This window comes from Xyrauchen texanus, chromosome 10 (genome assembly GCF_025860055.1).
Source record: "Xyrauchen texanus isolate HMW12.3.18 chromosome 10, RBS_HiC_50CHRs, whole genome shotgun sequence".
In the NCBI taxonomy this organism is placed as follows: domain Eukaryota; kingdom Metazoa; phylum Chordata; class Actinopteri; order Cypriniformes; family Catostomidae; genus Xyrauchen; species Xyrauchen texanus.
In genome coordinates, this window is record NC_068285.1 from 37,691,010 (window position 1) to 37,835,188 (window position 144,179).

Here is a 144,179-nt window from a genome sequence, read left to right on the forward strand (position 1 = left end):
CATCCCAGATGTGTGACTTTCTTCAGCAGATCACAAAAAATGATTTTTAGAAGAATATTTCAGCTCTGTAGGTCCATACAATACAAGTGAATGTTGACCAAAAATTTGAAAAATTGTGTTTTGTGTGTTGTAGCCATTTGCTGAGATTGCAGAGTTGACAGATGTCACTCACTTCACTCAAACCTGCGTGTCTTCCCGATAGAACTGATTATACAGCATTAAAAGAAGCTGTATCAGAAATTCTTTTGAACCCTGGCTTCATCCATTCTATGAACAGGTCTATTCCAGGGGTCTTCACACTTATTTTTAGGACAAGGACACCTCGATGGATAGTGAGACGGAGCTGGAACCCCCAGTTATGTATTGTATAAAACTGAGTGTTGCATTTTAGGCCTGGCCTAATAACATGCGTATAATACCATATTATATTTAAATATGTGATGCTTGTATTGCAAAGACATTAAAATAATAATTAATGCATAAAGTCATATTCTAATACATTACTTTTGAATACAATTTAATGTTGGAGGGAAAAAATAGCTTCTTTCGCTTTGGTTGATGTTAACTTAATTTTGCATTCAGTATTTATTTTTTTCCCCACAGAAAAATATGGTTAAGTTCAAATAGTAGATGGAGAACCCTCTGTTGAAGAACCCTGGTCTATTCACTATTATTTTAAGCTTTTGTGTAGTATTATATTTCAGTTATGCTTTAATTTTTGTCTTTGTGTCGTCATTTAAACCCAATTATATATTCTTTTTAATTTTGGTTGATTATGCATATCCCAAATTGGTAGCCACGGGTGGGCTGGACTAGGCCCTCACAGAATATTATAGATTATACTCTGACTTCAAATATATATATATAATGTAAAACAAGAAATCATAAATTCAGATTTTTTAAATGTCTATTTTCAAGCAAATTTGTGAAACTGAAAAAAATCAAATAAACTAGTAAATAAACTGCAACAAAATCGAACTGGCAGCATCGCTGTCAATCAACTCCTCTTGAAACGTAATTGGTGCTCCAGAATGGTAGTTGATAAATGAAAATGCAAGCATGACAAATAGGCAAAGCAAACACCAGTTTTTAGTTATTTTAATAATAATAATAAAAAAGATGAATTAGGACATTGTCACAAAACATATATATGCTCACCCATTTTTATTGTGGCCCATCCAAAACAATTTTTCTGGCTACGCCACTGTCGCTAATTCAGTATTGGCAGTAACTGATCTGGAGTTTTGTTAATCTAGATTTTTTTTTTTACGATTATTTTCCAAACTGTAATTGTCTCTGTGTGTTCTGGACAGGGTAAGAAAGTAAGGAGGGTTCTGTCCAAAAATCCCACAGAAATTCAAAATGTGGAGGCAATAAATCCCCTCATGATGCATTCTTCTGTTTTTTTCTATATGTAACATCTGATATAGTTCTTAATATTCTATTATAGTACGAGTTATACATAGTAACATAAAATTAGTTGATGTTGATTTAATGTTTAGGGTAAGTGGTAATAAATTCTCAGTCTTTAAAATTTGTATTAATTAATTGATTAGATAAAGTCTGATGAGATACAGTTTTTTTTAATGGTTAGAAAATAAAAATGCCCTTATAAAGGTAATAATAAAAAAAATGCCCCTGAAAATCGAAGTCAGGGACAAATACAGGTATGGCCCCTTAATAAAAAAGCACATTTCTGACATTGTTCCTGGAGCATGTCCTTTGTCCCTTAAACAAAAAATGTACATGCTAATCATAATTGCTGCAAACATACCATAATTATTACAGTAATACAGTTAGTTCAATGGAGTCAAATGTAGTTCATTTTAAATTTGCCGCAAACTTGCCAGCAATTTTGCGGCTAGTTTACCAGAACTCTAGAATTCTGTAAAAACATGATCTCCTATGAACAATGTAAGAGGCTTTCAGAATTTGTATTTATTTTTCTATTACAGTGATGTTTTACTGTAATAAATATTTTGAAGGAAATCAATAGTTACCATGGAAACTATTCGTAAGGGGTTCTTAAAATGTAATTGTTCTGATGAAGTGATTGTGAATACACTATATAAGTATTATTAGCAGCATAGTATTTATTGATATTTACATCATGTCAAATGTGTGACATGAGCATGGTTCTGCTGTCTCTTTAAGACAGCAACTCAATGCGTTAGTTGAAACCTGTTTTTCTGCTGCTCTTGCTCCTGCTGCTGTGGATGTTGCGGTCTGACCGTGTGGGGGAAAACACCAGCAGACCTCCTGTGGATTTACACATAAATAATCCAACTTTTCTTCAGCAAAACATACGGATTCCTGTGTGAAGATGCGTTATAATTAGCCTGGAGAAATCATCGCCATCGTCTGTTGTGATTTGACACAAAGACAGGCGCACTGGTTTGATTTTTGTCCTCTTTATTACAGGAGGGACACGGTGAACATCTTCGGAACGGATAAATAAACACGATGTCGTCGGAAAAACACGGTAAAAATGTATATTATTCTGTTTGTTCATGCCACAGCGAATTATACCTATTTATAACGCTGGGCGACCGTAAAAATAGAAATGTAATTAGCATAAAATAAGTAGGACGCAATACCATGTTTAAAGCGCTGTTGCACAATGATTCATGAATGTAATGTTTAAATTTTCATCCTCCGTCCTCATTTTTTCATAATGTATTAAACTGCAGCGGCGTACATTCAGGCTGTGTCTGAAATATTGAGCTGCCTAACTAGACCGCATTCGAGCATCGGAAGCGCGTGCGGCGTTTTGGGCATCATAAGCGCGTGCAGTCCAGGTAGGCGCTTTCAGATTTAAAATGCCTTGATGATCCTCGTAATTACTGTCTAGGTAGGCGGCTCATTAGGATTTGAGGCGCAGCTGTTGTGTCCTTCATTCGCCGCTGCATAATTACATGTAGAACATGTAGGCTGCAACTGAAAATAACGGGGATGTGTGAAGTTTTATGAGAACAGAGAATGTACAGATAGAGGTGTGTTAGTTTTAATGCGTTGCATGAGTGCTGTAGGGCTCTATTTGAGACAGCAGGTCCCTTGGGTCCGTGGTTTAGCGTGCTGTGAGATGAATGGCCCTAAAATCACTTGAAACTGTGATGTGATGGTGTGTAATAATATACTTTAGATATAAAAAAAACCTTTTGGATTATCAATAGTCGTTCCTTAGAAAGGCTTGTCATTCCCTATAGACTCTTGTCAACCCATTTAGAAGTCATTATTCATATCCATTGTGTGTTTAACATAAAAGTGAACACACATACAGACATGATCTTTTAATTTAAAGTAATAGTTCACCCAGAAATAAAAAATTTCACATCATTTTCTCACCCACCACAATCCCAGATGTGTATGACTTTCTTTCTTCGACAAAAACAAAGATTTTTAGAAGAATATTTCAGCTGTGTATATCCATTCAATGCAAGTGAATGGTGACCAGCATTTTGAAGCTCCAAAAAGCACATATGTCAGCATAACAGTAATCCATAAATATCCAGTGATTAAATCCATATCTTCAGAAGCTATATAATAGGGGCGATTGAGAAACAGATACATATTTAAGTCCTTTTTTACTATAAATTCTCCTCCCTGCCCAGTAGGTGGCGATATTCACGAAGAATGTGAAAGGAAGTGGAGAGTTATGGTAAAAAAGGACTTCGATGTTGATCTGTTTCTCACATACACCTATCATATTACTTCAGAAGACATGGATTAAATCACTTGAGTAATATGGATTACTGTTACGCTGACATATGTGCTTTTTGGAACTTCAAACTGCTGGTCACCATTCACTTGCATTGTATGGATCAACAGAGCTGAATATTCTTCTACAAATCTTCATTTGTGTTCTGCAGAAGAAAGAAAGTCATACACATCTGGGATGGCATGAGGGTGATTAAATCATGGAAAAATGTATATTCTTGGGTGAACTATTCCTTTAGGTATGTTCAAAATTGGTTTATTTATGATAAATGCAGATCTGCACCCTTATTTGCTGTGCGTGCCTCTTCTCATTATTTCTAAATAAATATGAAATGCAGTGCCTGAAATCTCCCCATCTCATCCTGATCTATATAAGCGTGATGACATGTGAAAGATTACATAATGATTTTTTAGTCCCTTAGTATCTCTACCATACATAGATAAACACACATAATATCTAAACTCTTTCAGTTGATTTGAGCTGGCGATCATTCATCTCATTAAATCTTTATATAATAAAGTAATTATTCCTATTATTATTAATTATTTAAGAGTATTCCACATATGGTTTCCATCGTTTTCCCTAATCTTTGTCTTTTTATTCCTTCTTTTTTTAATTTAATCTAAATTAAGGCCTTACTTTAATAAGTATTGGTCTAATACTCTTTTCGTTGTAATGACACTCAATCTCTCGTGGCTCAGGATTGGAGGAGGCGGCAGGCAGGCAGGACATGTCTCAGCAGATGTCACAGATGGCTCCACCTCCCTATCTCCCCAGCCAGGACCCCAACATGCCCCAACATCCTCCTCCACCTGGCTGTGGTCCGCAGCCGAATTATCCCCCTCCCCCTCCTCCACCTGGATCAGAGGGGCACCTGCAGGAGACACAGTTCCACTGCAGGACACTTGGGCCCCAGGGAGCGCCGAACACCTACACGGTGCAGACACATGGACCAGGAGGCACCGTTCCTCATCCTCCAGTGGGCTATTTACATCCAGGATACCCGCTGCAACTGCAGCCCTGCACGGCATATGTGCCCGTCTATCCTATAGGAGCAGGGGTGAGTGGGCTTTGTTTTAAAAACATGGAAGTGAGCAAATGAAATCAAAGTTATTCAAACAGTCAATTGAACAGGTCAGTATAGCCAAAAACATAAATCCCGCAAGTAAGTGAACAGAAAGATGAGCACTTAGCAAACGGGTTGCTGACACGTTGTCCCTGCGGTGCTGTGGCAGTGACAACCTCTGTAATCAACAGTGATTTTCTTCAAAAGTTTGTGCAAATAAATATCGATGTGTTATTCTGGTTGGTATGTTGCTATAAATACATTGACTGATTTCATATTCTCTTTAAACTGTTGCTCCGCTATGACAGTAGTTGAAAAAACTGATTGTAGAATCACTTACAGTATTTGCGATTTAGCGCCCCTTCCTGCTTGCGAAATTGCGTTGCGTGATTGTGCTCTGACACATTTCAAAATGCAACAAAATCAAGCTTATGTTTCTAGAAGACAATTGACCAACAGAATCTTGGTCAGAACTTCATGTGGTGGCACATTCCCCATGCGGTTCCTTATATACATATGTGACCTTAACAATAAATAGTTGATCATAACTTGCTATGTTTTAATATGGACATTTTTCTTAAATCTTTGGGGCTTCTTTGCATTTTCTGGCTTGTCCCAACACTGTTTGCAACTTTATGTATGAGCAAATATGCACATTTTGATTAAAACAAAATATACTTAAAAGCTAGCATTTTGTGGTTCTCTTACTCTATATTTTTAGATTTTAGTTGAAAATGTATGATTATGAAGACTTGAATTAGTGTCCCCAGTTAAAGCATCAAAACTGTTACTTTAAAAAAAAAAAAATCTTATATATTGTCATGTTTGTTGGAAGCTGATGATCTTAAACTGTCCTCCTGTTGCCATTTTGATAGTAGACACATTATATAGTTGATATTTGTAGTATCTGTATTAATGTGTGTGTAATTAAGCTTGAGATGACACCTTGCAGTTTATTGGCATGAAAACTTTTTAAAAATTTAAAATCTTACAATTATTTACTTTAAAAATCAACTTATCAAGCTGGAAAATGTACCCAATTAAATAATTATATTTTCAAAAGGACAAAAGTGATATATTAAGGATACATACAGTTTCATGGCTGGTTAAACATTTTTTAAATAAACATATATATATATACATACAAAGGCGGCCAGAAGTTTGGAATAATGTACAGAATTTGTTCTTATGGAAAGATATTGGCACTTTTATTCACCAAAGTGGCATTCAACTGATCACAATGTATATTCAGGACATTAATAATGGGAAAAATTACTATTACAATTTGAAAAAAATTACTTCAAAGATTTCTCATCAAAAAATCCTCCACCTGCAGCAATGACAGCTTTGCAGATCCTTGACATTCTAGCTATCAATTTGTCCAGATACTCAGGTGACATTTCACCCCACACTTCCTGTAGCACTTGCCATAGATGTGACTGTCTTGTCGGGCACTTCTCACGCACCTTACAGTCTATCCGATCCCACAAAAGCTCAACTCAATGCACCCCTGAGTCTTCTCTTTACTGTTGTACATGAAACTGGTGTTGAGCGGGTAGAATTCAATGAAGCTGTCAGCTGAGGACATGTGAGGTGTCTATTTCTCAAACTAGAGACTCTGATGTACTTATTTTCTTGTTTAGTTATACATCTGAACTTCCACATCTTTTTCTGTCCTTGTTAGAGGCAGTTGTCCTTTGACTTAGAAGTGTACACCTTTGTATGAAATCTTCAGTTTTTTGGCAATTTCAAGCATTGGATAGCCTTCATTCCTGATTGACTGATGAGTTTCTAGATAAAGCTGTTTCTTTTTTTGCCATTTTTGACCTAATATTGACCTTAAAGCATGCCAGTCTACAGCATACTGTGACAACTAAAAAACAAACACAAAGACAATGTTAAGCTTCATTTAATGAACCAAATATCTTTCAGCAGAGTTTGATAAAATGGCAAGTGATTTTCTAGTACCAAATTATCAATTTATCATGATTACTCAAGAATAAGGTGTTGGAGTGATGGCTGCTGGAAATGGGGCCAGTCTAGATTTGATCAAAAGTGACTTTTTTCTAATAGTGATGGTGCTGTTTTTTATATCAGTAATGTCCTGACTATACTGTGTGATCAGTTGAATGCCACTTTGGTGAATTTAAGTACCAATTTCCTTCCAAAACATAAAAATCTGTACATTATTCCAAATTATTGGCTGCCAGTGTATATATTTATGGCCTTTAAATTTTCTCAATCCACCCACCTATTTGCAGGTGTGACAAAAGCTAATTTTCAACCCTGCATAACCTGTAAGGTCTATATCAGATGAGATCATTTTCAAAATCAGAAACATGAAAATCATGCATCTCATTTGTGCACAAGTGTCTTTAGAGCTTTAATGGTCTCCTCTCTCTTGTGTTTGTTACCTTTACTCAGGCACAGCCTTACTTGCCAAACAGTGCCCCTCATCCAGGTGTTGTCCCTGGCCAGATGGCCATGCAGATGCCCACTGGCATTGCTCTGATGGAGCCTCGTCGTCCACCTCACGACTACCTGCCCATCGCTGTCCTTACCACAGTCTGCTGCTTCTGGCCGACAGGAATAATCGCCATCATCAAAGCCGTGCAAGTGAGTGAGCCAGAAGTCTCAGACACGGCACTAATGCCATGAAAATTAGGCTGACGAATGAATCATCTAATGGATATTATTTCTGTTTTGTGTTAAGGGCTGTTTACACCAAGTCTGATGCGTCTGAATGATACAGAAGTATTAAATGTTCACAATAACTTTTTCACACCTAAACTTTGTGAGTCTGATGCCAAATTTTTGTCATTCCTTGAAAAATGTTAGAAAGCAAATAAAAGCAACTTACATTCAGTGAGGGCTTTTTTTTGGCATTGAACAAATAATGACAAATATAATTACAGAGTACAATACTGGGACATTCTTGCAGATTGTGTTGCATGTTTTTGTCCCTTGAATTTAGACTAATAGTAATTAGTAACGAGTAATCGGCCAATATTTGGTCATTTAGAAAATATGGGCTTGCATGGAAGGCCTGCCGATAAATAGAAGTGTTAATTTCTTCTTGTGTAAAAATCTATCGTCAGCAAATATGTGGATGGCTCAATTGTTACCATTACATATATTATCTTAAATATGCCACTTTGATTTCTAGATATTGATATTGCATCAGCTATTGACCGATATGTTGGCACCACTGATTAATCTGCACATATTTGGTCATTTTGAGATAGATTATCGGCATTGCATTAAAGGACTGCAGATAAATAGAAGTGTTAGTTCCTTCTTGTCTCAAAATCTATCAACATCACATTTATGGACATCTTATTTGTTACCATTAAATATATCTGCATTATATTGGCCACTCTGATCTCTAGATATCGATATTGGCCAATGCTGCATGTCCCAGGAAGACAAGAGGAGTTCAAAACTAGACGAGACTAGCGGGGGGCAAAGACACGGGAAACTAAATACAATAACCAACACCCGTGAAACGGATGTGCTGTGGTATTTATAGGGGAAGGTGCAGGTGTAAACAATGAAAGGTGATGAGACGAGTGCAGGTGAAACTAATGTGCAGGAGGATTGGAAGCGCGTGAGAAACTCGAGGAAGGGAGATAACCTACGAGCATGTGAGCGAGTAGGAGCAAAGTGGGCGTGAGGGCTCGAGCGAGCAAAAAGAGCGTGAAAAGCCTCGAGGGGCGGAGCGAGGGAGTGAGGTCGAGGGAGTGAGTGTGTGTGCGACGGCCGGGATGGGGCAGAGGAGCGGGGTTCGTGACAGTACTCCCCTCTGAATAGGACGGCTCCTGACGGCCGCTGGAGGCGGTGCAGGATGATCGGGGACAGACAAAGGGAAGTGAGACAGTCCATGGGCAGTTCAAGGTAAGGTCAGGGGGAACATAGTGGACAGGCGGGTGGTCGGGAGATCTAGGGGGCAGCCATAGGGCAGAGACTGGGTCAGGGGGTCTGGAAGGCGACTGGAGGACAGGGACTGGGTCCGGGGTCTGGAAGGTGACCACCGGACAGGAACAGGGTCAGGAGGCCAGGGAAGAGGCCACAGGACAGGGAGAGTGTCAGGGGGCCACCGGACAGGGTCAGGGGGCCAGGGAAGAGCTGTGAAAGGCGGAACCGTGGAGGACTTGGGAGACGGAGCCTTGGAAGACGGAGCCGTGAGCGACTCGGCAGGCGGGGTACTGAGAGGCTGAGGAGGCGGCGCCATGGGGAGCCCAAGAGACAGGGCAGAGGGAGGTGGTGCCGCAGGAGGCTCTAGAGGCGGAGGCCTGGAAGGCTCCGGAGGTGGAGCCGTAGGAGGCTTTAGGGGCGAAGGCCTGGAAGGCTCAGGAGACGGAGCCAATGACGGTGGCGCGCGGGGCTGCTCTAGCGAGGTAGGCCTGGAAGGCTCTGGAGGTGGAGCTGAAGGAGGCTTTAGGGGCTGAAGGCCTGGAAGGCTCAGGAGGTGGAGCCGATGACGGTGGCGCCGTGGGAGGCTCTAGCTGAGCAGGCCTGGAAGGCTCTGGAGGTGGAGCCAAGGGAGGTGGCGCCGTGGGAGGTCCCCGAGGCGACGACCTGGCAGGCTCTGTAGTCTCGGGGGGTAGAGCCGTAGCAGGCTCGAGGGGCGGAGCTCTAGAAAGCTCTGGAGTCTTTGGGATCAGAGCTGTGAGAGGCTCGGGAGGTGGAGCCGTGGGAGGCTCTGGAGGGGGAGCCGTAGGAGGCCCGAGAGGTGGAGCTGTAGAAAGGTCTGGAGTCTTTGGGAGCAGAGCCGTGAGAGGCTCGGGACGTGGAGCCGTGGGAGGCTCTGGAGGGGGAGCCGTAGGAGGCCCGGTAGGCGGAGCCGTAGGAGGCTCGAGAGGCGGAGTCGTAGGAAGCTCGGGAGTCTCTGGGAGTAGAGCCGTGAGAGGCTCGGGGAAAAAGGTCGTGGAAGACTCGAGAGGCTCTAGAGGTGGGGCCCTGGAAGGCTCGAGAGACGAAGCCCTGAGAGGCTTGGAAGGGGGTGGAGCCCTGAAAGACTCGAGAGGAGAAGCCCTGAGAGACTCGAGAGGGGAAGCCCTGAGAGGCTTGAGGGGGGGGAGCCCTGAGAGACTCAAGAGGCGAAGCCGTGAGAGGCTTGAGGGGTGGAGCCATGAAAGACTCGAGGGACGGAGCCCTGAGAGGCTCGAGGGGAGGAGGAGCCCTGAAAGACTCGAGAGGGGAAGCCCTGAGAGGCTTGAGAGGGGGAGGAGCCCTGAGAGACTTGAGAGGCAAAGCCGTGAGAGGCTTGAGGGGTGGAGCCATGAAAGACTTGTGAGGAGAAGCCCTGGGAGGCTTGAGGGGAGGAGGAGCCCTGAAAGACTCGAGAGGGGAAGCCCTGAGAGGCTTGAGAGGGGGAGGAGCCCTGAGAGACTCGAGAGGCGAAGCCGTGAGAGGCTTGAGGGGTGGAGCCATGAAAGACTCGGTGAGAAGCCCTAGGAGGCTTGAGAGGGGAGGAGCCCTGAGAGACTCGGGAGAGGCAAGCCGTGAGAGGCTTGAGGGGTGGAGCCATGAAAGACTCGAGGGGTGGAGCCCTGAGAGGCTCGAGGGGAGGAGGAGCCCTGAAAGACTCGGAGAGGCTGAGCCGTGAGAGGCTTGAGGGATGGAGCCATGAAAGACTCTAGAGGAGAAGCCCTGAGAGGCTTGGAAGGAGGGGAGGAGCCCTGAGAGACTCGAGAGGCAAAGCCGTGAGAAGCTTGAGGGGTGGAGCCATGAAAGACTCGTGAGGCGAAGCCGTGAGAGGCTTGAGGGGTGGAGCCATGAAAGACTCGTGAGGAGAAGCCCTGGGAGGTTTGAGAGGAGGAGCCTTGGGAGACTCGAGAGGCGGAGGCCGCGAGGGCTCTGAGGGGCGAGCAGAGGCTGGCAGAGCCGTGGAAGACTCTGGGGGTGGAGCAGAACCCGGCAGAGCCGTGGAAGACTCTGGGGGCGGAGCAGAACCCGGCAGAGCCGTGGAAGACTCTGGGGGCGGAGCAGAACCCGACAGAGCCGTGGAAGACTCTGGGGGCGGAGCAGAGGTCGGTAGAGCTGTGGAAGACTCTGAGGGAACCTCTGCGGTCTTGAGCACAAGACGAGACTGGGGAGAAGGGGCCCTCTTCCTTCTCTTACGTCTTCGGCCAACAGGGGACGTGGCCATGGGGGCGGTCGAGGCTAAAATTCACCTTGTTGGCCAGGGCACAAAAATCCACAACATAAACCTCCAAGGGTTGACTCCCCTGACGCAACCCCACGAGTCGGGCCGCTGGCGAGGGCGGGGTTATGAGTTACACAACCGCTGCCTCGCATAAAAAACCCTTGGTCAGCGTCCGAAGAGCCATAAAACCTCTCTGGGGGTGGAGAGTGCACGCCGCTCAGAAATGCACTGGAGGCATAAATGGGCTCAGGGGCAGACACAGGTGAAATAGGGTGAAACAAATCAGAAATAGCGCATACCTGCTGCCCCTGGGCCGTGAGCGCGTGGTCATCTCTCCACACTGTAGCTCCTCGCGCCGAATGTGACGTGCTTCTCCGCTCTAGTGAGCTGCGCGAATCCTTAGCGCGGGGCATTGTGACTGTCTACGGTGAGGTTGGTTATTCTGTAACCCGCTCACACACACACACAAGACGAGACAGTCACAATGTAAATCAAAACTGCTTTTATTTTTAAAGAGCAGACGAAGGTACAGTGGGGAAAATCCAGAGGGAGAATGGTCGAGGTAAGCGTAGGGTCGAGAGCCGGGGAAACAGGATATAAGAATGACGAGACTAGTGGGAGCAAAAGACAGGGGAACAAGGGGAGCTGGTAAGCTAAGAGGAAGACAAGAGGAGTTCAAAACTAGACGAGACTAGCGGGGGGCAAAGACACGGGAAACTAAATACAATAACCAACACCCGAGAAACGGATGTGCTGTGGTATTTATAGGGAAGGTGCAGGTGTAAACCAATGAAGGTGATGAGACGAGTGCAGGTGAAACTAATGTGCAGGAGGATTGGAAGCGCGTGAGAAACTCGAGGAAGGGAGATAACCTACGAGCATGTGAGCGAGTAGGAGCAAAGTGGGCGTGAGGGCTCGAGCGAGCAAAAAGAGCGTGAAAAGCTCGAGGGGGCGGAGCGAGGGAGTGAGGTCGAGGGAGTGAGTGTGTGTGCGACGAAGCGGGGATGGGGCAGAGGAGCGGGGTTCGTGACAATTATAAAGGCCACTTTGATCTCTAGATATCATATCGGCCAGGTGATTAATCTGCTGATATTTGGTCGTTTCGAGATTATTGGCTTTGCATTGAATGCCTATCGATGTGTCAGTTCCTCCTTGTGTCAAAATATATTGACATCAGATTTGTGGAGATCTTATTTGTTACCATTAAATATATCAGCATTATAAAGGCTATTTTGATCTCTAGATATCAATCTTGGCCAGACCGATTTGCTGATATTTGATCATTTTGAGATTCTTGGCTTTGCATTGAAGGCCCCTCAATAAAGAGAAGTATGGTTCCCTTTTGTGTCTAAATATATCAACAGCAAATATGTGGATGTCTTATATGTTATTAAACAAATCAGTATTATAATGGCCACTCTGATCTCTAGATATCAATATCAGTATCGGCCACTGAATAGACAGTGGTTGGGAATCGCCTCCATTTTGCTCTGCACCATCCTCATCCTTACGGTCGTCGTCAGATACAGTATATCTATATCTTTTAATGTGTCCAAGGTATAGACATAACGCTAATATATGTTTTTCCATATCTGTTCAGGTGCGTACTGCTGTTGCTCGGGGCGACATGGTTACAGCGGAGATCGCCTCGCGTGAGGCGCGGAACTTCTCTTTCATCAGCCTAGCCGTCGGCATTGCCTCCATCGTGCTCTGCACCATCCTCACCGTGGTGGTCATCATTGCCTCTCAGCACCATGATGATGACTGGGAGCCCTAGAGCCCCAGCGCAAGGACGAACCCCTCACCCTCCAGCCCTAAAAACCCCTGGCCACCATTCCTAGACGGTATTCTGCTTATTCTGTCACACAACACAGATCTTATGGTTTCGGAAATTCAGTATTACTACCATTTGCACATGAATTAGTCATAAGATAGTTCAGCAGTATAGTAAATCTGACTCTGGGTAAACACAACACATCTACCATACTATAAATATGCACATACGTCCACTCACAATAACCTACCTGAAAACTCCCTCTTTGTCCTAAACAAACTCCTGTATTAGATTAATAGCTTAAAAATATTGTGTTCTGAAGACTCAAGTCAGGTTAGTTGTGTTATCAATCTGCTCTTAAACTTGCCAAAAACATTGCTTTTTAAAAGAAACACAAGTGTTACAGGAAAAATGCAATGCTTGATAACGGTAGATACTGATTATTTTGGTATTATTAATTGTGGTTTTTAAAACATTCCATCTATTGTGCAATTCTTCTATTTCTAATCAAACTGTATACAACAGAAAAGATACATTATTTCTTTGCAGGTTCAACTGTCAAATTTAGTCACAGAAGATGTGGTTAAGTTATTTAATTTTTTATAGGAAAGGATTGAACATTGTAATACAGTATATAGAATATTTAAAAATAGATGATTAATGTTACTTTATTAAATGTTATGCCACTTTTTACATTTAATTTACCCAAAGGAACTTCTGTAGTATAGTTCAGAAATGTATATGTCAGTATTGCTAATTCACGGGTTTCTTCTCTGAAGCCCGAAGCTAGAAACATTCTTTATGTATGTACGCAGTAGCGAATGCTTGGTAAAGGTATTGCTAGCACTCAGTTCCATTCTACATACTTAAAGCTACATTGTATTATTTCTGCATTACTAGCGGCACAAAATGGAATTGCAATCTTTTTGTTTAAGTGGCCCAACATGACAACATTGGTTCAACCAAAAGATTAGAGTGAGACTATCTGTGATTTTTAGACTTGTTCGAAAAATGTTACTATTTTGTATTATTATTATTACACACTGAAGCTTTAATGTGCACTCTAGCTATAAATGTTTCGACAGTTTAACAGTCTTTTAGTAACTTTTACTAGTCTTAACAAACTTTTACTTGCTCAGCAAGATTCTCTTCAAACTGCTCCGCCATCGCAGCACAATAAAAAGGTAATGTTAATATATAGCGCCTCATGTGGCCATGCTGAGAATGCAACGCATATTTGAGCTGCATTATGAATGCATTCTCACACATTTCAGCACGTAAAAATGTGTGTTTGTTGCAATTGATCTTGCATAGCTAGAATCGTTTGCGTTCACATGCTTGCGTAGGATATGTTTCGGCAATGGTGTTCCAGAGTGTTCTGTTTTAAGCACGTGTTAAATTGATCCAGTTCAGAGATTCTGAGAGAATGTATTGGAGGGTGAAATTACGGCTTCATTAATGACTTTTGTAAAGTGGCTCCTCATTGAGTGAAGACGTGGCATTTCTCTGTTGTGAAATAGTGTGTTATTTATTGTTTAAACACTAGATTATTCATTTGTGTAAGAAACGGATAATTCTATATTTATTGAAATACGTAATCATAGGTCTAATTGTTGTGCTGAAATATTTTATTATCTTTTATAGGTAACAGTCAATCAGATTATTGCTGGCATATTTTTATGAAGCATGTAGTAATATGCACTTTTCTGCTCAGTAAGCAAGTAGCTAGTTTGTCTCACTTTGTAGATGAGAGAGTAACTTGCTTCAAATTCTGACCTCATGGAAACTCTTCACATGCTGCTGCGAGTTACTGTAGCTGTAGTTTGTCAGGTAAACGCATTTAGCACATTATTTTGGTAAAATTAAAAAAAATCAAAAGATCCCAGAGAGGTAAGACTTATACGTATACTATACAGAAAACATAGACGCAATGCTTTTGATTTTGATTTTAAGACTCCAGCAAGTGAATTAATCTTTTTTAGTGCTTTCAAAATGCATACATCTGTCAAGCACCTATTTATCAGTCAAACTGTTATTTTATCTCTGATCATTCAAGAAATAGTTCATCCAAAAAATAAAAGTCCTATTACTCACCCTAATGTTGTTCTAATGTGATTTATTTCTTCAGTCAAACACAAATGGTATGTTAGGGCAAATGTTCATGCTGCTCTTTTCCATACAATGAAAGTGAAAATGGACTGGGGCTTTGGTGCTCCAAATTAAATAAAAGACTTTTATGCTGCTTTTTTTTTTTTTTTTTTTTGCCCCAGTCCCTATTCACTTTCATTGTATAAAAAAGGACATTCTGATTAATATCTCTTTTTGTGTTCCACGAAGAAAAGGAGGTCAGATGGTTTGAGTAAAAGACCAAATTTCTATTCGGGGGTGAACTATTCCTTTCAAAACAAGATCAATAAAGTGGCATTTTTATTTGTGGATAAAGTTTCACAATGAATACATTTCAGGCTTGACAGTTGTGCTGAGAGTAAAGTGTGCATCATTGCTTCAGTCAAATACCTGCCAATTTTGATACATAAATGTGTCCAATAATGAATTATGGAAGAAGGGAGACATTTTATTTTTTACATCTATTTTCAGCACTTTCTTCCCCTTTTTACCCCATGTCAATCAATTTTAAATATTTATTTTACTTGTGTAATTTGAACGGCATCATATCTTTCTTTTCCTGCTCTCTTTAATCACTTTCTAATATCTATCTGATCTATTTTTGAACAAATGACTTGCAGAATATAGCAAATGTTTTGCTGATCTGTTTGTTGAAGGACTTCTGATGTATTGTTTTTAACTGTTAGAGGTGTGATTGTACATGGTCATCTTTATATGGGCTACATCTAAAAATATGGCCCTTATTTTCTAAGGACTGTTCAAGCGAGCATAGTTTCAATAGGAATCCTTTGTCTGTTACTAAGACAAACTGGTCCAATAACATTATTTTGATGTTTTAAGGTTGTGCCAACGCTGTATAGTTGATGTAACCCTAGCTCCTGTTTATTAATATCCTGGCAATATGCTTTTTCACACAGTGTGATATAAAGCCAATGCTTTATTGATGTCAACATGACCACTAAAATCTTATTATCTGTGGTTTATGCACACGGTTTCTCTAAGCTTGTAAATGCGACGGTTTATTCAAATGCAAGCTCCCTTGTGCTTGTGTGCTTCTAGAGATTTATTCTTCTGAATCTCATGAACATGTTACAGTCATATTTAACCCCAAAATCAAAAGAAAGAAATAATAAATTATATTTTGCATGAAGTAAATGCAGCCTATTTTTAGGACCATTAAGATTTTTTGCTTTGTGGCATTTTCTATGATGGTAGTTTCCCCAAAATTCTCATTACCATAATGCAAAAAATCTCATTGTCATTACTATAAAATAAAAATTATATATTATTTAAATTGTGAAGTATTTATACATGATGAGAGTATTTGTTATACTGCCTTTAATTAATGCTGATTTCATTGAATTCATTGCCCACTAGATTTCCCATGTGCCCCTCAGTCAGGTGGCAACCCAGCCCCCCGATCAGATTAAAAGAGAATCTATTGCCCAACCTAATGGTCACCTATATTATACATACATTATTTTGGGTTGAAATGTGATTTCAAGATGTTGTCGTGAGATTCAGGCTTTTGGAGATCAAACATTGATTTTCTGTGTATGAATCCAGTGATTTGAATTAAAGAGGAATACCTGGTTGTGCAAGAATCGGCTGTGTTACTTTGTCTACTTTTTCTCACTCTGTTGTGTTTGGCCTTTCTCCTTGTCTCAGAGGTTCTATTTATAGTTGCCCTGTTTTTTCCTCTCCATCTCTGAATCTTTTTCCCTGGTGTCACTGGAGCTACAGTATATCTCCACATCAGATAACTATTAAACTGCAGGAGGGCACCAGATCCACATAAAACCCTCTTATCTGCATTTTTCTCCAATTATTCAGGCTGTGATAAATTCCCAGGGCTGCAGCACCTCTTAATCTTAGGGGGAATCTGTCACTCGATGGATCACGTTCAATATGATATTTAGCCATGGCGGCACAAAAGCGAAGATAGCTATCAAGCAAGAATCAGTATGGGTTCGGCTGGCTGCACAGATAAAAATAAAATAGAGGAAGTGAAAGAGCAAGAGAAAATTGCAGCAAGCAAGAGATAATGAAAACATGTCCAGGTCACATTTCACCTCAAAAACAAATGAAAATAAATAGGAAATTATATTTAGCATAAAGAAAATGAAGACTGTTTTTCAGCTGTTAAGATTTTTCGCATTGTGGCAATATTTACGTGACGATTACACAAATTTATGTGGTCAGTTGCGAATGATCGGACCCTAATGCCGAGAAGGCGTTTGATAGGGTGGAATGGGTCTATCTTTTTAAGATTTTTGATATTTACAGATTTGGGAACACTTTTATTGGGTGGATTAAGTTACTCTATAAACATCCGTCAGTGGCAGTGCAAACTAATGGATTAATTTCAGATTATTTTGGTCTTTTTAAGGGAACCTGGCAAGACTGTCACCTTTGCTGTTCTGTATTGACCTGGAACCATTAGCAGCGACAATAAGAAAAGAGGATTATTTTCCTGATTTTGTAGCTGGAGGTGTGTGCATAAACTTTAACTCTATGCAGATGACATATTATTATTATTAGTCTCTGACCCTAGAAGATCAAAGCTTAGTCTCCACAGAATTATGAATTCTTTCTCCAAGTTTTCAGGATACAGGGTGAATTGGTCTAAATCGGAAGCTCTTGCTCTGACAGCATATTGCCCAACCACAGCTTAACCAACATTTCAGTTAGTTACACAGACCAATTGAAAAAGGAGGCTTAGGCCTCCCCCAAATTTGTTTTTATTACTATGCTTTTAATCTTAAACACTTGGCCCATTGGTCTCTTCCACCTGAGGGAACCCTCTCCCTGGTGCATCATTGAACAAGCAGTTCTTGCCCCAATTTCACCATTGCGAAGTCTTTCCATTAAATTGTCTTTAAGTAAAAATGCATCCCAGTATTTCACACTTACATTCAGTATGGACAAAGGTTTCCTGTATGTTTCCTCAAGCATATGGCTGAACCCCAAATGATGTATCAACAAGTCCCCCTTTTCCAGGAAAGAATAGATTGAGAGGGGTGTTGCTAGCCTTTTGTAACCTTCATGAAAATGGATCTGTGAGATCATTTGAAAATATAACGCTGCACTTTTTCAGGTATTTACAGTTGCGTCGTTTACTTTGTACTTTTTTTGTTGGTAGTACACAACCCCCTAAAGCTGTACACACTCTTTGTATAGTGCTCACGGCCTTTGGAAAGGGTCATGAAGCATCAGTGAATTATTCCTCGTTGATTCAGAGTCTTGGTGATGGAGCCTTAACAGCTCTTGGTATTGGAGGATGGGGAGTGGGAAAGAATTAAAAAAAAAATTAAAACTATGTCTAGAGATGCGAGGGTATGCCTTATTTAGTTTAAGATTCTGCATAGTTTGTATTTGACTCCCTCTAGATTTAGGCTTGGTTTAAAAAACACACCTACTTGCTGATGATGTCAGTTGGATGATGGAGACATAGCCCATTCTCTGTGGTGCTGCAATAAGAATTCTGGTTAAAAGTCCAGAATTTTATCTATGATATTAAAGTAGGTGACAAATATAAAAAAAAAAAAAGCTGGGTCCACACTGGTGTAATGATTGGTAGACAAATAATTCTTAGAAGATGGAAGACAATCAGCGCTCCTTCATTTCAAGAATGGACACGAATTGGGCAGGGTGTCAGCATTCGAAAAGATGTCATACAAACAGCTTGGCTGATTCGATACATATAGTAAGAAATGGGACAAATGCATGACCCTTCTGGAAAGCTCTAGGTGAGGGCCATGTGGAGAGAAACCATTTTTCTTTTCTCTCTCCTCGTGTTTATATGTGTATACTAAGGCTTGGACCACGGGAATGTTCGTTGGGGTTGGGGATAGGGAATTATTGTGGTTAAGGAGGATACTGGCTGACACTGTGCATGTTTATTTTGTTTTGTTCTGTGTTATGATTGAGAATCAACCAATACAAATTTTAATCTGAAAAAAAGAAAGAAAAAAAATAGATAGCACTCCTAAAATAGGCTTTATTTTCTTAAGCATATTCACTTTATTTATTGATTTTGAGGTGAAATATGACCTGGACATGTTATTTATGTGTTTTGTGAGATTCACCCAAAAGGGAAAAAGTTGGGAGAAAAAAAGTGATAAATTGAACTTGAGGAAGCGAGCCAGACTGTCTGTAGAATCACAGATGGTCGTTTAGCCTCCCAGAGAGACCCAGCATTTCAGAAATCATTTAACTATAGGCAGCTTTGCCTCTTCTGCTCTGACCCTCACAGCATGCGATTGTGTCGCTCATACTGTGCCCATGTACTCGCCCACCAATCACCTCCACGGCTCCGTCAAGACTGATTAACAACCTCTATTGTCCAGGCACATGTGGTGTACAGCTCCCTCACATTTCAGTGCTGTTACAAGCTACTCTGCGCTGTGTTAGTAAGTACTGCGTACCCAGCATGCTATTTGCAACAGCTCTTTACTATGCCAAGCTGCTCAGCCAGTTCATGCCAGTGTAGATTCACTGACTCGCTCTGTGATTCATGTTGACACCATTACTGTCATTTCCTATCTCTGCAATGCTACATTGCCTCTCTTCTCAGACTGCAAGGTCCTCCCTTCACCAGAGGCTTACGTAAGACCAGTGCTTATAATGTGTCCTAACTAGGCACAACAAGCTTCCTGTGACAAGTCATTTCCATGTCCATACTGAAAGCTATAAATCACAACCAGTCAGAACATATTTCATGTTAAATGTACAGCGATGTGGAGTGGATCTTTGAATTAATGAGATTTCACTGTAGATGGGGCTACCTAATGCGACTGGTCATGTTACTCATTGCTTGATTTTTGGACTGGACATCAAGATAATAGTAGAGTTGAAAATACTACACGTTCCTGGTATTATTGTGTACGTTTCAACAGTGAACTTTAGTGTAAACAAATATATATAATTCTTTGCCTACATTTTTCTCTCATCAAAATGTAATAACATGCTACAACTCTGAAACAACTTTCCTTTGTAACCAAGAATTCTTCTTGTTCATTGCCGCATTCCAAATCCCGCTGGATAAAATCAAGCCCCGTCCAACAATTTTTTTTTTTTACCACGCTGTATGTCTTGTCACTCAGAAATACATCACATTGTAGAAGTAAAATGGGCTACAAATATTGCTGACTTTAAGGTTTTATTGGTTGCTGCTTTATCGCGTTGTACCTGGTTACCATATGGCATAAATCAGAATCACATAAAGAACCACAGTAGGTCTTTAGTAAAAAATAAATAGAAAATACTAAATATACTACTAAGTGGAGCAAGACTGTTGACCAACAATATTTAATTGGGCAGGTTGATCACACTGTGAATTCAGCATCTGTAGGTTGAAATTTCAGCAGATGAAATCGGTCTGCGCTCACCGAAATCTGAACCACTGTCCCTGGTGGCTGAAGCTGGAATTGTTGTTGAAGTGAAATAGCCACTGGCGCTAAAAGCAAGCTGTATTTTTAGTTGTAAATGATGTAATACAGTCAAAAGGAATGCATATTACATTAGCCCTATCTCCTAACCCAAACCCCAATGCTAAACCTAACAGTCAGTGGAGTGTAAATGTAATTTTCACGATATATATGAAAATTAGTAAGTAGCATGTTGTTATACCATGTGGTTGGGGCAATACAGGGCAACATAACAGACAGAAGAATTTTGTGTTGCAGCTGGTTAGGACATGATGTAAATCCTAATCTTGTAAATGACCACAGCAAGACAGGAAACCAAAAACAATATTTCTTTAGACAGCTGAAATTATAACAATTTCAAAAGCAGCAAGAAAAATAATTGACTATATTATAGTTGACAGCAAACTATCATCTCAAAAAGTTGGATGATTAATACTTTGAAATGTGAAATTTGATTGTCTTGGTACCATCTACTGCAGGACCTTTAACCCTACATACTCACAGAGACATAGAAACCCTGTGGAATGATTTTTCCCTGCACCTAAAGGACAATGTGAAGATACAGGAAGCTTGTTAGATACCAGCAATCTGACATAAAGTGCACTGTAGGTCATCAGGAGCTGCTGAGCCATGGCCTGAAAAAAACATGTACCCAGTTTTGAATTAACTTGAAGTGTTATGCTTTCAATCACATGAACACTGTCAAATTTGCATAAACATTCATTTTCACCTGATATGAGAGGGAAGAATTGGGTATTAGACTAAAGTTTTTTGTAAGTTTAGAGTCTTCTCTTTGAATGGTTGATTCACTTTGCGCTCTTTCCCCCACCAACAGTGGTCGCTCTTCCTCAGGAGCCTCCTCATCCACTAATCCAGCCTCAGGATCCAGGGTCGTGACCTCAGTCACTAGAACTAGATGCGACATTCTTTTCTTGATTCTGTTCTGTGAGGTAAAATGAGGACTTTGTGACTGTATATTGTTTCATTCTACATTCTAAGTTACTTAAAATAGTGTAGGACTAAACTAGACCTAGAAATAGTTTTGCGTTCACCACTTTTACTTAAAGGGATAGTTCACCACCATGACATTCCAAACCAGTATGACTTTCTTCTTTAGAGCTCAAAAGAAAAAAATGCTGCATAATGTAAAGCATGCTTTCCATAGTGGGGACTTGGGCTGTTGAGATCCAAAAATGACAAAAAAACACCATAAACATATCAGAAAAGGAGGCCATGTGACTTGTGCTCTGTATTCCAAATCATCTGAAGCCATACAATAGTTTTGTGTGAGAAAAAGAGAAGAAATTTAAGTCGTTATTCACTAAAAATGATTTTAATTTGTTCCACCGCAGCTCTCTAATCTCATTTGCATTCTTGTCCAATTCAAATATGGCGCCATAGTTGAATTCGATTTTTGGAGCTCGACAGCCCGTCCCCATTATTGAAAAGAGAATTCTGGACATTCTGCAATATATTTTCTTTTGTGTTCCATGGAAGAAAGAAATTCATATGGGTTTGGAATGAAATTGAAGGTGAATGATGACAGAATTTCCATTATTGGGTGAACTATCTCTTTAAATCATGACAGTAAACTGTTGAAGTATGCCATAGATGCTTACAGTGTGCAGACATTTATCCTGCAACATTTAAATCTACAATAATTTCATTATTTGGTGTACCACTGTATATCTGGAATATAAAACATTTGTCAAAATTGTCAATTTTCAAACTCTGGCAACACGTGGAGCCAGGAAACATAAAAATAGCAACAAATCAATGAGCAAAGACAAGCCAACCTGTACTTGATCTCTGACAACAATCCTGTCCTCCAGAGCTTCAGTCAGAGATCTAAGACATGGGGACAATTCCCAGTACACACAGAACAGCTGGACACAAAAAAAAGATAGAAAGACAGATCAAGTAAAATAGTTTGTTCAGTAGTGCTAGCACTGTCTGCTGTGATAAACAAGATCAGTTCCATCAGATAAATGACAGTAAAACATGAAATAGATAAGGATGCATGCACAAATGTGCAACCAAGGAAGTTCAAAAAGCATAACTTGCAGTCTTTTAAATTCTCATATAATAATGAATGGTCACATGGGATTCAGGAAGTAATAACGTTTACATAAACAATGGAGATATTTCATTTTTGTTATAGAATAACAATTTTAATTTGCTCAACTGATGTTAGTTTTAGAGTTTGGTTTAGAGGGTAGAGTTAATAAAATGTGCATTGCGTAACTCGCTTTTGGCGCCATCCTGTGGACATTTCATATGAAAGCTGGTCTACACTTCCAGCTTTGGCCACTGGGGACAGTAGTTTGAATTTCAGTGAGCCAGACCAATTTCAGCTGAAGAAGTTTCAACAAACTGTTGTCGAATTCATAATGTGATCAGTTTGGTCCTCCAGAGTTAATAAATTATAATTACGATGTGATTTAAGTGATTTTGGTCATAATTTAAAAGGACATGTTGTGCAGTTTCATATTTCTTTCTCTCTTTTTCAATTCCTGACATATTTTTAAGTGCTAGTGTGAAAAAATTATGATCTATGCATTATTTGTTTTATTAATCAGTATTTTATAAACCACTGGAATTGTATGGATTACTTTTATGCTGCCTTAATGTGCTTTTTGGAGTTTCAGTTTCAATTGCATTGTATGAACCTACAGAGCTGAAATATTCTTCTAAAAATGTTTGTTCGTGTCCTGCAGAAGAATGTCATACACATCTGGAATGGCATGAGGGTGAGTAAATGATGAGAGACTTTTTATCTTTAAAGAAAATACCTAGTTTTAGTAATTACAACCTACATGGTGTCGTTCATGTGCGCCATATTTGCCATGGTGGCGTGACGTGACAAACGCAGCATTTGCATAGATATGCGAGTACATTAAATGTATTTTATTGTAAAAGTGAAAGGAAGACTTACTTGCAGTTTTCCTTTGCCTTTATGCACCCAGTCGGCCACTCCCAACAGTAGCTTGTGTCTGACCATCCGCTCATTTACCCCCACTAACCGCACGTCTGTGTTCATGTTTATCTAAAAGAAATCAACGCAAACATACATCAGTCTTAGCTACAGTTTTCTGTTGTGTGTCCTGCAGCATACCCACATTAAAAGAGAATACAATTTATTTAAAACACTGTAAAGGACCGGATATGACAAGATTTGAAATTAAAGGTTATAATAGAGCATGTCATGTGACAGCCCACCTCTTTGTTGCTGTAGTGGAAGATGAGGATGATGATGGTGGTGAAGATTATGACCACAAGACTGACACACAGACAAAGCACCCAGAAGTTTGTTGTGCTGCCTTCAAGGTACATGTGAAGGCTTGAGTACACAGCAAACCAAAGCACCAGATACAAGACCTGCAACATACCCAAAACAAGCAAAAACGTATCGGTTACCTAACGTAACCTCGGTTCTCTCTAGATGAGGGAACGAGTATTGCGTAAGCTAGCTTACGCTACGGGAAAGATTCATCTTTTCTGAGATATTGAAGCCAAAAAATTATCCTTAATTTTTGTATCCATTGTCAACGCAGTGCGGCAGCTGCAGACCTTGAGCGGGCTAGCTAGTGAGCTCATAGGTTGCTCTGTGGCAACTGCTGCAGCCTATAGACGAGCTTGGGCGAACTCGCATCCAATGAGAGGCGTCCTTGCGCTCACTGCATCAAAGCCCGCCAAAATGGGCGTGACTAGAGTGCATATAAGCGTAGTTCGTAGGCTGGAACCCTGGTTTTCATTGACTGAAGCGAAAAGTCGCCGTGGCGCGAAGCACGGCCGGCTACGCAATACTCGTTCCTCATCTAGAGAGAACCGAGGTTACGTTAGGTAACCGATACGTTCTCTTCACGAGGTTCTCTCAGATATGCGTAAGCTAGCTTACGCTACGGAACCCATTGTGAACGCCGTGCGCGCCAAGCATCCACTGTATGAGCCCCAGGGAATTAAGGGGGAACCCGGGGAGCCCTTATGAGTGGGGAAATAATATTTGGCCGGCAAGAATGCGGGTCATTGATTGTGTAATACATAAGCACATAGTGGGAAGGGAACAACAGAGCGGCGGTGCCGGTCTGTGTGGAATGTGTCCCATCAGTGCAGCTCACCAGGGGAGCTGTAGCGTATTAAACCGCTAGTAGTTTTGCCTGCAGAGCGGGCACTTCCATATTGTAAAATCTGACAAAGGTGGAGGGGAAGTCCATCCCGCTGCCACACATATGTCGTGAATGGAAATCCCGCTGGACCATGCCCACGAGGATGCCATGCCTCTAGTGGAGTGAGCCCTAATGCCCAACGGGCATGGCAGGTCTTTTGACGCCGTATGCAGCAGCAATAGCGCCCACTATCCATCTAGATAGTGTCTGTTTCGAGGCGGCGAGACCTTTGGTGCGCCCTCGAACGAAACGAAAAGCTGCTCGGAGCGTCTGAAAGCAGCGGAGCGCGCAGTATACAATCTCAGTGCTCTGACCGGGCAAAGGAGATTGGCGTCGCGTCAGCTATCCGGTGCTGGCAGCGCCGATAGGGAAATGACCTGTGCTCTGAAAGGAGTACCGATCACCTTGGGAACATAGCCGTGTCTAGGCTTTAAAATGACCTTGGAGTCACTTGGTCCAAACTCAAGACACGCAGCGCTGACAGACAGCGCGTGAAGGTCTCCCACACGCTTGACTGATGACAGGGCAGTCAGAAAAACGGTTTTGAGTGAAAGGTATTTCAAATCCACGGATTGAAGTGGTTCGAAAGGGGGCTTTCATAGTTTCGAGAACTATAGAAAGATCCCAGATAGGAACCGATGGGGGCGCTGGGGTTCATCCTTCTAGCTCCCCTGAGGAAGCGGATGACCAGCTCGTTTTACCCCATGACTGGCCGTGCAGGGGTTCAGCGAACGCCGCAACGGCCGCCACATACACTTTGAGCGTGGAAGGGATCTGCCCTTATCCAGCAGCTCTTGTAGAAATACGAGCAGCGACGTACACCCCACATGTCCGCGGGTCCAGGTCTCTGTCGGTGCACCATTTTGAGAACACAGACCATTTTGACGCATAGAGTCTTCTCGTGGAAGGGGCTCTAGCGTGTATGATGGTGTTTATTACTCCTTCTGGCAGAGCGACGGGTAGTCGCTGATCACCCACGCATGCAGCGCCCAGCTCTGGGTGGGGATGCCAGATTGTGCCGCGAGCTTGAGAGAGGAGATCTGCTCTCACTGGGATGGGCCACGGCGCTGTCAGTGACAGCTGCGTAAGCTCCGGGAACCATGTCTGATTCTCCCAACGCGGGCTATGAGGAGCACCGAGTGACGCTGCTTCCTGATCCTCTGCATTACCTGTGGCAATAGCGAGACGGGAGGGAAGGCGTAAGCGGGCGCCTGGGCCAGTCCTGGGCCAGCGCGCCCTCGCTCGAGAAAAATATTGGGCAGTGAGAGTTCTCTTTGGACGCAAAGAGGTCTATCTCTGCTCTGCCGAATAGGTGCCATAACGCCTGGACTGTTTGAGCGTGCAGGGACCATTCCCCTGGGGAATATTGTCTCTGGACAGTCTGTCCGGGCCGCCGCTCAGGTGGCCTGGCACGCGCGTCGCCCTCAGCGAGCGCAGGTGGCAATGGGACCAACTCAGTATGCGTTTTGTCAGATGGAAGAGGTTCCTGGATCTGACACCGCCCTGACGGTTTAGGTAGGATACCACAGATCTGTTGTTCGAACGGACCAGGACGTGGTGACCCTGAATGACCGGGAGAAAGCGCACGAGCGCGCACTCGACCGCTATCATTTCCAGACAATTTATGTGAAGGAGCTTTTCCTGAACTGACCATAGGCTGAAAACCGGAGAGCCCTCGCGAGACCGCGCCCCAACCCGTGTTGGACGCTGCCTGTCGAGATGACTTTTCGGCGAGATACAGCTCCCATTGTCACTCCCCGCTGATACCATTAGGCCACTGTCCAGGGCTGCAGAGCTGATATGCAGGTCTGAGTCACCTTGATGGGCTGGCGGCCTGTGGCCCAAGCCCGGCGAGACGCGCGGTGTTTAGCCAATGCTGAAGCGGGCGATGTGCAGTAAACCCAGCTGAAGTACTGCTGCGGCTGAGGCCATGTAACCTAGCACTCTCTGGAATTTCTTCAGAGGCGTGAGGCTGTTCATCTGAAAAGATGCGGCTAGTCGCTGAACACGGCGCGCGCGCTGTGTAGATAAGCGAGCCGTCATTGCCACGGAGTCTAGTTCTATTCCCAGGAAGGAAATGGTCTGACTGGGCTGTAGTGAGCTCTTGGTCCAATTGACTGCAAGACCCAAACTGTTCAGATGGCTGAGGAGAACTGCTCTGTGAGACAGAAGCTCCATATGTGACTGAGCCATAATCAGCCAGTCGTCCAAATAGTTCAGAATTCGCAAACCCTGACTCCGCAGGGGTGCGAGCGCCGCATCCATGCACTTCGTGAAAGTACGGGTGCTAAGGACAGGCCGAACGGAAGGACGGTGTATTGATAAACCTGGCCGTCGAGGCTGAATCTCAAGAATGGCCTGTGACGGGATTTATCTGAATCTGAAAGTATGCATCTTTCAGATCGAGAGAAATAAACCAGTCCACCTGGCGCACATGCGCGAGGAGTTTCCTGATTGTAAGCATTTTGAACGGTCTTTTTGCAAGCACCTTGTTCAAAACCCTGAGATCTAATATGGGTCTGAGGCCACCGTCTTTCTTGGGAACAAGAAAATAACGGCTGTAAAGCCCCGACTCGCTCAGAGAGGGAGGCACTTTTTCTATGGCCCTTTTGCACAGAAGGCTTGCTATTTCTGAACGAAGCATGCACGCTGCTTCCGTGTTCACAGTGGTTTCGAGCCGCGCTCTGAAGCGAGGGGTGCGGCGATCGAACTGTAGCAAATAGCCCTGTTGTATTGTGCTTAACACCCACCTGGATATCCCTGGAATAGCTTCCCACGCTTTGAAGCGTAACGCTAGAGGGTGAATGGCCAATTCGCTCTGATTGCCGCACACAGAGCGCTGAACAAAATGTGTGAGCGCGTTTAGTGTGTTCATGCATGATTGCTCGCAGACAGCATGAACAGGCTGTTTTGTGAGTGACTTCCCGATTGGAATGAATGGGGAAAGAGTCACATCTGTTACATGATGCGCAAGCATAGTCATGGGCACGGGACTTACACACAGAGGAATGGTTGCTGGCCGTGTAACAAAGCGGGCAGAGAATGGGCGCGCGCACGCATTTGTGGGCGCCTTCATTGACTCTGACGCTCGAGCGGTTCGTAACCGCTTTATGAGAGCGTGCTCTGATAGGGGCACGGGATGTGTTATGCTTGTGTGTAGGGGCGAACACTGGGTTGTGGGCACTTTTTCTACACATAAGACATGTTTGCACTTTACAAGATTTATTTGGGTCGCCGTGAAAACGGCGTTTGAGTGCAGGCAAGCGGGCAGTGTCACCGGCTTGTTGGCTGCTAAATTCACCACTGTAGTAGCCTGAGAGAAGGGGACTGACAGGGGGCAAAGCTTTGACGGTGGTCCGGCCACAGCGGGACTGAGCCGTCGTTTGTTCAACAAAGTTAGGAAGACTTCGGTTGCTCTGGTTTCAGCGTTACCTTAAATCGAGGCCCGCTGGGGCGGCGGTCTGCGGCGGCTGTCTGAGCGCTGATCGAGGGCGGCCGCCCTGTCGACGCTGAGAAGTCTGAGTTTGTTGAACTGGGCGCTGTGAAGAGGCTCGTGCAGGACGCTGATCACGTGAGCGGCCTGCAGAGGAGCTAGCGCGACGCGGCAGGAAGAGGTTCATGGCTTGGGTGGCTTTCTGGACTTCTGAGAAGCGGTCAACAATGCCACTCACCGCGGAGCCGAAGAGACCGGTCGGAGAGAGCGGTGCGTTGAGGAACGTGGAGCGCTCTGCTTCTCCCATGTCGGCTAGTGTTAGCCACAAGTGTCTCTCGGTCACAGTCAGTGAGGCCATGCACTTCCCTAGAGCTTGGGCTGCAGCTTTGGTAGCGCGAAGGGCGAGGTCTGTCGCGCTTCGTAGATCAGTAACAGCCTCTGGGTGCCTGCCTTTCTCATCCCACTCCCGAAGAAGGTCTGCTTGTAGGATCTGTAAAACGGCCATTGAGTGCAGAGCAGATGCGGCTTGGCCGGCGGCGGAATAGGTGCGGCCAACATAGGCGGAAGTCGCTCTGCAGGCCTTAGACGGGAGCACAGGCTTGGAACGCCATCTCGCGGAGGGCGGACAAAGGTGTGCTGCTACCGAGTCCTCGACCGGGGGGATGGAGGAGTAGCCTCTCTCAGTGGTGCCATCCACCGACGCGAGAGAGGTGGAGACGTGGGAACGGGTCCTGGCTGAAAAAGGAGCGTTCCACGACTTTGCAAGCTCCGTATGTAATTCCGGCAGGAAGGGAGCGGCCCGGCCGCGGGTGTAGAGCGGCGATGGCTTTGAAGAAAGCAGCCGTCGAGTCTGTTGGGTGCCTGCTCAGGGGGCGGTGACCACTCGAGTCCGAGGCGGTCGACGGCCTGTGTGAGGAGGCGTGTTAACTCCCCTTCGACTCCGGCGCGGGTCCTGCTGGATTCCTGGGCCGAGGAGGAGGCTTGGGAGCCTGTCCACTCCTCGCTGTCCGAAGCCATGATGGAACAGCGGCCCTTATCCTCCGCCTCGTCATCCGAGATGGCAGCAGTGCGGCCGCTCGGCGGCAACTGCGCGTCCCGGGGGGGCGGGGAGGGTGAAAGCGATGCTCGAGGTAGAGGCTCCGGCGAGGCAGTCGCTTCAACCACAGTTTCCGGCAGCCTTTGCGAGCGGCGCTTCTTCCTGCGCGGCGGTTTCTGCTTTGACCGCTTCGAGTCGAGCCCGCAGGGTCGACATCGGTAGCTCCTCGCAGAAATCGCATCCGCCCTCAGTGAGGGCGAGCTCTGCGTGCCCCAGTCCCAGGCAGAGAGCGCAGATGATGTGGCGGTCTCCTGTGCTGAGAAGGGCGCGACATGAGGCGCAAGTGGAGCGAGGCATCTTGAAAAAGACGCTCGTACTCTTTTGTGAATAGTTCATGAGAACTAGCTTGCTGAATAAAAGGATACGTCGTCGGATGGCGTAGCTCGCAGGATGGCTGAAGGTGGCTGAGACGGCCGGCTTCTTCTAGCGCTGTCCACGCTTGCTAGATGCCCCTCGAACGGCAACGCGGCTTCCAGGTCAGCGATGCGGAGAGCTTCGCTGAAGAGATGAAAATCAGGGTTCCAGCCTACTGAACTACGCTTATATGCACTCTAGTCACGCCCATTTTGGCGGGCTTTGATGCAGTGAGCGCGCGGATGCCTCTCATTGGATGCGAGTTCGCCCAAGCTCGTCTATAGGCTGCAGCAGTTGCCACAGAGCAACCTATGAGCTCGCTAGCTAGCCCGCTCAAGGTCTGCAGCTGCCGCACTGCGTTGACAATGGATACAAAAATTAAGGATAATTTTTTGGCTTCAATATCTCAGAAAAGATGAATCTTTCCCGTAGCGTAAGCGAGCTTACGCAATACGAGAGAACCTCTCGTAAGAGAACACTCCTGTATTTCCTTTCAGTCTGCTAAATGTGGAAACTCCTGCCTTTCAGTCTGCCAACTGAACTCACAATTGTGCAAAGCAATGAAAGGTGATCTAAAATGTAAATGTCATGCTGATGAGTCCATACTTTAAGTTTTCTTCTGCTGTTAATTAAAAAGAAGAAAGAAAAAATTTTTTTTTGTGAAATTTTAGCAGGGTTTACTTACAGGTGCCATGATGAAATAAAAAAAGGATGAGTTGAAAAGCAGGTATCTTCTGACGGACGGGTAGTCCAGTGCTGTATGAAGTGGACCCTCAAAATCCTCTACAGTAATCTGGAGCAGTTAAAGAATGAACATTAAATCACCCAAAGGAATAATTTACTTTATTATGAAAAAACTGTCATCATGTGCCATATGGTTTTCTTTGCTCTGTGGAACACAAAAGGCAACATTTTTCAGATTATTAAAATGCTTTTCTATACATTGTAATCTTATAGTAACCTGGGTTGTCAAGCTTCAAGAAGGATGAACCCTGTAAAATATCATAAAAGTAGTCCATATGACTATATTCCAAGTCTTCTGAAGCCATACGATTGCTTTGTGTAAGGTACAGACAGAAATTCAGTCATTATTCACTGAAAATTTTCCCCATCGCCATTAGCTCTCAAATTTCATTTTCAAAGATTCAAACTTGCTGAAGGGGGGGGGTATGTGCCACCCTATCACCCACGCCTAAATCCACCACTGTGCAAACATAATTTCAGAGCTACGGCGGAGGGGAATAATTTAAGTGAATAACGATTTTGGTCTGTTTCAAATGGCTTCAGAAGACTTGTAAAGACTACTTTTATTGTTTTAGTTTGTGTATGTATGTCTCTTTTCTTTTCTTTTTGACAGCCCTCATCCACATTCACTTCCATTGTATGAAAAAGTGCTGCCTGAACATTCTTCAAAACCTCTCCTTTTGTGTTCTTCAGTAGTAAATTATGACAATTTTATTTTTTGGGGTAAACTATACTTTTAAATACTCAAAATCTACTGTTAAGTGAAAATAGAGCATAGATCCATGTAGAAATTATTGTTTAGGATGTTAGAAATTCACGTGCCTGGAAGCCTTTTTTCTCCAGAAGAGTCTTGCCATGTGAAAAGTCAAACATGGGAGCCAACCAAGAGGATGTGGGCACCGCTACCACAACCTGACCTGACAGAAAGAGATCAGGTGAGTTTTATGAGGCTGCTTGCTACTGAAACACACTTAAGCTGAAATCAAATCTTTAATACACCAATCGTTTTGTTGTCTGGAGGAATTTGCGCTAGATTTAATTAGCTGTTCAAACCTACTAAGAATTAAAAATGAAAGTTATTAATTTAGAGGAAGCAGAGCTCTGGACACGCTAGATCACACATTTCTAATTGTTGTGCCATTACAGAAGACTGCAGCTTCACAGCCATTAGAGCATTAAAAGACTATTGTGTACTTTCCAAACCTTTAAACCAGGGCAGTAAAATCACACTTCACAATAACAGTCACACTGTTTGATGATTTGTGTTAGACGGTGTGTTTATATATAATGAAATAGAGTTATAGTGCAATGTACCATTCCTCCATGTGGACGCTGTGCCTCCTGCAGTGGCTGAATGTCCTGCGGGGGATTCAACATCACCTCTCTCTTCATTAGATTGCCAATCCCTCCCCTCCATGGTGACTGCCACTGTCAGAACCTGCTAAAAAACACAGACACCCAAATACTAGGATATCTACAGTATATACACACATACTGTATATACATTTATAAGTATTACAATTTAGCCCATAACTCCAGACATTAATGATGCATTAAATAGTGTGGCTTGTGGAGAATAGGTGTGCTATTACTTTGATAAGTGATAATACATGCACAGACAGTAAAACAAGCAACAACAACAAAATATATATATATATATATATATATATATATATATATATATATTTTTTTTATTCTCATAGACTTACATTGACTATAGCAACTCCCTAGCAACCACTCAGAAATCCCAATAGCAACTCCCTAGCAACCAATCAGAACACCCTAGCAACTGTATAGCAACACTCTGGCATCATAGAAGCAAGTTTTAAATAGCAAACACCACTCATGTTTTTTCAGAAAACATATTTTTAGTTTGATGTTGACTATTGAATTTTGTTTTCAATCATTTCAGAATGATAAATGGCCTGTGTGAGGTCATTCAAAGCAGTCAGAAGGGACATTGCAAAACAATTACATCAGATGGACCTTTGAAAAAGCCAAAAAAAAAAAATAGAAAAGAAAGAAAGAAATTGGCAGAGAGTATGTTTGCATACCTTTAACTAGGGGCCAGCTTGTCTGGGGTTCAACGACTCGATACTTTTAGCACAGCGTACAGCCTGTTTAAGAACAGGAAACGGCAACCTTTCAGACAACTTCTCTTTTTACATTTTCATACACAAAAAAAAACACGAGGAAGACGTTGGTTAACCAACAAATAATATATTGGACAGGATTTCTCAACCAGTTCCACAAAGTTCTGCATTGTATTTTCTATTGTGGTTACTCCCGTGTCGTCATTATATTGCCTATGTTTCATATACACAATATACATGAATACAATGTACATAAACCTTTGCATACATTATGGCCTCTGAGAGCTGTTAATGTTTTACCACTGAAGATTTACTGCAATTTCAACAAACCTGTGTGTGATAACGCTGACAACTTGCAAGCAGAAAAAAAGGAAAGTCAGAGTGAGAGAGAAATATTGAATGGCTTAATCTGAAAATTAAAAACTTCCATCGCTTTCTCGCTCACCCTTGTTAGTTTGCTAATCCAGCAAGCATATTTTATTGCTGTAGTGTTACACAAGAATAGTTTGCATGTGATGATTGATCCATCTCTCCGTTACTTCCCCAGTCTCTTCACAGAGTCATGTCTGCTGGTGCCAAAACCTTCGTTGATGTCGTTGTTGTTGTTTTTTCTCATCAGGCCCCTCCCACAATTTTCAGGGTATATTTAGCACTTTATATCAAATTGTTTGCAATTCTCCTTATTTTTAGTATAGCCACCTCTCTCTCGCGCGCGCTTTCTCTTTCATTCTATGTGCAGTGTCTTCTTTATATGATGGTTAAACCCTGCCCCTCTCGCTCTTCCTCGATCTCTCTTTTTTCTGTCCTTCTTTTTCACTCTCAGCTTGTGACTCAGCTCAGCCTGGCCACATGACTACAGGAATGTATACACAAATTCACAGGCCTGTGGCGAAAAGTCCTTGTGCTTTTATCTGAGCACAACTAGGAGATAGAAAGAGAGAGAGAGGGTACAGTATTAATACAATTTGTGGCTGTGTTCACCTGTATTTGCTGTTATATTTCAGGAAATGTACCAGCATGTGAATTAAACATGTAGGCTTAAACAATGGTTGAATATCCTTTTTTCTTTTCTTTTTTTACACACAAAATCATAGCATTTTTAAAGACACAAATGCATAACTATAAAGCACAGTGCATAACAAACTAATGAAATAAATGTAAATTCCTAAAATAATACTAATAATAAATTTGTAATAAAATGACATCAGCATTTATTTTGTTATTTATATACGTTTTTGGAAAATTCATCTCTGGGGCAAAATTAGCTCCGCAAGGCAGACTGAAAACATCACTTATACACTAAAATATCACTTATACAGGAATGATTTAATTGACTGGATATTATTTATACAGGAAAATATAGTTTACATAGGCTATATGTGTGTGTAAATAAAATGATGGATTGTGCATTTGCAATCATTAGGTTCTTTTTCCAGTCAAAACTGAGTCTGAAATATATAGAAATATACTTACATTTATTAGATATATGATGTATAATGCACAACAAACAAGGCACACAGACACTGTATAGAGTATCAACCAATAATTGACATCCTTGTTGCTGTTCTGTTGCAGTCCATTATGCAACCCTGGCTAATTGTAATTAAGTTGTTGCAGAAATAATGTTATGGTTTAAAAAAGTAACATTTTACCATGCTCAGTAGTCTAACACTGCTCGTCAATGTCAAATGAGATAGCCAATCAAATCAATAAAGTCGATGAAGGCAGTAGCTTTTTAGAAAATTCTCTTGACATTGTCTAAGAACATTATATATATATATATATATATATATATATATATATATATATATATATATATATATATGTCTTGTCAGGTTTGTGCTAAAAAAAAAAAACGAGCCACCAATTAATGGTGTAATTCACCTAAAAATGGAAAATATACTTTTACTCACTCATTTACCCTTATATTGTTCAAAACCCACAAGCTCTTTTTCTTGGAACATACAATAGATATTTTAAGCAGCGCTATTCCATAGAATAATAGTATAAATACATCATAACAGTTGTCCATAGCTTATATTTCAAGCTTTCTGGGGCCACACAACAGCTATGTGTTGTATGGACTACTTTTATGGAATTTTTTACGACGGTAGTGGTCAATATGAACTGTTTTTGTATGGAAAAGAGCAGCGTTCAGATTCTTGAATAAAATATTGTGTAAGATTCTACTGGGAGGAAAAACAATAAGGGACCATTTGAGGGCAGTAAATAATTTTGTGTGTTTTCTTTTTGCTAGCCAGCTGACACGGTCATGTGTCTCATATATCCGTGATGAAAAGAAATTCAAATTATATTAATCTTTTCTTTGAGACAGCACAAAAAAAATAGAAACGATGACTTAAACTTGTGTGAACTTTAATTCATGTATCTTTTAAAATCAAAAATTATACATATGGGTCTTTATCGCATTTCAAGCCTTTATTCAGAAAATGATTGCATTCAGCACCTTTACTATATTAAAAGACGAAAGAGGACCATTATATTTATGGCCTTGATAATCAGTTCACTGTACATGTGCCTCAGAAACTCAGAAAGAGTTTTAACAGCTTTTCTATTATAAAAGTATCTAAAATCTAAATAGAATATGTATATCATGTATTATGTATTGTTTAATGTTTGTATTATGTAAAATAGTAGGCCTAGCTATGGCCTGTATCTACAGTATGTATATTAGCCTATATTTATGTAGCCTAATAAATATACACTGATAATACACAGACTATAATTTATTCTTGAGTATATTAACCAAAAGTTAATGGAATTTCTCAAGCAAAAAAAAAAAAAAAGTTAAAAAAAATATTTCGCTTAAAGCTAAACCTGAAGCATCGCATTAAAAAATGTATTTGAAATGTGAATATATGCAGATATATACTTCTTACAATTTATTGGGTAAATTGTTTTGCCACATGTCTCTGACGTCACACAATAAGAGTCATATGACTTTCGCGGATGTGGTGTTGTCATGTGTCGGTATTTCACGATTCACAACACCTGTCAAAGAAAAATAAGTAAATAAAGAAACCGTCGTTTCTTTGCTGCACTGTTGTGGAGAACAGCTGCATTGTCCGTTTCAATTTCTTTTATTTGACAGTTTTGTATTGTTCTTTGAATTGCAGTGTTTACATGTGCTCGTGCGGGCTGCACTCCGGTAAATAAATGAGAATTAAAGGAATGTTCCGGGTTCAAAACAAGTTCAGCTCATTCGACAGCATGTGTGGCATAATGTTGATTACCACAAAAATTTATTTTGACAAGTCTCTTCTTAAAAAAAAAAAAAGTTACAGGTTACAGTGAGACTTTTTCAATGAAAGTGAATGTGGCCAATTTTTTGGAGATTTAAAGGCAGAAATGTGTCGTTTCAGGGTTTACAGCGTTACGTCGTCATAATACTGTCGATTGATCTTAACATGTGTTAATTAAACCCGGAATATTCCTTTTAAGGAAGTGGTGCGCTATACTGAACTTAGCGCTCATATTAAAGGAAGGACCCAAGTCATATCTATGGACCAGAGCAGAGTTGCGACAACGGAAGTTCTAAATGCTTGATCGTCACGTGATTCACGTAGACTTCAGATAGTTCCAGGAAGTGCTTTGGCGGATATTTCAAACTGTTAGAGTAGAGTGACAGAACTGCGATTTCTGGTAATTAGTAGTCAATAAATGCATTTATTTTACATATTTATGTAACACACCGACATATGTTTGTAGCATGAGTATGTTGTTTTTTTTTAAAGATCAAATTAGCTAATATTTGAGGATTAGTGTTCGCTTACCGTTATTTGCCTCAACTTATTTCAGGCTAGGGTTTCTGTTGCCTTTTTATGTTACCTCATGTTCATTGTTTTCACTAATCTCATGGTAACTAATGTCATATTTATGACTTTTCAGATAGTACAGACAGGCTGGTGACAGGTGATTTCCAAATGACTATTAGCAGCAGTTACGTAAATTTAGTGAAATGAAGCTTATTGTTTACAATTCTATATATAGTAATATAATTATTTATGTATTATAAATATTATATATCTAATGTATAATTCTTACAATACTTATTCATATACACAATATATTCAGCTTTAAAACAACTTAAGCATACTCGTATATAAACTGCCGTTCAAAAGTAATGAGGCTGAAAATTCAGCTTGGCATCACAGGAGTAAATTACATTTTAAAATACATTAAAATAGAAAACAGTTATTTTAAATTGTAATAATATATTACGATATTACTTTTTTTTTTTTTTTTAAAACGATGGATGAAACTGAATCAAGAGAACAGATTTTACAATTAATAGGGTGTTCGTTACTAACTTTATCCAGCTCCAATCCTTGCCTAATCTGTTGGTTATCCGATAACATCCCTTATCTCCTAATTTAATGAGCAATACTCAACTATAAGGTTTTAATTTACAAGTTATTTTTATTTAGATGTACTGATAATGTACAGAATAAGATAATATTATTCTTTAAACGTCTCACCTTTTAAAAGTGCGTCGCAAACGCTTTGTTCTGCTTCGTCTCTACTGCGCGGCATGTGTTTGCTGCTACTTCCGGGAACTATTGAGAGGCTCCACGAGCCGCCATTGCTGTAAAAAAAAACTCTCTCTCTATATGGCTCTGGACCAGAGGACATTTGAGTAAAATATGCAGATGAAGTGCATTGTTTCCAGATATTGTGCTCCAATTAAACATTACAATGCTAAATATGATGCTGTGTGTTGTGATGTTGCAAACTTCTCCAAAAGACTAGTCTAGTCAAGTCTGCTCTTTAATACATAAGCAGTTTGAAAATTAATTTATTAATGTCCAAACACTTGACTAGTAGAGTATGTTTCACATTTCATGCTTTTGATTATGGAATAACTTTCAATAAATTGAGCTGACGCTACACTTGTTTTATTTATAATGTTTCAAGAAGGCTTATTGACTCATTTGTTTTTGTATAGTAAAACCCCACACTTTCTTTGTACAGATTAACCCACTGATATACAAGGAGCAGTTGCTATGGGTCGGTGGTGGAGCTGGTCAGGTGAACACCTATCGGATCCTTCTGCTCACATTCACATTAAAAGGCAGTCTACTGGTGTTCTCTGAAGCCAGGAAGCAGTCCTCCAGTGACATTGGGGCAAAGTTTATCACACTGAGATGCTCCACAGACAAAGGTGGACCACCCACTTTAACCATCTCATTGGTATCTGAAATGCCAATATTAAGATTCCTGTATCATAAACACGTGGATTGGTTGTGGTTTAAGTGAAATCTCTTCCTATTCTATCTCAGGGGTCACCTGGTCACCAAAATCATACATATTGGATGGGTTGAATCTGGGTTCGGTTGTTGTGGATGAGTCTGGTGCAGTGATACTCATCTACTCAGCTTCCACGATTACCAGTGTAACCCCTCCAGTACCAGGCTGGTGGAGAATGTGGATGATGGGCTCACCTGGAGCGCCCCACGAAACCTCTCCATCGAGCTGGGGGTGAAGAGCTTTGCTCCTGCACCAGGCTTCGGTATACAGATGTGAATTACCATTTTCATTAAGAACACAAAAGCATGACCTCTTTTTGTCAAACGTTTATGAGATAGTTTTGGCTTTTTATTTTTCTTGGTTATGTAACTGACAAATAAAACAGACCATTTTAAACAACGGATAAGCATTGTATTTTATAGACACTTTATACTATTATACGTATACTAACTATAATATTAATATTCTAATTTCTTGTATTAATTATTAATATATTATTATGTTTGTTTATGTGCAATTTAATAAAGTGCATGCATGATGTTTCAGTGTTCGCAGAAATGTTATCCTCCTAATGTTGGCCGTTTGGGGGGGTGTGGTCACAGTTCCATTGCTGGTGATGGAGTCTTCTGCATCCTGAGTGATGACAACTGTAAATCTTGGAGATATGGAGCTGCTCTGTCTGAAGAGCATCCCTTACAACCAGAATAAACAAGCTCTGGACTTCAACCCAGATGAGTATCAGGTAATAGCTAGAAAACGTCTCAATATTTGTCAGGTTTAACAATCCCCCGTGCCACGTTAAACGCTCGCTTTGAGCCGTTGAAATCTAATTAGGTCACTTGTAGTAGCGTTCTGGTCCATCCTGAAGGTGTTTTGTGGCAATGGTCACATTTTAAGCATCTTTTTACATTGGCCTGTAATATATGTGGACACATTAGCTGTCATCTTTTGTTTATCTAAGAGGTTTGTCTTCACATGGTAGAAAATTGCAGTCATATAAACAGTCACAAGAGCCTCCAGCACATCGGGGATTGTAACATCATGTCAGAGTTGCATGTCATGTTATTGTTTTTTTTTTTTTTTATGGATGGCCAAATTACTATAAATAAACATTAAATTAATTATTAAATAACAAAATAAATCTATAAATGCCCCTTGTATTTCATTTTGCATCCAATTTCATTTTAAAGAAGAAAAATCATTTTAAAAGGTGCCGATAAGTGTTAACCTGAAATATGAAAAGCCACAAAGCTCATTGTTCAATGAAAAATAATGGCAAAATGAAAATTGATGCAAACTAGTGCTATACAATGGACATATATACATGTATGTATTGATTAATGTTTAAGTTATTGATTTTAAAGCTTTTTTCATTTAAAAAATGTGTTAACAGAGCTGAGACTACTACCGTACACTCTTTTGGGTAGATAAAATCAAATAAATTGAATGAGAGGCATTACAATTCGGTGGAAATCTGCAGAGTTACGCAGACAAAGATTACATGTGAAAAACTGTTTTTCTTTGCAAGTGACCAAAACTGTAGACTCCCCATTTTGGCTCCATTTTTATCTCTCATGGCATTCTTTTCTATCTGCCATAACTCAGCCAGTGGAATTGCAGGATGGAAGCATAGTCACGAATGTACACAACCAGAGCAACTACCACTGCCGCTGTCTAATAGTAGTGCAGGGTCTGGATTGTGGAGAGTCTCTGCCCGTGGAGGAGTTAGTGTTTGACAAAACACTGGTGGACCCTGCAGAATCAAGGAGTAATGTATTTCACCAATTCAGCCAATGCTCAACAGAGTGAGGAACAGTGAAAGTCTTAAATCCTCATTTAAGTTTCTTAAGTGTCTCAACTCTTTTACAGGGTCTTTCACTGATGGAATGGCATGGGAAAAGGAGGCGGTTCAGATCTGGTCAGGGCCAAGTGGTTATTCCTCTATAACATCATTCAAAGGGGATTCTACTGAAGACAAGAAATAGATATATGTCATTTATGAAAAGGGCCATAAAGAATACTTTGAGACTCCTTTGCTAAAATCCATCTGTATGGAGGCAAATAGCATACAGGATGTAGAGCTAAGATAAAGGGACATTTTGGCCTTTTAAAATGGAGCCATGGTTTCAGTCTGATCCGAAATCATTTAAAAAAGGTTTCCAATAATTTTGGATTTCTGACTGGTCAGACCAATGCACAATGTCTAAGGTCTAAATTAGAGAATTAATCATGACATACACTACTCCAAAAAGAATCAGAAATCCAGGTTTAGAGTGATACTAATATAATTTTGATACAATTATGATTGTATTCACTTGTCTCACACACTGCACAAATCTTACTAGAATAGAAGTGTCTTGACAATATTCATGTTTTTAATTAAAATATTCATCTGTTTCCTGCAGTTTGACAGCTGCACCTTCAATTGCACATGGGTTTCTTGAGGCTTTTAAACAGCTCAGGTGCTGTTTCTCTTGTTGATCTTTTTACTTGTTCTTTTAAATTATTTTATGTGGTGTACAGTAATGCAGCTGAATCTAATGTTCATATTAGAAGATAAAGTTGCTTGATATGCATAATAATGATGCATTGTTAGAAAATAAAGTTTTCTATGTCTTGAATTGCAATAACCTCATGGTACTGTATTTCTGTATTTATCCTGGTTTTGGTTAAATTGAAAGAGCCCTCTATTACTGACATAAACTGGAAGACACAAGGACTTGCGACAAGTCCTAAAAATATATGTTTTAAGTCTTAAGTGTATTTGTATGTGATTAGGGTTAAATGGTTTACCAAATCTGCTTTACAGAAAAAAAAAAACATGGTCCTTTTATGTGGATAGAAGCTTTGTGTTTAGATGCCAAGCATTTATTGTAATAACAGTCTACTGACAGTGACTTTTAAATATGTACGCTTGTCCTGAAAGCCTCCACACTTGATACTCATTCATTTGCATTTTCACTTGATTAGTTGAATTACACAGACACATTATTCAGTAAATTTGTATTTAAGTAGGTAAATACAGAATTATGATATTATTTTGTCTGGTACATTGGCAAGTATACCATGAAGCACAACTGTTGCTTCAGTCACCAGTGGAAATTATAAGATGGAACAAGAACAGGGTAAAAAATTATAATAAAGATAGCTTCAAGCAGTAATACCGGAGCCAAGCACACCAACAGCATGTAAAGTATCACTGATTATGACTTTAAGAAAAGTAGCCTAAAAAACAGGTAGAGTTGCTCAAATGTAAAAGCAATCTATTATAACTTCGGCCAGTAGGTGGCGCTGTCACCAAATGTATATAGTGAGGTCAGGGTGTGGTCATTATGACACAGTTTCATGAAAATAGGTAAAGTATTTCAGAGATAAAGTCTGAGATGCTTATTGGCGATATGACATCAAATTAGTTTGTTGTGATATTCGATCGAAAAGTTTTTTATCATTTTTTGTTGTGAATGTACCTAGATGATACACAAACAATTTTGTGCGAATTGGACATACAGACTAGGAGGAGTTTAAAAAAGTAGGTTTTCAATTAGTTACAAAATGCAGACATAAAGTATGACTTACCATGGCAAATTTGGTATCAGAGTATGTAAGGAAACCGGCCTTATAATTTGAGGCCAAACTTCATATAAGTAATAAAAATAGCCATTTTTCCATACCTTCTGACCACTAGGTGGCACTCTGGAGAAATACTGCAGGTATCCTCAGGGCATGCTTGTGATGAAATGTAATAATCTCAGCATCATAATGACAAAGGAATTTCAAACTAAGCCAAAATTAAGTGGCAGGTTTGTGAAAACTATTACACCTAACAACACCTTTGTCTGTGAAAATTTCAAGGGCAAAATCAAACATTCTTTCTTGCTGTCTTATTGCAGCCAAGTAATTTGCTGGGCCACGATTTAATGTGTGCTTTGGGCATCACTTTAATAGCAGTGGTAGTTGTGGCTAGGAAGGGAACTGAGGGCCCACTGAAAAACATGATGATAAAATATAAAAATGAACACACTGTTATATGCTTATGAATGGCAATTGAAAATGCACAGCTGGCAGTGAGGTTTTGGAATTGGCATACACACATATGAGGCAGGAAAGAACTGATTTTATTGAAGGTGATGCATTATCACTGTACTGCATTTGTGTCAGAAGGACCAAATGAGCATGGTTGGTTTGGAAAACCTGTACAAAAGCATTGGCTGAAAACAGATTGGTTGTTTTGGAATGAAGAGTGCAGTTGCCAAGTATCACAGAAGAGACACGATATCGGGGATCCAATGCCAGACCACATATTTCATTGTCAAAACTGGGATTTTGTGCCTTGCCTAACATCTCCAATGCGCGTTCCAATTTATCTGGTTAAAAAGATTTGTGATGTTGGCCAGCCAGTAGTATAGAGATTTGTACAAGATCTAAAAGCTGTGAAATGTGCCAAACCTACAAACTATATTGGTACAAGTACCTGCTACCAGCAGATGGTATTCCATTGTTGATTCATTAAATGCTTTTTTCAGCATTCCAGTTGATAAAGGTTCACAATACTGGTTTGCTTTTTCATTTGAGGGAAAAACATACACATGAACCCGATTGGCTCAAGGGTACTGTGAAAGAACAGCAATATATAATGCAGCATTGAAAGAAACCTTTGACTGCATCAAATTAAAAGGAGGAAGTGCAATATGTAGGCAATTTGATAATTTGCTGTACTGTCTTAAACCCAGTTACCCATCTTCCTACAGCTGATGATGAAGAACAACATGACTGTCTAGCTGTAATAACTTCTATTTGTTCCCCTAGGCCAAAGTTGAGGACCAGCGAAAGTGTCTGTATGTCTGTACAATCTGTCCTCTGCACTTCATTAACAGTCTGGTTTGGTTCAGCTAGGAAATCAGACATCAGAAGACTACAAAGGACAGTTCGGAGTGCTGAGGGTTGCCCCCTGCCCTCCCTTCAAGACTGTACACTTGAAGTGAGGAAAAGGGCTGAAAAATCACTCTGGACCCCACTCACCCTGCCCACTACCTTTCGGAACTTTTGCCTTCTGGCCGGCGCTACAGAGCACTGAGCCTCAGAACCATCAGGCATGAGGACAGTTTTTTCCACACATTATAGCAACCATGTGACTCTACCCTCCCTAGCAACCGGTTACTTAGGAGACCTGGCTGGATTCACTCAGCAGGCCCTGGATTGGAACTCGTGACTCCAGGGGTGGTAGACAGCGTCTTTACTCGCTAAGATACTCAGGCCCCCCATAAGTATTGATGGTGTCTTGCCATTTCTCCACATTTGATGAATTCCACATTTTGTAAAGTCTAGAGAAACAGACTGCATTATTTATGTTTCTATTGCCAAATTCATATAGTATAAATAACATCAATCATTAAAATGGAAGGGCTACAAATGAACATTAAAAATCCACAAAACACTCTGCTAATAAACCGGCAGGGAAATTGTATTTTCTGTTTAACTAAATTTGATGTTTCAGACACTTGTTGCAGAAGAGAACATTTAAGTATAAGGTCCATGGGCCATTTGCAGACACCGCTGTCGTCTGTCTTTCAAACATAAACTTTGCAAGTATCCGTAGCCTATTGTCACCTGGTACACCGACTCGGCTGTTTTCCTATTTATGTCTCTATAAATGCTCAAAGAAATGTTATACAGCTCAGGAAATTCAGCAACAGCTAATTTATTCTTCTCCATTATGTGTATGATGAATAAAAACGAATTGTCGTTTTATTTGTTGTGAGGTCGTGAGCCCCTGCACACGTTACGATTCAGTTTATCTGATGATCGTATGCGTACACGACTTAACAGATACAATAGGTGCTACGCACTTTCAGTGCTTGGTCCCTAAATACTGTAAACAATTAATAACTATAAATACTGAGAGTAGACGTAAGACTATTGCAAATAAAAAGTAACAAGAAGTGACAGATTCAAACCAGATAATTATGATGGTGATTATTAATATTTGGCTAATAATAATAATGGATATTATCATTTAAATTCAGTGCATTTAATCAGTAATCAGGTATTATTAGGCTATTTTATAACATACTGTATATTAAGAGTTTGTTTGGTTTACTCTGGCCTTTAGTATGTTTTAGATCAGACATGGGCAACATATGGCCCGCGGGCTGGATCAGGCCCTCCACATGGTTTAATGTGGCCTGTGGCTCATTTATCGTAAAATAGTTTTTTTTTTTCATTGGATATTTCAGTTAACTTGCATTGGGACCTAACGCATCTCCACAAGTGTTTAACATACTCAGGGTTGCCAGATAAGAGACGCAACACCCGCAGTTTGAGATTTATACTTGCGCCAATTGGAAATATTCCGCCTAATGTTATACTTATTTTGGGGAATCTGGCAACCATGCACACGAGTGTGCGCTTTCTATCTCTCGCTTTCCCCTTTGAACAAATTTAGTGATCTGTAGTGCAATATTCTGCTCAAGGAAAAGTGTTATATGGCCATTTTGTGTCCATTATTGAGGCTGCTTGTGATGTTTGGTGCTACTTTGCAGGTAAACCTTCTCAGTGATTAAATTAAATATAAAAGTAGATCTCGGCATCATTGACATGCGAGCAAAAGTAATCCAGAGACGAATATGTAAATGTATTTTTTATTTGTGCAATTTAGAAATGTGGAAGTCCCTTAGCACCTATATGTTAATGTAACTCTTGCAGTAAACACTTCGAATATTCATGCAGTTGTGTTTTTCAGTAGTGTGCTGGAAGTCAAAACATCGAGGAGAAACACATCATGACACTTTTAGCATGTAAACGGTTAATGTTTTAGAAAAAAAATAAGTAAACTAGCCCGCTTTGCGGCAGACATTAAAAGTTAGATAAATTGTTTTATTTATTTATTTATTAAAACAGGCCGCTGATGTAGAGATTGTTGAAATGTTAAATTGAACAGGGAAGTAGAGATGGTAAAATAAATGTATAAACTCAGCCTTTTCAGTTTTTTAATGCCTGATAGAAAAGTATCTATCTTTGTAGAGCAATACAATACTTTAGGCAATTGCAGAATAGTCCCATTAGTCACAGATACGTGTCAGAAAATTGAGTACACAAATATTTCTGGGCTTAAAAGATACAAAAACCAAATCAATGCAGAACATTGCATCTCAAAAGGAATACAATGTGGCCCCCCTATACTTACAGCCCGATGTGGCCCCTTTACCAAAATAGTTGCCCACCCCTGTTTTAGACTGTCAGTGATCTTACGTGAATGCCGCCCACACCCTTCCTGTACAAATACCAAAATACTGCAAACTGAACCGGTCGGTAGAACGAGTTATGATGTATTTTGTTCTTTGGCTGCTTTACTGACTCCGTATGACATGTTGGCTTGAAATAGACAGCATGCCAAATCACTGTAGGCTACTCAGTTGGTCTGTGCATATGATCACTTCAGGTGTTCCGGTTATGGATCGTCTTTTGCGCATTTTGCTTCTGCCGGTCCTGTGTTCGCTTGCGCACTGTGAACAGGTAGACTACTTATCATTTTAGTTATTTTGATAATAATTGAACCTTAAACGAAGCTTAAGCTTAAGTTGCTCTTAACTTAATCTTAAGGTATCAAACTCTATTTGATATTTGCGTTTACTTGAACTTTTGTTGGATGTGCTTTATTCATTTTATTTGCTTAAGGATGTGCCAGTGCTTATAAGGAAGCTTAAGAATGTGTTAAAGTCAAGTTTTAATGTAGGCTAAGTGTAGTGTAAAGGCAGCCATACAAAAAAAAGTCTGAAATTATCTAAGTTACATTGGAGCAGTTCCTGAAAATTTTTGAAAACTGTGGAGTCATATTTGTTTTAAAATAAAAACGATTTTTAAAGAAAAAGTGGGGGCCATAATGCTTAAATAGATAGTTCACCCAAAAATGAAAATTCTCTCCTGATTTACTCACCCTCAAGTTATTCCAGATGTGTATGACTTTCTATCTTCTGCAGTTCACAAATGAAGATTTTTAGATGAATATTTCAGCTCTGTTGGTCCATATTATGCAAGTAAACAGTGACCAACATTGTGAAGCTCCAAAATACACATACAGCATAAATGTAATCCATATGACTCCAGTGGTTAAATCCATGTGTTCAGACATGATATGATAGGTCTGGGTGAGAAACCTTTTTACATTTTTAAGTCATTTTTTATCATAAATTCTCCTCCCTGCCAGTAAGGGGCGATATGCATGAAGACTGTGAATCACCAAAAACACAAGTACAATTGGAAAGTGAATGTGAAGTGGCGATTGACTGAGAAGGGAGGAGAATTTATAGTAAAACATTTTTCTTTCAATATTCACTTGTTTCTCACCCAGACCTATCATATCGCTTCAGAAGATATGTATTTTACAACCAGAGTCATCTGAAGTACTTTTGTGTTGCCCTTGTGTGGCTTTTGGAGCTTCAACATTTTTGGCACCCATTCACTTAAATTGTACGGACCTAGAGAGCATAAATATTCTTCTAAATATCTTTGTTTGTATTCACCAGATGAAAGAAAAATTTTTGTGTGAACTATCCCTTTAAGTGTTGTAGATATTTGCCAAGCAATGTGATTTCTAAGGCCTTCTGAGGTTTTGCACATTGCTTTGCAGTTGCTGAGGTGTTCTAAAGGGTTGCTACGGCATTGCTAGGCGGGTTATTTTCATCACCTTTCAGGCCCATAGTAGTTTTAATCATTCCCTTTCAGGTGGTCATAATGAGCCCTCCTTTCTTTCTGGGCCCTAGGGCAACTGCCTACCCTGCACTGCCAAAATATTAACTTTTTTACACAAGAACGTGTTGGGTCTAAACAGCCCCTTAGAACAGTCCTTGCTGCCTTACAAGCACTGTAATTATTTCCATAAATAGCTCTGACCTGTCTTGTTTTATGACTTTCCTTATTAAATGTACCTAGATCAAACCTGCTATTGCTGATGAGCAGTATCTCTGGGTTGGTGGTCAAACTGGGGAAGTTCACACCTACCGGATCCCTCTACTCACCTTCACCCCTCAAGGAAGTCTGCTGGCTTTTGTAGAAGCCCGGAAGATGTCTTTCAAAGATATTGGAGCCAAGTTCATAGCCTTGAGACGTTCCACAGATCGAGGTGTGTCAGACTTCATTCGACTCTTGGTTTTCTTAACTGAAAGACAATAAAGGTTCTGTTTTTCTCTCTCATTTCCGTCTCAAACCATCACTTCCTTTTTCATTTCCTCACACATTATCTCAGGGGTCACCTGGTCACCCACCTCATTCATAGTGGATGATGGTTCTCTAACAGATGGGTTAAATCTGGGTTCGGTTGTTGTAGATGAGGCGACTGGTGCAGTGATACTCATATACTCTCTTTGCTTCCACCATTACCACTGCAAACCCTCCAGTACCATGCTGGTGGAGAGTCTGGATGATGGGCTCACCTGGAGTGCCCCAAGAAACCTTAACCCTCAGCTGGGGCTCAAGAGCTTTGCTCCTGGACCGGGCTTCGGTATACAGGTGTTGTTCTTAATTCCCTACTTCCATTTCCACTTTCATTTTCCTCACACCTTACATAGTCTTGTCAAAAAGTGTGGTCCAAAATGCAGCCTATTCTGAGCAAGAACAACCCACCTAGGTTTAGAAAGCTCAGTAACACCTAATATGATTAATTGCACTTAAAGTAATGTTCCAGGTTCAATACAAGTTGAGCTCAATCTACAGAATTTGTGGCATAATATTGATTACCACAAATTAAGTTAGACTCATCTGTCCTTTTCTTTAAAAAAGCAAAAACTGAGGTTCCAGTGAGGCACTTACAATGAAAGTAAATGAGGCCAATTTTTGGAGGGTTTAAAGGCAGAAATGTGAAGCTTATAATTTTATAAAAGAAATTTCATTCATTGTTCTGTTAAAATTGTGTATTATTTGAGCTGTAAAGTTGTTTAAATTGTAATTTTTACAGTTATTTTAGGGTTTGTTGACATTACATCATTATGGCAATGGGAGTGGTGGTGGCGTAGTGGGCTAAAGCACATAACTGGTAATCAGAAGGTTGCTGGTTCGATCCCCACAGCCACCACCATTGTCTCCTTGAGCAAGGCACTTAACTCCAGGTTGCTCCGGGGGGATTGTCCCTGTAATATGTGCACTGTAAGTCGCGTTGGATAAAAGCGTCTGCCAAATGCATAAATGTAAATGGCAACAAAGTTGAAAAATTGGCTATAACTTTACACAGAAAAGGCTAGGAAGTGTTTTTACACAATAAAATCATGTTTACACACATGTTGCTGCACTTTTGAAAAAGTGAGTATTTTAATGTTCAAAAATTGGCACCCATTCACTTGCATTGTAAGTGCCTCACTGTAACAAAGATTTATGTTTTTTTTAAGAAAAGGAGGAACGAGTCAATATACATTTTTGTGGTAATCAATATTATGCCTGTTGACTGAGCTTAACTTGTATTGAATCCAGAATATTCCTTTAATCACTGAAAACTAAGCAATTATTATTATAATTTTTTTGTGATTTCACAGCTCTAATAAACAAAACAGAATATACAATTCTGCTTGTGGATAGTTCGTCTTATTTTTAATCTTCTGATTCTTCAAGCTCTTTGACTCTTCTTTCGATTTAATGGTACTGACAGAAGCGTCATCCACCTGCTGTTGGGCGTTTGGTGGTGTGTGGCCATGGCACCCTTGCTGGAGATGGAGTGTTCTGTATCCTGAGTGATGATCATGGAAAAACGTGGCGATATGGAGCTGAATTAAAGAGTATCCCATATAACCAGCCCAAAAAGAACCTTGATTTTGACCCAGATGAGTGTCAGGTTGGAAGATGATATGCTTTTCACTTTAAAGCTTCCATTTTCAGAATAATTTATGGTTTATAGAAATCTGGATCTCAACATGCAAACTAATGCTGTGAATCAGATTCATTTTGCAAACCTTAAAACTTCTGTTCTGTCTTTTGTCAAAGCCAGTGGAGTTGGATGATGGCAGCATTGTTGTGAATGTGCGCAACAATAAGAACTATCACTGCCGCTGTCGGATGATTGCGCGCAGTCTGGATGGAGGCGAGTCTCTGCCCATGGGGGAGCTGGTGTTTGATCAGACTCTGGTGGACCCTGCGGTCGCAGCTGGAGCTTTACAGAAAGAAGGAGTGCTTTACTTCACTAACCCAGCCAACTCTCATAGCAGTGAGGATGATATTATAAGAATTTCTTTAGAGATGGGCTGTGGTGAAAAGTAATGGACTAAACTAGTTACTGTACTTGAATATATTAACTCCGTGGTTCTCGACCCTGCAACTTATCAGCTGATTAGTGCTCCATAAACTCAGTGAGAGATAAGCATGTATAAGTGTCATTTCTGTTTTCTCAGGAGTTGACCTCACCCTTCGCTGGTCTTTGAATCGTGGTAAATCATGGGTGAAAGATACACTGAAGATCTGGGCCGGGCCAAGTGGATACTCCTGTTTGACAGCACTTAAAGGCAATGGAAGTGACGATCACAAGTACATCTATATCATCTTTGAGAAAGGTCAAACAGACTACTTTGAGACCATCTCTTTTGTGAAAGTTGACCTGTACAGCGAACAGTGAAGAAAGTCACTGAGTCCAAGAAGCTACATGATGATGAAAAGGCTTTTTGTTTTAAATTTTGAAACCTGTTTTCAGTCAAACCATTTTTAATCTATGAGATCTTATATGTGCAAAAGTGACTGGGCATTAATTTCAGGATCTGTAGAATCAATTGCCTTTATAGTTCATGTGGTGATACAGTAACATGTAAGATGTGTTATGAAACTCACAACATACTTTCCTTCTAGTTTTTAATTACATTTTTCATTTCACTTTAAAAAGTGGCTTACAGTGCATTCAAAGTATAAATTTTATCAGTATGTTTGTTCCTTGGGAATCCAAAACACCACCTTTCATTGCTTATGATTCCCTACCATTAGATTTGTTTTTCAATCACTTCAGACTCTGTAGTATTAGACTTTGACTTATTAGCATGTTTAAAGATGGAATATTGAAAGTTTGTTCAGCAAAGGATCAAGTTGTAATTAGATAAGACAAACATTGGTCCTCCGACAACTGTATAATAAACTAATTAATGACAGCAAAGCAAAAGCTGTATTTACTTCAGGACTCTACTTTGTGGATTCAGAGTATTTCCTTAAAGGAAGTGTTCATCCAAATATGATCAAAATGTAAGTCTTTTTTTTACCCTTAAAACATTCACATTAACATCTGAAAGTCACATGTAGTGCCTGTTTTGTTTCACTTTCACATTTGAAAGTGAAAGTTGAGTGGAGATTTAGGGTAAAAAGGACTTAAATATTGTTCTGTTTCTCACCCACATCTATTATATTTCTTCTGAAGATATGGATTAAACCACTGAAGTCGTATGGATTACTTTGTTTCCTTTATGTGATTTTTGGAGCTACAAAGTTCTGGCCACCATTCACTTGCATTGTATGGACCAACAGAGCTGAAATATTATTCTAAAATCTTCATTTATGTTCTGCTGAAGAAATAAAGTCAAACACATCGGGGATGGTATGAGGGTGAGAAAATAATGAGAGAATTTTCATTTTTGGGTGAAATATCCCTTTAAGTAGTTTATTAGTGAATTACAGGTGCCTGGGTGCCTTTTACCCCAAGTGTGGGAGCCTTTTACCAGGTGTGGGGTAAAAGGCCCCCTCACCACCTTTTTTTAAATTAATTTTATACAAAAACAACCTTCTGTTGTGTGATGTTGCTTCATCAATGTTCACTTCAAATAAATGTATTTTTTTAATTTATAGAAGATAGTATTTCGTAGTTCATCAAACCTCTGTTTCCTCTTTAGAGTGTGGTACATGTCATAAGCACTAACAACATCACTTCATAAAGTCTGGCAACAGATAGTACACCCTTGGTATCACTTTCTAGTAACTGCCTGGTAATGCTAGACTCACTTAATGTTATAGCCTACGTTTTTGACAATTATGATGCTTTATTAAGCGTTAAAATGAGTCTCAGTGTACTGCTATTGTGTTGAATTCAGCCAATGGGAAATATTGTATTTTTATTTTATTTTTGGCTATGCAGTAAAAAGAAAGCAGGTCAGGGTCCCTGGGTTCCTCTGGAATTACAGTGCAAGCTACTGCCCACTGCTTAGCTCCAACACCACGAGCGGAATGCATTTGATATGTCTAGCATTTTTGGTCATGTATTAATTCACATAGTTCAATTTGTGTTATTTCAGCGTTTTGATAACTTTGACACTACTTTTCTAAAGTGTGGAATTTAGTCCTATAAAATGATTATGCCTCATTATTATGGGATTAAGAACAGAGCCCATCTGCATACATAGTTCTCCTGGGATATAAGTGGCAGATCAATATAAGCCTCAGAGAAAGATTTCCACATGAAATCATTATTTAAAATCCCAGTAAAATGTGTTAGGGTGCAACGGGGCTTAAGGCTCCACAGGGTAAAAAGCTCCATTGATTTTATTTTCTCCCAAAACACTAAATAGCATCAAAAACTACCATAGCACTTTTCTAAATACCTGTTTCAATATGCACAACAAAATCTTCCTGTTCCATGAGATCATTGTGTGTAATGTCTTAAGGTCTCTACACGATATCGCTTTAAACCCCATGTGAGGGGTAAAAGCTCCCTCACCACCTTTTTTAAACACTGAATTTTAATCAAAACAACATTCTGTTGTTATTTTTTCACACAAATGATGTTGCTTATTATTTTTTTACCTTGATACATTTTGTGACTAGAACAAAAGCAGAATTTCCTTGAGGGAAAATTCTGAAAGTTATTGTGTTCATTATTATTATATGAGTGAATATCCAAAAACAATCCAGTTTAATCCTACAGATTGCAGGAAGTGTGCAGAAGATAAAACCATAGACAGAGATGAAAGGGTCCTGTTAAAATAAAAAGTGAAACAATTCTACATTGTCAAATAGACACTGCACTCTGCTGCCATCTATTGACACAAATGAGAATGTCACAGGTGAATATTTTCTGAGTAAGTTGTCAGATCAGTTCAGTACATCTGATTTGGTTATCAGATTGGATGTCTAATGAATTATTTGCAAGTACTGGTCAGTCAGCTTTCTTGTTATTCTTTGGTCCTAAAAGCACAGTCATGCCCCATTTGGCAAGTTTAGTGTCTGTGTTTGGATTAGTTTGGGTTAGTCTGAAGCATGCCTTATGTATACCTACATATACTTTATATAAATGTTAAAATTTGTGTCTTTGATGTTTGCACGTATTTGGAAAGTTTAATGTATAATCATCTGAACCTAACAAGCGTTTCAAATTAGTAAACCCTGTTTAATTGTACAAATAACAAATGAACATAACTTTATTTGACTGTCTATTTTCCATAATAAGATGATATGCCCTACTGATTTCTTATAAAAGATGCCATTCGGGAATTGAAGACCCAGATAAAGGTTGTATTAAAACTTGTACCATGTTCATAATGGCTTCCACTCTTCATGTTCCCATACAAAATTTTCAGCAGCAGTCTTCATGTAACACCTTTTTTCCAGTACATCTAACATCAAAATATTTGACACATTTTGCGTGTCACACCTCTAACCTAACATCGTTCATGGTTATTATGACCATTGGACTTTCTGGATTTAGATCTCAATTAGCTCAAATTATACCATTAAATGTTTAGATAAAATAAGCAAATCTATTGTTAGACAGTAAAATTGTAAGTAGATATGTCATGCATTAGGAGCAACTGCTGCCATCTTCTGGAAAACAAACAAACAAACAATACAAAAATATGACATTTTCATAGAAATTACAAGTATTACCTCTAGGTGGCCTCAGTGTTCCACATATTGTTGCTTGATCTCTGTAATGCAATGCTGTAGATTAATTTCAATACGTTATCACAAGTTATGTATTGGATATACTGTATATTTAGACATGATAAAATACTATTTTTTGTCAAAGTTTAGCTATTTTCGATAAACTACTTGGAATCAGTTCAGCTCTTTGTGTGTGTGTGTGTGTGTGTGTGTGTGTGTGTGTGTGTGCAAATCGTTTAGGTGCCCCTGCATATTGACCTGTGCTTCCAGCATGGATGAAAGTGACTCGTTCTGAATACAACTAATTTTTGAAGAGAAGCTATTATCTAGTTACACCCCGTGAAAGCATTGTCCTCTCAGGTCAATTTTTTTTTTCTGTAAGTAGAACTCAATCATTAAGCAAAGGGGCGTGCGTTAAATAATGCAAATGAGATTTATTGTAACATTTATCATCTGATTGGCCGAGAGGCCTGTTCGGAACGCCATATGTTAATTAGCCACGCCCCTTAGGCTCACATCCGCCCCTCTCTGCGCTACCCAACCTCAGAAGCCGTTGACGGCTCTAATAGTGACGGATCGATCCCCCGCAATATTATTTTTCCCTTTTTCATTTGTTTTGTGGAGAAAAAACACGCAGAGGGAGTACAAGTAAGCCTCACTGCACACATCCGTCCTCTGCGATCCCCATCAGATATCTTCAACACATAATCCTGTTTTGAGCTTTTGTAAGAGCTTGTGCTAACGGTAGCTAGTCACGATTATTGCTAATAACGCCACGATACAACCTCGAGACAAGCCGGGACAAGACCAGGTTAGTAGCCATGTTTAATAATAAAGCTAGTGTATTAAAGTTTTTTTTTTATTTATTAAAAAAGAGGTTATGTTCGCAGTACATGGCTCCAGCTGTCCCGCTTTTCATCGGCCGGTGTAGGCTAACGTTAGCATGCTAACCGCGTAGCTTGTGTGTTGCCCCACGTCCTGGCGAAGATCTACCTTTTATATTTTACTTCTGTTCATGTGAGCTTTTACGTTAGCTCACAAGCTATTTTTTTGTGAATTGTCTGTTTATGTTTGGGGTGGAGTAGTTTGAGTCAAATTCGCATGCACTGACTGTCTCTTCACGTCAGACTAGTGAGTAGCTTGCATTCTGTCACATATTACGGATCTGATCAATTTGTTTTGATTGTGTATTAAATCGCAGTTCAAAGCCATTAAGCATGTGTTGTTAATTCGTCTCAAATCCTGATGCTAATGTGATTGTAGCCCTGGCCTCACTTCACCGTCGCCATTTTGTTTTGTTCTCGCCATCGTACCCTTTAGTCAAACCACAGCATCAATTATACGACCCGTTTCGTTCCTTGCACTTATTTTTTTGTGACTCTTTTAATGTATTTAGTCTTTATCTCGATGAATGTATCCATCTGACGTGATGTATATAATGAAACGCATAGCTAGGTCTGCGCCCTCCTCATAGCACGAAACATGGAGGCCGCAGCTAAAAGAAGCGAGTTTAACCAGTCAACATATACTGTTTACCGGCTCTTAAGATATCAACTATTGTACTTTTATATCAGATACTGGGCTTTTCGTGTGGTTGGATAAATAAAATGAGTGTTTCAATGAAAATGTGCCCTTCCCCCTGCATGGGCTGTTGGTAAATGTGTATAATAATCTCTACGCAGCTCCGGTTCGGCCAGATCTGCTTCATGTTGCGTAGAGATTATTTGACAGGTTTTGCGAACTGGCCATCACTGCTATTGCTAATCTCCATTGGCCCCCATTCAACGACAAGGGTGTTTAGTCCATTGCATTGTCGTTAATGTGTTAAATCGAGAATGCATTATGAAGAGCAGCTTGCTCTTAACGAGTGGTTTATGAGCGATTAAAATTCATCATAAAATTCATGGGTGAAGTGGCTGCTGGCTTGTGATTTTGTTCAACCTCTTTTGAAGGTGTAATTTGATTTCTCCCTTACAAAAAATACAAAGGTAAGTATATGTTTCGGTAAAATACATTAGTTACAGTTATCGTAACTACTGTAAAATCAAATTAGGCTAACATGTGTATTTCAGACGCTGTAAGAAGCTGTCAGAGACTGTTATTTTAGTTAATTGTTCTGCTCTGGATGTCAGTGAACGCTAATACATTGTTTATTGTGGTAACTAACTTGGGTAGCTATGGTGTTGTGGCGCAAGATGTGATTGGTTGTCTTGGGTATTTTTAGTTAGGGTTGTTGTTCATGTGCGTTATTGTTTCGTTTAAGCTAGACATTTCTAACGAGTTTCCATCTTTTAATATGACATTGTTTTGTGGAGAAACCCCTAGTACCCGTGTTCAAACTAGGGATGGCACCGTATCAGGTCTGAAACTGACGTTTTATCGGGTATCCGCCAACGATCCCGATCCAAATCCGATACCACATGTTGGTCATTGACGTTACTGTCAAGCTCAAATAATGACATAAATATCCTTCAAATCACCATTAAAACGCAGTCCATATAACTTGTGCATTTTATTCATGCTTTTACAGTCATCCAGACGCTTTGTGAATTGCAAAAGGATGTGATTAACAATAAATAGTCAGCATTCACAGCTAAGTGATTGAAATGTGGATTGATATACTAATAAAACAAAAATGAAATCAATAAATGAGAGAGAGAGAACGGAAACCATTTACAAACCAGATACAAATGTGTAAAGAGAACTGGCTTCTTTTCTACTGAAGATTTTCACTGGGATTACTCTTATTTATGCTGCTGCATCCTGAAGACTAGTTAAAGTTTGCACATGCTCTTATGTAATTGTTTTTTGTCTTTCCCCAGTAGATAAGAGCTGTACTTTTCTATGTTCCCATAGAAAGTAGTTCTGCTAGATTATAGCAAAAATCATAATCATGATTATTTTGGTCACTACTGAGATCACAAATATTTAACACGATTACTTTGGAAACATCATCCATCCATCCATCGTCAACCGCTTATCCTGTGTACAGGGTCGCGGGGGGCTTGAGCCTATCCCAGCTAACATTGGGCGAAAGGCGGGGGACACCCTGGACAGGTCTTTGGAAACATCATGATTTTTTTAATTTTTTTTAATGTAAAATGTAAACTGCACTGGGTAGTGGAGGATCCTATTGTCATATGATAATTATTTTATGTTACGTATGGTAGTCAAATAAAGAAAAGCCTCTGTCTCCATCATTTACAGCAGGGATGCTCACACTTCTATGGAATGAGATCTACTTTTTCATCATGTTATTGCAGAACAATCTGCCATGTAAAGTCTATGCATTATCACAATATCAACATTTCAGTAGTCGGTTGTGAAATTATTAGTGCAAGCATTTTCTGAGCACACGCTTTTATGCATGGTTCATTTTTCTCAACAGGCAGAGTGACCTGTAAGATGTCTCATAGTGACACATTACAAGAAATGCTGTTAGACACAAAGATATGCGCTTGAAGAAACACACTTTGTTATATTTTTAAGAACAGACAAAAGAAAAGCCTATTCTTGTGTCTGATACGCTGTTTGTTCCGAGGCGTGCAGCGCGGAACAGGCGTATGTAAAAAGTTATAACTTTTTTCGGTTTCATTTGTCTGAAAATAGTTTGCAAGAATGATATCGTCTTTGAGAATGCTGCAAATTATCTCCCGATCATCTCAGGAGGTGCTGTGAATTTAGTTCACTTTATTTCCACAGAGCATTTCTCGGTTAACATGCATTCTGAATGCAACTCTGCAGGTTCAGTAATACTGTATATACCTTTGTATTAAAGAAACAAATACGAAAGTAATTGAATCATTAAATAATAAAAGACACGTTCACCATGAACCTAAAATTTCCTTTTATTTAGGCAGCATTAATTATTACCAAATGCAATACAAAACAAATTCGTTAAGAACGCTCATTTGTCCGCATTATTTTGGGAACACAAGGGAATTTATTATGATTATTATTATCTTTAGATTTATAATTGTCTTAAGTACTTAATTTGTAGGCTGTTGGTAATTTTCCACCTGTTGTTGTTGATGACGGATACTTGCGTGATGACAACGAAAAGTTTTCATTTCTTATATTGCATGCATTTATGTGCAATATTGTGCAATCATGCATTTTGAATTTAGAAATGTCTTTTGTTTTAGTTTTCCATGTTTCAATAAATGAATAAAAATTTTAAAGCAAAATCAATAAAGCAAAAATATTCACCATGCCTTGGCGGGGGCGGGGGGGTGTTTGACAATGTAATCAGGTAGCGTAATATTTCCTGAGACGATTATTGATAAAATATTTTTTACATATTGTCCTGATCTAATACCCAGACTTGGCAACAAGACTTGTGCTAATATTAGATTAGTTTGAGAGAATTGCTTAGCCTACGTTAGTGGATTTTGCCGATAGCCAGGGTCAGAAATTAACTCTTCCAATATGGGGCAGTATTAAAAATTTGTTATTAAAGTTATAAAAATAAAACTTAATACTAATAAAGGATTAAAGTTTTATTTAACATTAGGATTATTTAACATATCTTAATTTTATTATTAAGGAAATTGTAGCATTTGGTTACATTTATATTTGTGATTTCTCATACCTAGGGCTGACGATTAATTGTCAAACTCTCTGAAAAGTGTAAATCCAGTAACCACATTGGGACATCCACAACAAAATAAAGTACTTCAGTTGTTGAAAATAAATTATTATAATAATAAAGATAAATAAATAATATAAAAAAAATCAAGTCACGCACATGTGTTCATCAATTGTTTGATGACAGCTCATTGCCTTGTGGAATGAGGTAAAAATTACAGTGATACATTTTCATCTCTGTAACAGTCAAGTAATTCTTTCAATCCAAAATACTTACATACCCACGACTTGCTTCCGACATGAGAGTATAAAAAAAGCAGTCTTTTATTTAAGGATAGTGGTCAAATTAAGCCATTTTACTATCACATAGTAGTTTGGCTCCTTTTTAAATCATAACGACAACAGAAATGGCCCTGATCATAAGTTTACACACCCTTGAATGTTTGTCCTTGTTGGTGACACACATAGGCTTAAATGGCAATTAAAGGTTAATTTCCCACACCTGTGGCTTTTTAAATTGCAATTGGTGTCTATGTATTAATAGTCAATGAGTTTGTTAGCCCTCACGTGGATGCACAGTCAGATACTGAGCCATGGGGTACAGAAAAGAACTGTTAAAAGACCTGCGAAACAAGGTATTGGAACTTTATAAAGATTGAAAAGGACATAAAAAGATAAACAAAGATATGCACGATTATAGCAAAAAATCATAATTGTTGATTATTGCTCTTGATGTTGTAATCACGATTATTAATGTTGATTAAAATTACCGTGATGTCACAAAGCAACCGTGTGGTTCTTCGGAGTAGCAGATTTCAATGGTGAATATGAGCTGTGCTCCGGTTTCTTTTAAGCATTATATTGTATTGTATTTTATATTGTAATTATGATTGTTAAGGTAAGATAAATGAAAATTATTGTAAATTGATGTCTTTGGTATAGAATAAATTGAATTACTGCTTAAATTATTAGTCCATGTACAGTAAATAATAAGGCATATTCAATATTCAAACTTATTAACAGCTGATTTAAATCGACCAAGTTACTGTGTTCAGTAAATCCTTTGGTAGATCTTCAATGGTGATCTTGTTCATGTAAGATCATCGTTAGATAATTTTTGGCCTCAATGGTTGCACTTTGTAAATTAAAAACAGTAAAATGCGATCGGAGTTTGTGCGATTCGTGAAAATGTTAACTCTACTGTACCAATATCAGCTGTGTGGCAAATGGGTTTTATTAGAGCAGACGCGAGCAATAACAATGACGGTGATTCCTGACATATGCTATTCATGCCATATTCTTTATGTTGGCTACACCTCCAAAACACACTTAGAACAGTGCATTATTTTATTGCTTTTTTGTACAAATCAAATTCACATTGGCCTACTTATTAACATGACAAAACAAAACCGTTATTACATTTGTAATAAATTGTACACAGAAATCGAGCAACGTGACAAACTCTCCCATTACAACGACTGCTGTCACTCACTGCAGGTTTACACTGTTTGAGATCTGCATTTCGACGCGAGCTCAGTGACGATCCACACAATGTTCTGCACTCTCACAAATGCTCTCATTACAAACAAAGCTGTCTAATCAGCATAATAAATTATTTACACCGCGTCTGTGCCTTGATTAGAACGGGATTGTTTTAGTTTTGTCTTGTTGCTCATTTGCAGTGTATTTAACATCTACGTTCAAAGCAAGCGGTGCAACATGCAATGAATCAAAAATAATTACAAAGTGCTTTTCGCTCTTGTTCTACAGCTTCTTTTCAAGTGTCAGAAAATGTTTCTTCAGTATTCATTTTTGTGTGCCACGCAAACCGAGCTAGCATAAAGCAAGCATCTGGGCATTCAGATGATTTAAAACTTGCGCATTAAGATTAGTTGTCATTACAGATAGGATCGAGGACTAATCTATGCAGCTCTGATTGGCCATTGCCATTTCATTGCTCAACGGACATGTTAGTTATTGGTTAGAACACTCAACCGCTGCAAAAACATGTTGTAAATAGAAGCCATTGAAGCGAGCAGACTTAAATTGAACAATGTAATCATCAGTGTTCACGATTACATGTTCGTGGCAGCCGTAATTGAAATCGTGACTCGTTTTTCGATTAATATTGCAGCCCTAATCCAAAGCCTTGAAAATGCCATCAGAACTGTTCAATCACTTAAGAAGTGGAAAATTAAGTGATTTCTTGATACCAAACCAAGGTCAGGTAGACCACGAAAGATTTCAGCCACAACTGCAAGAAGAATTGTTCAGGATACAAAGAAAAACCCACAGGTAACCTCAGGAGAAATACAGGCTGCTCTGGAAAAAGATGGTGTGGTTGTTTCAAGGAGCACAATACGACGATATTTTATAAAAATGAGCTGTATGGTTGAGTTGCCAGAAAGAAGCCTTTACTGCGCCAATGCCACAAAAAAGACAATATGTAAAAGTTACAATATGCCTAACAACACTTTGATATGCCTCACAGCTGCTGGCACACTGTAATTTGGAGTGACGAGATCAAAATAGAGCTTTATGGTCACAACCATAAGCGCTATGTTTGGAGAGGAGTCAACGAGGCCTCGGTGTCGACACTCATTCCTTTGACGATAAACGCGAGTCTGACCATCACCCCTGGTGAGATAAAACTGCGACTTGTCAGTGAAGAGCACTTTTTGGCAGTCCTGTCAAGTCCAGAGAAGGTGGGTTTGTGCCCATAGGCGACGTTGTTGCCAGTGATGTCTGGTAAGGACCTGCCTTATAACAGGCCTACAAGCCCTCAGTCCAGCCTCTCTCAGCCTTTTGCGGACAATCTGAGCACTAATGGAGGGATTGTGCTTCTACCTGTCCTGCAGGTGTGATATTCGGATGTACCGATCTTGTGCAGGTGTTTTTACACGTGGTCTGCCACTGCGAGGATGATCAGCTGACCTTCCTGTCTCCCTGTAGTGCTATCTTGGCCTTCTCACAGTACGGACATTGCAATTTATTGCCCTGGCCACATCTGCAGTCCTCATGCCTCCATGCAGCATGCCTAAGGCATTTTCACGCAGATGGGCATCTTTCTTTTGGTGTTTTTCCAGAGTCAGTAGAAAGGTCTCATTAGTGTCCTAAGTTTTTATAACTGTGACCGTAATTGCCTACCGTTTGTAAGCTGTTAGTGTCTTAACAACCGTTCCACAGGTGTGTGTTCATTAAACGTTTATGGTTCATTGAGCAAGCATGGAAAACATTGTTTAAACCCTTTACAATAAAGATGTTAAAGTTATATGATTTTTACAAAATTATCTTTAAAATACAGTGTCCTGAAAGAGGGACATTTCGTTCGAGTTTATATATTTTGCACGTTTATTAGGGGCAAGTTACAAATCAAAAAGGGAAATGGAAAATGCACACAGTTGTCACGCGGGGGTCTCAGGAGGTTAAACATGATTTTTTTTTGGGGTGTTTCAAACTAAAAGTCGAGTTTGAATTATTTTCTGTGGTAATTGACAATGTGCCACAAATGCTGTCAATCAAGCTTAACTTGTATTGAACCCAGAACATTCTTTTAAGCTGTGCCTGTTCATCAGATTAAATGAGCTGATAAAAAAATTATTAATGGGCTTAGGTGATTTGAGTCACTTGTTAAGGGATTTTCCATTACTGTCCGTTACAGTGATGTGATGCGGTTTAACTTGATAGATGACAAACCAACCAACCCTATGACGCTTTCACTTAACAATTCTACTGTTCACCTTGATCCTGAAAACATAGGAAGGCTTGAAAGTGAACACCTTTGCCTCCGCATTCTCTTTCTCTTTCAGTCTCAGGACTCACCATACTCAATGAGCGTACAGCGCAATGTCAGAGCGCTCTGGGCAAACAGCAAAGGGGAAGGATGGCAAAACCAAGTATGCGTCTCTCAACCTGTTTGATACATACAAAGGAAAGAGCCTTGAAGCACAGAAGCCTGTTGGTGAGTTGATGTCACTTAAACCAGGTGGCTATTGGATAATGCTGTTTAGGGATTATATTTTGTTATAAGCTACTATTATTGGTAATGCAGTCTTACTAAATCTTGCCAGTAGTTAACACAGCAAATAATTTTAGTTATTTATTAATGGTAATAGAAAAGACAGCAATTGTGGAATGCCCACTTTTCACAATCCAGTCAATTCTCTTATAGTTAAAATCAATTCTTGCCCTACATTTTTCTTTTATAATATCCTGTTTTAAACTGAAATATGACGCCACCCAAGTAAAATGGTTTCTGAATGCTTTTACTGTAAGAAACCACAAGAGGTGCTAATGTTGATTGAAATAATTTGTAAGTCCTTGCCACTACTACAGTGTCAAACAGCTGGAGCATAATAGAAAAGAGAGTGCATACTACACGATGTGCCAAGGCAACAGAGAAATCAAAGAACGTATTCAGGTTTTGCCTTTGAAAGAAAATGGATATCATTATCTGTCATTTCTAATATTATTAAATCCCACTCTCAGTCACCCTTGTGCTTTTTAGACAGTTCCCAGTTGTTTTATGATTGCGAAGGACAGCCCACTGAACTGTCAATCTTTGTCCTAGGACAGAGGTTTTCTTGTGATCATAATTTTCTCTCCGCACATTCCCTGCTTATGTTTTATTCAGTAGCTGATCTACCAGATCCAAATAGTAGTCTCTGTTTTCCCAAATACAATTCTCCCAGTGCTTCAGGCAGCTCGGCTCCAAGAAACAAATGGGGGATTGAGAGTCTGCACACACTTTTCACTGTCTGAAACCACCAACTTGGTCCAGTATCTCAAACTGCGTGACGTATTTTGCATAGCCCAAGTCTGCAGTGAGAGTGTTAAAGTAGCATTTTTGGCCTCAAGTAAATTTAGAGTCAACCATTTGAAACAAATAAAAGTTTCACCATATTCACTGGCCAGCCGAGCATTCATAAGCTGTAATGGATGAAGGGCTTTGACATTCTCACAAATGCTGCAGTGTCATCTCCTCAGTCTCAGATGGTGTTCCTCAAGATGGCGTTCGGTTTCTGTGCTTGTTGATTATTTAACCTCTCTTGCTCCTTTTTTTCCCTTCTTTAGTTGCCCCTCGTCATGGCTTACAGTCTCTTGGTAAAGTTGCCTCTGCACGGCGCATGCCCCCCCCTGCCAACTTGCCTAGTTTGAAGGCGGAGAACAAAGGCAACGACCCCAACGTCTCGCTCGTTCCCAAAGACGGCACAGGATGGGCAAGCAAGCAGGAACCAGCAGACCCAAAGAGGTTAGGCCACTTACCTACCTAGATGTTTAAGAAATAGGGATGTCCCAATACCTTATTTTTTTTGAGTGAGTTCGGGTACTGATAATTTTTTTGGTACTCTTAAATAAATAAAAACTTTAATCAAATTAGAGTATAACAATTTGGGCTGTCAATCGATTAATTTTTAATCAAATTAATTACATGGTGTCCCGATTAATTAATCGCAATACAAAGACAATACAAAAAGCGGCTTTAGAATACAAAGTATTGTTTACAACCATATTATTGATCATAAGACAATCATTGGCATTCAGTTCACAGCAATCCAGTTCACAAGTGAATTTGTCAATCAGTTGGAGATTTATTATGAGGGCTTGTTTAAGAGCCCGTCAATGTACACCTGTGTCAGACATGCTTGTGTAGCGTCTCAGGTGGGTTGCGTCATAAACATAAAATGTTTAGGCCACTGTGTCAAGTTAAATATAGTTTAATACTCAATCTTTAACAGCATCTTGAGATCCCTTAGTTCGAATTTGCACTCCAAGTGTTTTGAACGCAAGAACATGACGCATGTCTGCTGGATGGGTGTTTTCTTCACTGTATAAACTGCGCGTTGCCACACAGCTGAAATTTCACTTCTCTCTGGAGTAAACAGGTGGTACTACAAGCTTGCATTTCCCAGGAATCTGGGAAAATCGTTAATTCAGTGCGATTAATAAAATTAATCGCACTGAATTAACTCGTTAAATCAAGTGCTGCACAACGGAGTAAGATATTGCTTAAATATTAAAAAATTACCATTTGAATTATTATTAGTATAACAGTGAATATTACATCACTTTACAGTGGTGATATATTTCTGTCATACTTTTTTCATTTAAATAGGTTTTATTTTGAAGTGTTTTCTGTGGGGGTTTTTTTTATCCACGGAGCTCTGACGTTATGATTGTAGCTTCCTACTCCAGAAAAGCTGGTTGCTACGTGACTCAAATAGATTATTAAACCGCAAAAGGCTACTATTTAAATACATAAATGTGTGCCTCGCACTAAAAAGAGAATTAGTGCTCTGCCTGCTGTCATCTGCTACAAAGAGCCCACAATGCTCATGGCTAGGGCTGGGACAACGCAGATGACGTCGACGCAAAATATGCGCGTCGATTCGTCGGACCCAAAACAAAGATGGCGGCGCCGGCAAGTGGTAGCAACACGAGTGGCTCCTCAGACTATCAGAAGTGCAAGGCGGCATGCACTCGTTCCTCTAAAGTATGGGAATTCTTTAATTTAAAAGGAAACAATTCCGTGATATGTCGTCTTTGCAAAATGGAGATGGCCTTCCATTCTAGCACCACGGCAATGCGCCAGCACCTGAAGAGGCGCCACCCGGTTGCAGCTGCAGATGACAGAGCACCGTAAGTTTTTTTTCAACTCCCCACTTTGCACTCGATGTTGGAGTAGGCTATAATACGTTATCGACACCTAAAGTTTTCGCTTATAGATATTAATAATGCGCTTGTAGCTATGAATGTCGTGAAAAATACATAGAGGACACTGACAACGCGCTGACAGACAGGACCAAGCAGGTAACATTTAATAAAGTCTCAACTTTCAAATTTGGTCATTCAAAGAAAATTAAACCATAAATAGGCCTACTATTTTGTGGCTCTTTAATGTGTCGTGACAGATTGCCTCAGTTAAAGCTGCTCGTGAACCGATCATCTTTTCCTTGGTTAATTTATAGCATCAAATAGGCTAAACATGAATGTAGCCTACATCAGAAGGACTGTTGTTTTAACCGCGGAAAGATGTGAGTACAGTAGTCTACAATCCATTATTCAAATTCAAATCCACCGACGTTAATCTTCTCTCTCCTGACTATTTTGTCGGACAAAAATGGAGTATTATGATTGATTGATCAGATCGCCAGTCAATCAAACTCCCCGCAAATGTTTTTTATTTATATACATTTTATACACCCCCACCCCCGATGAAACCGATATTACCGGTGTTGTCACAAGTCGATTAATCGAATCGGACTGGAAAAAACGAATCGTTAGATTAATCGATGCATCGAAAAAATAATCGCTAGATTAATCGTTTAAAAAATAATCGTTTATCCCAGCCCTACTCATGGCGCTTTCTGTGTATGAGAAGAGGATCTCTAAAAGGTATGAGCACTTTTTTTCTTTATGCCTGCTCAACATCAGCTCTTTTATCACAATAAATTGCAGCTTTTGCTGTTAAATAGTCTCACTAGGACATGGCATGATTTTATTTTGTGCAATGAATGTTTACGTAATGACATTCATACATTTTTAGATGGTTTCGGTTTTTGGTATCGGAGCATTTTGTACAAGTACAAGTCCATTACAAGTCCGGAACTGAAAAAAAAATAAAATCATAATTTTACTTGTCTTCATGTTGTTCCAAACACTTATTACATTCTTTCAAAACATGAAAAGATACAATTAAGAATATAACTATAAAAGTCATTGGGATCTGGATATCTAAATTCCAAAACAACAGTAAGCCCATAATACTTATTTTATATTCCAAGTCTTCTGAAGACATATGATGGCTTTTTTTGAGGAACAAACTGAAATTTAAAGATCTTCTGTGGAGGGAAAATTATCAGCAAATAACAGATTTTGGACTGTCTGTCACTATTATATGGCTTTAAAAGTCTTCGACTATAGTCGTATGCACTACTTCTATGAAACATTTATGGTGACAATGCAACAGTTAACTGACAGTGAGCTTAAATTGTCCACCAATTTCACCACAGACCACCCAGATTCTTAAATCAACTTGTTTAGAGAGAAATAATTAGTCACATCCTGTTTAACACAAAGCTCTTATGCTCCATCTGTTTTTGATTGAACTGTAGGAAACTCAAGCACAGACATAATTATCTTGGAGACCTTCTACATCCACTGTCTGTAAATTCACTGTTATTGGGTACATGTGAATGCCTGTAATCCTTTGAAACACAGGCTAATCTAATAGCTGTTTTAAAAAAAAAAAATTTATCCTTGTAGTACCGATGTATTGTCCGAAGCGCAGCCGGAGTCGCAGCAGCCTGTGGCCTCACAGACACCTGTGCCGAGCATGCCGAGCATACCGAGAACACCTCCAGCTCAAGAGGTACCGTCACACAAACATTATGCATCTCCAACAATCTGAATGTTCTTCTACATCTAACCTTTGAGCTTACCAAGCCGGCACATTTTAGCTGTAGTTGTTGTATGAAAAAAGAAATTGCTAACATCAATGGAAATATATTCAGACTTGACTATGGAAAAAGTAGACCCAGAATTTTGTGGTTTTCAAAACATTTAATTGTTGCTTCAGGCACATTCTAATGTTTGACACTTCTGTTTGTCTCTTAGGCCCAGACTCCAGTTCTAGCCGTAGGACCAAAGTCCTGGGCTCAGGCCAGTGTTACACATGGAGTACAAGGAGATGGTGAGTTACTGTGACTTGGATCATGCATACAGATTCACTATTGAAATTCACTATGCACAGTAAAACTGGATTAATTTAATCCATGAATGAAAGTGTCCAGTAACTGAGATTGAGTAGTATTCAGCTGGTCATGTGATGCTAGCATGGCTATCCCTATGTGGGGTCCCTGCAGCATGTAGAATAAAAGTGCTCTTGTAAGGTTACCGATATGACTGAATGATATGATATGAGTTTTCAGTAGCTAAAATCGGTCTGATGTGAGATGCTGCTTGTCAGTGAGTCGGCATAATGTGGCTGATACATGCCGACTTTACGTGTGATCGTGTTGTTTGATTATCGGTTGTGGCTGTGTGCGTGAAACGTCACGTAAAACTGGGATTTAGCATTTTGTTACATGCCATGTTATTTTGAAAGCTAAACTGTTTTGAAAAAAGCTGAGCTACTGTCACCCTACTGGAAAGATTTGTTGGGTTAAGAGCCACTTTAAAGTAAAAAAAAACATTTGGTAAGAAACTAACTCAAAGAAAACATTTTGTATAATATGAATGAATATTAGGACTATAATTGGTTAAGAAATGTATATTTGGTTAAGGTTTTGAAGTCCAAAATGTCATGGACATTTGTTGTAAAATATCTGTTTGGTATGACTGGATACAATTCTAATGAAGTACAACTTCTCATACTTCAAAGCTAAGCACCTCCCTTTGGTCTCTTCACAGGTGGAAAGGGATCAAACCAACCATCGCCATTCTCTCGCGAGGAATTTCCCACCCTGCAGGCGGCTGGAGACCAGGACAAAGCTGGCAAAGAACAGGCCACTGCAGATCAGTGGTATGGGCCCGGACCAAGCCTCCGCCCCCAGAGTAAGCAATCGAGTTCTGCTCTCCTTTAAAAAACTCTTGTTGTGATTTGTCTTAATACATGTGGTGTTCATATAATATTTGTATCTTCTAATGCTTCTGATATGTATTGTTTTTGTATTGTATTGGTGTTCAGTACACTCTTAATAAACAACTTGTTACTTTCTGTTCCAGACGTAACGAGTTGGCGGGATGGTGGGGGCCGGGCATTGGCACCCACCCTGGCTGGGGAGGGAGTTGCGGAGGGCGGTGCTGGGGGAACCATGGTGATGGAGGGTGCTGCTGGGGCCCCTCCCATCCCACCGCAGAATGCGTCCTCCCATGGGCTGCCTAGAACCCCCTCAACCAGCAACCCCGCACTTCCCCTCCCCCAGCCACCCATTGGCCCACAGTTCCAGGCTTACAGAGGGATCATGCCTCCTTTTGTAAGTTTTTCTGTTGTTAAGTGTTTAAATGAGGACACAAGTGGTTGCAAACAAACAAACAAATTGTGCTTAAGATTGTCATTGTATCTTTTCTTGTGTTGGTTTTGCTTTAATTTGTTCTGTGCATTCATTACCTTCAACCCATTCTGTTCTGTCTGAATATTTATCCCCAGATGTATCCACCATACCTACCCTTCCCACCCCCATATGGTCCACAGGGACCTTACAGGTATCCAGCCCCAAATGAGGCCCCAAGGTGAGTGATCATTATTGTTCATATGCTCAATTAATGATGACTTCAATTTTACCATCTTGTTGCCATTTTTTAACCCTCTTCTGACTCCCATGTTTTTCTACTCTTGCCAGGTTTTCTCGTTCACAGGGTGGCGTAGGACCAGATGGGCGGCCCCCTGGTGGCCCCCGGGGTGAGGTGGTGAAACGCCCCTCCATCCTCAAACAGGATGACCTGAAGGAGCTGGATGAGCTGGACCATGATGGAGATGATGGCTGGGCTGGTAAGAGGAAAGCTCTCAATTCCACTGGCTAATTAGAGCTGAATAGGGCATTTGATCCAAGCAGAATATCAATTAGAGTCTTTACACAATAAGTGTTTTTCCTGTCATTCATGTTTCCCGACTTTGGCCTCATTAAAATTGTTGTAGGCTCTTTTGCTTACAGCAAGGGTAATTCAGTTGATGGGTAGTTTAAAATTTAAAGATCAGTTTGCTCGCACAACACACTTTCAGTATGTACAGCTTGCAAAGCAATGGCAAACAATCTGTTCTCACCAGAAACTACATGAGGCTAATCCTTTATTAGCCATCAATGTAACCAAAGGAAATGCTTTGATCCATTACAGCTTTAATGTGGTCTTGATTCTTTAGTATTTCTGTGGTTTATTTGCATTATAGTTTTTTATTATATAGCTACGGTGTAAAGACCCCAATAAATCACTGGATGAGGGCAGTTTTCATATTATTATAATAATATATGATTTATTTTATAATTAATATAATATTGCATATTATTGAAGACATTAGCCTTTAGTTGATTAGTCAGCCTGGGAAAACCATGGTTTGATACTGCTATTGCTAGTCAGTGTCAGGTGGGCATGCCATGGTGTGAGTTTTGACGGTTAGATTACCATCTGAGAAAAAAATCATAAGTTACTGGTAACCGGTTTTATGATTATTTGCACCTTATCTTATGCAACAGCACTGAGTAAAAAAAAAAGTTATATCATTACAATTGCAAGTGTTAGCGGATGCATTTCTTAGGGATATATTGATGCTAAGCACAGCCCTTCGATAGGAAATCTGATAAATTCTCATCAAATAAATAGGGTTAAAATAAGACTCGCTACAACATGGGGCAAAGCGTGGCTTATGCGCATCCCGGGCACTGAATGATACACTTTGATGTAACCAGAGTGCTTTGAGTAGCTTCAAACATGCATAACTATATTTAATTTTGTGTGGGCAACCTGTAGTTCACAACATCTAACAGTTTTTTTCTTCTGCAACAGATTATTAAAGCAATCTGTTGTCTCTATGCTATAAATAATGAGGATGATTTAAGACGCAACATCTCAAAGTTTACCACGCTGATAATTACTCATATGCACTAGGGCTGCATCTAACGATTATTTTGATAATTGACTAACGATTATTAGAACGATTTTTCGACTAATCGACGATTATTACAATGATTAATCATTAGCTCATAACTGTCTATTCAGCTTGTACCCAACTTTAAACGTTGAATTAAACGTGCTTGTTAACAAAAAAAGAGGGCAAAGTCATCTTTTTAAAATACCTCTAAAGGACATTCATTGAATAAAAGGCAAAAAATACTTTTTAAAGTTTAATTTAAAGAAATTCACTGCAAAAAAATCTTAGTTTACTTTAATCAAGTGTTTTGGTCTTGTTTTCCATTTTAAAATGGTCTAAAAATCCTTAACCAGACACATTTACTTGGGGAGCAAATAGGATATTTAGACTTGCTTTAAGAGAATGTATCTTAAATGTAAGTGGGTTTTTTTTATTATTTGGATGTACTTCTGCGAGAGCAGTAAAGACAAAATATACTTTTATTCAAGATCTATTCTCTAAAGGCAAGTCTAAATATTTGATATGCTGCTTCTCAGGTGAATGCATCTTTTATTAACAGATTTGTAGATGTTTAAAAATATTTTTTATATAATCTTATATTCAACTCATTCTACATTAAATGAGATCAAACGACTATTCGACAACAACATTTGTTAACAATTTTTTATTGACTAATCATTTCAGCCCTAATGTGCACCATGCACTGCCAGCATGCTTAAACATTTAAAAAAGCTGCATCTAAAAATCACAGCTAAAAATATTACATTCTCTAGTTTGTTGTTGGATGACTAGTGGAACATCCTGTCCCATTTGTAGGATGTGTACATTTTATATAACTTATGTCAGCATGTTTTACATCCATTGTCTTCAGTAAACATCAGTTGTTCAAATGCTCCTAGAAAGCCAATTTAAGTAGCTTTTTTGCTGGATATGAGTCTGGTAGATCGAATTCTGTCTAACCAAGACATTTTTAATTGCGGTTAATAATGAAACCATAAAATTGCGATATGGCAGGTAGTAGGGCTGCATGATTTGGAAAAATTCATGGTGTGATTATTTTGAAAAAATATTTTTTCTAAATAATAGCTAGAAAATGATTCCTTTTTACCCACATTTGGTAATGTTTTGTCAATGTTCTTCTGCCAATAAAGACTTAAACTATTCTTTGAGGGTTAACACATAAGATCCAAACTCCTTTTCACTTCAGCCACAAACAAAGAAAAAATATTAATAATAAAACAAACATTTTTATTATTTTTTTGTATTCAAATTGTACCATTTTGCCTATTTTATGATAGTGAGCCCACTGTTCATCATCTTTATTTTTAGAACCCAGTCAATTTGAATATTAGGTATGCTTTGAACAGGATTTTTACAGTCGTTATCGATCACTGATTTTCTTTTTATCTAATCGGCCAATATTGATAATTTAACCTTTTCAGTAGCTCAGTCATAACTGGTTATATGTAAGCTTTCTGCTCCCTGTCACTTAACTAAATTTCGCTGTTGGTAATACAATAGTTGTAGCCTAGTTTTTGCTGACAAATGTAGTGTAGGTTGGTTAAATTATAATAAAATAAACACAAAAAATATTCATATTTACAATAACATTTTTATTAAATACCTTTTAAATGTACCTTTTGGTTATATATTCACTGTCCTCATTTTATTTATTTATTCTTATTCTTTTTAATGATGTTATATTTTACGAAGCATTATCTTGTAGTATCTAAATACTGTACATTTTATTTTAAAATGCACATCAGTTATTATTAAAACAGACTAGACAAAGCAGCGCAAATAAACTTTGAAGCTAGTAGCATAAAGTCATATCTTGATTTTGTTTCAATTAATTGTGCAGCTTTAGCAGGTGGTGTTTTACAGTCAGATCCATAAATATTGGGACATCGACACAATTCTGATCTTTTTGGAATCTAAAAGGAATCTAACAAACAAGATGTGCTTTAACTGCAGACTTTCAGCTTTAATTTGAGGGTATTTACATCCAAATCAGGTGAACGGTGTCGGAATTACAACAGTTTGTATATGTGCCGCCCACTTTTTAAGGGACCAAAAGTAATGGGACAGATTAACAATCATAAATCAAACTTTCACTTTTTAATACTTGGTTGCAAATCCTTTGCAGTCAATTACAGCCTGAAGTCTGGAACGCATAGACATCACCAGACGCTGGGTTTCATCCCTGGTGATGCTCTGCCAGGCCTCTACTGCAACTGTCTTCAGTTCCTGCTTGTTCTTGGGGCATTTTCCCTTCAGTTTTGTCTTCAGCAAGTGAAATGCATGCTCAATCGGATTCAGGTTTTTTCCCTTAAAAAAACTCTTTGGTTGCTTTCGCAGTATGCTTCGGGTCACTGTCCATCTGTACTGTGAAGCACCGTCCAATTACTGTCCCATTACTTATGGTCCCTTAAAAAGTGGGAGGCACATATACAAACTGTTGTAATTCCTACACCGTTCACCTGATTTGGATGTAAATACCCTCAAATTAAAGCTGAAAGTCTGCAGTTAAAGCACATCTTGTTCGTTTCATTTCAAATACATTGTGGTGGTGTATAGAGCCAAAAAGATTAGAATTGTGTCGATGTCCCAATATTTATGGACCTGACTGTATGTTGACATTCTCATTCCATTGGGCATTTGATTGAACAAAAATGTGTACACGCCATGTGTGGTCATCTGTATTTTTATCCATTTTCCTAGAATAGAGAGACTATACTTTTTGCTTTGTTTTCAGGGGCACAGGAGGAAATTGATTACTCCGCCAAGTTGAAGTTCAGTGATGATGAAGGAGAGGATGACGGGGATGAGGAAAGGTCTGAAAACAAAAATGGACCCCGGTAAACAAATTTCTTTAATTTTTTTTTTTTTATATTTTTTTTATTTTTTTTAACTGCTTTCTTTTTGACTGCTTTTTCATAATAAATATGGTACTTTTACCTCAATAAAGTTCTTATTTTCATTCTGCCTTACCAGGGAGGCAAAGGAGCAGCAGAGATCCCAAGATGGACCTGCACCTGTTTCACGGTCCCGAGCATCTGACAGTGGAGGGGATTCACTGTGCACCCCTCCATGCAGTGCTGACGATGGCTCCGCACCCCCCTCCAGCAAGCCAGGCTGGGCCGAGGAGGGAGGAAGTAGCTGGGGCAGTCAGACAAATGCAGTATCTTGTCAGGTATGTAATCCATCACTCCACATGGATGCAAACCTTCAGTGTACCACTGGCCTCTGCCCACTAATGTGCATTCTCTGTGAGGACAGGAACATGCTTTAGTATTTCCTGCATGACTCGCTGATTGATACATGTGCCCATATGCAGGGGTGTAGGCCTGGGCAAGGTGGCCCAAGGGAGCAGCCCTCCCCCCCACCAGGGCCACTTGGACAGGGGCCCTACTCCTACTACCACCAGGTACATGGGGAAAGGGTCCAGGATAAAGGACAACAGCGACAAGCACTAACAAAATCATGTTGGTGATAATGGAGTTTGCATTAGTGAGCTTTAGTTTTACATTTCTAACCCTCCTCCTCTCAACAGGACCGGCCTTCAAATCAGTCTACAACCTCAAGCCCTAACCTGGCCCCTCAGAAGCTGCCCAGCATTGCCCAAGCTCAGCAGCAAGCAGGGTCAGTGCCAGGTGGGCAGTCACCACCTCCCTCCGGCACCCTGCATTCTCAGCCACAGGCCGAGGATGAGGACGAGACATGGAGGCAACGACGGAAGCAGTCATCATCAGAGATCTCTGCCGCAGTAGAGCGTGCCCGTCGTCGGCGTGAAGAAGAGGAACGGCGGATGCAGGAGGAACGTCGTGCAGCCTGCGCAGAGAAGCTCAAGAGACTTGATGAAAAACAGCAGCAGCAACAGAACATGAAACCCAGCTCCCCCAGTGAAGCGCCTGCCAGCAGCCCTAGTCCCTCTTTGTCTGCGCCCGCCTCATCTCCTAATGCCAGTCAGCCATCCTCACCCTGCATGGACCCAGAAGAACCTCCACTGTCATCCGCTCAGACAAGCGGTGCGACATTGGGAATGAATATAAATAATAGACAGAGGGCTGGCAGCAACAGTAGCCATGATTCCACCAATGGTTAGTTCTCCATAATTCTCTATTCCAGAAAGATGTCCATTTAAGTAAGATGTTGAGCAGTCATATCAGTGTTGTATGACATTACATAAATATGTTGTTCTTAACATTTCTTCTTCACTCAGAGTCTCAACAGATTCTGCAGCCTCAAGTTACACAGCATCAGCAATCCCTGGATGTCCCTGTGTCTGGTGATGGCAAGGATGAACCTGTGGTAGGTGGGCCATGTATCCGCGGCACTAGAGGTGGAGATGATCCTGTGAAGGTCGAGAGTGTTGGTGGAACAGGACGGCAGGGTAGTGGTCCTCCTGGACAGGGCTTTTCCAAATATCAGAAATCACTTCCTCCTCGTTTTCAGAGGCAACAACAGGTCAGTGTGTTTTCTTGAGTGCATTCCTGACAAATTATATATTGTATATACTGTTGTACTACCTGTGGGATTTTACACTGTGCGCAAACTGTGCATGATGTTTCATAGCCAAGCAGAAATGTTAAAATATTTTTTAACTCATTTAAATCTCTCTGTCCTCAGGTTCTGAAATTATTTAAAGTCTGACCACTATGAGTACAAAGTGTAACTTGTATCATTGTATGAACAGGAGCAACTTCTCAAACAACAGCAGCAGCAGCAGTGGCAGCAGCAACAACAGCTGCAACATAACCAGGTTGCCCAAAATCAGCTCCACTCCCAGCCTCAGAATCAACAGGGCCCCTCTCCAGGCACCACTTCACAGTCTGGGCCCAAACAGCCAACTCTTTACCCCCCTGGTTCAATGGGACGGCCTCCACCTCTTACCATGAACTTTGATCCCCGCTGGATGATGATGTCCTACATGGACCCTCGTATAATGCAGGGGCGTCCCCCACCCATGGACTACTACCCTGCCAGCATGCATCCTTCGGGTTAGTAAAAATCTGAATGAAGTCAACTGTAAATAGTTGACCAACAACTTTGCTTGTCCAGAGAAAATAATGGCTTTTGTTTTTCAGGGATGATGAGTCGGGAGCGTTCTGATTCAGGTGGCTCTGGGTCAGATCCCTTTGATAGGCAGCAGCATAGTGGACCTCCTCACCCACATCGTGGCACCCCCCCCATGGATCCTAAGCTGGTTTGGGGGCCAGATGTTTTTCCAGGGGGTACTGAGGGTAGGGGATTGAGCTCACCCCTAAGGCAGAAAGCTGTAGAGGAAGAGATTATTGGCAAAGGTCAAGGGTAAGTAACAGCTTAAAAAAAAAGTTTAAAAGTTTAAAGTTAAAAAAAAAAATTGGGAAAGATTTCCAAACTGTTTCTTTCATAAAGTTTTTTTTATTTAATTTGAGTTTTCATAAGCATAAATTTTTTTTTTTCTTTTCTAAATATTTCTAGAAGTGACACTCCTCCACTGCGTATGCGAGAGGGAGGCACAGCCCCCATTCAGCCGCCAAGTGTGGCTCCCAGCTCTCCATCTGGCTCATCCAACCAAACCCCACCACCTTTGGCAGTTCAAGTTGGAGGCCAGGGTACTGGCCACCATGTCCACCATCAACCCTTTATGGGCGGAAGAGGAGGTTACAGTAACTACTCTGACAATGGATCCAGGATGGGCTCCCACCTGCAGCAAAGGGCCAGCAGTGGGGGGTCACTGCATGGTTTTGGCCATCAGGAGGGTAGTCAACCAAGCCAAATTTGGGGGACTCCTCATCCCCATTATGATCGTAATGGCCGGTCTGATCACTCGGCCTTGGAGAACAACTCTCATCACCAACACCATGCACCACCCCATCATTTCTCCCTTCATCCTCATAAGCAGGAAAATGGCAGGGAGCGAGAAAAAGGAGGGGAGACAAAAAAGAGTGGTCCCTCACCTCCACTCCATCAGCCGTCCCTCTCCTCCTCCTGCTCCTCATCATCATCATCTTCCTCAGCCAGAGAAGATGGCAGTGGGAAGCTATCCCTACATAATCAAGTCCCACCCCAGCATGAGCATGACACTGGACCCACTCATGTTCCAGTAAGAAAACAGGACAAAATGGGAAATGCACACAATCAGCCCCCACAGCATTCTTTGCAGCAGCACCACCCTAAAGCCAACCCTCGCAGCCGGGAACACAAAACTGAGACACAGTGGGGCCCAAGGCCTAGTAGCAGTAACGTGAGTGGTGGCTCATCCCATAACAGAAAGGTAGGATCTGGTATGAGTGGAAATACTGGAGGGGAAGAATCCATAAATCAGTTGGCTGAGAATAAGTCCTCTACCCAATCAGCAGATGGTGTCACAGTCAAGCGGGCAGGTCCTATTAAGAGACCAATTCTTAAAGAGTTGAAAAGAGAGGGTGGTGAAGGTGAGGGAGGAGAAAAGCCAACCGGAGGCTCTGGGAAAGACAAGGAACAAGATGCTTCTCAGACAACCACCAAACACGAATCAGCCTCTGGGGCTCAAACCTCCTCTGCACCCAGTGGGAAAGATGATGCTGTCTCCTCAAATAAAACAAGATCTGGTGGAAAGGAGCGAGGTAACACTGGGGGTACAGGTAAAGGATCCAAAAATGGAGAAAACTCAATTCAAAATTCTGGATATTTTGCTCCTCAATCCAGAAGGGAAAGGGAGCGCTCTTTAGAAAGAGGGAGCACAACTTACCATGCATCCTCATCCAGAGGTGGCCGATCAAGTCGTGGTCGAGGAGAATTTTATGGGCGAGGTAGAGGCTACAGGGGGACTTACACGGGCAGTACCGGTGGTGGAAACCGTGGGAAAGCGGGTGGAAGAAGCAGCAGGGACTACAGGTCAGCTGCCAACAGTGGCTGCCACCATGGACCTTCTAATCAAGAATACAAGAGGGAGGCATCATCTGGCAGTGGTAGGCATGGACATGGGGGCCCTCAGCCAAATCCGGGACGTGCTAGAAACCGCAGTGAGACCCGAAGTGAAGGTTCTGAATATGAAGAGGTGCCAAAAAGGAGGCGGCAGCGGGGATCTGAGACAGGCAGTGAGAGTGCTGGCAGTGATCTTCCTCACTCTGACAAAGAGGACCGCAAGCATAACATCAAGACTGGCAACAGAGAGAACCCAACAACAGGTCCTTCATCTTCAGCTCCAACCAGAAACTCCCAGACAAGAGTGTTCACACCAAGGGGAGTGCCATCAAGACGTGGTAGAGGTGGAGGTGGTGCTGGTGGAGGTCATCATAGAAGTGGAGGCAGTGCTGGAGTCTCTGGCGGACACCGATCTGGACCTGGCCCTGTTTCCCATGGCTGGTCTGCAAAATCTTCAACTGTGCGAAAGCAACATATATCCTCCCAACCATCCCCTCCCAAAGATTTGGGTCATGGAGCTAATGGTGAAAAGAAGAAAATTAGTGACCAGAGTCAAAGTGCAAATACCACAGTACCTAATCCCTCTGTGCCAACTGTCCAACAGGGGTCCATTGAGAATGGAAGTGTTGGGGCTCAACTGTCCTCAAGTAATGTTCCGTCAAATCCCACTGGCTCTACTTTACAGGCACTTCCTCTGTCCACTCCAGATGGACAAAGTTTCCCACCCAGGGGATTTGAGCACCCCCCTCGTCGTAGACGCCATGGACGATCTCAGCATCAACAGGATAAGCCTCCCAGGTTCCGCAGGCTGAAGCAAGAGCGAGAAAATGCAGCCCGCATCAATGTAAGCAGTGGAATTATTGAAGTTGTAGCTGGACAACAGCAGAGGCCTGCTTCTACGTTGCAGAATTCCCTGCAAGAAACAAATAGCACTCCCAAAGCATCTGCCACAGCTGTCGCAAATGCAAACCACAAAGTCTCCACAACTTCTAATAATAATAATAATAATAGCAGCCACCATGGGGTTGGAAACCAAAATTTGAATAGTCACTACCACCATCACTACCAGGGCAACTCCCAGTCGCACCCCCAGCACCATCTTAACCATAACCCAGCAGGGGGCGCCAAGTCTCCAGATGTCTCTAACCAGAACTCTGACCAGGCAAATGAGGAATGGGAAACGGCCTCTGAAAGCAGCGATTTCACTGAGTTTCGCGAGAGAGGAGGTGGAGGAGGTGGTAAATCCTATTCCTCTCACCACCACCACCATCACCACCATACAGCAGGAAGAGGTGTCGGAGGCAGTGGAGGTGGCGAGAGAGAGATGACGGCTAAAGAACTAGCCACCAGCAAGAGAAGCTTCTCCAGTCAGCGCCCTGGAATGGAGAGGCAGAACAGAAGGGTGAATCCCAGTGGTGGTGGAGGAAGAGGCCCCAGGGGTCTGCTCATTGGTGGTGGGCCTGTAGGTGGAGCTGGCAATGGTGGGCCCAATCGTGGTGAGAGGCGTGGCAACTGGCCTTCCCCTAAGAACAGGAAGTGATTCTTTTTTTTTTTTGGAACCATTTCAAATGCATCCCTCTTTCTTTGGCCACTTATTTCAGTCCATTTTCTCCCTAACACTTCACTATCATTGTAAAAGATTAGTTAATAAGACATGTACACACATTCTAGCTTCCTTGGTTTATTGCTTTTTTTATCCTTCTGTTGGAAATTCACACTCAGTGCCCTTTCACGCTCACATAAATCCCAAGTTCCCCAGAGATTTGACATCCTCCCCCCCTCTTTAATGGAACTTTTGAGACTGAAAATACAGTCAACCATAAGATACCATTTATTGTTGCATATACAAGCACAATATGGCATCAACCTGACAAAAGTATGCTTAGTTTGTGTATGCTAGGCATGTTAATTGTATTTGTAGAAGAACTGTCTTGAAACATATATGGAAGGCCAGGGTAGATATTATGTAACAGTGTATTCACATTGCATAATTTTGGATTGTGTATTCAGAAATAGAAGTCACTGTATTCTCCTTCAGGTTTGGTCTTGGAAGTTCCTCTTTTAATGAGAACAAATGTATCATAGATTTGTTTTTCCTTCTTGTGTTTTGAATTCTTCCCCTTATCAAGTTTTAATTTCAACCACGCCCCTCTTTTAAAGGTGAGGGTATCATTTTTTTTTTTTCCTTCTGCAAAGCGGGTCATTAAAATTCAAAATTTTAACTTAACCCCCCATTCATTTTTGGTTTTGAGCTCATCATTTGCTACTGTGCTTGCTCATCCAGTACAATACTACTGCGCATATTCTACTGTCATGTCCGGTTGTTCAGACCTACATGGTGTTTTTTCCCCACTTTGTTTGCAAGTCATTCATTCTGCTCATTGAATTTGGGTTTTCAAATAGTTCCACTAGCTGTTTTGGCTTCCGCATGGAATTGTAATCTAGTAGTGTACATTTTACATGCTTATTTAATTAGATGAAATGATCTTACGGTCCCTAAAATTCCCATTCATGGATCATGTGAAATTAAGGCTGTTTCTGTTTCAAGTCAAATGACTATTGGCCTTAAGTGTCTGATCCTCCATTAAAATAGAATGTAATTTTTGTTTTAACATCAAGTACAGGTTATTTCTGTCTTGCACTTATATTAAGCCAGTAAACTTTCCTGAACTCCTGTAGGATGAAGATTGTTCAGTTTTGTTTTTCCTCCATATGATTAGCTGTATACTGGGCATCTTTTTGACTAGATGTCACAATGCAGTTCCAGGTTATTGAACATGGAAACTAAGTATTGTGCTATTGTTATATTCACTTAGCAGTTCTAGGACGTGTAGAGAACCGCTCTTTGACCACCCTCTGCATTGTAAATTCCCTTTATTTTAAAAAGACAGTTTAACATAAGCTCTTCTTCCATTCTGTATTTTCAAAGTCCCCCAACACATGTGTGTGATTAATGGGCAGTTGTCTTACTTGCATCTTTTTACTGAGCTTCAATTTACCATCTCAGTGAGACATGTCTATGCCAAGGAGTCTGTGGCCCTTTTTGAGTAGTGTTACAAAACAAGACATTGGTTCTGTGTACAATATGCCTGATGTCAAACAAAACTTGCCCATCATCTCAACTCTTACGTCACGCTAGTGAACAGGAAGTCTGAGCCCAGGTTAACAAGAAACCACAAACGCTTGACGTCTAAATAGAAACGGATCAAATAATTTTTCACTCCTCATTTTGACCAGCATCTGTATCTTACTGGTGTAAGTTGGGGTTTGTTTGTTTTCTGGGAATGCCTTGATCTGATCAACAATACTATGTAGGGCTATTGAATGGCATGTATGTGTGAATAGGGCATTTAAAACGTATGTGTGAATTAATTTGATCTTTACATTAAATGTGCTTTGTTGACGCTTTGTAAAAGGCAAATTTGAGTCCTTATTGCCCACTTTTTTCGACACTATTATGTTCATTTTATCTAGGATATTTTCATTATATACATTCAAGTGTGTGTATATGTTAATCCAAATGAAGTGCAGTGGTAAAAAGTAAGATCTGTATTTCTTTCCCCTTATCTACTGTGGGGGAAAAAGGGTTTATTTTACTTTACTCACAGACATTTAACAAGCCTGGTTTCATCCTTTGATGAAGCTTGGTGGGTCTATTCATTGGAAGCCATTCACATAGGCTTCCTGTGCTGTTTATCATCCCTCTTAATCTCTTAATCCATTGTTGTGGTCACATTATATGTACCAATATTTGAATAAAACTGAATAGAAATGTGTATTCCTTGAAATACTCAAGAGATTGTATTATACTTCTATACCAAGGTACCTGAAATTGTTCCTGCTGTCCTAGCGTTTATGGCTTATTATTGGAACCTTGATATACACACATGTATGTATATTGGTATGCATCTGAGTTTGTCCACCCCAACTTACATTCCCACTCACAATTGTTGCCATTTTTAAGTTCAAGGGAGCAATGTACAAGCAGAGAAGTGTCTTATTATAATAAAAAGTATACAGAGAAAAAGTTAAATAAAAATCTTGTTTTAATGGAAGATCTGTGGTTTGACTTTTATTTCATCATCTGTGTATTTAGGGGTGTAGATTGACAGCATACTAGAAATCCACATTGAAAATGGAATCAACAAACATTAACATGTAATGCTAACACTACATAAGGTAAATATTTATGAGGTTGTCAACTATCTTTTGAAATTATAATTGTATTGATTTCTGTAATTTAATATAACAGGATGGGATGTTTTTTTTTTATACAGACTAACTAATAAAGTAATTCAGGACCTTGCTTTTGTTTGCTAAGAGAACAATACAAAGTACTTACAGGATGGAAAGTGAAATTAAAGACAGGGGGGAAAACAATATATGAACTAAGATGGTATGACTAGCAATTAAAGAATATTCCAGAGAAAATGTTTTATACGAAACATTTTTAGTGGATTAGACACTGGAAACACTTTTAAAAAATAAAATAAAACAATTGCCAGTTTTTCAGTTATAAATGCATAGCACCCAGGGACAAAAAATGGCAACATCTGACCAAAACACCTAAAGTAGTGAAATGATTGAAAATTATCCCATGTTCACTTAATTGTACAAGTAACTATGATTTATATCCTTAAAAAGTGTGAGCTTAATATTATATAAAATATGTAAAGTCATAAATGATCGGAACATGAAAATGAGACGACCAAAAACTACAATTCCCAACACCACTTGCCGTGAAAGCGGAAGTGACCTACCTGATGATCACGTGCTCTAGAGCGGAACACGCCAATCAGCGTTCAGTTGTGTTGCTGCGGCTGAGATCATCGACCCCGGGAGGTCCTACAGGTAACTCGAAAAAACGCTTTTGTCGTATGAATGAACTGAAAATATATGGTGGTTTCAATAGATATGCTTCTTTGTGTCACACAATTAATGTTAAGTTTAAACTGTATCCTGTCGACATGTATTCGAAGCAGTCGGTTAATTTGTTGCGGCCTAGTGTAAAGCCTTAGCTAGCATCGGCATGCTGAACTCCCCTTGTGTTAGCCCAGTGCACAAACAACAGAATGGGCAGATTTCTTGAAAAATGTATCATTTTAACGGTAACATGATTTAGGAAATGTATGTTTTCAATTTGAGCCCACATGCGTCTCATTGATCGTGTTATTCAGCGGTAAGGACTGAGAGGATAACTAGCAGGCTTAGCGTGCGTCAGGCCAGTCCGGTGAACTGTCAGAGCAGCTGCTTTATACATCTTTAAAATATTGAATTACTTAAAGGCTTTTGATTTAGTCAAAATACTTAAGCATTCCATGTCACTTGTAAAGTTATCAGTCATGGAGTACTAATGGTTGTGTGTGGCAGTGTGAAGTCGTGTTATTTCGGCTGTTATACTCAAGAGTAGCAGCACACTTTATGATGGGCGTGGTTTCATACCAAAAACAGAAATGGCCTTATTTTTTACTTTTCTACCCGTGTATCAAATGTGTTGGTTTGGTTGTATACTGATGTTCTCTTCTCATCTTCGCAGTTTCCCAACATGAGTAGCTCAGAGGAGGTATCGTGGATTTCTTGGTTTTGTGGTCTACGGGGAAACGAGTTCTTTTGTGAGGTATTTATTCGTCTCTGACTGTCCCTTATAACAACTATCTATACAGGACTTAACGTTAAGAATTTTTTTTTAAAGGATTAAATCAAAATTTTTACTTGCCCCTCTGCAAAATGCAATTTTTGGCAATGTATTATTATTATTTTCCTCCCCAATTTGGAATTCCCAATGCATTCAAGTTCTTGTAGTGGCATAGTGACTCGCCTTAATCCGGGTGGCAGAGTACGAATCTCAGTTGCCTCTGCATCTGAGACTGTCAATCCACACATTTTATCATATGGCCCTTTGAGCACGTTACTCGCGGAGACCTAGCAGGTGTGGAGGCTTCACGCTATTCTCTGCAGCATCCACACTCAACTCCCCACATGCCCCACCAAGAGCGAGAACCACACATTATAGTGACCATGAAGAGGTTACCCCATGTGACTCTACCAAACATATCTGTGCTAGCCAGCTAGATTGCTTTGTTGATAATTAAATTGGCAGAAATTACAATCACAATGTTCAATACATTTATAATATTAATTTCTGCAAAACTTTTTTTTTCTTCCCTGATCTTGTTTTTGGCTCCTTACAGGTAGATGAGGACTACATTCAGGACAAGTTTAATCTTACAGGGCTCAATGAGCAAGTTCCCCATTACAGACAAGCCCTGGACATGATCCTGGATCTTGAACCTGGTCAGTTTGTCTAGATGTCTAGCCTCTCACAATGTAACGTCACTAAAAAGTCGATTTATGAAAGTGCTTATCTGTTTTGTACTAAAAAGCATCAAGGCGCACACTAACTCTTTCCCCGCCAGCGTTTTTAAAAAAAGTTGCCAGCCACCGCCAGGGTTTTTGACGATTTTCGCTAAACTTTAATGGCCCGCAGAATATTTTCTTCCATGAATTTATGAAGATGCTATATATCAAAATAAAGATCTGAGCCTCTGCTTTTAGGCAAAAAAAAACGATTTTATTTTATCTTCATTTGTTCTTTTTTTATTGCCACTTGAACAGAGGTAGGTTTTGTCAAAAACAACATTTCGGACAAAAAGCTGATAAAAAGGCATTTTTATCAAACAAGTGCTTTAGTATTAGTATGGTGTTCCACTTCACGTTTGAGATGATCGCAGTCTGTTTCTTTGATCAAAGAGTTGCGTACTCTTTCAAAATATGCGCTCGGGTCTTCCTTACTGTATACCACCTAAAACACGGATACCCGGAAAATTCCGTGTTTGGCGGGAAGTTCATAAACCCGAAAATTCGGTTTGGCGGGAAGTTTCATAAAGCCCGGAAAATTCCGTGTTTGGCGGGGAAAGAGTTAAATGTAATTTTAGATGAGATTATTTAAATATTATTTTGGCTTATTAGGCTTGCATATGGTCAACATAATGCTGAACAATGATGTGTATAGATTTTCTAGACACAGTATTACTTTGTGCTCAATATTACCAGTATTTTGTAAAGCATTTCACCTTTACGGTTTAGTGATAAATTCTAAAGTTGCTATTGTGCCTAAAGGCAAAAACGAAACATTTGAAAATTGGTTATGGATATTGGTATTGGACACTTAAACAAAATTAATCAGTATTGTATCGGCCATTTAAAAAGTAATAGCAGTTGATCTCTAGAAAAGACATTGTGCATTGTGATGGGGAAGTTTGTTGTGTATGCCTGATTGTCTCCTCTGGCTGTGGCAGATGAGGAGATGGAGGACAACCCCAATCAGAGTGACCTGATTGAGCAAGCTGCTGAGATGCTCTATGGACTGATACATGCGCGGTATATCCTCACTAACCGTGGTATTGCCCAGATGGTATGTCTTTGCAATCCCAATATCATTTGATTGACAAGCTTTCAGATTTTATTCATTAGAAAACAAGCATGAAGTCAAAAAACATCCCTAGTGCTAAGATGTTGCTTGTTTTTTTGTTTTTTCTTTCAGCTGGAGAAGTATCAGCAGGGTGACTTTGGCTATTGCCCACGTGTTTACTGTGAGAATCAGCCAATGCTGCCAATTGGTGGGTGTCTGGTGTGCTTTTGTGTAATTATAATAGTCTCTTCCTCTGCTCTTGGTTCTTAGTGAAGTGATGCTTTTTTGTGCACTACTTAGCTGTTCCAACTATTCCTAGTGGTCATATATGTGGTGAAGCCAGTGCCACACTAGCTGATTTCTCCAGTTATTTTCAGGTTTGAGCTTCATTAACATAATCGCCAGCCAGTAGGTGAGAGACAGAGCGCGCATTAGCATCTCTCAGCAGGAAGTTGTTAATCGCCTGACCGTCAGGACTCCCTGCTGAGTTAATGGCTTCAAAAACCGAAAAAACACATCAAAAAAATTGTGCTGTGCCGAGGCAGTATCTTGTGTTCTCATCAAGTAAACAATGAGCTGCTTCTTCACTGAAGAACTGACAAGAACTCAAGCTGATCTGAATGTTTTTATCGCAACTAACTGCATATCATCACATACCCTGATTGTAATCAGTGATTCTGTCACAAAGCGGTTTTCATGCTTTTTGCTACTACACTAAAATCAGTAATCAAATCAGAAAGTGGAGGCACAACAATCTGTTTTTATTGGACGTTATATCTTTACTGATTGAAAGCTGCATATGGACATGGGTATTTATGCCCTTAAGGCTTGCCATAGAACAATGACAATCCTTGAGGGCGTATATACACAATCACACACTCATAGGGCAAATTTACTCCATGAATTGCTTCCTAAATCATTCTTTTAAAAATGTTATGCTTCCATGGTACTCCTGTTATTCCAGTGAGATCTATGTGACAGGGAATCAGAAAGAGTGAGTTGCGGAAAGTTGGTATGTTTGTCACATCTTCAGCATTCTAAATCATCAAGCGTGTCATAACTCAGTAAAACTGTCCACATGTGTAACACCCTTGACCAAAATCGAGTTGTTTGGAGTCTGCTAGTGTGGCGCTGGCTTTAGGGTCATTGGCAAATAGGGTTGTCCAAGATAACAAAAATTAGAAATCTTTTGAAAATGTAGTTTCTAGTTTCATACTTTTTTGACGAATATTAATAACATTTTCTATAAAAAAAAAAAAATAATTAGAATAATAATGACTTTAAAGATGTTAAGTGCTAAAATGATCAGGTAAAAAATACTGTTAAATAACAAATTATTACAATTATTTCCTTGCACATTTAATACTTGAATACATTGATTGAATAAAAATGTTATTGAATTGAAAAGTGTTTTGAAAACACATTTCAAAAGTGTTACAATTATCATGAGTTTTTGAGTCACGGATATGACATTTTTTAGGGTTACCCTGAACAAAATGTACCTTTTCATAAAAATGTGAAAATATCTGATATTTATTTGAAAACTTCAGTCATGAGGGGCTGAATGGGTCCTCGGTTTTGGTTTAATCACATGACAACAGAACATGTTGCATACTTTTTAATTTTTTAACTGTATGTAACTATTACATCACTTGGACATTTTTTGACGTTAACTCCGGAGTTGAAAACATGTTTATTAAAGGACTGTTAATTTCATTTTGAAACTAGATTTGTGAAACCTAATAGATCTGAACAAAAAAAATAAGCATCCATTGTGTGGCATGAGGTATTTGTCTGTGTTTCCCTCTCCAGGGCTCTCTGACATACCTGGAGAAGCCATGGTGAAGCTCTACTGCCCCAAGTGTATGGATGTGTACACACCAAAGTCATCCAGGCACCATCACTCTGATGGAGCCTATTTTGGTACTGGCTTCCCCCACATGCTCTTCATGGTGCATCCTGAGTACCGGCCAAAGAGGCCTGCCAACCAATTTGTGCCCAGGTTATTCTCTTCTTTATATGACTAAACTCTATATAAATTGATTTACAGCTTTCTCCATGGGAGCTTTCACACTGGCAGTTTAGTCCAAAACAGCACGGTTCGCATGAGAAATGTGTTCATATAAAAGCTGTTTTGCAAACCATGGTACCCTACCCGAGACTACCTGTAGGAGCGCGGTTGCAATGGAACTGAGGTGGGGTATGCATGAGTGAGTAAGAAACCTGTATTTGGGTCTGCACTTGTTCAGGAAGCATGTGCATGTTTGTGATGTTTGGCGCTGGGAACAATCAAACTCATGAATTGGACCGCAGCAAGAAAACCATCTAAGTGAATCAGTTCAATCATGTAGACCAGTCTTTCTCAATCCTTTCCTGTAGTACCACTAACACTACACATTTTGGTTGTCTACTTTATCCAGCACACCTTATTCTACTGATTAGCTCATTAGTAGAATGCTCCTTGATCTGAACTGTGTGTGTCAAATAAGGGAACTATCCAAAATGTGTAGTGTTAGTGGTACTCCAGGACAGGATTGAGAAACACTGATGAAGACTATTAAAGGGGTGGTTCACCTAAAAGTAAAAACAATTGTTCCCGGATGATCAAAAGTCATACAGGCTTGGAACAACACAAGGGCAAGGAAAAAAATATTAATATCATTTTGAATTATGCATTTCTCAAAACCACCATTCTCCTCTTCCAGGCTCTATGGTTTCAAGATTCACCCAATGGCTTACCAGCTACAGCTGCAGGCAGCCTCCAGCTTCAAGAGTCCAGTGAAAGCGATCCGCTAATAACCTGAAGGGGTGGGGGGTTGTGTGTCTGTGTACATGGCCCACTCTTCTCCTACATTTTTGTTCTAGATTCAACCAAGACAAATATCTAAATATGGGGAGAGTGAGACTATAAAACAGACTTTGGGGAGAAACAAAAACCTTACCTCTGAAACACTGTACAGAAAATAGGGTGTTCAATGTAAAACTATTTCAGTTCTTAACCTGCACATAGAAAGTTATAATTAAGATACATGAATCTCTGGTTGTTTATGTTGGGTTGCATAATGTTACCATACGTTGCCACAGATGTTTCAAATTTGTTTCATTATTCAGTCTCCTCGATTAGGCCTGATCATTGGCTTTCTTTGAAACCGCTGTGGCAAGTTAAATTTGTTTTAAGCTCTAATTAATAGACAGATTTGTAAGTTTTCAGTGCATGTCTTTGTAGAAATGACCAGAAATGGAGACGAGTACAATCAGGAAACTCATTATCAGATATGAAGTGTTTTGTATTATCTAATACTCCACTTCAGAACAACGCCAACCTCCAGTGTCAAGATGACTTATGATTTTACAAATTTGACCACAGAACCATGGTTGGGACTTTTTTATGTTTGGAATGGGCCCAGGTTATTCTTCCCTTGTGTAAAGCATTTCTTGTGTAATACAGGCATACGAGTAGACTATAAAAATCAATTTGAATGCATTGGGTGTTGTTTGTGTGTGTGTGTGATTTTATTTTATTTTTTGTTTGGTCCTTAAAATCTTTTCCTTTACAGCTGTAGAGGAACCAGGGTTCAGAATTCAAAATAAATGTCTTTTCCTATATCTTGTGTGAGAGTCCTCCATATATGTAAGGTATTTGGGTAAATGAGAATGTTCTTGAAGCATTTTAAAACTTTTATTGATAACACATTATTATTTGCTGTACTGAATAGCTTAGATAAAGATGATTTTGGAAGTTCAAGAATGTCAAAATATATCGTTCCTATGACTGTGAGTTGGTGCATAAATTAGAAGTGTAACCAAGTTTGAGTATATCATCTTTCTATGAATCTGACTTCTGCTACGATATCAATTGCTGGAAAAGGATGAGGCTGTTATTCATAAAAACTTGAATTATATAATCTTGCACTGTATCTTTTTTTTATATATACACTGATCAGCCACAACATTAAAACTAATACCGTAGACTGTGTCAGTTTCAACCAGTCTGGCCATTCGCTGTTGATCTCTCTCATCAACAAGCCATTTCTATCCATAGAACTACCAGTCTCTGGATGTTTTTGGCACCATTCTGAGTAAATTCTAGAGACTGTTGTGCATGAAAATCTTGGCACCAACAATCATCCATGCTATTATCTAATCAGCCAATTGTGTGGCAGCTGTGCAAAAAATCATGCAGATACGAGTCAGGAGCTTCAGTTAATGTTCACATCAACCAACAGAATTGGGAAAAAATCTCAGTGATTTGGAACGTGGCATGATTGTTTGTACCAGAGGGGCTAGTTTGAGAATTTCTGTAACTGCTGATCTCCTGGGATTTTCACACAGTCTCTAGAATTTACTCAGAATGGTGCCAAAAACATCCAGAGACTGGTAGTTCTATGGATAGAAATGGCTTGTTGATGAGAGATGTCAACAGAGAATGGCCAGACTAGTTTGAACTGACAAAGTCTACGGTAACTCAGATAACCACTCTGTACATTTGTGGTGAGAAGAATATAATCTCTGAATGCTGTTCTGAGAAGCAGGTTGGTGCTGTTATGGCTGTACGAGGGGGACCTACACAATATTATGTGGTTTTAATGTTGTGGCAGATTGGCGTGTGTGCTTCATTCACATATTTAAACCAAGTAATTAAGCATAATATTAACATCTTGCTTCAATCTTTAAAGAGATTCCATATGTGTCTGAGCTATGAAATAAAGAAAAAGCCAGTCATTGTCTTTTAATAAACAAGATCTGAATCTTCAGTATTTCCTGCTCAGAAATGAGTATTCAAGTCAGCAGAACAGAGAGCTTGTTTAAATATCAAACAGATTCCCTACATACGAAATCTTAAGGCATATAATGTAGAAAAAAATACTAAAATGACTAGACGTAATTTACTGTAGAAACTCTTGCACCCAGACTTCACATATATAGTCAAAAAATAAACACCATGAACTTTAAATAGCCAACAAGTTTTCAGCCAATCTATCATCAATGAAATAGTAAAAGTAATGTGTAATTTTCATTAAATAAAACAGTCTTCAGAGAAAATAAGACAGAAACACACTGGCTTGCAAGAGATGGGTTAAAAGATGGCATTCTATATGATCAGTTCAGTAGCAAATCAGGAGCAAGAAATGGCAATCAAAAACATGTATAATTTGATAAGCCAGTTATCCAATCTACAAAAAGATTCAAATTTACTGTGAGGTATGAATATTGATCTATGATGAACAACAGTGATCAATACAGGCTGACCAGTAGTTCCCAAGAGGTAAATGATTATAAGCACAGTTAAGAAGCTCATGCAACAAATATATAACAAATAACCCCCCCACTTCTCTGACATTGCAAATTGTGTTTGTATGGTTGAACTGAAAGTTGCACTCGGAGTTGCAAAGAATCTGCAACATAAATACACCAATATTTCAACTAAAATATTCACAGTTCTTCTTTGACTCCATTCAGGACTAGAGGCTTAGATACCTCGCGCTTCAGGAAGTTGATAAAATCCTTCACTTCACGAGCTCCCTGAAAAAAAGGGTTTATAATGACAAACAGATGAATGAACATGACATCTACAGTAAAATTAATTATGAAAACAAGCAGCTGCATTACATTATTATTAACTTACTGCTGTTCAACTTATGAATATGAGCATTACACAAGTTATACCCCCAAACGTAGCGATAGGAGAAACATTATGGTGATGGTTTACATCAAACACTACCTCATATCTTTTTGGCTCATCCTTTCGCCCAGCGGAGGCTAAATATATTGTAGGAAATCTGCAAAATAATAAATCATTAAAACCAGCACACTAATACAAATGTTAAAAAAGTTAAAACTGTTGTAAGATTAAGATACATGCCCTTGTACGTCATAGCCCTGTGGGACATCGTTGGCAGTTGCGTCCATCTTTGCAATTACAATATTGGGATCACCATATAGCTAAGGGTCAAACGAGACCAGAAAATGAGAAAAACAAGCGGTGATAAAATTGACGAAACAGATCAGAAATGAACTGATTAGCACATCACTCAAATGTTACCTGTTCTCCCAGCTCTGTATACTTGGGCTCCAGTTTTTTACAGTGGCCGCACCACGGTGCATAAAACTCGATAAGCACGTCTTTCTCTGGGTCATTCACTATCTCTTCAAACGTGTCTGCCACAACCACCTGCGCAAAAACATCAACCCATTTTAATGCTTGTAGTGACAGTAAAAGAAGACAAAGTGAAACTAATCTATGCAAATTAATGGGCCTGTTGCTTTTTAATAAACATTTCACTAACCTTGACTGGTGCATTGTTTTTGGCAGGCACAGGCTCAGATTTAATGTAACGTTTCAGTCGCTCAGCAAAATAGTCTTCCAGAAAACTCTCTAAAGACTTCCCATCTCGTCTGAGGAAGGGTCATATTTACAGTTACAACCAGATAAAAATAAAGAACACTGATCTAAAATTCCCTTATAGCAAATCAAAGTGCTTTAAATGTGATGTCAGAATGTTTGAAGCAATGATGATTATCCTGGGGTAATACTAAACAAATATTTCTTAATCATTTTTAATAATGTTATAGCAATTATTATTAATATACAAATTAGAGAATGTTTAAAAGAATGTTTCTTTTCATTTTTGTTTTTGTTTTTAAAGATGCACACTTATTTCCATCATTAAAATTTTTACTCCTAAATAAATTAACATGTAATTTTAAAACATGCATAAAATAATGACCGCTCACATGAGATGAAGACTCCAGTTGTCTCAGTAACCTTATAAAAGCTGTTTAAATCTACATGGAGAGGGTCCCCTTATGGGGGCAGCCATGTTAGGATCACATGATCAGCTGAATACTTCTCGCTTAATTTCAGAAACTGCCCCGTTACTAGACACTTTCACTTATGGATTAAATTAATCATGACTGACTGTGAATAGAACATTTCTACAATAGCGTTAGTAACTGAAAACTATTGTGTTTGAATATAAGCATTCTGGTATTTTGATTGAAAAGTCAGATAGTTTTACATTGTAACTGTGCCTCAGATGCAAGTCCAGCTATGTTTATTAAGATGGGACAGATTTATCAGTCCTATCTATTGGTTTGCGCTTACGTGAATTCCTCTCTCATGGTGTATTTGTGTCCTGTTCGTGTCCTGATGGTGACAAACGGCAGCTCGGTCCCGTCTGATGCGCCCAGACCAAACTCATCTTCAAGCTCATCCATGAAGTCATTACGGTTAGCCACAGAGAACAGCAGACCCCGAGAACTGTACTGAGATGCAATCTTCAACACTCTACATGTAATCAAAACAGAGAGAGATGGAGAGGGACAATAAATCAAAAGTGCCAATGACCTACAACCACAAGACCAAACTCTTTTTATTTATTTTTTTACTAACCATCAACTAGATTTTGACTTTTTCTGAAGAAATTGTGACTGGTATTTGCCCGAGATGTGAGTGTTTTGTCAGAGTGCAGTGCAGTTGTGAAGGTGTTTTAGTTTTAGTGTGTTGCTATGCAGTTGCTAGGGTATTCTGGATGGTTACTTACTGGCTCAAAGTCAGAAGAGTCCACAGCCCAAGTCTCTTCATTCATTTCTTTTCTCTTTCTTTCTTTCTTTCTTTCTTTCTCTTTCTGACGTTTTCGGTCTCTGTTTCTCTCTCTATCTCTCTCGCTCTCTTTTTCTTTATTTCCATCTTTGTGTTTTTTATCTTTCCATCTTTTACTGTCGCTTTCTCTTTTTCAGTTTGTCTCTTTCTTTCTTTCAATGTAAGTCTATGGTATTTATTTGCCTGTTCTATTGTCCACCAGGTGAAAAAAACATGACAAAGAAACGCAGGTCGGACAGCTCATTTCCACAGTAAGTGCTAAATATACCAAGAAAGTTGTTCCTTGTGGTCTGTTGCTTGTTTACAACAGCAGAAGACCAAGTTGGGTTTCACTTCTGTCAGCCAAGAACAGAAAACGAAGGCTGAGCACAAGCTCATCAAAACTGGACAGTTGAAGACTGGAAAAACCAGCCTGATCTGATCAATCTGGATTTCTGCTGAGGTACATAAATGGTAGGCCCACTGCAGCCTCAGTTTTATTTTCTTGGCTGACAGAAGTGGAACCCATAACCCAGAGTTGATATTTTGATCACTATAAATGTACAGAGTGGTTATCTGAGTTACTGTAGCCTTTCTGTCAGCTCAAACCAGTCTGGCCATTCTCTGTTGACCTCTCTCTCTTCAACAAGGCATTTCCATCCACAGAACTGCCACTCACTGGATTTTTTTGTTTTTGGCACCATTCTCTTTACACTTTAGAGACTGTTGTGCGTGAAAATCCCAGGAGATCAGCAGTTACAGAAATATTCGGGTCACAGGACAATACCCACGTTCCTGGATGAATTATATCCGGGAATCTATTCATACTACTCTCACCTATATACCTAAAGAACATATCGTTTTACAACTGAGGAGTGCGTCCTTCATTAAATGCAGTACATACTCTGACAGTTCGCAATTTCTGACTCAAACATGGTGTCTGACATGCTTACCTGTTTCTCCAATAGTTGGAGCCTTTGGGGTTGAGAAGGTAATCCAAGTCATAGTATGCAGTCAACAAATCCTTTTTCCTCAATGTATCCTTATTTTCCTTGGTCAGGTGGGGACAGAGTCCAAAACTACAGAGCAGAAACAATCATCATCAATCCATTCTCAAAATGTTTAAAAGCCAACACACTGTCTACACCGGCTGCAAGCGGCACATTGCATTTAAAGCAAATCACTGCTATTAGAGTCAATTATACTGTATGCGTCCATTGTGTCATACTAAACATGGATGGATGACATGTCCTATTTCTGATGCGCTCAAGCTACTCCAGATCATTTATTATCTCATCTGTCTAATTCTCAAATTAAAACATAAATTCTACTTACCATATATCATACGGTTTGTGTGATGATATATCATTTTGCTATTAATTTTATGTGTTATATATTTAAATCATTTCTGACCATTACATCAAAGCCAGATAGTGATGTTTCTGGTCTCTAGTCTACTTATTTAAATCACCTTTTGTTTTTAACCACATGCAGTTGTTGAAATAATAACATTATATTAATATTAGGACTGTTGGTTTAACGTATTAATTCGGTGCAATTAAGTATATATTCCTACCATTACAGAAATTCAGGCTTGAAGTACCACCCATTTTCAGCAGGGAGCAGTAAGTGAAACTCCATCTGTATAGGCAACACACAGCTACAGAGAATGAACAACACTCTGGGTGCATTCACACTAGCACTTTTGGTGTCTTTTCCAAAGTTTGGTTTGTTTGGGTGGTATGAACGCTGTTTTCCAAAATCAGTTGCGCACCTGCAAACCACACCCAAGTCCACTTGAAAAGGTTGTCTGGGGTACGGTTCATGTGAACTCCAGTGCGGTTCGCTGCTAATATGAACGCAACATACTATATTTATGCTAGCGCCATCTTTGATTTTTAATAGGAATGACAACGAGGCTGTGAGGGATAGACTTACAGTCTCTTCAATGGCACGAAAGGTATAATGGTGTATAAAACTCCTTGATCACATCTGATTCTCCACAACTCATGTTGTCTGGAGTTCTTCATATACTGTTAGTTCTTGGACAGATATTTTATTAATGTTTTATCTACAGAACAATCCAAAAAAACACTTTAAACTGCAGTACAGCCCATTAAAGACAGTAAATCCCTCACAGCCTCCTTGTCATTCCCATCAAAATTCAAAGATAGCGCTAGCGTGAATCAAGTCTATAGTAACAAATCACGGAAGTGAACCGCTATTGATGATGTTTAATTTGTGTCTTTGAAGGCTCCCGATTGCAATAATTATGGTATAATGCATTTCTCATACCAGCTTGTGTCCAAATAAATCACATTCACAGAGCAGCTCACATTCTTTACATCTCTTGCAATGCATCCATGGCAGACAACATAATTGTTTGTGCATGTAAAGTTTTGTTGGTCAGTCGAAAGAGATGAATACTTTAATAACACAGCAAAGTTGATGATTGAGTTGTTGCCTAGTTACAGTGGTAAACAGCTGCCACTTGTCCTCACGCTGATGACGTAATCCAAATGTGGTTCGGACAAAATATGAAGTTTGCTCCAAGCAATCGACTCAAGTGCAAAAACCCCCTCTGGCTTGCTTGACACCAGCGACGGCACAAGATGAGAACATGTACTAGCTTCAGCAAGGCACAGCTAGATGGATCTCAATTCCGAATGCAGGTACCTCAATACATGTTTGTGGTTTTCACACTGGGCATGTTTTCTGCTGTCCGAATCAGAGTGTGATTGTTCCTGGCGCCCCTGCAGCATTGGTCTGGTTTCAGACTCATGTATGAATCTGTCGAACCCTGGTGCTTTTCCATCATCAATTTGCGTCATCACAAACGTGTACATGATGGAAAGCACAACACGGGTCACTATATTTGTGTGTTTGTTATTAATGTTTTGTCATTATGCACACCAGTGAACGACACTTGCGTCTCTGTGCTTCGCATGCTTAATTCTGCAGTTGTACGTGTCCAGGGGAAGGAGACTACATTGCCGTTCAAAAGTTTGGGGTCACATGTTTCTCATGATATTAAAAACATTTTGATCTGAAGGTGTATGCTTAAATGTTTGAAATGAGTTTTGTAGACAAAAATATAATTGAGCTACCATATTAATTTATTTAATTACAAAACTAAAATTTTATTTAAAAACGTTTTTGAAATGGATGACTTGGACCGAATAATAGAGATAAAAGAAGCCAATAGGAACTGTGGTCAGCTCCCGGTCCGCAAAACAGCTTTAACATTGCCAACTTATCATATAAACCGTGCTCTGATTCAGACTAAACTGACATTGTGAAAGCAAACTACAGTACGTTTAAATTGACACAGTGGCCTAAAAAAGCTGTGTTTTGCACAACACATCCAAAGCACTCTAAAAACGTTTGTCTGATGCATGTGTACACTGACGCACACTCAGAATAGCCCTTATAATAAATATATCTTGATTAACTAATTTAAATGCTAAATTGATTGCTGTGTGCTGAAGCCCAATGTTAGGCTTATGCTCAATAATATGAAAATAAATAAATTGCCTTCTAAAGCCACTTTTTGTTTCATTAATGCTTTACTCATCTTCCCCAATAATGTACTACATTTGAATTATCTGAATGATTATTTTTATAATATATATCTTTATAGTTATTTAAATATAACTATTTATAATTTAATTTGATCATTATATATATTCAATCAATGTTATTTGAGTGGCTTTCTCAGCAAATATTTATATATTCATTGCTGTGAAAAAGTATTTGCCCCCACCCTGATTTCTTCTGTTTTTGTATACTTTTCATCCTAAATTGTAAGGTATAACAATAAACAAAGGCAATCTGAGTAAACACAAAATACAGTTTAAGGTCCTGCCACAACATCTCAATCGGGTTCAAGTCAGGACTTTGACTAGGCCACTACAAAACTTTAATTTAGCTTCTTTTGATCCATTCAGAGGTGGACATACTCATATGCTTTGGATCATTGTCCAGATTTTCTGGTAGAGAGCAGAATTAATGTTTCCCTCAAGTATTGCAAGTCGCCCTGACCCTGAAGCAGCAAAGCATCCCCACACCAGCACACAACCATCACCATGCTTGACCGTAGGTTTGAAGTTCTTTTTGTGGAATTCTGTGTTTGATTTTTGCCAGATGTAATGGGACCCCTGTCTTCCACATTCCAGTTCCACTTTCGACTCATCGGTTCACAGAACATTCTCCCAAAAGGTTTGAGGATCATCAAGGTGTGTTTTGGCAAAATTCAGACGAGCCTTGTTCTTCTAGGTTAGCAGTGGTTTTTGCCTCGCCACTCTTCCATGGATGGTATTTTTGGCCAGTAACTTTCAATAGTTAAGTCATAAACAGTGACCATTTTTGATGCGGGAGAGGCTTTTTGTGACTTCCTGGATGAGTCGTCACTGTGCTCTTGGAGGAGTTTTGGAAGGTCGGCCACTTCTGGGAAGGTTCACAATTGTGCAAAGTTTTCTCCATTTGGAGATAATGACTCTCACTGTGATTCTTTGGAGTCTCAGAGCCTATGAAATAGCTTTGTAACCCTTCTCAGACTGATGTATTTCAATCAACTTTTTCAACATTTCTGGAATTTCTTTGGACCTTGGGATAGTGTGACAATGTGTGAGAACTTTTAGCCAACTTCATTCTGATGAAAAAGTTATATTCAGGTGTTGATTTGATTGAACAGGGTTGGCAGTAATCAGACCTGGGTGTGTCTAGTCCAGCTGAACCCCATTATGAATGCAGTTTCATAGATTAATTAATCGACATATAATGTAATTCATTAGATAAAAATAATTGACAGCCTGAATTAATTACATAATTAGTATATTTTTAGTACCAATGGATTTCCTTTCAAAATAAATTAAGATACATATTATTCACCCATCTACCCATTGAGATCACAGCTGACCAAAAGTGTCATTTTAGAACATTAACTTTGACGCTTCAAGTGTAGACATGCCTCAAGCTGCTGTGGCACGACTTAGTGCATCATTGGTTGCGTTTGGTGTTGGCAGTGTGTCTGTGTAAAGAAACAATGCATAAATCTGCTCACATGTTGTCTCTGATGAAGCGACGCAGGCCTGTGATGGACATTGGTCCTCTTTGGTGCACAACACTCTCCTCAAACTTGCTGCTCAGTCTGGGGGGTCTGAATAGAAGCACAGATCTGCAGAGAAAGCATTTCGATTTCAATATTGTACTCACAGGGTGTATTTTTTCTAATGGTGCGACACCTTTCCCTAAATTTCCATTCAATTATCTTCTCAGCGTTGAACATTCCCAATGGCAACCGGCTACATCTGTCATTCCCCCTTGCTTACTCATATTTGACGTCATATTTGTGTCCCAGCTGAAGGTCTGTGGTGTGAGCAAATCGGAAAGTGTCCCTCATTAAACTGGCTCCTTTAAGAAACTCTGCCAGTTGAGAGCTGTCTCTGCCTGAGAAGAACCCTGAGGGAAGAACAGAGAAATTAAACCAAAGTACAAAACACATTAAATAAATGTGCTCATCTACATCTAAATTGGATTTCTCTGCAGAGACTATATGAAACATACATGTATCATCTGTATTTTTGCATATGCAATTGGAGAATAAACCACCACAACATTAAAACCACCTGCCTAATATTGTGTAGGTCCCCCTCGTGCCACCAAAACAGCACCAACCCGCATGATATTCTTCTCACCACAATTGTACAAAGTGGTTATCTGAGTTACCGTAGACTTTGTCAGTTCAATCCCAGGAGATCAGCAGTTACAGAAATCAATAGACCTCCACAATATTAGGTAGGTGGTTTTAATGTTGTGGCTGATTGGTGTATGCAGTCCTCAAGTCAGAGTTACAGTGTATTAGATGCTTTCTCTCAATTACATTAATCATAATAAGCTAATAAATTAATCATAGTAAAGCCAACAAACAAACACTTACCAACTACACTGGCATCAAAGTGATTAATAAAGTTTTCCAAATCATAATCACTATTAAGGTGCACAGAGTCAGGCCCTGCCTGCTTCTTCATATAGTCCACAATTCCATCTGTAGACACAGTAACATTTTAAGATTATATCCAAAACAGTTGAGAAATGTATTTTTATTTAGTTTTATACAGGTATTTACTAAATTCATACCTGCAGAGCGAGGCCCATCATACAATGATGATTCCTGTCCGTTACGAAATATTTTGAGTGTTGGGTATCCAGTGACCCCATAGCGCTTACAGATCTCAGTATTAGCGGTACAGTCAACCTGCAAAGAATGTCAGGCATCCTTAAACCATCAGAACAATATGCATTTCACTAGCAATGCTGAACAATATTTGTTGAACAATATATCCTTGTCTGTCCCTAGAAATCTTCTGGGTGAATGATCTTTGAAATGCTGTGAATTACAACAGAAAATTACTTCAACTTGTTGTTAAAACCAGAGGCTGAAAATGGTCCAAGGAACAAACACAAACATTTTTTTTGCATAAAACAAATAACCAAAAATGGGAACAAAATTGCTTTTAATTGTTCCTGGACTGAAAACATTATTTTTAAATGCTGGTAACCTGTTCATATTTTTCCAATAATTGTTCATGAAACTAAAGACCAGAGGGTTTATCGCAGTATGTTTTCCAAATTACACCACTTCCTGTTGACCCAAAAACATTAGGCTCCTATCTTTTTTATTCTGAAGAATAACGTTAGTTTGAAAAACAATAATAAAAAAAAGTCCTTAATTTAAGTGTTTTTCGAGTGTTTTTCATGGTCCTGGAGGAAAGTTGTCTCATTTTACTGTGTACTGTACTAACTGTATATGGTTGAAACAACAATAAAAACCACTTGACTTGACAACAGGTGCCTTGTTTCTCTTGTGAGATCTGGAAACACTGAAACTGATAGGCCTAAACACATATTGAGCTACACATAAGATCCACATAAGTCTAAATAGACATACAATGTACATAATTTCAGTAGTACACCCAAATGACAATAGTCATATCATACGATTCATGTATTACACTTACTACAGTATAGTTTATCTCCATGTTGCTTCTTCTTGAAATAGTAATGTGAAATGTAAATCAATTGAAACAACAGCACCACCTTGAGTAACAAATAGCATGTATAAGATGAATGTGTAAATGCATATGGGATACTGATAATTCAACAGTCACAGAAAATAATATAGACCTAATAATTAATTGTATAATTAATTAATTAATATGAATATGGCACTCATTTGTCTTTATCTTTTCATGTGTAATAAAGAATGATATATCCTGTGAACAGATATGAAATAATCATTAAATATGTATTTATAGAAGTGGTAATATATATTGCGACACTATTACATATCTCTGGTCACTAAAGACCCCATACATTTTTGGTAATTAAACCATTTTTTTTAAATTGTTAGATGATTCACAAGAGAAACATTTAGGAATACTAAAGAGGTGTGGGCATAACTACAAAAATGGATGAGATAAAGGAGGTGGAATGAAGTCCCGGGTCATGCATTAAGGCAGTGGTTCTCAACCAGGTGGGGGCCGCAGCACACTTCCAAGGGGGCCTCAAGTTGACTTAAAGTTTATTTAAAATAAGAAAAATTCAAATAATTCAACTTAATTAAAATGCTAAAAAAAATACTTTTTTTATAGTTGACAGTTGAATTGATTCATGATTAATTATTTTAATCAGACATGTCCAGTGTCTCGCTGAAGGCGAGGGGGGCCTTCAGACATCATCTTGGACAGAGGGGGGCCATGGAGTCAAACAGGTTGAGAACAACTGTGTTAAGGGTTAATGTAAATGTGGTTTTTACAAATGGAGGGATGAGTCAAAATTATTGTATGCTAAATATTAAGTCATAATTATTTTATTGCATGAATGCCACATATGCAGTTAATAGAGCATGTTTAGAACCCCAGATATTCCTAAAAGCAACACAGTATTACACACGAAGCTCCTTGAGCTTCCATCAACAAAAGATCTAGGACAAATGTACATTTAAAACATTCACCTTGGCTAGAGTTACTGTTCCCTTCAGTCGAGTAGCAGCACTTTCAAACTCTGGGGCAAGTTTCTTACAATGGCCACACCTGGAGTGACAAAACAAACAAATATATAAACAAACAAACTGCTGTAATAATAGGAAAGCAATGATGCTAAATAATCCACTTGTGATAAAGCAATGAAGAAATTATGATGTGACTTTTGCCAGAGCTCGTTGCAATGAGTGCAACAATTTATGCTTTATTAAAAAGAAGCACATTTTTTCACAAATATTGCAAAATCGAGTTTGCACGGGTTTGCGTTGCAACTCTCTGCTAGATTTAGGTACCATGGACAGCTCACGCCACAAAACCCAGCAACGTTGTACTAAGCTGAAAACGTTCGCATACATTCTCCTGCACGTCATCATTTTCAACGAAATGTTCTTAATGGCACCAATATATATATGTAAATGCATCATTATTATCTCACCATGGTGCATAAAACTTCACGAGCAGGGTCTCGTGCTCGGGCGCGAGGTAATCGAAGTCGGCGTCTTTGAGCTCGAGCACATCTTTTCGTCCACGCGCTGTCGTGCCCAACACGCAAAATACGAGCACATATAAAAGCACGCGCAACATCGAATTATCCATCAATACATGAAAGGAGTCCTAAATGTAGAAACATTGAACAAAAACTGCTCCCCTTCGCTCCACACCGGGCGGTTTCCACAGATATGAGCGCCCGTGTGAGGGGCGGGTGCGACAACAGAATATTTCACCAAAGAACTCGATGATTGGTTAGTATTTTCACATATGATGAGCTGTAAAGCGGTCATTGGTGTATTTCCTTGTCAATCAAAGCACATCCCGGCGTATGTTTTTCTCGGGAGATTCACGTATCGCACTACTACAGTCAGAACACACACACACACACGCACGCACGCACGCACGCACGCACTCACTCACTCACACACACACACACACACACACACACACACACACACACACACACACACACACACACACACACACATTCATAAAAAAGAAAAAAGGAAGATAATTCAGCGTATTTATAACAGTAAACATTAAAATAATGTATTTGTGACATTCCTTTAAATACAAATGATATATCCCTTATATATTTGTTTACATAAAACTACATGAAAAATATACCAGTAATGTCAAAATTATAAAGTCCACTTATGTTAAATGCTTCAAATTAAGAGTCCTTAACATTTGAGTTGTTAAGAAAGTCTGAAACCGATCAATTCAATATTCATATATCTTCAAATAAATCAGGGATCATGGATTTCATAATACTACATGGTATTTCCATTGTTCAAGCTTCAGGAAAAAATACATTTACAGTGGTGTCTATCTTTCCATTTAGGAGGCAGGACCGACTGAGAATTATATTTTCGGTAAGGTTAATCTTTTATTGTACTGCACTGGTCCTCCATGTCCGATTGTCTTGTGTAAGGTTACTTGCTGGGTTTTTGGAACAAATAATAATAAGTTTTATTTTTTTAAATGGATGTTTTCCCATTGCAATTTAAAATGCTGATGTAAATGCAATGTACTGCACTGTTAGTACATTTAAATTTCGAAGAATTAATTGATCATCTAACCCAAGGTTATTACTCACTGCTTACGATCATGCTCAAGATTTCTAACTGTAAATTTAGAGCCTGTGCATGTTAATCGACAGTGCTCAATCCTCGTTGGCTGTTTTGTTGCCAAGCTGGGTAGCAATAGCATGAAATGTGGCCGGCTTGACTCCTCTCTGTTGACAGGTGGTCAGTGTTACACAGTCTGCCTCCCTTTTCTTCACAATTAAAAATAAATATCTTGCATTAAAAATAAATATAAATATATACCTCTAAATGTGTGATAAATAACAACTTTATTCATTTTAGATATAAATAAATCTAGATATAATAACAAAGAAAAAAATTATAAATACAAACGAAATATCTCTCTCTATATAGTATATTTACATTTATGCATTTGGCAGATGCTTTTATCCAAAGCGACTTACAGTGCACTTATTACAGGGACAATCCCCCCTGGAGCAACCTGGGGTTAAGTGCCTTGCTCAAGGACACAATGGTGGTGGCCGTGGGGATCAAACCAGCAACCTTCTGATTAACAGCCCTGTGCTTTAGCCACTACGCCACCACCACTCCAGTATATGAAAAAAAGGGCTATGCAATGTCAGACCAAAGCTATGTTTCAAAACCTAGTGAGCTGTCTAAGCAGGCAGCATTTTAAGACATCAATGCCACTCATGACACAAAGGCTATACCAAAATATAAGTAATTTAATTCTGCTGCCTCCTAAGACACCTAATTTTAGTCAAATAATAACCTTTGTGAAAAAATTATGATGGCGCATGAATCTAGAAGTGTTGATTATAATTACCAAAAAACATAGATAATATAATTCAATATAAATAAAAATATACTACTTCAGCCAATATTTATGTGATATGTATTTTTATGCATTCCAAATCAGTCACTATTGAGGTTTGTAGCGTATGAATGGATAATCATGGACTCAGCGATTCCAAATACAAAGAACCCACTGTTAAAGCTCCTCTAATCACTGAAATAGCGCCAACTAGTCTGTGAAGTACAATGAACTATTGACAAACCTCCCTTCCATGTGACACCCCCAAATCCTCGTGTTTTACCATGTGAGAAAAGCCATGTGAGACTTTGAACGTAAAAATGTGTGTGCCTTTCAGTTCAAACCTAGAAATGTCTAGTTTTAAGGAAATATGTGTAATCCCTGTATGTTGTGTATTTCTGATGATAGATCAAAACCAGTTGAAATTTGTTTTGTTGTGTAGTTTAAACTCTGAGGCCTTATATTTAATAGCCTAAGAGTGTATATCCACTTTTAAGTGTACTAAATACACTTTTCTTGGTATCAAATTAAACCTTACAACTTGTCCTAGCTGAATATAAATATAAGATCACCATAGAATTGTATTCGGCTAGGTTTTTACCATCTTTTGAGTCATTCAACCCAAAATCTCTTACGGTCATAAAATATGCAAATGAGCCTTGACGGGACAAAGGGAGCAAACTCGCGCCCAAAACGGAGGGGTCTCATTGGGTCACTTCTCCCAAAGGAGGTGTGACCTCCCTACTTTAAAAGTCAGATCCAGCATTGACTCTTTCTCTTTTGCTGCCCCCACTACACCTTACATCTCTTCAAACCCTTCAACTTCTCTTACTTCCCCGCTTCACTTCTGGACCTCCCTTGGACTTCCCCGGCACCCCTCTCTCTTCTCTTCTGCTGAACATTGCAACTTCTCGGAACAACCCTTCAACTCTCTCTTCAAGTGAGTTTCAACTCCACGCTCTGGAAACACCGAACCGAAATCCTCCGTCTCAAGAACGCCACGAGGACACGACATACACGCAGTCTTGCTCAGCCACACTAAGGTCCATTGTGCAAGTATTATTTCATCTGAAATCCAAACGCGTTAAAGTGTGTAATTCCATTTGCTGGCTCTTAAAGGGTTAATTGTTGTAATAAGTTGGCTATCCTTATAATAATCCATCTATTTTCCTTATTGCTTTTAGTTTGCTTATTTTATGTTATTCTATGTTACATGTTTGTTTGTCAAGTGTAGTGATATATCATAGTGCCTTGTATTAAAATCTATTATACGCTTGATTGTCTGTGTGTGTAGGTCATAGAACAAAGCCTCTTTAATGTGCGATTTTAAGCTACGAGCTGATATTATCAAAGTAAGTTAACGTGCTTTTGATGAATAAGCTTATAACTAAGAATAACCCTTCTGGAGAATTGATCAGAAGTATCGAGTAAAGTGGTTCGGCGGACGAACTGACTGGTTGCGGTAGCCTATGGGTCAATTCCATTAAGGTGTTATTAAAATTAATATAGCCTGTCTGCATATGATGTATATTTCTAATTAATTATAATTCATTGTGTTTAATTATCTATATATATTTGAAGCACACTCTTGGACTATATAAGCCCTTTTTGGGGCGTTTTTGTATGTATTGTTATCTGGATCAAACCGTATGATTAATCATTGATTACGATCATTGAAATTAATTGTACATTCCCCAAACCTGACCTGGATACTCTACAGGTTCCATATAGAATACTGCCTTAGGGGCCGTTTAGACCGAACAAGAACAGAATGTATCCAGGCGTGTTTTTAAATGTTTTAAGTTCTTTTAACTCGAAAGTGTCTTAAAACAGCATTGCTCCTGCACGAAATGCTGAAAAAAACAGAGAGACGAGGGTCAATGGTCAAAGACAAAGCACGTTTACCTAGTAAAATAATTAAACATTGCAGATTGATGAAAAAAGCATTTAGTGTAAAAAAAAAAAAAGTTACAAAAAATAATATAAACTAGTAAAAAACTGTGCATGTGGACACAAAAATGCACTGTTTAAATGCAATGTGCTTTTGGAATTCTGCCATCTGAGAGAGGATTAGATCATGTGAAATCAAACTGAAAACTGATTCTAAAATACATTGTGTGTATTTGGAAATAATCTGCTGATACAAATCCATATGGTATTTCCAAAATCATTTCAGAGTACAATCAAACAGAACTAGAAGGCCATATGCTTTAAAAGAGTTTTAATGGTCTCTTCATATTATACCTGGGCATGCTTGTCTCTCATTCTCCTATGTTTAACAGCAGGTTTGGGGGGCTCTACTTCCTCTCTGGTGAGAGAGTTCTGATTGGATGACATGGCTTGCTCCCCTCCAAGCCCTGAATTGTTTCCACAATGGATAAATGATCTGCATCATCCTTATTCTCCTCAGAGATCAACTGTACTTGAGGGCAAAGCTGCTTAAAAAACAACCAGAATTCCTCCAGGAAGTTGGTGTGATCACGGAACAGTAATGATATTTGAGCTTTCATCTGAGAAAAAGGCAAACTCAATAAAAGACAAGACCTGCACTTAACAGATAACAAAGGACAGATAATCAGGGTCCCTTTTTAAGTACCTCTCTAGAGCCAGCAAAATCCTGTGATGGAGCCTCTTGCAGAATATGCACAACCTTTGAAAAAAGGTCTGATCCCTCTCCAAAATAAGCTCCACCTGGCGTAGAAAGCGTCTGCTTCATTCAAATCCCTGCTTCTCTGCCAGCTAAAGCAATACATTAAAAATAGGATCCTATCAATTCTTTTAGATGATGCTTGAATAGCAATTCAAAAATGCATGCATTAAAACATAATGTAGGGGTTAACTTTTTGCAACACATGCCAATTTGCAAGTGAAGTTACTGCCCACAAATATTTATACTGGCCATGAAACCGAATTTTGCATTACTCCATTATGTTTATTTCCCCTAAGACAAAGTAATTGTCAAGCTGACATTCTCTTGTATATTTGAAAGGGTGCATTTTCACAGACTGTTTAATGCCGCACAGAGGTGGCAAATGCGCATTACACAAATTAGAATTGCAGAAAAACTGTTGTGAAATGAATGGGGTTTCCTACATTTTTTCAATTAAATTCCCTGATTTTCCATTAACCTTCCAGTCAGATGTGCAAAAAGAAATTCTGATTCAGACCAATTTGCAAATGAAACATACAGAACCATGTGCATTATTTTGACTGATTCACTGAAGAATGATTCACTCAAAAAAAAAAAAAAAATACTTTCAGGATTCCATGACCATGGGAGCCCTGAATTATGAATATGGAAATTTAAAATGAATGAAAATATAAAATAATAAATGTAAAACATGACACTATTAAATTATAATTTATGAAATATATGCTCTGTCATGACAAGTTCAAGGCTGCTTAGATACTGCATTTTATTTACACAGAGCCATTAATAGTGCCTGTCACAACAAGGGATACTCTGTTCGAACCATAACTGGCCAGTCACTTGTTTTGTGTACTTGCCAAAATCAATTATTTCTAGCATTTGGTGCTTGGTGAGTGTTAACTTTGACACTGTATACAAGGCGTGATAATCTCTCTCTATGCTTGTGTATTATATTTGGCTTTACATATGAGAATCAAGGGCAAATTCTCACCTGACCACACTCTCTGGCTTGGCCTGGATGCAGGAAAGTTGCAAATCCTTGAAGTCGTTCAGGCCAGTCAGTCAACATGGGTTTGAGTCTTCTCAGGAGCTCCTGTGAGGAGTGAATCTCAGACTATTTCTCAAACTCAGACAGAACACCCAAAAACTCTTTCAACTTCCCTGGTGTTGCCTGCAGCACCACATACACCTGAAGAAAGGCAGGCAGTGGGGACTTTCCTTTAAATCTTATGAATAGTTTTAGAGGGTGAGAAAAAAGAATCATAGTAACTTGATGAAATGGAAATCTGTTGTGCTATGCCAACTGGGCTTGTAGTCAACATTTCAATGTCAAATATGTTTAGGACATTTCAGACTTAATAAGGACAAGATGATCACAAACGCTTTTGAAATACAAAAGGGTTGAATAAATATTTCTTGCCTTCTTCAGGTAAATTTGGACAAAAGCGACATCTTTAGCTACCTTGTGAGGATCGCCAGCAAGCGTGTTGTGGTAAAGGACAAAAGCTTTCACCACATCCATCTCCTGAGTGTGGGCACGATGAGCACCTGTGAGTTCAATGTATCAGTGTGATAATGGCCAAAAACATGAGAGATGGCTGCTAGATAACACAAGAGGGGATAACAGTAACAATTTTTTTTTGTTACACCTTTTGTAACAATCACAAAAAGATGTTCATTTAAAAATGACAAAACATGAAAAATAAATTGGTGAAATGTGACTAATTGCCAAGAAAACATTCTCATTACAGTAATGCAATGACACCAAACCTTAAAGGTGAACTCAGTAATGTTTTGTTTAGACCATCTTAGACTCACACTGACACAGTAGTTTTCATTTACCAATGGCATAATAAAAATTCACAGTTCACAGTCAGCCATGATTAACTTAATCTATGAGTGAAAGTGTCCAAAAACATGGCAATTACTGAGATTAAGCGAGTATTAATCGTATTCGGCAGGTCATGTGATCATAACATGGCAACCCCCATGAGGGGACCCTCTCTTTGTAGATTTAAGCAGCTATTATAAGGTTACTGAGTCTTCATCTTATGTGAGTGCTCATACATGCTTCAAGATTACTATTAATTTCTTTAGGAGTTACACTTTTTTAATGAGGAAAAAAATACTGACTGCACCTTTAACATTGCTAAGATACAGCCCCTTCACAGTTGAAGTCAGAAGTTTACATACACCTTAGTCAAATACATTTAAACTCCTGAAATGTCAATTCCTGACATTTAATCATAGAAAACATTCCCTGTCTTAAGTCATTTAGAATCAATACGTTATTTTAAGAATGTGAAATGTCAGAATAATAGTAGAGAGAATTATTTATTTTCTTTATTTATGCTTTTATTTCTTTCATCACAGTCCCAGTGGGTCAGAGGTTTACATAAAGTTTATTGGTATTTTGTAGCATTGCCTTTAAATTGTTTAACTTGGGTCAAATTGTAATTTTTTTATTTTTATTTTTATTTTATTTATTTATTTGTTCTGCACGGATATCACAAGGATACAGTACAAGGAGGGGAACGAAACCCACTTGGGTTTATACAGAGTTCCACTCCACTTACATGAATAAACAACAAAACAAAAAAAATAAATAAATAAAGGCACACAGACAAATAAGTTGAACAATAAAAAAGGGAAAAAACATATTTTTAAAAACCTAATTATCCTTTTAACTTAAAAATTACAGATGTCAAAGGGTGATGTTAAAGGAGGATCAAATGTGAAGAGTAGCATATGAAATATACTATAGAAAACTATAACCAAATTCTATCATATTAAAATATTCAAAAATGTTTTGGGTATCCTTCCACAAGCTTCTCACAATGAGTTGCTGGAATGTTTGCCCATTCCTCCAGACAGAACTGATGTAACTGAGTCAGGTTTGTAAGCCTCTTTGCTCGCACATGTTTTTTCAGTTCCGCCCACATATTTTCTATCAGATTGAGGTCAGGGCTTTGTGATGGCCACTCTTATACCTTGACTTTGTTGTCCTTGAGCCATTTTTTCACAACTTTGGAGGTATGCTTGTGGTCAATGTCCATTTGGAAGACCCATTTGTGACCAAGCTTTAACTTCCTGGCTTAAGTCTTGAGATGTTACTTCAATATATCCACATATTTAAAGATGATGCCATCATCTATTTTGTGAAGTGCACCAGTCCCTCCTGCAGCACACCCACAACATGATGCTGCCACCCCCATGCTTCATGGTTGGGATGGTGTTCTTCGGCTTGCTAGCCTCACCCTTTCTCCCCAAATATAACAATGGTCATTATGGCCAAATGGTTAAATATTTGTTTCATTAGACCAGAGGACATTTCTCCAAAATGTAAGATCTTTGTCCCCATGTGCACTTGCAAACTGTAGTCTGACTTTATGGTTGGTTTCGGAGCAGTATTGGCTTCTTCCTTGCTGAGCAGCGTTTCAGGTTATGTCGACATAGGACTCATTTTACTGTGGATATAGATACTTGTCTAACGGTTTCCTCCAGCATCTTTATCTTCCTTTGTTGTTGTTCTGGGATTGATTTGCACTTTTCGCACCAAACTATGTTCATCTCTAGGAGACAGAATGTGTCTCCTTCCTGAGAGGTATAATGGCTGTGTGGTCCCATGGTCAAGTCAAGTCAAGTGAGTTTTTATTGTCGTTTCAACCATATACAGTTAGTACAGTACACGGCAAAACGAGACAACGTTCCTCCAGGACCATGGTGTTTATACTTGCATACTATTGTTTCTACAGATGAACGTGGTACCTTCAGGCATTTGGAAATTGCTCCCAAAGATGAACCAGACTTGTGGAGGTCCACAATTTTTTTTGTGAGGTCTTGGCTGATTTATTTAGATTTTCTCATGATGTCAAGCAATAAGGCCTTGAGTTTGAAGGTAGGCCTTAAAATACATCCAAGGGTACACCTCCAATTCAGTACACCTCATATCAGAAGCTAATTGGCTAAAGCCTTGACATAATTTTCTGGAATTTTCCAAGCTGCTTAAAGGCACAGTTAACTTGTATGTATGGTGTATGTAAATTTCTGACCCACTGGAATTGTGATATAGTCAAATAAAAGTGAAACAGTCTGTCTGTAAACAGTTGTTGGAAAAATTACTCATGTCATGCACAAAGTGGATGTCCTAAATGACTTGCCAAAACTATAGTTTGCTCATTTAGATCTGTGGAGTGGTTAAAAATTAGTTTTAATGACTTCAACCTAAGTGTATGTAAAGTTCTGACTTCAACTGTATATTAGAAAGAATATAAAAACGATCTCACTGAAGCTCTGACACAGACACGACTTCACCAATTTCCTCTTTCCTGGTCTGTTTACTACTGCCCTTCCTTTCTTTTACTTTCTGCTCCTCTATTTCCCTCTCCAAAACCATTTACATATCTCTGTCCTCCTCTTCTATGCTGGCTGCCAGGCTCCCAGAGGATTCAGAAAGAGTGAGGAAAAGCTCTCTAGAGTCCTTCTCACCACCTCCCACCACCATTGCTATAGAGTTCTTTCTCCTCTATAGCTTATTGCATGCAATCAATGCAGGACATCTCTGTTGGACCTCCTTGTAGCCCATCTGCACTGTTGAAAATAGTTCAAGTGTTCTCTTTCCTGTTCCGTGTCACCTCTGCTCTGTCTGGAACTGAAACTTGTTTTTTGATCTACAATAGATATCTGATGGCAAAGGTTGATTATTGCAACCACACAGGCTGGAGGTAGCAGAAGAATCAGATTAAGAGGTTTTTGAGATCCAGATATTGGTTTGAAGAAGCTAGACGAGAGTCTGTCTGTATACGTTTAAGAAGGGTGTTGTAGCGCTGACTAATGTGATCTTTAGCCAAAATGATGCTGGCTGGGGAAGTCTGCATGATTGTGTGTGACAAATAACGTCCCCCACTGGTCCAGTCACAGTTATGTGCCTTGAAGAAGGGGATCTCAACTGTGGTGCCATTGCAGCAGCTGTAGGTAAAGTGATGAGAATTTTCCCTTGGGTTGCACCAATTTGAGCAACCTTTGGAGCACCAGAGACACCCATTGGTGTTTCTACAGCATTTTTCACAAGTACAGTCCTTGAAGAGTTCAATTCAGTGGTGACTGGACCAGTTGGTAAAGTGACAACTTCACCTTGGTTTTGTCCCACCAGAGGAACCTTTGGGGATATTATTGGTTTCTCTATGGGAAGATTCATGGCTCTATTTGCAGACAAGCAAGGATTGAGTTATGGCCTCAATGGAACAGTTTGAATTTGTAGGCTTGGACCATGTGGGAGACGAGGAGGGTGGGAAAGTGATGGACTTGCGCCTTCATTAACAGGGATGGCAATTAACTGAGGACCTCCTCTATTACCTCAGCTGACAGGGAAGTTTTTGAAGGCTTGCTGATTTCAGATAGCTTTTTTTTATTAAATTTTTTTTAAGGAAACTGGTGGTTCAAAGGCCTGAGACTAAATAAGCTTAAGGTTTATCTGTGGGAGATTGAAATAGTTAAATGTTATGGAAAAAATAACATGACTTTTAGAAGTGGACAAAGAAGAACATAAAAGGCCCCTAGGGGGTTTAAAGTGAAATTTTGTAGATATTGGGGCAATAGTTTTAGAGCACAATTTGTACAAATTAAGTAACAAATTAAGATATAACTACTTAAGAAAAATGGCAACCATTTTTTGTTAATTTCAAACACATCTGGCATTTTATTACATCATTAGTCAATGTGAACCCAATCTGAACATTTTTCATAACAAACCTATTCACCCCACTTAAGAAAAAAAAAGTGTTTAATAGGGGTCTTTAACCCCTGCAACATGGGGGCTTTTTACCCCAAATACTATCCTTTCACTTATTGGACAGTTATTGAAATATTTTTGATTTAATGACCTTATACAAAACTGAAAATGATAAATAAGTATTTTTGTATCAAAATACATTTTCATTTCAGGGATCTTCATTAGCTACATAAATTTGCAACATTTCAAAATCAACCTATAGACACCACATGCAAAGATCTCATGGATCAGGAATATTTTGCAGTGTACAGTGTCAAACAGGTATTTAGAAAAGTGCTATGGTAGTTTTTGATGCTATTTAGTGTTTTGGGAGAAAATAAAATCAATGGAGCCTTCTACCCTGTGGAGCCTTTAGCCCCGATGTACCCTACTAACAACTGTAGTACACGTCTTATGTCTGGTAGGTGAATTAAATTTATGCCAACTGATTGAATGTTAGATAGATAGAGCTCTAAAAGTGACTATAGATTACTCCCTTTATAATAAATGAAGCTGTGCAAGTCATTAATATTACATTCAGTCATTAAGCAGACGCTTTAGACAAATTAGGAACACAAAAAAAAGACATCCTTACTTTGTCCGCAGGTCATACACACAGCTTCATTAAACGGCTTGATTGAAAATAAAAGGAGCAATCCAATATCGCCAATCTCTCTGCTTGGGACATTTTTGTGAGCATCTAAACTTCAATACAATTTCATTGCCTCTCTCACATAGATGCTCAGTATCAACAACAAAAAATGGGCAAACAGCTCTCAGAGAGAATGGCCTGTCACGTCCACACATCACATGCACTTATTCATTTAATAAAATCGTAGCATTTGCCGTCATATAAATGCACAGGCTGACATCGCGATTGCGATATGATTAATCGTGTAGCACTAATATATGTGTATATATATATATATATATATATATATATATATACAGTATATGTGACATCAGTATTCAGACCCTTTGCCATCAAATGTGAAATTTAGCACAGGAGCGTCCCATTTCTCTGGATCATCTTTGAGATGTTTCTACACTTTGATTGTAGAAAATTCTGTGAAAACCTGTGGCAAATTCAATTCATTGGACATGATTTGGAAAGGCACACACCTGTCTATATAAGGTCGCACAGCTGAAAATGCATATCAGAGCAAAAACCATGTCATGAGGTCAAAAGAACTGCCTGTAGAACTAAGAGACAGGATTGTGTCGAGGCACAAGTCTACAAAACATTTGGCTGTATTGAAGGTTCCCAAGAGCACAATGGCCTCCATAAATCTTAAATGGAAGAAGTTTGGAAAAACCAAGAAACAGGAGGGTTAATACACCCCTGAGCTGGGGCACCGGTACACCACTAAATGGTCCTCCGCCAACTGTACTGCTTCATTCTGTGATGCCGTGCAGTGGCACTGGACCCACTCCGCCAATCCTTTCAGTAGTCATGAGATGAATTGCTCCAGCACCACGAGATTGATGACATGTCAGACGCTGCTGGGCTCCTCAGCCAGCACACACCGCTGGCAGGTGTCACAGAGCTGTTGAGCGAAGGCAAACGGGCGGCCAACTTGGCTCAGCGTCAGGGATTGGAACCACTGGCAGTGCTCCTCTGGACTGCGGCTGACCCGCTGCAGGATGCCCACAGCTCCAAAAATGCCTCCGGATAATCTTGCGCCCCCAACTTCACAAGCAACACATGGGGTTCGCGGCAGTCGGGTTTGCCCCCTCCTGAGGCACCAAGTTCCGCAATGCCCATCGTTCCTCCTCTTGGCCTCGAAGGAGCGTCTCGAACCGTTGTTGCTGTTCTGCCTGCAGATCCACGAGGGCCTGGTGGATTCTGGCAAAGGATCGGAAGACTTCCTCCAGTGACGAAGATGACTCCATAGCAGCGTACATTCCTCCTTCCTGGAGTGTTAAGATTTTACTTAATTTCTAATTAAAAAATTAGTCCAAAGATCCAAAATATCCCACAATCCACAACGTGAAGTTTTAATGAACTCATATATGTATACAAATTATAAATCTTAAGATAGAAGTTACTACTAACAGTAATTCATTATCAGTAATTAAAGGTGAAGTATGTAAGATTCAGAAATCCTTGTTATTAATGACACATGTGGCCGTTAATTGAACTGCAGCCAGCTACCTGTTGCTCGCGCTATAGGGACGTGATTGAGCGAGCATCCAAAACAATGACATAACGTACAAAGAGACTGAACGTGATTCACCGACATCATGCTGACAGATAAGGTAGCATAATTAAAATTTTATTGTTTTACTACAAACTTTGAGACTGTATATTATATTTGACTCTCCAGTGCTGGAACAGGGCTAAAACATGCGAGACTGTAGTTTGAAGTAATCACTTCTCTTTGCATGATACACTGACTGCAATTATATGATAGCCTGTCGGCGTTAGCAAGCTAGCCAGCTTTATCAATAGCTGTTAGTTAAATTTGGTGGATGATGACATGTATGGTGGATGAAGCTGTTTATAAAATAGACTGAACATTATAAATATGTTGACACAATTCAGTATTGATTTGTTTCCATCACAACTGTCATTATGATATCTTCATGAGCTATTGTTTTAAAATAATATAATGTATATATTTTCTGTATAACCAAGTTACGTTACACTAATGAATGGAGCTCTTTGTATTATCTTGAACATTGTCTAGCATTCATTTCATGTGTTATTATAGTTAAGCTAAAATTACACAGATCAATCATTATGGCACAATATTTAACATGCTTTGCTGTTATGTAAGCTTACCTGTCCAATAAGAAGAACACCAATTCAGGGTCAGTTTTGATCCCCAAAACCGAACGAAGCTCCCTCCAGGAATCAAATGCCCTGCCGATGTTCACTCTATTTTTCGCTCAACCACGATCACGTTCCCGCTTAGCCAGGTGGGATAAAGCAGAAAAATGTTTTTTGGCTTACTCTTGAGTTTGTGTAAGAGTCGGTGTTGTGTTGGGAGCTGGACTTTTGCTGAATTCCATCTCTAAGATAACGTTATCTAGTGTTGCATTTTCTGTTGTCGCTGTTGAATAACGGAAGAGAATCTACTGTCTGAGACAAGGCTCTCGTGAGCACGCATAAACATCCCATCCTTTGGATTTTCCTGGCAAAAGCGACCCCCTCCCTTCACATGAAAATCAGTCTACATGCTTTAATAGGCAACCTAGGAAGTCTGGGAAGGGCTCATTTTCTAAGTTGTTTACTAGCCAGGATGTCTGAGGTGTTAAAAAAGGAAATCTTTTGAAAATCTAGTTTGAAACAAGTGTGACAAGTTCTTAGAAATGTAATCTTTGGTTTTAATACATTTTTGAAAAGCCTTTATAGCATTTTCAACAAAACAATAATAATAATGGACTTTAAAAATGTAATTTATTTATTTTTAACTCGTCATGGTCAATCTTCAGGATCTAAAGAGGTCCTCTCTTGCTTTATGTTTTTTTGTCGACTTAAACAATAAAATGGCATTTTTACATCTACATTACACCACATTACTTTGATTTGGTGGACAAAAGTGTTTTTAAATAATAAGCATATTTTAAAAACAAAATTTCACTGCATATTATTTAAGAAATAATAGTAAAACATTATTCTGCATTACTCATGACAACATTTTTTTTTTCAAGAATTTCTGTTTTTAATTAGGCTTTTATTTTTTTTTACACTCTACACCATGGCATGTTTTACTTTTAATCCTCCTTAAAAATATCACAATTATTTTAAACTCAGATATTGAAAATATATTCATAATAGAAGAGTATAACTGTGTAACTCAAATAATTGTTTAGTGTGAATTGCAATTTCTATGCATTTTTGAATCGTTTAATAAATCTGGACAAAACAAAATGGGCTTCACGCCATTGACCCACATGTCATTAATAAAGTGCTACCTAGACAAGTAAATCTAACTTAACTGAAAAGACATACTGGTTGATATTTGGCAACTATGCTGTGTTTTGATGACGTTTAGCGTGAGACTGTGATCTGGATGCTCAGATCTTTTTACGGTGTTTGTGTGAAGCTGTAGTGTCTGAATCTCTGTGCCTGCTACAGTAAACTCCTCTGTATCTTCAACTCTCTTTACACTTTACTCTGAGGGAGTACCTATGAAAACATGAGGAATAATTTCAACACTTTATTCACACCCGCCAACATATGAAATACCAGCGACGCGATAACGAACTGCACGTAGCTCGTCACTTCCAGTTTCCTCAATGAGTAGTGAATGTCATAATAAAAGTCTTTAAGGCGTTACAATTTTAATTTAAATTGTAACTTTAGCTTCATTATAATTATGATTATTGTTATTATTATTATTGTTTTTTATTAACTTTTACGTGTTTCACACAAGCTCCATTATTTCTCATTTGCATACAATTATCATAAGGCCATACGAGAAAGAAAATATGAAATAATGTTTGATTGGATGTGTAATAGCTGGGTGTTTCTTCAGCTACAGGTAGGCTACTTTTATTGTATTTAAAATTTTTTTTTTTTTTTATCAAACTAATAGATTACTTTTAGTTTTGTTATATGAAGATCATATTAAACAGAACCTTCTCCTATCGGTAGGGTTCCCTTTTGGTTATTTTATTTATTTATTTATGGGACCAACTCCTAACATTCTAGGAACTTTTTTATTATTATTATCGATCAAAACGAGACATGCGTTTAAACTGATTATTAACCTTTAAATGCATGGGTTTTTCACCAAACATTACAAACTCTGGTCTGTAGAGACCCGGCACATATACAGGTCCTTCTCAAAAAATTAGCATATTGTGATAAAGTTCATTATTTTCCATAATGTAATGATAAAAATTAAACTTTCATATATTTTAGATTCATTGCACACCAACTGAAATATTTCAGGTCTTTTATTGTTTTAATACTGATGATTTTGGCATACAGCTCATGAAAACCCAAAATTCCTATCTCAAAAAATTAGCATATCATGAAAAGGGTCTCTAAACGAGCTATTAACTAATCATCTAAATCAACTAATTAACGCTAAACACCTGCAAAAGATTCCTGAGGCTTTTAAAAACTCCCAGCCTGTTTCATTACTCAAAACCGCAATCATGGGTAAGACTGCCGACCTGACTGCTGTCCAGAAGGCCGTCATTGACACCCTCAAGCAAGAGGGTAAGACGCAGAAAGAAATTTCTGAACAAATAGGCTGTTCCCTGAGTGCTGTATCAAGGCACCTCAGTGGGAAGTCTGTGGGAAGGAAAAAGTGTGGCAAAAAAACGCTGCACAATGAGAAGAGGTGACAGGACCCTGAGGAAGATTGTGGAGAAGGACCGATTCCAGACCTTGGGGGACCTGCGGAAGCAGTGGACTGAGTCTGGAGTAGAAACATCCAGAGCCACCGTGCACAGGCGTGTGCAGGAAATGGGCTACAGGTGCCGCATTCCCCAGGTCAAGCCACTTTTGAACCAGAAACAGCGGCAGAAGCGCCTGACCTGGGCTACAGAGAAGCAGCACTGGACTGTTGCTCAGTGGTCCAAAGTACTTTTTCAGATGAAAGCAAATTTTGCATGTCATTCGAAATCAAGGTGCCAGAGTCTGGAGGAAGACTGGGGAGAAGGAATGATGGTCTGGGGTGCCATGTCAGCTGCTGGTGTTGGTCCACTGTGTTTTATCAAGGGCAGGGTCAATGCAGTTAGCTATCAGGAGATTTTGGAGCACTTCATGCTTCCATCTGCTGAAAAGCTTTATGGAGATGAAGATTTCATTTTTCAGCACGACCTGGCACCTGCTCACAGTGCCAAAACCACTGGTAAATGGTTTACTGACCATGGTATTACTGTGCTCAATTGGCCTGCCAACTCTCCTGACCTGAACCCCATAGAGAATCTGTGGGATATTGTGAAGAGAAAGTTGAGAGACGCAAGACCCAACACTCTGGATGAGCTTAAGGCTGCTATCGAAGCATCCTGGGCCTCCATAACACCTCAGCAGTGCCACAGGCTGATTGCCTCCATGCCACGCGCATTGAAGCAGTCATTTCTGCAAAAGGATTCCCGACCAAGTATTGAGTGCATAACTGAACATAATTATTTGAAGGTTGACTTTTTTTGTATTAAAAACACTTCTTTTATTGGTCGGATGAAATATGCTAATTTTTTGAGATAGGAATTTTGGGTTTTCATGAGCTGTATGCCAAAATCATCAGTATTAAAACAATAAAAGACCTGATATATTTCAGTTGGTGTGCAATGAATCTAAAATATATGAAAGTTTAATTTTTATCATTACATTATGGAAAATAATGAACTTTATCACAATATGCTAATTTTTTGAGAAGGACCTGTATCTACCACTAATGGATCTACAAAATGCCCAGATAGTGTAAAATTTTCAAAGCCTTTTCAAGACTATAAGAAAATAATAGAATAGAATATATTCTGATATACAGTATTTTGATGTCTTATTTTTCATATATCAAAGAAATAATTCAACAAATCAGATTCATTACTTCCACACTGAAATTTTATGAGACTCAACTGGCTGTCAAACAAATTTTTTTTACTCCCCTTTTCTCCTCAGTTTGGAATGCCCAATTTCCAATGCGCACTAAGTCCTTGTGGTGGCGTAGTGACTCTAGTGGCAGAGGACGAATCTCAGTTTCCTCAGTGTCTGAGATTCAGCACATGTGGAGGCTCATGCTACTCACCTCGATCCATGCACAACTTACCACGCGCCCCATTGAGAGTGAGAACCACATTATAGCGATCACGAGGAGGTTACCCCATGTGACTCTGCCCTCCCTAGCAATCGGGCCAATTTGGTTGCTTAGGAGACCTGGCTGGAGTCACTCAGCAAGCCCTAGATTCGAACTCGCAACTCCAGGGGTGGTAGTCAGCATCAATACACCCTCATGACAATGGCCTAATTCTGTTCATGTGTTGTACTTGGTAAACATGTTGTTTCTTCATCAAATAGCAATGTCAAGTGTAAATCAAGTCAATCACTAAAACAACAGCGCCATGTGTGCAAGCAAATGGGATACTGATAATTCAGCATATTTCCACAGAAAATCAACGTGAAATAGTAGTCAGTTGTATGAATATAGTACTCATATGAAATAATCATAAAAAGGTATTTATGGAAGCACAAATAAAAAAAAACACTATTACATACCTAGGGTCTCTAATGACCTCCTCTAATGTCACTAAAGACTCGAGGTATGCATTTAATGGTTAATATAAATGTTGCAGCAGAACTGCAGAAAGGTTCCCAGAATGTAGAGGTCAAGGGAATGTTAGGGGAAGTAGTATGACCCAATATTTAACCTTAAAACAAACTTTCAATTTCTGTAAAAGTATTGAAAAAAATAATCCTGTCTAACCAAAAGAAGAACCTGCTCTGTTCTGGAAATGTTCAAGGAACCAAAAACAAATGTTTTCAGAATACTCTGAGAGCCAAAATGCAGCAAATGCTGCAGGCAGCTCACTCGACCTGCCACTGTCACACAAGGCTGAATTCGGCTACTTAACCTCTCACTGTCACAGGCAGCTCTCATCGCTCCGTCTCTGTTATTTGCGCCTCTTTAAGCCTAGTTATATCAATCCAAAATGTTTCTGAATGTGAAAAAATAAGTAGGAAAAGCAATCAAAATTCATATTAAAAAGCCCCAGTGCACGATTTACTGGTATATTTTATTCAATATAGAATGACATTTTTTATTTTGTTATTAACAAAGAATGTATACATACACTGTTCTCCAGGCTTCGAGTCAATTCAAATCTCCAAACACAAAAAGACCAAAAATAGTGGGCCTGGGTAGCTCAGCAAGTGTTGACGCTGACTACCACCCCTGGAGTCGCAAGTTCAAATCCAGGTTGTGCTGAGTGACTCCAGCCAGGTCTCCTAAGCAACCAAAATTGCTAAAGAGGGTAGAGTCACATGGGGTAACCTCCTCATGGTTGCTATAATGAGTGGTTCTCACTCTCGGTGGGGCATCTAGGAGAGTTGTGCATGGATGACACAGAGAATAGCACGGGCCTCCGCACACACTACATCTCTGTGATAACGCACTCAACAAGCCACTTGATAAGATGCACGGATTGGGGGCCTGGGTAGCTCAGTGAGTATAAGATGCGTGGATTGACGGTCTCAGACATGGAGGCAACTGAGATTGGTCCACCACCCGGATTGAGGTGAGTCACTAGAGCAGTGGCAGGACGAGTGATAGCCGAGTAAGAGCTGTCTGCGGTGGTGGCAGGATGAGTGATAATCACGAGTGAGAGCTGTCTGCTGCAGTGGCTCTACCTGCCACGGAAAAATTGAACTGCCTCTCCAGAAATTATTAGTTGGTCATCAGTTATTTTTTGCTACTTATCAAAAGCCTTTTCTATTTATTTTTCATAAATATAGATTAAAAAAAAAATATATATATATATATATATATATATATATAGATATATTTATATGAAAATATAAATATAATAATAATACTTTGCCTCAGTTGTGGCATTATTTAAGCCCCTAAATAAGGTGTCTAAATGCTGATGACAAAGGAGTTTGCCATTTTATTGCAAAGATTGTAAAATGTCTGCAGAATTGGCATCAAACACAGTACATATTATGATATGTGAAAATGACACTGTTATGGACATGTTCATTATGCTTTTTAAAAATTAGCAGAATTCTCTCACACAATTATATCTACTATTGGAAATTGTTAATAATACAAACACATAAAATAATGTGATTATTAGCATTTACTGAAGTCCACAGGGCCAAAAGTGACTATAGAAACACCCAATTACAGACCTGCCAACCTTTACATTTCTTAAGACTTTTTCCATTCTCTTTGAATTCTGCAAATTGATTATAATTTAAGGAGTCAACCAGCTGGATCAACCGTGACACACTAATGATGCCCACCTGTAACTCATCAGATGCTTTTAAACAAGACCTCTGGCAAATCATCAATATCCTGTGAATATTTCAGAAGATCTCTAGCACCCTTTATACAAGCTGAAACATTTCCATCGACTGTGATTTGATTCATTTGTGAAGTTTGAGACATGTTTGGTTTTGCATCAGATGAAGCCAGTGTAGTGAAAATGATGACACCCAAGGTCTCCAGGAGAAATCTACCATTGACTCCTGGAAGAATCCCAAAATTTACCATTCCTCCCAAACTATCGCTGTCTCCTCGGCTGCGTCTACTGCAAGACAAAGACGATGACACGCATAAGCTGATCTCTCCAGACAGTCCAGAGAGCCCGTCTCCCAGAAGCCTGCATCAAACTGCTTCACCGTACATCTCAGCCAAACTTCGCTTCACCCCTAAGAAGACGACGATACATAAGAAATGCGCAAGCGAGGATCTCTCCGACCCTTCGACTCAAGCTGCCATGTCTTTGGAACATGTTGGGAAGGTCACCACACCTTACGGATTTCGGACCTTAGCTGCAAGTCCCACTGTGAACCGGAGGGAGTCCTTGTTTCATAAGAAAGGACGCTCTTCAGAGAGGAGAGGGACTGGAGATTCAGTGTTTTCACCCAGACCTTCACATTCACCATTCAAATTCACAACAAAGAAAAACGGCTCCGCGAAGAAGTGCCAGGACGACATTGATGACGTCCATTCCCCTCGGAAGTCCAAAAGAGAAGGACTGGAGTTGCTCCTGAACAAACCGTTGGCTGTCTTGAGGGGTCTTACTCCCAAAAGGAAGAACAGTTCTCTAAAACTTCAGCTGTAAAGAGTGGCCGATATCGGTGTTGGTATTGTACCATTTTTGGAAAAGAAAAGCTTTTTAAATTGTGAAATAAAACAAATATTTTAATTCAAATCGGACAATCATTTGTTCCTTTTCGAGATTTCAAAGGTGTGCCATGTCTCTTTGACATGGACATTTACTCACCCTATTACCATCCCAAATGTGTAGGTTCTTCTGCAGAATACAAATTAAGATTTTTGAAGAATATTTTGCTCTGTAGGTCCATATAATGCAAGTGAATGTGACCAGAACTTTTGAAGCTCCACATCCACAACTCTCATTATGAAAGTGCAGATTTATGGTAAGAAAGGACTTTTATAGCTCTGTCTCACCCACACCTGTCATATCACTTCTGAAGATATAGATTTAACCACTGTAGTATGGATTAATTGAATGCTGCATTTATGTGCTTTTTGGAGCTTAAAATTTCTGGTCACCATTCACTTGCATTTTATGGATCAACAGAGCTGAAATATTCTTCTAAAAATCTTAATTTCTGTTCTGCAGAAGAAAGTCATACACATCTGGGATGGCATGAGAGAGCATAGAAAATGAGGGAATTTCCATATTTGAGTGACTCATTCCATTTGTGAAACCTGTGTCAAAGCTCCATAAAAGCAAGTAAAACATGTCATAATACACATTCAGGGTTGGGAGGGTTACTTTTGAAATGTATTCCAATACAGAATACGTGCTGTAAAATGTAATTTGCAATGTATTCCGTTTGATTACTCAAGGTCAGTAATGTGTTTTAAATACTTTGATTACTTGTTTTGACTATAAAAACTCTGCCAGACAAAATACACATGTTAAAAAATACATTCTCTGAAAAAACGAAATATCTCATGCAGTGTTTCTAAAACAAGATAAATATATTTGATCTTGTTTTAAGGATTTTAGATGTTTTTACAGGTAAACAAATTATGAATAAGATTTTTGCCCTAATATCAGAGATCTTACTAGAATAAAATAAATTATGATCCAACGTGAATTTTCTTGCTAAAAATATGATCATGTCTGGTAATATGTGCATGTAAAATGGCTAGAAATAACATTTTATCTCAGTGTAACGCTGACAATTTACACGAGGTTTATTTCTATTTCTTCTGCTCCAAACTTACTTCAAACACACTTCTCTGTCTGCTCGTATGAATGTAACACATCATAAAGTGTTTCACTGCTGTTCAAATGCACTTTGGATCACATCATTCATATGTATAAATGTTTTCCATTTAAAAGGACTAAATATTAAATGAAACAAATGACAATAAAATGCAAAGTAATCTCTTCAGTAATCAAAATACTTTTTAAATGTAACTATTCTAATTACCAATGATTTAAATTGTAACTGTAGTGGAATCGTTACTTGTATTTTAAATACATAATCCTGTTACATGTATTCTGTTACTCTCCAACCCTATCCACATACAACTACAATTAATAAGATTTATCTGGGTCATATAAATAATGCTCACAGCAGGACAAGTAAACATGTCAGTGGTTACAATTGTGAACAGTGGGAAAACATAGAGCCTCATGATTGAATAAGTAACCCATTGAGTCCCATTATAAAAATGGCAGATTTCAAAGGATTGTTACTATAAATGAAATTAAATGAAAAAGATGTATAAATTCCTCTTTCTCCATTATTGCATGTTAGTAAAAACTTCTTACAAATTCTGTTACTTTGTTGTTAGCAAGAACTGTGCAAAATGTGACTGTAGTTTCCCACCTGTGACAACTGTGACCAAGAAAAAAAGCAAATACCACACCTTCAAAAAAAAAAAAAAAAAACTGAGATAAGGCATATAGTTGGTGTCATTGGGCTATCCAGTGAGTAAAGTACTTGTGAGCTGGGTAAACATTTGGGGTTAAGATTGTAATTTCAATGACTGTTCCAGGCCTGCAATTGATCATTTTAAAATCCCATCAATATTTCCTGGTTTTCCATAACCATTTGTACCAAGATGCAGGGAAACTTACATTTCCTACTAAAATCTAAAAGTAAATGTATATTCGAAATATAAAATTAAAATCAAATTGTTATTATGGAGGATACACTTATGAATGGGGAAAAAAACATTTGCAGAACTGGCTTTCTGCAGGAATGGCACTGATTTCTATTAAACCAAAGGTTAAAACATGACCGGTCACATCAGGTGTTGACATCTTGCAATGCAGCTCAATCAATTCAGATGTCAAAACCATTGTTCTGTATCTTGTATCAGTGTTTGTGCTTAGATGCATGCATCATCCTTTGCATTTACACAGTAGGCCCAGATGCAATAGGCAGGGTTTCTCCACATTTTTGGTGCTGATTTTGGGTGAAAATATTCAGTATGGAATTAAATATGGTTAAGTGTGTTAAAAATATCTAGGGGTACTACACTAATTGGTTTACTTACACTTTAAACATGGTAAATGATGGGCATTCCAATTCTGTGGAAATCTGCACATCTTTCTGTGGGTACAATTTCAGCGTGGGCCTGCTGATAAGAGTGCGTTATCTTTAAACAAGATTGTTAGGGGCAGTTCAGACAGAAGGCGCTTTAAATGGCATGAATGTGATTTTTTGGTAACAAAATCAAACTTTTTCCAGCCTTTTTTATTAATATCATAGTCCTTTAACATAGTTACAATCTGTTTTATGAAAATAAGTCAGTAGAAATAATTTTTTAAAAAGTCATCAACAAGTCGAGTCGTCCATTTGTACAGTCCCAGTTTCTCTGTACATTCCAAACACAAGATAAAAATTAGCAGATGAGAAGTTTGGTTCCCTCTGTAAAGTCCCAGGCTCCACCCTGAAGAGCCACAGCATCCAAACAGGACAGAGCGTCAATCTTTATTTATGATGAGCATGGGAAAGCTCTGTTCGACATAAGATAAAAGGCTTGAACCTGATGTTTCTAATCTGCTTTCCACATTTCCAAATGCAGTAAAATCTTTAATCCATTTAAGATCCCTGTACTTCACATTACAGTCTGTATTCTGGGTTCACAGTACTTAAACTTGTTGATAATCTCGCTTTAAAGTACATTACCATGACATTTTAAGGGTGAGCCATTGAGAAAAGTTTGTCAGCCTCCTCTTTTAGGCAGTCTGTCAGTCTACGCCAGTCTGGATTTAGTTTCTCCAGGCTTAGCCGCCCCCACTGCACACATCATTACACTTAACCAATCTCTCTGGCTTCAAATAGCCTGAGTCCAGTGGTTAGAGCTAGTAGGGGCTCCCAGGCTCCAGCCAATGGCATTTGAAGTCCTTAGAAAGAGTTCTGCCCCTACAATAAGAGTGTGTCTGGGCAGGCTGCCCCTGAGTGGCTGGAGTAGATGTTTGGCAGGTAGCCTCCAGTGACATCACAATCACGGAGGGGGCGTGCTTATGCTGGGGTGTGGTTGCTGTGGAGACCAGGGTGTGTCCTCTCAGTCACTGTCAGAACCTACGGCAGTCGAGCCTTTCCGTTTCCTCTTGGGAGCTTTGGGTTTGGCGTCCTCTTCCTCCTAGAAATGAAATTACAACAAGTATGGGAGTTTGCGTAAAAGACTTTGTCATGATGTCATAATGAAAATGTTATGCTGAAATTGTGTATTTACAGATGCACTACTGGAGGCACTCTCCTCATCATTGCAGGGCTGTGGAGCCACACCCTTTCGAGAACGGGGCGAGGACGCTGGGGCTTTGCGGCGTGGTTTAGGCGGCTTGGTGGAATCCTCATATTCCTCGGCCAAAGAGAAAAGATCACTGTACCTGCCAGGAAAGAAATAGCACAGCTAGTCACATAAGAACTGGAAAATCAATCAATCTCTCCAAAATTACATTTCACTATTTTGCAATTTAAAAATCTTTTCTGAAATTACCAAGGGGTTGTTAGGGCATTGCTGGGTGGTTGCTAGGGTGTTACGTTCCGGCCTAATATAAAAGAGGCTACGTTCAAGTCTCTATGATATTCTGGTCACTAGTACAGTTCAAGACACTGCTATACAAGTCTATGGTTTAAATATAAAGGTTGAATCACTTATACATGTAATTGCACACCTCTTCTAAACAAGCAGCACGTACCTCATTTTGTGGGCCTCATCACAGCTGGCCTGAACATGCTGCAGGGCCTGTAATATGGGCGTCTGGGAAAAGACTGAAACAGATACAAGAATAACTCAGATCATTGTGATCACAGTGAAATGGACACAAGTTTTGCAAAGTAATCAGTGATGCTTCTCACAAGGACTGTGAGAAGTCTGAGATTGACTGCAGGAGGAACTCACAATTGTTCTTGGTGTTGCTAAGATTGAGTCTCAAGCTGTCAAGATGTTCCAGCATCTGCTCTAGGGTCAGCTGAGCCAGTTTACTGCTGGAACTCCTCAAACTGCGGAACACAACACAAACAACAGATCATTGCTCATTAGGGATGGGATGATATATGGAGCAATATATAATATATAAAAAACTAAAAAAAACTAACCATATTGAGAAAAATCGATATTTCTAAATTTCAAACATTGTTTTCTGTCCATGTGATCAAAAATGAAATGACCCGTCAAACCACATAATCTGTGTATCGCTTGATTTGACCTCTACTTTTCTACCTTTACAAGGTAAAAAACCTGTTTACACAATGTCCTTGAAGTGCTTAAAGTGCTTGAATTTAGCTTTTACAAATTTAAGCTATACCTGGAAAATCACCTTTTTTTTCACCTATCTGATTTATCAAGTGCTTGATAAATCAGATAATTTCTTCAATCTAATATGTATCCATCAAAGATGAGATCCCGCACTCCACTCCACATAGAATGTGTCTTATTATCCTTTGTTCTTTACAGTCGGATAAAAAAAATTTTTTTGGACCTCTCTCCTTAACGAATGAACAAACCCTGTGTGAGATGCAGTTAAACTCTTAAAGGGACAGTACCATTATAGAGCTTATTATAACAAATTAATTAATTATTTCTTGTAAATTGTACACATTATTTCAAACATTGACAGTTCATTTCATTATTAAATGTACAATTTCAAGTAATAATATTAATTGATAGAATGTAGAATTGTATTATTTAAAAAAAACGTTAAAATGTGATTAAAATAATCAAGAAAAACAAATTATTAAAAACGTTCAAGTACTTTTTCAGGACAGGTTCTGTCCAGTTCTATTGCTTGTTCTGCACCTGATCAGCCTGAATATGCCCCATTATTTTCGAAGGCTTATTTGTTTGTTATCTTTTCTAATGGATGATTGTTGGTGTCAGATGGGCTGGTTTGAGTATTTCTGTAACTGCTGATCTCATGGGATTTTCACAAACACACAACAGTCTCTAGAATTTACTCTGAATGGTGCCAAAAACAACATCCAGTGAGCGGCCTGCGGATGAAAAAACAAAACGTTGTTGATGAGAGAGGTCAACGGAGAATGGCCAGACAGCGAGTAAAGATGCTGACCACCACCCCTAGAGTTGCGAGTTCGAACCCAGGGCGTGCTTTTGAGTGACTCCAGTTAGGTCTCCTAAGCAACCAATTTGGCCCGGTTGCTAGGGAGGGTAGAGTCACATGGGGGAAACGCCTCATAGTCACTATAATGTGGTTCTCACACTTGGTGGGAATGTGGATGCTGCAAAGAATAGGGTGAAGCCTCCATACCAGCTAGGTCTCCTCGGTAATGCGATCAACAAGCCACGTGAAAAAAAATGCACGGATTGATGATCTCAGACGCAGAGCAACTGAGATTCGTCCTCTGGCACCCGGATGAGGACTTAGAGCACATTGGGAATTGGCGTTCCAAATTGAGGAGGAAAAAAAAAAAAACTGACAAAGTCTACGGTAACTCAGATAACCGCTTCGTACAATTGTGGTGAGAAGAATATCATGCGAGTCGGCCCTGTTTGGCGGCATGTGGGGTACCTACACAATATTAGGCAGGTGGTTTTAATGTTGTGACTGATAGGTGTGTGTGTATATGTTTGTATGGTGTACATATATATATATTTTGCTTGTCAAGGTACTACACGCACTGATTTCTCAGAAGAGTGTAATACATACACAAAACATTGCTCTGTTTGTTTGAGTGCCTTAGCACAGCCAATGGCATGAGTGTTGGGTAGGACTGCCTGTTTTTCTGAACAATGGCAAATGGTGCATGGGGGTTTGTTTGGGAAATGTCTCTGAAAGGAGTCATCATTTTTGCAATTCCACCAATTGCACACTTAGGAGTGTGTGGTGAAATAAATGCATCATTACCTCTGACGTTTCCGTGGCATGTTGTTGTTCTTGATGAGCAGGGCTTTGACGTGTTCTCCCAGCAGGTCGTCGTGTTTAGCCGCCCAGTGCCGCAGGATGCTGGTGGTGAACTGGTCCTCTTGGTGATAGGGTCGGCTCAGAACCATCTTCACCATCTCCTCACTGGGCCTTCAGCAAAACACAGCAAAACAATCAGCAACTAATACCAACAGAGTCTGTCCCACAGCAGAGAACGAAGTAATATTCTGGTCACAAGACTTACTTTTCTCTGCGCAGCTGCAACAGCAAACAGGAAAGAGCCTCTGGATGCTCTGTGAGCCGAAAAATAAATTTAACAGGGATTGAGTATGTAACTGGGTAGAATATGTTTAAAGGTGAAGTGTGTAACTTTTTTGATGTCAAAACACTGAATTGTTGAATATTCAATTAAATTGAACATGAAGCCAGTTCTATTGGCACCTTTTTCACATTGTATGTGGACCCAGAATGTGGAATGATTTCTTAAGTAGACCTCTTTTGTGTTCATTTAAGTTGCGATAGGATATTACATTACTCAGTCAGTCAATTTACATATTATTGTAATTTAATAAAGTTCTATTATATAATTCAATTTCAGTTGTAATTTCTCAACTTTAACCCTCTCGCTTTTATTTTGGCAGAACACTCAAAGAACTTTGAGCTGCGCTAAAAACAGTAGCATTTTTAATGAATTACTCATTCACTAAAGCACACTGCACATTCAGTCTGTACATTTACTTATTAAACACATCCGTTGCTCCAAATACAGGTTATAGTACCAAATAATTTTATAGTACCACATTTTCAGAGATTACCAGAGGGAACAAAGCGGAAACCCAGTGGCAAGAGATGATGACCTAATGACAGGTAAGACTCTCCAATGACCAAAAGGAGGCCAACATAAGGTAGGACATCACCGCCTTGAAAACCTGCCCAAGAAGGGAGGTGTGAGATGGGTAAAGAAACTGGATGGGATGCTTTCTTGGGCAAAAAGCATAATAACGGGGATCAGTAAGAAGAAACAGTAATCTGCCCCATAAACATCAGTTCCAATAAACCAGAGTGAATTAACCGCAACCAAATGGCTTGACTGTCAGTGATCAAAACTGATTTCAATGTGCCAGGGGATCACTCCCTGAGAAAAAGCTAAATTAATCATGGTACTTTTCCATTGCACTTTACGGTTTGACTCGACTCAAGAGGCTGATGGCAGCAAGACAAAATAAAAAAAATAAAAAAATAAAAAAAGCGCATTTGGAAAATCGTACACCAAAGCGCAGACGAGGACGTCACAGTCAGCTCAAAGACGATGCACAAGGGCAAGCTAACCTGCCATCTAGCTTATAGCAATGACGCTGGTAGTGATGATTTTCCCTGACCAATCAGTGATTTGCAGGGTTTTGCCATTTGGCTTGGAACCTGACCAATGTGGTACTAAAAAAAATACCAGGTACTATCCACAGTGAAAACCCCCCAAAAAGTGAGCGGAGTCCTGTCGAGCCATACCGAGCAGTGGAAAACCCCAAAAGAATTGGAAACAGAGTCAGCTTTTGAGAACCATCTCAGAACAAAGGGGTGCTGGACCTTCATTAGTGACCATAACTTCTAAATGTCCGAGTTTGTATTAGTAAAACTCCTCTGAATCCAAAGTGCTTTTGACATTAAGATTTTATGCTGTTGGTGAAGTAAATTAGCAGAAATAATGGATTAAACAAACACGGGCATGATTGGGATATGATGGAATATTAATGGATTGTAAATATTAAAAGATTCCCTGAATTTTTCCTTTTAATTATATTGTGCACTGTAGAGGGTGAAATCTCCAAAATCCTTCCAATATGTCTTTAGGGAATATTGTTCTCAAAGTGCTGGATTATTTGCTGAAGCATCTGTTGGCAAATTGACAAATCTCAAACAATCCTTGCTCTTAAAGGACTGACGTACAGCTGATGTTCAATTCGGCAATTCTACAACCCAAGTAAATTAAAATAAATTAATTTATATGAAAGTCAGTAACTAATCTGATTACAAGAATTTGTGATGTAATGCACTACACAACTACAACTAAAAACACATTTGATTATAGTAAAACATTACTTTGTAATTAGATTACACCCAGCTTTGGTGTGTTCAAGAAGACTGATGCTCACCCTTGAATTTGAGGTGCTGTAAAATGGGGATGATGGTCTCCAGAGGTATACTGTGTGCCAGGAAGAGCTGCCATGTGCTGTACTGCTCAAATGTCTCCCAGTCAAGAGACTGAACTATAAAACAAACATACACAGCACAAGATTCAATTTTACAAAGGTATAGATGAAATCTCTGACTTCACACAAGCAGCTTTCAATGGTGGATACGGGCAGTGCAGCAGTTGAAATAATCTTTTAAACATTATCTAATTTAGAAATGTTTGTTAATATTAATACAATTATGCATGTATATCTATGGTTTACAGTGAAGAAATATTGTAGGTTCTTTCTAAACTATTGACAAAACCAGTTTTAACCCAATGGGCCTGTATGATATAGTCGTGCATGGAACAGGTTGATGAATACACATCCTCACACGTTTAACACACTTCTAAAGCCTGGAAATGTGGCATATAAAAATCAAAACAACATGTAAAATATTATTATTTCTATATTTTCGTATACTTCAAAATTTAACAGCTGGTTTTGCTTGAACATGTTACTTTCTGCAGTCAAAATAAATGCAAAGACACTGTTTTAGAAGTATTACATTATTTTTATTAGTATATCCTCTCAAACAGTAGTCTGTGTGCTGCCGTGATGAAGATGGGGTCCCGTTCATCCTGTTAAATCTTTCATGGTAAGATCATCGTTAGATCACAGTGGTTACACTTTAGAAATGTTGGGTCTTGTGCGATGAGAATGTGCAATTCCTTTGTCTAAAGCTGTGTCTTATTAGAACAAACGTGATAAACTTTTTCCTGATCCAACAACCCTGATAGAAATTTAAAGAATCCTAAATCTCCAATAAATTTCGGAATTGTATTACAGTTTTGAGCCAAGTAATATTGGACTATTAGAGAATGTGAAGACAGCTGTACGATATGAAAACAGTCTTAAACTTACTGAGTATGTTGAGGACAGAGTCTTTGCGGAACATCACCAGATTACCCATCATCACGTGACACATCAACTCCTGAAGCTGTGACAAGAGAGAGAAAACAAGAGAAGTTGAATGAAGATTGGAATAACAGGTCTTGCACTGTGAATGTAAACATGATACATTTTAAAGGTGTTAATTTCATACCTGAGCTGAATCAATGACAGCCACGATCATGTTCAGAAGCTCTCCGCTGCGCAGGGTCTCATCTGGAAACTATATGAGAGACAGTGTTTTATTTTTTTTATCCCCTTTTCTGCCAATTTTGAATGCCCAATTCCCACTACTTAGTAAATACTTGTGGTGGCGCGGTTATTCCTCTCAATCCGGGTGGCAGCGGACAAGTCTCAGTTGCCTCCGCTTCTGAGAGCGTCAATCCATTCATCTTATCACGTGGCTCGTTGTGCATGACACCGCAGAGACTCACAGCATGTGGAGCTACACTCCGCGATCCACGCATAGCTTACAACATGACCCATTGAGAGCGAGAACCACTAATCGTGACCACGAGGAGGTTATCCCATGTGACTCTAACCTCCCTAGCAACCGGGCCAATTTGGTTGCGTAGGAGACCTGGCTGGAGTCACTCAGTACGCCCCGGATTCGAACTCGTGACTCTTAAGGGTCGTAGTCAGTGTCAATACTTGCTGAGCTACCCAAACTCCCGAGAGTATGTACAGTATGAGAGAATGTATTTGGAGTATAAAGTGGCGTGTTTTTGCGTGATGTAATAATGGGTTACCTCCGTGTAGATGGACGGGGTGAGATAGCACAGTAGCCTCACATCATCCTCCTGACAGGCCTTCATGTCCATCATCAAGCATGTGTGCAGGTCACCCAGAGCAGTGGCCTGAGCAAAGGACTCGTACAGACTCATCTTTCCTGCTGCAGCTTTGCTGCAGGGATACAAAATAAAAAAATCACTGTCAACTTTGAAAATCGTAGCCTTTCACACAGATGTACCCAATAAATGAGGAAAAACTATTTTAAGTTACACCAACACAGTGTCCTGTAACACAGCCACTATGATTTTGCCAAACAGGTCCTGGAAAAACATTTATTTCAAACATAGTCCTATCCCAAACCCTAACCACAACCTAGCACTAAAATCAGAGGGAAATTATAGATTGATAAGAATGGCCAAACCCAACATTAACCCTACAAGCTGATAGGTTGATAGAAATTTTGTTCCAGGACCTACAAGGATGTTCACGTAAAATTAGAGGGCAGGGGCAGGATTCACGAAACATTCTTCTTTACCATTTTCTTCTTAATTTCTAATTAAAGAAAAAAAAATAAATCACAGTTGTCTTCAATCCTAAAAGGTAAGATGTTTAATGAATTCATCGTTTTAAATGTGATGCATTCTATCATGTTGAGTCTGAAGTCGCAACCCAGAGAGCACACATACATCTCCAAGATGTTTATTTTAGATCATTTCATCTGGAAACTTCCTAATGTAGTTCACATCTGCTAAATATCTTAAAATGATCAGATTTTAAATCATTCCAAATCATAAACATCTCAAAAGATATCTGCTGAATGTCTTACTGACATCAGAGATTAAACATCTTAAAAGACGTGTTGCAGATGATCAAACAACCTAAAAAGTATGTGTTCCAGATGAAAACAGACATCTCAGTGATGCATGCTGTCTGTATATTTACTTATTAAACACATCCTTTACAGAAATATTGTATGACTTCAAGACACTTTGAAAATAATGCACAACTTTATTTTCTTAATTTTCCATATTAAATATGGACATCTTCATGGTGCATTTATGCTTCTTTAAAGGTGAAGTATGTAACTTTTTTGATGTCAAAATACGAATACCACAGTTTATTGACAACTAGAAGTAGGCCATTCGTGGATTTACCAGGCACTATCAAAACATTGTTTAAATTTCACTTCACCTTTAAGGTGCTTTCACACTTGTTTCGATTGCTTGGAACGAACCAGAGTTTGTTTCCTCCCCCTCCCCCCACTGGTCTCTGTTCACATCATATTTTTCGGGTCAAAACCACAGTCTGATTACAGCATCAACTTGAGTACAAGCGGCAGCTGTTTACCACTGTAACTAGGCAACAACTCAAGAAGTCATCAGCATCGCTTTGTTATTTAAGTATTCATCTCTTTGGATTGACCACCAAAACTTTACATGCACAAACAATTATGTTTGTCTGCCACAGATGAATTGAATGTGTAATGATGTGATGAATATTAGCATTTGTCTGTCTCAAGCCCGCGGATGCATTGCAAGAGATGTAAAGAATGTGAGCTGCTCTTTGAAGGTGATTTATTTGGACAAGCTTGTATGAGAAATGCATTATACCATAATAATTGAGATTGGGAGCCTGCAAAGATGCAAATGATAAGTCATCAATAAGGGTTCACTTGTACAACTGCGTTCATATTAGCAGCGAAACACACCGGAGTTCAAATGAACCGTAACCCAGACCACCTTTTCAAGTGGACTCTGGTGTGGATCGAGGGTGCGCAACATAGTTCAGAAAACAGCGTTCACACCACCCAAACAAACCAAACTTTGACGCCATTCGAACTTGGGTGTGCACCAAAAGTGCTAGTGTGGAAGCACCCTTAATGTCATATTGGAGCGTGACGGTAACGATCATGACACACAATAACACACATTAACAGAATACTGGAAAACGTGCAATTAATGACCAAGAGAGAAATCACTTCACTTCTGGGGATGTGCACATTAATGTTCATCAAAAACCAAGATTTTTCTCCATGTGAGTGTTTCTGTTACTGGATTCTAAAGTAACCACTTCGGTTCAAATTTTGGCATTTTTTGCTATTTTCTGCTGAAAATTTAAAGCAGTTGAAATATTGATGAATCCCTACCCGTAACACAGAGAGATCTTGCTTGGACTAAACACTAAATGTCTGGCCCCCACCTGGCTTTGAGGTAGTAGAGCAGATGATAACCAATTTTTGGCTGTTTCTGATAGAGTTCAGCGAGCACATCCAGCAGAACAGAAAAGCCACTGTTATCCTCCTGCATCTGACACAAGTTCCTGAAGATCAGACACACCGGCTTACACACAGACTCCTCCAGTGACCTGCACACACCCACAGCAAATATTAGTCAACAACATAATTTGAGTAAAAGAAATATCTAGATATATTTACTGATTTTCATTTCAAGTCCTTATTAATAGTAATAAAGAAGAATTGACAGAAGTAGAAGAAAAAAAAGGAGATAATTAGGTATGCTGTGATTATTACATAACTGTCTGATTGATTACATTATAGATTTAATATTTTAGATTATTGCATATAATTTATATTATTTTAGGCATATTGAAAGTGTTAATTCAGTGTGATTAATCATATAAAAAAAAACACTCTGCAAATATTTACATTCGCGATGATTTCAATTTAATTAGCATGTAATGTAAATAATTTGATAAAAAATATGAACACACTGACAGCCCTAATTATTTTCCATATCATTCTATCCTGTGCAACATTTGTTGATAAAGCCATAATAGCATAGAGCATGACGCACACCAGATCCAAACCCACATCTCTCACATGAGCATCGCTGCTCAATACTGTATGTCTGGAGCTTGTGTGTTAACCAGTGTGGTGCAAGTTACTCCAAAAGTAATCTGCTCAAAAATACTTTTCTAAAACTGCAATCACATTACTAATTACTTTACTTTTAAGTTACTTAGCACAAGATTTCCCCACCCCTCAACAAATTCAAAATGTCTACATTTTATCTGTCCACTGTTGCTTGCAAGTGATCCAGACATTTCTCCCTTACAATGACTTGTTATGGGGCCATTCAGATCTCACAGAAATGCAAACAGACATACATAGTTTATATTTTGTAGAATAGATATGTCTTCCCAAATTATTGTACTTAAAAGTAATTAACTGCATATCAGTAACTGTAATCTGATTACTAGATTTTAAAATACGTTACACTACTGTTCTTTTTTTTTTAATTTTATTGTTTTATATGTTTTTTAGTAGAACACAAAAGAACAGAACAAACAGGTCACTAGGGGTATAACATACAATTATGTTGTTCATAAACTGTTAATGTCAAATCAGGGGTTACTTTCCCAATAGTCTCAGAGGAGTGAGAAAGAACTTTTCCTTTTCCCCCCTCTCTTCCTTCCTTTATAATAATATCAGGAGAATAATTGTAATTGTCCCTTCAAGTCAATAAAAGGTTCAATACACTACTGTTCGGACAAAAAAGTAATCAGATTGCAATAACTAATTACTTTGTAAAGAAAATTACACTCAGAACTGTCGCAAACCCCTTGGCCACATCTCTGACCAGGATAAATATTTGTTCATCTGAATGAGTCAGACAGACACGTTCTTACTCTTCTGTTATCTCCTCAGGCAACACATCTCCCCTGAAGTGACTCTTAAACAGCTCAGCCATACAGGAAGCAAGAGTGGACATCTGCTCCGAGTCTAAATCCTCCTGAAAGAGAACATATGACCAACATGTGCATCATCAGCAATATCTAAAGCTCATACTGTATGCTTTACCCTGAGCAAAGCCCACCTCTAAAATAAGGTCCACAATTTCCTGCATGACCTCACACTGCGTCTCTGTGTCACTGAGAGATAGAGAGAGCAGAAAATGTGAGACTCATGCAGTTATGATGCTAATATAACATTTTAATACAGGCTATTAATCATTCGTATCCAGACACACCTCCCTTTCTGCAGCTGTAGGACCCTCTCTTTCAGCGCTTCGTCTAATTGGTCCACAAAAGGTGTGATGTCAGCGGGTTCATCGATGAAGGTCTCCTTGAGCTGGTGGAATCTAAACTCAAGTTTTTTACCTTAGGATGAACAGGCAAAAGCAAAAGAATTTCATGATGGAAGTGACATTAACTGGATAACACCTGGGTCATGAGGATCCTTTAGAGCCAGCACACAAAAAGAGCGAAGCCACATTTTTATCTGTTAAAATGTTACTGATGCAGCCCTACCTGTGTCGGTTCAGCCACTATCCAATAAAGAGAAGGGAATGCAAAGATCGATTGATACCAAATATAGCCACCAAAATGTTATATGCACATTTGATGATGAATTAAAGATTGCCATGTTCATACAGCTGGGAGGAGGCCTCGGGGAAGACCCAGGACTAGGTGGAGAGATTACATCTCCACACTGGCCTGGGAACGCCTCGGGGTCGCCCAGTCAGAGCTGGTTAATGTGGCTCGGGATAGGGAAGTTTGGGGCCCCCTGCTGGAGCAGCTGCCCCCGCGACCCGACTTCGGATAAGCGGTTGAAGATGGATGGATGGATGTTCATATATGCCTAAACGAACCAATCCAAGGGAGAAAATGCACCAGGATCATCCAAATGAGCCAGGTGTGTGACTAAGTAATTTTTACTTAGTGAAAGTGTGTGATTGTTTATTTATCCCCTCTAGGCCTGTCGTAGAACGCAATCCCAAATGCAGTTTCAGTGATTGAAGAAATTGCGTTCAATAAAAACAGACCTCCACTTTCGAAAGGAAAAATGCTTGGTGACAGAATCACTTTGGTTACTATCAGCATTTTTTACTATATAGAGCCAAGTGCGATAAATGCGTTCAGATCAGTTTGATGTAAAGAAGCTCATTGTTTACTTGACGAGGACACTAGACACCACCTTGTCAACAGAACAACTTTTTCAAGCAAGCCGGAAGTTCTTTTTCAGTTTTTGAAGCCATGAACTCAGCAGGGAGTCCTGACAGTCAGGTGATTAATGACCTCCTGTTGACAGACGCTAATGCACACTTTGTCTTCCTCCAACTAGGTAGAAATTATGTAAATTAAGCTCACACCTGAAAATCTCTGGTTAACGCACTTATAATGAAAGTCTTTGGGGCAAGGCATTTTGAAGCAGAAATGTGAAGCTTGTGTTTGTGTAAGGCACATATTAATTCTTCTGTACAAAAACATGTTATTTATACTGTAAAGTTGTGTATATAATCCTTTCAGCAGTGGGATTCTCTTTTTATTACTGACGTAATTCCTGTGGGTGGAGTCTGTTTCCTGTAAACAATGCTTATAACAAGGTTAGTGAGAGATTTTTGTCAAACTAATCTCACCAACACAAATAATGTTTAAGTTAATGTACTTTTGAAGTGGCTTCTGTTGTAAGTGGATTACTGAAAATGCTATTTTTGGGCGAGTCAAAACTTTTTTCTGTGGAAAAAAAGCTTGAGCTAAAAGTGCACTTACCCTTGTTGTTCAACTCCTCCTCATCATCACTGAAGGTAGCATCTGTGTTGTCATAGCAACTGTCCTCTTTATCAAGCACATGATTGTCCATCTCCACGGTAACAGAATCCTCCATTTTTACTGCATGAGCAAATCCATAGTGTCCATAATTAAAACATGTGAATCTTCTAGTGTCTACACATTTCAAACAATAGCCAGCATTTCTTCTGCATTTTTAGCATTGGCTTTTAAGTTAACAGACATCTTGTAACTTCACATTTCAACATGTAATGAGCACAGTCGGTGGAGCTCTGACCCTCTGTGGGCGGGGAAGGGGAACTGCAGAACTCAGGAAAGCGTTCTCTCAGCATGGACCGCAACTCACGGTCCAGTTTAGGGTTGTCAAACAGTGGTGCTAGGTGACTGAGAGAGGTAGAGATGTTGGGAATTATTATGTAGTCAAACCGTCAACAGGCTTCTGTGAGAGTTAGTGCAAATATTATTAGCTTGGCATTACAATCCGCATCAATAAGAGATTGCCTTTAAGGTCTGTTTGTGTGTGTGAAACTCACGCCAGAACTCTCTTTTCCATGATGAAGTTGAGAGAGTTGAAGACGCCCTGCCGCACTTGACCCTCAAGAGAAGAGAAAAAGTTTGGGATGATCTGAAATAGAAAAGAACAGTGGGGAAAGAAAAGACAAATGAGGAAAATAAAATAATAAGATCCCCAAGACAACTTTATAGACAATAAAGCAAATTTAAAAACAAAATACACTTATAATTTTTTTTTTCTTCCATTCTGGCAATTCTAAAATCACATATAATCTACTACGGATTAAATAAACTAATTCTTAGATATGGTGGATACGGAAAGACATTTTCTTACCCGACACATGAAGTCTAGCAGTGTGGCTGTAATAGCCGGATGAGGCTTCATGGAGTGATGCATCACTAATATAGCTGGTTCTAAAGAGAGAGAGAAATCAATGGGAAATCCAAAACAGCATCAGTGAGGTATGTGCAGGTCCGTTTATGAAGTCACGGCTGAAAGACACACCAATAGGCACTTGACTCTCTTACCGATGTTCATGATGCTGTCTTTCTCTGGGTTGAAGAAGAGCCAGTCATAGAACAAGGCCAGTTTGGCATTAGATGCAGCAACATTAGACTGGAGGAAAAAAAAGACAACACTGATATAGACCCATTCAATAAAATTAAATATTAGATAAAAAAAAATTCTAGATGGAGATTAAGAAACAGTAGTTGTTTTAGGAAATGTGAGCCTCTTCCATGCCTTGTTTTTTAAAAAGAGAGAATAAATGCATTACTAATTAATGATCAGTGATATTATTTCGAATCGATAACTGTTTCTAATGTCAGTTTACCGTGCAGGTAGTCAGCAGCCAGCCAATAATCGCCCAGCGAGGAAGAATGTCAGAGCTCAGCACCTCATTGGATGGGTGAACCACACCGCATATATAACGGATGAGGTCACAGCGCAGTGATTGGCTCTCGGCTGTTGACAGGTACTGCCTCTGAAACCAGTCCTGATAGCGCTTCTGCTGCCCAAATCGAACCTGCAGCCAAGAAAATTCAATTTAGTATGCGTGTGTAACTAGTGTGTCTTATGCGCATCTGTGAGCTCATTTGCATGGACACCAGAAAGCGGTTTATTGCCAGAAAGCTGCTTAGTACTCGAAAGCACCGTACGCGTTTAAATGCACCATGTCATCGGCTTTCTCTTTACTTGCGTATACATGTGGCACAGTGAGTAATTAGCTTTCTCCACTGATACATATACATACTGACATAAGGGATAGTAGTCTATATCTTAAATTTGTGTGTATCAATTAGTGGTAACACTTTACAATATGGTTCCATTCATTAACATTATTTAATGCATTAGGTATCACAAACAAACAATTAACAATATTATCTTTGTTAATGTTAGTTAATACAAATATAAATTGTTCATTGTTAGTTCATACTCCATTAACCAATGTTAACAAATACAAGTTTTGATTTTAAAAATGTGTTAATATGTTGAAATTAACATCGACTAAGATTAATAAATGCTGTTAAAGTATTATTTACAGTTAGTTCATTTTAACTAATGTTAACAAATAGAACCTTAATGTAAAGTGTTACCTAATTTAGTTTATAGTGTTTGTGATTTTAGTTTTTCCCCACTGTACTCCAAGAAATGTTGAATTATTTCTGCTGTGTTGACTTGTTGATCTGATCCTATGATATGAGTTATCCTCCTCAACTCTGTGGACTAGGGTCTGTAGACATGGCTAGGAGCGTGTAATAAGTTTGTACAATCTCGCAAATGTGGTGCCATTTGAAAACTTAAAATCTGAACTTTCCACAGAATTCCACTTTTGCATAACACCACAGTTTGAATGTTTATCAAAAGAATCACGAAGTGAAATATGATCTCTATAAGACAATAAAGAAAAACGTTGCATGCCTGCCCTTATCCCTGCTTCTGTATGTTTACATGGCCACATAAGCCACATTCTCTGCATGAAACCTAGGTGTAAAATGGCTCGCACAATCCTTAAAGCAGTGTTGGGAAAATGGCGTTATCGTGTACATGACGTTTCAGAACATGACGTCTCAAAACCCTGGAACAAACTGTTTTTACACTCACCTAAAGGATTATTAGGAACACCTGTTCAATTTCTCATTAATGCAATTATCTAATCAACCAATCACATGGCAGTTGCTTCAATGCATTTAGGGGTGTGGTCCTGGTCAAGACAATCTCCTGAACTCCAAACTGAATGTCAGAATGGGAAAGAAAGGTGATTTAAGCAATTTTGAGCATGGCATGGTTGTTGGTGCCAGACGGGCTGGTCTGAGTATTTCACAATCTGCTCAGTTACTGGGATTTTCACGCACAACCATTTCTAGGGTTTACAAAGAAGTATGTTACGCATCCAGTATGCGGAAGTCCTGTGGGCGAAAATGCCTTGTTGATGCTAGAGGTCAGAGGAGAATGGGCCGACTGATTCAAGCTGATAGAAGAGCAACTTTGCCTGAAATAACCACTTGTTACAACCGAGGTATGCAGCAAAGCATTTGTGAAGCCACAACACGCACAACCTTGAGGCGGATGGGCTACAACAGCAGAAGACCCCACCGGGTACCACTCATCTCCACTACAAATAGGAAAAAGAGGCTACAATTTGCAAGAGCTCACCAAAATTGGACAGCTGAAGACTGGAAAAATGTTGCCTGGTCTGATGAGTCTCGATTTCTGTTGAGACATTCAGATGGTAGAGTCAGAATTTGGCGTAAACAGAATGAGAACATGGATCCATCATGCCTTGTTACCACTGTGCAGGCTGGTGGTGGTGGTGTAATGGTGTGGGGGATGTTTTCTTGGCACACTTTAGGCCCCTTAGTGCCAATTGGGCATCATTTAAATGCCACGGCCTACCTGAGCATTGTTTCTGACCATGTCCATCCCTTTATGGCCACCATGTACCCATCCTCTGATGGCTACTTCCAGCAGGATAATGCACCATGTCACAAAGCTCGAATCATTTCAAATTGGTTTCTTGAACATGACAATGAGTTCACTGTACTAAAATGGCCCCCACAGTCACCTTTGGGATGTGGTGGAATGGGAGCTTCGTGCCCTGGATGTGCATCCCACAAATCTCCATCAACTGCAAGATGCTATCCTATCAATATGGGCCAACATTTCTAAAGAATGCTTTCAGCACCTTGTTGAATCAATGCCACGTAGAATTAAGGCAGTTCTGAAGGCGAAAGGGGGTCAAACACAGTATTAGTATGGTGTTCCTAATAATCCTTTAGGTGAGTGTATAATGCATGTAAACAGAGGCAGTCTTTCAAGTCTCTAACTACAATGTGGTTTCCATGTCATGTAGTATCAGAGTCTGTGTTTGTTTACCCGTGAGGTCATGAACAATAGTTTGGTCTCCATGTCGGGTGTGAGGCGACAGGCCAGAAATTTGCGTGAGGTTCTAGAGGTGAGGAGCTGCAGTATACCTGCAAAAAAGTATTTAAACACACATAATAATTTGATTACTGAATTAGAAACCTGCAAATTCATTTTCAACACTGGGTACACTTTTAATCTGCCAGAAATGATTCTATTACGGTATGAATTCCCAGACACACACCTGTGAACTGTGGGTTGAGTGTCTGAGGATTGTGCAGCAGGTCTCTCCACAGTAACTCCATCTCTGGAATACGAGCCACATTCTGTAACAGCCTCACCAGATCCCTTCCAATAATAAAACACTCCATGAACTGTTAAAAAGACATACATATTTGGAATTATTGTATTCAATTGAGCAATTAAATACAACATTAATTTCCATTCACAAAGCATTTCATTTTTGGAAAGCAACACATTTCTGAGTGAAACTGAAGTAGAGAATAATGTAGGACAGGACTTAACTTTTATATATGGGGATTTGCTTGGATGGAAACATTTTAGGTTGTGATATATAAAAATGCAATGTCATTTATTATGCAATATCAGCATCAAAGGCTATTTTTATGGCAAGATCAAAGTAGTTTAAGAAAACAAAACAAACTAAACTTCATACAACTTTACAATAATAATGATGATACAAGATCTTTAATTTAGATTTTTTTCCTGGTGAAACAGTTGTAAAAACATCCATTAAAAGAACTTTCTGAATAGTACAGGTTGTGATATTTTTGGTTAATATCACCCCTACTTGGCCTTGATTACATCAGCAGAAAAGAAAATCCCTGCTGGTTCAACTGAAGTTACAAGTTGAATCCCAAAAGGACTCTCAGGAACTGCTGACCCAGATACAGATTTTAAACATCCAGTTTTAGTGCCCTTGAGCAAGATACATAACCCCATGTATCTTGGGGTACATATTTCATATTATTCTACCGTGATTCACTGTCAATGAAAAGCATATGTTAGGGGATTGTAAATCCACAAAACAAAACCCACTTATCCTGTTTTCTATTGTGCCAACACTTTAAGTATGTTGCAAGTCAAACAGGGAGCTATAGGCACATGCTCCTGACTTACTGATCCTCGGTGCTCATGTGAGACACTGGGTTCGAATCCGACCAATGTCAAGTGCCGATCTCGTTCATTTGACTGTTCTTCTCTATCTCTGGGTCACTCACCCGCTCTCGGAGTAGGCCGATGCAGAAGTCCACCTCTCTCTGCCGAAGGGACAGCAGGCTGGGGATTCCGTGGTCCACGATGAGCCTCAGGTAGGTGTATACAGACATGGCCACTAACATCCCACTCTTCACCACCCACTCTCTGTACATCATGCAAAGACATTTGCGTGAAGCAGGATATCAACACACAGCAGCAAAAACTACATTTCTAATAAAACGTCAATATGTACAGTGGGGGTTCAAAAATCCACCAGAGAAAATGTTGTGATTTTGCATTTTTATAATTTTAGTTATTTTCATTACAAATCATATTATCAGCATAACTTGAGAGAAGAATTAACATGAATCTTTGTATTTGTTATGTCCCCCTTTTGCTTTAATGACAGCATACACTTGAGCTGGCACGGACTCCACAAGTTTGAGCCCAACCTGACGATTCATGTTAACCAGCATGATTTAAGAACATTCCAAAGAGTGTCTTGTGTGCTTCAATGGAAGCAAGGAAATCTGACCTTTTGTACAAAGGAGTTAAAATGGTCAATGTCACAAATTTGCTCATTTGATTAGTGACCTAGAAAAAGCACTGAATCTTAAATATTTCTTTTTCACGTAGCCTAAGTCTTCTTTGTTTTATAATTTTCCAAATCCATAAATCCATTTATTTGTATGTATAAATTACATTGGAAATCCCATATTTCAATGTCGTGGACCTTTGAACCCTACTGCCCATACTGCAACAGATTGAGATCACATGCCATTTGATTCACAACTTCTCTCACCTCTGGTCCACTAAGATCTCCAGCACGTTCTCAGCCAACCACAGGTTTTTATTGGAGATTTCTCCTCCTGCAGATTGCCTTAGGTTAGACACATGGTACAGGTATTTGATGTAAAATTTGGATGTGTGTGTGTGTGTGTGTGTAAACGAACCAGCGATCTGTTTCATGAGTGTCATAAGGACTCCATCTGCACCAATGACTCCACTCTTCACCAGCTCTCTGACCAACCACACCAGCTGCCACACACACAAGCCAAGATATCACTTATAAACATCACAAAAAACAACTGATCCTTTCACTTCCATCAGAGTAAAAATCAGCAAACGGGAGCCCACCTGCGTGCGACACACGTCCTGTAGTTTAAGGAACTTTTCCATAAGGATCTGGTTGATTTTTACGAGCACCACATTCATGCCGTCCCGACTCAACAGCGTCAAGTCCCTGTAGCACTGCAGGACATAATGTTGTTAATGGTGCAGAGTTCCCACACTTTATGACCAATGATTTTCCATCACTTTTTCACAGCATTCATGGTTACTGGACACATTTTTTTTTTTTATTATTTATTGAGATTCAGCCCAGATTTTCATTTCCAGTTACCAGTCGCTGGAATTTCTATATTTAAACAATCACGCAGTGAACCAATGTCAATGATTCTGAGATTTGAATTTTTACTCAACACAAACATTCGCAATATTATCTAGCAATTGAAATATTTTGGAGCAGAGCAAAACAATAAATATGCACAGTACTGTGCAAAAGCAGGTAGTTGTGAATATTTTTATATCGTGAGAATGTTTGAAAAATAATGCAATGAAAAATGTTATCAATTAATTTTATATAAAGTGCAGAAAAAAAACTAAATAATCAATATTTATTTTGACCAACCATGCCTTTAAAACAGCAAGAATTCTCCTTAAGGGCATGGCCATGAACTTTTGGTATTTTTGTGCAAGAATGCGTTAAGTCTAGGTTCGAGTGGGTTTGGAGAAATCACGTACACTCAACGAGCTAGTGGGTTGGATTTGAGCATTTTAGCTTGCCTACAAATGTACATAACGATTTGAAAAGAAACATGAAATGAAAATGGGTGCCTGGGTCTCGACTTTGAATACAAAATACATGGAACAAAGCAAATGGAAACTTTTACTTGTATAATGTATATGACTTTCTTGTACAAAAACTTATTGTACAAGTTTCCAAATTCAAATCTACAAGCTCTCGAGTTTTGCAACACTTTTACCTTCTAACAGAATTCCAGCAGGTGCATAAATGGTCTAAAGACATGCTTTAAAACAGAGAATGTTGTAAACTTTTTCCCAAACTGTTTTAAACCAAAATCAGAGTTGAAGTCGTTAAATGCATTATAAACGTAATTATGGCATACCATGGCTGAACTAAAGCAATCGCGACAGATATGGGCCCACTGCTGCCAAATAAGGTCAATTTTCTTCAGAGTGTGCGCTCACGAGATGCAACACACAGTAAAAGATGAGGCTGAATCCAGCTCCTTAATCGCCAGCTTCTTATTCAGTAAAAATATTGTGGTGCTTAAGTTTTTCTTCGCAACAAAACAACTCAATCTCTGGTAGCCAGTGTCTAATAACAGACATATTTTAGCATTGATTTACTCACTATGTAGAGGGCTGATAATGACCTATATCCAAACATTTTGTTCTGTCAAATACCTTCCACTGGCCCCTTTTATCCTAAATACAATTTTAAACATAAACAAAACAATAATGATAATAGAAAAATTAACCATGACCTCGAGAAAGTTCAAAACAAATCGTATACATTTTTTGTTTCATAAGACGGCAACAACAGTGATCATCAAGGGCAAAATTTGATGTTACACACTATTATCAGAGTTTAGACATGAACTTTATTTCCAACTGCTGGTGGAATCTCCAAAGGTCAAATGTAGGGACTGAATTTAGACTTTGTGCTGAAAACAGCAAATTGCGCTTTGTGCAACTTTAACGCACAGATAGCGCAAGCACTCCCACCCACGGCATCTTGCACTGGGATGAAAATTGCATTTAGACTTAGCACGCTCACGAAAATAGACTTTTGCACAGAACTACAGTACTGAATAAGTTTATAGAGCAAACTTTTCCAGGCCTCGAAAACACAATTTGAAAATTCCCTGATATGGCCAGGCATTCCTTGGCTGTGGGAACTGTGATGGTGGGACATTGGGAAAACAGTTAAAGAGGAGCTTCTTAAAGTGTCTGTTGTGTTGTCATACCCTCTGTGCCTGTGAGGTCTCTGTCAGCAGAAGAGCGAAAAGACCCAAACACACCTCCTCATGCTGCTGTGGACCCTTACATACCTACACACACACACACACACACACACACACACACACACACACACACACACACACACACACACACACACACACAAAGTCATCAAATGATTTCATACGAACATCTTTTCTTTTGTTCTTTTTTTGTCACTTTTATTAAGACAGAAATGACAGATAATATTAGAGAGAAGTGGGACCAGGACATGTTGCAAGCCAGATTTCAATCACCCAAGTTTCCATGTCAGGGACTCTTCTAGTGCAACGATGCCACATAACACCCTTTAGTCGTGACTATATTAATAACATCACACAGCCACTCATACCTTATTGCTTAATTATGGCATCTTGTTTTCTTTAATGTTGTACAGTCCAACTGTATGATGCCTACATCTAAAATAATCTTGCATTTATAAGGGATAAAAGGCATTTTCTGGAACTCTTCATTATGAGCAATAAGAGGAATAGGGAGTATAGATGAATAATAATAATATGAATGTCTTTAAAGTGGGTGTGGCCGATAAACACTCACATGGGCAGTGAGGGCATCATTGGCTTCTCGCTCAGACAACCCATTGGTTATAGACGTAGTGATGCTCACACACCTCTCCAGGCGCTGAAACGAATACAAACACACATCAACTGATGAGCACATATCTAAACATATGAAGGATCCAAAAATATCATGCCATGCCAAAAAAAACTATGGTTTTATAACAATGGTTATAAAATCCTCATGCATTCATTCATAAACTCTTGGACACTTGTGCAACCATAATCTCTTAAAAATACAAAGACTAATAAATATCATGATGGGCAAATCAGTGACACCATCACTTCTCCTTTGAAAATTACATAATGTGTCAGATCTCCACTCAGCATCTGCTTCCACAGCTGCCACAATACATTTCTCTTTTAGACTGCAAAGATCACAATGAGCTCTCATTTAACTCTTATTAATCAGAGTCAGCATAAACCTGAGCCATGTCTGCTACTCTCACTCCTATCACAAGAGCTCCTGCCAGGCTGATAACATGTCAACTTCTCCATTCAGCATGTCCTTTTGTTATTTCATGAGTTTTCGCCATGTTTTTAACACAGAAGACGTATTGTGGGGGAAGCACTGACACATATGTTTAAGGGCGGAGGGAATGAGGCTACCCCTACCTCTTCCAGTTCGTCTTTGGCGTCCAGGCTGGTGGACACCAGAAGGCGACTCTGTGCTTTCCCTTTCGCCGGCGAGGGATCCATCTCCTCCCGCCTTGATGCGCCCACACTCTCGGGAGCTTACGGGTGTTAAGGGCGCTGTTTGAAAGCTTTCCCTCAGAGTTTATGTGGGTCTGTCGGGCCTATGTACTAGTTAACCCCCTCTCCGCCCAGTCGTAAGCGCCTATGGAGTGTTTACGACTCTTATTTCGCCCCCCGAGCGCGAGCACTCCAGTGTTCCCCACAGTGTCCTACTGTAA

At 39.4% G+C, this 144,179-nt stretch overlaps 7 protein-coding genes and 1 pseudogene across 13 annotated transcripts in view; 5 read left to right on the plus strand and 3 right to left on the minus strand.

Annotated features, from left to right (window-relative positions):
• LOC127650767 (proline-rich transmembrane protein 1-like) overlaps nt 1–16,429 on the plus strand; it is a 21,431-nt gene extending 5,002 nt beyond the window's left edge. The window contains exons 2-5 of the mRNA XM_052136402.1: nt 2,422–2,482; nt 4,420–4,778; nt 7,209–7,400; nt 12,533–16,429. Coding sequence (XP_051992362.1) covers nt 2,464–2,482; nt 4,420–4,778; nt 7,209–7,400; nt 12,533–12,709 — 747 coding nt within the window. The 5' untranslated portion in view covers nt 2,422–2,463 and the 3' untranslated portion in view covers nt 12,710–16,429. The remainder of the gene's footprint in view (nt 1–2,421; nt 2,483–4,419; nt 4,779–7,208; nt 7,401–12,532) is intronic.
• A 3,530-nt stretch (nt 16,430–19,959) lies between these two features.
• Nucleotides 19,960–32,971, minus strand: LOC127650550 (transmembrane protein 268-like). Of its 4 annotated transcripts, none has more exons than XM_052136031.1 (10): nt 32,594–32,971; nt 32,110–32,172; nt 31,370–31,493; nt 30,878–30,967; nt 29,997–30,104; nt 23,482–23,640; nt 23,198–23,308; nt 22,059–22,148; nt 20,993–21,205; nt 19,960–20,897 (listed from the first exon to the last, which is right to left on the minus strand). In XM_052136031.1, exons 3-10 carry the CDS (start codon nt 31,445–31,447, stop codon nt 20,733–20,735), a joined length of 1,014 nt encoding a protein of 337 aa, XP_051991991.1. In that variant the 5' UTR covers nt 31,448–31,493; nt 32,110–32,172; nt 32,594–32,971; the 3' UTR covers nt 19,960–20,732. The 4 variants fall into 4 exon arrangements, with proteins under 4 accessions (XP_051991991.1, XP_051991988.1, XP_051991990.1 ...); XM_052136028.1 differs by having other exon boundaries at nt 30,878–30,972; XM_052136030.1 differs by having other exon boundaries at nt 31,370–31,496.
• A 2,104-nt stretch (nt 32,972–35,075) lies between these two features.
• On the plus strand, nt 35,076–39,481 carry LOC127650114 (sialidase-1-like; annotated as a pseudogene).
• Nucleotides 39,482–44,724: 5,243 nt separating this feature from the next.
• LOC127650881 (sialidase-1-like) lies at nt 44,725–50,200 on the plus strand. The gene is made up of 6 exons (XM_052136518.1): nt 44,725–44,928; nt 46,345–46,534; nt 46,658–46,920; nt 48,050–48,232; nt 48,382–48,601; nt 48,786–50,200. The coding sequence occupies exons 1-6, from the start codon at nt 44,776–44,778 to the stop codon at nt 49,004–49,006; spliced, it is 1,230 nt and encodes a 409-aa protein (XP_051992478.1). The 5' UTR covers nt 44,725–44,775; the 3' UTR covers nt 49,007–50,200.
• Nucleotides 50,201–52,773: 2,573 nt separating this feature from the next.
• LOC127650312 (protein PRRC2A-like) lies at nt 52,774–79,356 on the plus strand. 3 transcript variants are annotated; one of them, XM_052135645.1, is made up of 17 exons: nt 52,774–52,890; nt 60,639–60,790; nt 61,903–62,080; nt 65,095–65,200; nt 65,446–65,521; nt 66,241–66,384; nt 66,556–66,806; nt 66,980–67,062; nt 67,173–67,321; nt 71,172–71,274; nt 71,411–71,609; nt 71,754–71,843; nt 71,970–72,516; nt 72,639–72,883; nt 73,113–73,416; nt 73,504–73,726; nt 73,880–79,356. In XM_052135645.1, the coding sequence occupies exons 2-17, from the start codon at nt 60,676–60,678 to the stop codon at nt 76,845–76,847; spliced, it is 5,781 nt and encodes a 1,926-aa protein (XP_051991605.1). In that variant the 5' UTR covers nt 52,774–52,890; nt 60,639–60,675; the 3' UTR covers nt 76,848–79,356. The 3 variants fall into 3 exon arrangements, with proteins under 3 accessions (XP_051991605.1, XP_051991604.1, XP_051991606.1); XM_052135644.1 differs by having other exon boundaries at nt 52,787–53,053; XM_052135646.1 differs by lacking the exon at nt 71,754–71,843 and having other exon boundaries at nt 52,787–53,053.
• Nucleotides 79,357–80,090: 734 nt separating this feature from the next.
• Nucleotides 80,091–86,686, plus strand: LOC127650563 (casein kinase II subunit beta-like). Of its 2 annotated transcripts, XM_052136063.1 has the most exons (7): nt 80,091–80,158; nt 80,844–80,924; nt 81,499–81,601; nt 82,606–82,721; nt 82,851–82,926; nt 84,531–84,720; nt 85,424–86,683. In XM_052136063.1, the coding sequence occupies exons 2-7, from the start codon at nt 80,853–80,855 to the stop codon at nt 85,512–85,514; spliced, it is 648 nt and encodes a 215-aa protein (XP_051992023.1). In that variant the 5' UTR covers nt 80,091–80,158; nt 80,844–80,852; the 3' UTR covers nt 85,515–86,683. The 2 variants fall into 2 exon arrangements, with proteins under 2 accessions (XP_051992023.1, XP_051992022.1); XM_052136062.1 differs by lacking the exon at nt 80,091–80,158 and having other exon boundaries at nt 85,424–86,686.
• A 449-nt stretch (nt 86,687–87,135) lies between these two features.
• Nucleotides 87,136–99,039, minus strand: pdia8 (protein disulfide isomerase family A, member 8). The gene is made up of 13 exons (XM_052136458.1): nt 98,779–99,039; nt 98,315–98,393; nt 96,439–96,556; nt 96,239–96,346; nt 95,631–95,760; nt 95,363–95,476; nt 91,254–91,379; nt 89,824–90,006; nt 89,006–89,114; nt 88,762–88,890; nt 88,582–88,661; nt 88,441–88,498; nt 87,136–88,241 (listed from the first exon to the last, which is right to left on the minus strand). Exons 1-13 carry the CDS (start codon nt 98,937–98,939, stop codon nt 88,152–88,154), a joined length of 1,485 nt encoding a protein of 494 aa, XP_051992418.1. The 5' UTR covers nt 98,940–99,039; the 3' UTR covers nt 87,136–88,151.
• A 22,444-nt stretch (nt 99,040–121,483) lies between these two features.
• LOC127651058 (integrator complex subunit 3) lies at nt 121,484–144,166 on the minus strand. The gene is made up of 29 exons (XM_052136762.1): nt 143,881–144,166; nt 143,246–143,329; nt 142,657–142,740; nt 140,741–140,854; nt 140,557–140,641; nt 140,406–140,472; nt 139,627–139,768; nt 138,630–138,759; nt 138,398–138,495; nt 135,855–136,046; nt 135,550–135,637; nt 135,356–135,435; nt 135,042–135,133; nt 134,786–134,892; nt 134,491–134,610; nt 132,969–133,098; nt 132,816–132,870; nt 132,628–132,731; nt 131,179–131,343; nt 128,997–129,150; nt 128,402–128,470; nt 128,221–128,296; nt 127,276–127,389; nt 125,370–125,418; nt 125,108–125,275; nt 123,145–123,245; nt 122,942–123,014; nt 122,476–122,629; nt 121,484–122,382 (listed from the first exon to the last, which is right to left on the minus strand). The coding sequence occupies exons 1-29, from the start codon at nt 143,962–143,964 to the stop codon at nt 122,305–122,307; spliced, it is 3,057 nt and encodes a 1,018-aa protein (XP_051992722.1). The 5' UTR covers nt 143,965–144,166; the 3' UTR covers nt 121,484–122,304.
• Between the last annotated feature and the right edge of the window lie 13 nt (nt 144,167–144,179).

Excerpts from the sequence above, each read along its gene's own strand:
- LOC127650563 (XM_052136063.1), top strand. The coding sequence starts at position 80,853 with ATGAGTAGCTCAGAGGAGGTATCGTGGATTTCTTGGTTTTGTGGTCTA. Across the intron at positions 80,925-81,498 it reads GAAACGAGTTCTTTTGTGAG|GTAGATGAGGACTACATTCA; the intron begins GTATTTATTCGT and ends GGCTCCTTACAG. Across the intron at positions 82,722-82,850 it reads ACCGTGGTATTGCCCAGATG|CTGGAGAAGTATCAGCAGGG; the intron begins GTATGTCTTTGC and ends TTTTTCTTTCAG.
- LOC127651058 (XM_052136762.1), bottom strand. The coding sequence starts at position 143,964 with ATGGATCCCTCGCCGGCGAAAGGGAAAGCACAGAGTCGCCTTCTGGTG. Across the intron at positions 133,099-134,490 it reads GGAGGAGTTGAACAACAAGG|GTAAAAAACTTGAGTTTAGA; the intron begins GTAAGTGCACTT and ends GTTCATCCTAAG. Across the intron at positions 128,471-128,996 it reads CCCCGTCCATCTACACGGAG|TTTCCAGATGAGACCCTGCG; the intron begins GTAACCCATTAT and ends TCTCTCATATAG.
- LOC127650550 (XM_052136028.1), bottom strand. The coding sequence starts at position 31,472 with ATGGAGGGGAGGGATTGGCAATCTAATGAAGAGAGAGGTGATGTTGAA. Across the intron at positions 22,149-23,197 it reads AAGGCAAAGGAAAACTGCAA|CTGTTCTGTGTGTACTGGGA; the intron begins GTAAGTCTTCCT and ends TTTTGTGTCCAG. Across the intron at positions 20,898-20,992 it reads ATTCTTCCCTCTCATATCAG|GCCATGGCTCAGCAGCTCCT; the intron begins GTGAAAATGAAT and ends TGTTTTTTTCAG.
- pdia8 (XM_052136458.1), bottom strand. The coding sequence starts at position 98,939 with ATGGATAATTCGATGTTGCGCGTGCTTTTATATGTGCTCGTATTTTGC. Across the intron at positions 89,115-89,823 it reads ACCATGAGAGAGGAATTCAC|ACGAGATGGGAAGTCTTTAG; the intron begins GTAAGCGCAAAC and ends ACCCTTCCTCAG. Across the intron at positions 88,499-88,581 it reads CAGGGCTATGACGTACAAGG|ATTTCCTACAATATATTTAG; the intron begins GCATGTATCTTA and ends ATTATTTTGCAG.
- LOC127650881 (XM_052136518.1), top strand. The coding sequence starts at position 44,776 with ATGACATGTTGGCTTGAAATAGACAGCATGCCAAATCACTGTAGGCTA. Across the intron at positions 48,233-48,381 it reads TTGACCCAGATGAGTGTCAG|CCAGTGGAGTTGGATGATGG; the intron begins GTTGGAAGATGA and ends CTTTTGTCAAAG. Across the intron at positions 48,602-48,785 it reads CCCAGCCAACTCTCATAGCA|GAGTTGACCTCACCCTTCGC; the intron begins GTGAGGATGATA and ends CTGTTTTCTCAG.
- LOC127650312 (XM_052135645.1), top strand. The coding sequence starts at position 60,676 with ATGTCAGAGCGCTCTGGGCAAACAGCAAAGGGGAAGGATGGCAAAACC. Across the intron at positions 62,081-65,094 it reads GAACCAGCAGACCCAAAGAG|TACCGATGTATTGTCCGAAG; the intron begins GTTAGGCCACTT and ends TTATCCTTGTAG. Across the intron at positions 71,610-71,753 it reads CAAATGCAGTATCTTGTCAG|GGGTGTAGGCCTGGGCAAGG; the intron begins GTATGTAATCCA and ends GCCCATATGCAG.